We start from the raw sequence: 141,990 nt of genomic DNA, 5'->3' as shown, positions 1-141,990 counted from the left end.
ACACTCATGGGCACTCAGGCACTATCCGCCACAAGGCTCCTGCACGGCGGTTGCTAGAAAGGCTCCTGGAAGACTCCAACCAAGGGGAGTGCCAAGAGTGGCCCAGTCAAAAGCTGCTCTTTGCTTCCTCGCTCCTGTCCCCACAACTCCCTTCCTCAACCACCGTCTGCGTCCTTTCGCAGCAACCCCTGCCACCTGCTTAGCCATAAGCCAGGCTGGGCAGAGACGCAGGACTCCCTGCAAACTCTCCCCGGCCTGACCACCTTTGCGTCCTTCCCTGCTCCCCGGGCACGTCCCGAGGTCCCAGAGCAGCCCTGCATGTCCCATGCTCCCGGGCCGAGCCCCCTCCATCAGCCCGTTGCTCACCTCCCTCCTCTTCCCCACTGCGCTCAGCCATGCGTCCAGGTTTCGGACGCCAGCAGTGAGACGGCACTCCATGGCCCCTTCCAAGAGCTCTCCTGGAGCTGTGACCCTGCGCTGGCACCTCTCGCTCCAGAGGCACCCAGCTGCAGCCACCACAGCCGGCCTCCCAGCGAGCGGCTATTTATAGCAGTCGCACATGCTTGCATCACCACGTTGCCGCGCCACCGCATTGTTGCATCACCACGTTGCCGCGCCACCGCGTTGTTGCATCGTCGCGTTGCATACCGTACCCCAAGTTGGAGTGCCTGAAGAAACAGACTCCGATAAAGGATCCCATTTCACAGCTGGAATATTAGAGAACCGGTATAAAGTTTAGGAATTCGACAAAGACTGCACACGCCTTACCACTCCCAATCCTCGGGACGGCGAGAGAGAATGAACTGTACTCTAAAGATTGTGAGCTGGCAAAAATGTCTAGAGAAACTCACTTAAAATGGACAGAAGCTTTACCATTGAGCACTGTGGGAATTACGGCGATGCCCAAACGCAGGTCATCAGGGAAGTCCTTTGGAGATTTTCTTGGGAAGACCAGCTTGAATTCCAGGAGCCTTTGCTCCAGCACACACACAAGCCTTTTGGCAAGGGACGAAGCCGTTACCCAATACGTCTGATACCTACAAGACTGTTTTAAAAAGAAACGGTACGAAGCTGTGATTATACAAGCTTTACCTTTAGGAAACCCTTTGCATCCGTAGGGACCCGGGAGATTATGTTAAGAGATACGGTAAAGGTCTATAAGACTAAAGGTGCATCACAAGCCAAGTGCGAGGGTGCTGTGCAAGTCTTGTTATGTACCTACTCTGCTCTTAAAGTTGCCGCCAAAGACGCAGGGATCCACCACTCTCAGGTGAAAGCCGCACCGAACTCCCGGTCATGACCCTCCTTTTGCTGCTGTTCAACACCATCGGAGGAATTCCACCTACAACACCCGACTCCAGCTTTGAGCTGGTGGCTATTATCACCAAAGACTGCCTTGAAAGATTCAGACTGCAGGCCTATAATGATAGAGCCAAGAACGCAGCCGGAGGCCCGTGCACACTTGGAAGACTCACAGCCTCCCCACTAAAAAGAAATACCTCCGCCAAATAGAACACAAAACGCAGCAGAAGGAGCCCATCTCAGGCTCTGCCACCGGATTGTGACTCAAAACGTAAATCCGTTTCCGGATTTCCGACAAAGCGGAAGCAGTAGCACTAAGCCTGTCATTAGTGGGAGTCCCCGCACTAGCACTAGGTGCCAACCTCCGACTGACGAAGGCGGCCTGTACGCTAGCAAAAACGCTGAATGCCACCTCCACATTGACTGCATTACTACAAGAGGAACAACGTTCAAACAGGGAAGCAAGCCTACAAAACAGAGCAGCTATAGGTTACTTGTTACTTAGGGCCAACCACGGGTGTGAAGATTTGAAGGACTCTGTCGATTCAGTCTCACAGGTAGCAACAAAGCAATCAAAGCCCAGTTAAAAAACTTAGAAGCTTAAGTACAGAGCATGAGGCCGGACCCAAAAGGAACGGAATGGTGGAACTGGCTGCCACATCGACTTCCTTCTCTTACCCCAATATTGAAGCACGCTATCAGTTTGGTATTAACGATAGTAGGAGTTTTACTTCGTGTAGAGATCACGGTCTGCTGGTTTGCTCAAGTATGCCCAAGCTGTCTTGCTCACGTTTGTGGGTACAAATACTCTTCTGCTCCGATGTAAAGTGTGCAGCCGTGCACAAAACGAAAGGAGGGAACGTTACTTAAGAAAAAGCTACAGTGTAAAGATGGCTTCAAAGACATGCGAGCGACAGCTTGACCAACAGCGACCTCGCCTGTACAAGAGGGTTAGAAGAAGGTCTGGTCTGCTGTTAGAAGAAGCCAGACCAAAGTGCCTGAAAGCAGCAAAGTAGACACAAACGCTTATAGGAGTCACTTCCTAGTTCAAACGGAAGCCATGGTATAACAATAGTAAAAAGCCTTAGGCCGCACGCGGTGAACCTTCACCTAGGTACCGATGAACTTCGAGTGAACTCTGACTTAGTTACATGAGGGAAGGCCGCGAAGCCGGTGTAAATTAGGTAGAGAAGACAGCCACATCCATCAGCTGACGCTGCCTCCTCGAGAAAAGAAAAAGAATGGCCCGCCTGGAGACAGTGAAAGGATCCAAGGAGGAACAAGGAGACCCCAGACCCAAATACTACCATTGGACCGAACCGTCTCGCGACGGGAGGGGAACTTAGATTTACGGCCCAGAGATTCTTTTGGTCGAGGTCCCTCTCCGGAGGCACCCAGCTCGAGCTGTTCTTCACCGCTGTACCCCTTAATAAATTCGTCTGGCGTACGTCGTGTCGGAGATTCTGCTTCGGGGAACCTAGGGTCGAGCCTGAGGGAGGAGGAAGCGCCCGAGAGTGAGCGTGTGCGTGTGTGTGTGTGAGGAGTCGAAAGGGGCACCCGTCGGCTCACTGGAGTCGCCCGCTGCAAAGGGGTCCTGCTCCTAGCAGTAAAGTCTCGGGTGGTGTGTCTGCCACTCCTTGATTGGTGTGTGAATGCTCGGCCAGCGGCTTCCCCCTTAACACAAAACAATGCCAGCTCAGCTAATAAATAAGCATTAAGTGGACTTGCGGGGAGGCGGGGGGTCGTGTCAACCAATACTCAAAGGTGGGTATGGTGAGAATGGTACCAAGTGATGTCACGGCCAAAGCCAATAGGTTATGTAAATTGTAAACATGAATGTGTGAGAGGTCTTAAAATTGTATTATAAGGAACGCAGGGTGTAACACGGGGTCCTTCGCAGGCTCCCAGCTGAGAGGCACACCGTTACTGCCGACAATACCAGGGGCTTTAGCTAGTGTGTACTTCTGCTGCCCCATTTCTGCTACCCGTGCATGTACTACACGAAACGATAATGCAACCAAATCCGTGTTGCTAACACTGGCTGCTGCCTGGCTGCCCCGGGGCCTGCCTGGAGGGCCATCTGGACAGGCGCGTGGGCCACCCGCTCCCGCCGACCCTGCTTCGAGCGGAGCGCCTCGACCAAGTGCTGCCCCTTCTTCCTCCTCCTACCTCTTTTTCCCAGCTTTGGCCTTCAGAAGGCAGGGCTGGAGCTGGGCCGCCCGTGGGCTGCCGCTGCTGCTGCTGCTGCACTGGCTTTGGTAGACCGTTGTTAGACCATTGCCATGCCACGGGCAGAGCAGCCTCCACTCGGGGAACTGCACGGAATTAGGTTTCTGGCCCATTGCTCTCAACATCTAATTCCTGGTTTGCATCTTGCGAAACACAGAGGACAAACGAAGGACGCCGGAAGCCCCTCTCCTCCCCTTTCCTTCAGCCCAGACACCTCTCTGTCCCCTTCTCAGTCTCCCCTGCCCTCGTTTCTGCTGCGCGTCACGCCCGCTCCCTCCCAGTGCCTCCCGGGAGGCCACGGGCGGCGCAGGACGTTCTGCGTCACTGCGGGATGGTTCCTCTCTGCCACTCTTTGCCTTTCCCTCTGCCCTTCTGCTGCTCCTTCCCTCTCACCTGTTCCTTCTGCTGCGGCAGGGCTCCTCAGCAGGCCCCGCAATCCCTCAGAGGCACCGCCGCCACCGCCGCCATGGAGCGCCTGCGGCCCAGAGCGCATCCCCAACAGTGTCCCCCCTTCCACGGGCCTGGGTCTTCTTCTGTGGCCCCGCCTGCGTCAGCTTCCACATGTGTGCCCCCCCACCAGCCACCCCCACAGCCCTCCTCCCGCCTCCTACCGCATCAGCCCCACACAGGCCGGAGCAGTGGTGCCGTGTGCCCCTTAGATTGGTCGCAGCTCCAATGCCACGAGCTCCTCCGCCTGGCCACAGCTCTGGCGCGCAGCGTCCCTTGCTGAGCCGGCCGGAACCAGCTGTGACGGGCCCGGGGCGGCTCCTAGGCCGACCCCCTACAGGCGGCCCCCCCAGACCCAAACTGCCATTTGTGCCCCATGCAACCCCCAGCTTTCTGCTGCAGAGGACAGGGCGGGAGGTCACTGCGGCCAGTCTTGAGGGGAAAAGAGGAGGAAAGGAGTTCCCGGGGCATAGAGGAAGGCCGAGGGAGGGCTCTGGGTGGCACCCAAGGGCACCCGGAGGGCCGTGGTGGGCACCCAGAGGCACGCAAAGGGCTCGGGCCTGGCACCAAAAGGCACACGGAGGGCTCTGGGCCGCACCAAACGACACATCTAGAGCTCTGCGCCGTGCGGGGGGGAAGGCCCAACTGAAGCAATACCAATGGTTAATATTATATGGGGTCCGGCATAAGCCCAATTAAGATAGAATTGCAGGAGGGGGCGATACCAGTGAGAGTGCTTCAATACCCTATGAGATTGGAAACTCGAAGCAGCCTTGAGCCTCTGATAGATAACTTTATACAACATAGACTGCTCAGGGAATGTCAATCTGAATATAATACACCTATCTTACCAATGAGGAAGCCTCACTCCCAGGAATACCGACTGGTGCAGGATGTAAGAGCTATAAATCAGATAACCAAAGATACACATCCTACAGTGCCTAACCCTTACACCCTATTGACGTCTATATCAGAGAACCATGCCCATTTCACTGTGTCAGACTTAAAAGATGCTTTTTTCTGCGTTCCAGTAGAAGAACGAAGGCAAACACTCTTCGCCTTTGAGTGGGAGAACACGACCACTGGAAGAAAAGGACAATTATGTTGGACTGTTCTTCCCCAGGGATTTAAAAATAGTCCCACTTTGTTTGGTGAAGTATTGGCTAAACAACTAGAAAAATGGCAAATTAATAATAATGATGTTACTCTCTTACAGTATGTGGATGACATACTTCTTGACTGGAGCTGACACTGAACAAGTTTGTACAGAAGCTGTGGTAAGCCTGATAAACCTTCTGGGAATGGCTGGATATTGGGTCTCAAAGAAAAAAAGCCCAAATTGTAAGGAAAGAAGTCCGATGCCTTGGCTTTAATATTTCAAAAGGACAACGAGCATTAGGGGAAGAGAGGAAAGAGGCTATATGCTGAATAGCAGTACCCAAGACAAAAAAGCAGTTACGGGGATTTCTAGGAATGGCCGGATTCTGCTGAATATGGATCCCCAATTTTGGAGTCATAGCCAAACCCTTATACGCAGACACAAAAGGTCCAGGGGAGTTGTCAGAATGGACTCCAGCGTGCTGGAGCAGTTTTGACAAAATCAAAAGAAAATTAATGGAAGCCCCAGCCTTAGGCCTCCCTGATCTGACAAAACCTTTTCAGTTATATACACGTGAGAGACAACAAGTGACTTCAAGGGGTAATGACTCAGACGCTTGGAAGCTGGAAAAGGCCAGTAGCCTAAAAGCAATTGGATGAAGTGAGTAAAGGCTGGCCGGCTTGTCTTCGGGCTGTAGCCGCCACTGTGCTGTTAATTCAAGAAGCCCGGAAGCTCACCTTGGGACAACCAGTAACAGTACTAGTCCCATATGCAGTGGTTGCTATCTTGAACCGAAAAGGACACCACGGGATTTCTCCAAACCGATTAGCCACATTCCAAGCCGCATTAATAGGCCAAGAAGCTGTCACCCCAAGTGTAGTATCAGCTCTAAGCCCTGCCGCTTTATTGCCGATGGCAGAACAAGAACCTTTACAACATGACTGTTTAGCAACTATCGGGTATGTTTACGCCAGCAGGCCAGACCTGAGAGATGAGCCATTGAAGAATGCAGGTTTAGAATCATTTAGAGGTGGCAGCAGCGTTATACGGAATGGAGAAAGAAAGGCTGGATATGCAGTGGTTACCTTATGGGAGGAAATAGAGGCCGAACCTTTACCCCCTAACACCTTAGCACAAAAAGCTGAAATAGTTGCTCTAACAAGAGCGCTAGAAATTGGGAAAAAAACAAAGAATCAACATATATACAGACTCTAAGTACGCCTTTGGAGTTGTTCACACTCATGGAGCTATTTGTAAGGAACGTGGACTATTAAATTCACAAGGGAGCAGGATAAAACATAGGCAAGAGGTCTTAAATTTGCTTCAGGCTGTATTAGAGCCAGAAGAAGTGGCAGTAATTCACTGCAAAGCTCATCAAAAAGGGCAAGGAGAAATTAATTCAGGGAAACAAAAGAGCTGATTTAGCGGCAAAAAGCACTGCCTTACATGAGCAAACAATCGGAGCTTTGATACCCGGCAGAAAGATTAATATAGAGCCCGCAGAGTATTCGACGAAAGAAGATCAACTAGCAGAAAAATTGAAGTGTACGAAGAATACAGAAGGATGGTGGATCACTCCAAACTTGTTAGTTCTTATTACAGCTAAAATGATGGGAGTTCTCCTTAAAAGACTACATGAAGAGACTCGTACGGGAGCTGACGCTGTGATAAGTAGTGTCAGGAGACACGCTATAGGGACAAAAATGCAATCAGGTGCGGACTTAATAGCAAGAAGATGTCAGATCTGCTGTGCAAACAACCCTAAGATTCAAAGAAAGCCACCGATGGACGACATAAAAAGGGGAGTAGCCCCTGGGGAGCACTGGCAGATAGATTTCTCTGAATTACAAAAATGTGGACAACATAAGTATTTACTTATTTTGGTAGACTCATTCTGTGGATGGCCAGAAGCTTTCCCTTGCCGCAACAATCGAGCTAGGGAAGTAATTACAATTTTATTAAAAGAAATAATTCCTCGATTCGGAATCCCTGAGGGCTTATCCTCAGATAATGGACCTCGTTTCATGTCAGAAATAGTCCAAGGAGTGTCAAGATTCCTTCAACTGAAGTGCCATCTCCATACCCCTTGGAGACCACAGTCTAGTGGGAAAATAGAAAGAATGAATCAGACCCTCAAAAGACACATTTCCAAATTATGTCAAGAAACCCAGCCTAAATGGGTAGATATTTTACCAGTTGCCCTGATGAGGATTAGAATTACTCCCCGAGTGAGAGAAGGGATAATTGTTTAGTGTTTAGCTTTTTCACAGCCAAATCAACTCTTGCACTCTCTGCTTCCGTAGCCTCCAAAATACTACTGAAATATTTCCAGTACTAACGCAGCCAAGCTGCAAATCTGAAAATATCCAGTGACTACACCCACACTGAAGGTGCCTGCATGGCATCCTCTTGCTTGCATTCAGCTTCGCTGCGCTGCTTTTTCAGAGCAAAACCAGTTCTCACGCTCTCTCCCTCCGTAGCCTCCAAAATATCACTACACAAACTGGAACTATTGACGCAGACCATCTGCAAATCTGATAATGTCCAGTGACTGCTCCCACACTGAAGGTGCCTGCATAAAATTCTTTTGCTTGAAGTCACCCTCCCTTTGCAGCTTTTTCACAGCCAAACCAGGTCTCGTGCTCTCTGCTTCTGTATCTTCGAAACTACTGTTGTCACAAATATGGGCTCTTCCACCCGGCGTGCAGAGAGCTGGAAACCACACAGAGCCGAGATATTTGCTTTGATTCCAAACCGGCACAGAGTTGGGTGCTAGCGGGTAGGCCCACAAAGCTCGCACGCCTCCGTTAACACATGGAAAATGTTTATACACTTTGAGCACCAGTTACCAGTATTTTTCACAAGCTGGCTCCGTCACCCTTGTTCCCCTCGGTTCCCACCAGCCTCGTCTCCCCTTAAAGTCACAGCGTCCTTCTTTTTTTCTAGGCATGCTCAGTAAGGAGGGGGCTTTCGTGAGGAGGGGGCTTTCCTCGTCCACGGGCAGGTTTCTATTATGCCAGTTATATGTTAATTAGATGTTAATTAGGTTAGTTCACTCAAGGTTCCGTAGCTGTGTTTCTTCTGTGATTATCTTGTTCCTTCCCTCAAGGTTGCACCTTGTTAACTGCTCACAGAGACTAAACAATACCCCCAACTTCATTCCTTGCATACCTTCAACAGCAGTTTGGAGGCTACCCAAGCAGAGAGCAAGAGAGCTGGTTTGTCTGTAAAAAAGCTGCAAGGGGAAGGTGAATTCAAACAAGAGCGTTGGCAGCTTTAGCGTGGGAGCAGTCACCGGACATTTTCAATTTTGCAGCTTGTCTGCGTCAATAGTGCCATTTTGTGTAGAGGTAGCACGGAGGCTACGGAACAGCAGAGAGCACACGAGCTGGTTTGTCTGTGAAAAAGCTGCAAAGCGAAGGTGAATTAAAGCAAGAGAATTCCATGCTGGCACCTTCAGTGTCGGAGCAAATTTTCTGTTTTGCAGCTTGTCTGCACCAACAGTGGAAGCCTGTGTAGTGGTAGTTTGGAGGATACAGAATCAGAGAGAGGGAAACGAAAGGCTATGAAGCAGGCAAGAGGGAGCAGCAAAGAGGTGCCAAGCGGTAGGCATGAGTACAGCTTCCGAGAGCTGGACCAGCCCCTCCAATAGCCCCGCTGCAAAGCCTTCCAAACAAGGCAAAAACCTTGGCTACTTTTCTCTTCCCTACTTACGATTCCCTGTAAAACCGGGTCTTAGCCTGACCGAGGCTGTAGGAGGGAGGAAGACGAGGGAAATCTTTGCCGGGAAAATGCCCACACACAGTGTGGCCTGGCGTGAACAAAGGTAAGCACAAGCAAGCTCTTGGGAGCAAACTCTTTATTCTCTGCCTGGGGGAGCTGCCCAGGGACTCTGTGGCCCTGGAGACGCACACCTCCTCAGGACCCTGCCCACAAGGCTCCCAGCTACCACCCTCTTTAATGACTCGGGCTGCATGGGCTCCTCCAGGATAAGCTTTAAGCGCACTGGCCTGCGCCGTGCTTCTGCCTGGGTGGGGGGCTTTGGGCCCGCTGGAGGCATGGGCTGTCTCGGAAACTGTGGGCCCGTGGATGGGAGGGTGCCTGCGGTGCTCCCTGGCCTAAGTATATGCACAGTTTCCCACGCGGGCACTGAAGAGCTTGCTCTGGCCCCGGAGGCGTAATCCCGGGACTTGCGAAGGCCTTCTGTTGGCCGGCGAACATCTTGCGCAGCGCCTTGGTGGAGAGGTGGGAGGACAGTACGTGAGCTCTCCTCTTTGAATTGCCCTGCTTCCTTTGCAGGCATGGCTCTTGCAGGGAGGCTGAGAGGCGGCAAGACCTTCCTCGGTTGAAGCTTCTCTGCTTTTTGCTTGGACTCCATTTCTTCCTCTAACTTCTTCTTGATGGTTTCCAGAACTCCGAGGACAATGGTCTTGGCATAGCCGATCAATTCTGCATCCAGCTGCTGAACTCTGGAGATGGCTTTTTGGACGCTCTCCTCGGCAACCTCGCGACTCCCTCGTGAGACATCAGCAGCGTTTTGCAGCGGTTGCAACGCGGGCAACTTTGCTCTCCTGCTTGCTTCCGGCATCTGCCGTTCTGAAGCTCTGGGTGACCCTTGGCCTTCTCTCACACCCGGAAGCTTCAGGATCTCCGAAAACTGACAGCAAAAGTCCTGTTCAAACTGGGAAGCTACAAAGGATGACAAGGTGGAGGTAACACTTTCAACAGCCTCTTTGGTCGTTACGTCAATAGAAGACTGCGAAGATGCTCTGTCGGAAGCTGCCAGTTCCGCCTCCCTCCAGCTCTCTTCTCCAGATTTGCCCGCTCGGGTGGCTCTTGCGGCAACGAGCTCTGACTGCTTCTGCCTGGCTGCCGGCCCTGGCTCAGCTGCATCAGACGTGCTGGATGCCAACTGCTCCCCAAAGCTCTCCAACACGGTCACCACAATCTCTCGAGCCACCAGTCTAATTTTGTCCCGGCGATCCGCTGGAGAAATGTCCAGAGACTCTGCCCCTCTGGCACTGGCAAACAGCCTTCCGCTGATCTCACGGGGAGCCCTCCTTAAGACGCGGATGGACTCGTCCAGTGCCATCACCCGCTCCAGCACTTCCTGGACCACGGTCTCAGCCACGTCTTTAAGCTCCTGGTCTTCTGCCAGCGCAGGCTGTATGCTGCTGGGTGCTTCTTTGCCGGCACACTTTGGAGACTAAAATGAGGAGCAGTTGATGAGCGAATGGGTTCCTCCACCTCGGTTGGCTTTCTTCTTCCTCCCCACTAGACCCCTGCCCAGATGAGTCCCTAGCAGTCAAGCTTGAAAAACTCTGGTTTCTCTGTAGGCCACCTGGCACACGGAGGTTTCGGGTCTCCTGCGGCCAGGAGCCAAGGCTTGCGGGCACTTCTCAGAGTCAAGCAGGTGCCATTTTGCTTAGAGCAAAGGGCACTGTAGCCCCCCTGGTGAAAAAAGGATCTAAAACAATTACAAGGTTTTAGCATGTGTCTCTAATCAACTCTAAGTTTGGCAAATTTCTTAATAGTTAAGATAGAAGGGGGTTTCAATAGAAGGTTATTGATTACATGATTAGTTTGACTGCAGTATAGAATTCTTTAGCCTAATAACAATGTGATTATGTTTAACGGCCTACACTCATAGTCCTTACGCTGTATTTCCTCAATGCTAACATTGTAACTATGTGTAAACGGTTAATCACGACTAAAGCAGGCCTCATGAAAATTAATACAAAAAGGGTTAAGAGCAAGATTAAAGAGAACAGAGAAGATACCTTAACCTTGCGCATAGAGACAGACTGGCAGGAGTGCTCTAACAAGGATGATAGGAAGGAACCGCTTAGCTAGACAACAGAAAGGGCAAACATCCAAGGAGAAGAAATCATCCTCAAGAGACCCGTGACCATAAAAGGGAAAAAGGAGTAGGGAGCTTAATCCCCAAACGACCACCCACGACCACCCGAGACCCCCACGCATGCGTAGTGTAGTTTTGCAACGCCAACATTATGTAAATGTAGTAGATAAGCAAGGAGGCGGTGATTTCTTGGAAAACGTGTGAATATTTATGTTTTTAAGGTATATAAAGGATGAACTTTTGTTTCAGCGCACGCATGTTAGGAGCAGATATCCCCCATGCGTCCAGCGCTGTAATACACATACTTGCTTTATAACTCATTTTGAGTTGTGAAGTTTGTTTCTGCACATCCATTTTGGCGACCCAGATGGGACCCTCTCTGCCCAGCTGCGGGACTAGCTGAGAGTGGGACGTCCTTGGCGCGCCCCGAGATTTCTCGGAGGACCTCTCTCACTTGCCCGATCTCTGCAGGGACAGACAAGTACCATCAGTGGACCAGGTATGTTAATTTGGGAGGGGAACCTGTAAGTCGTGAGGAGACGTCCTACGCGAGGTAAAGAGCATTGGCACTCACCCCTGGGTGGTTAGGATTAGAATCCAGTAGTGTCACGGGTATCCCTGACTAGGGAAGTACGCAAACGCGGGAATCCCTGATAAAAGGAAGTATGTAATGGGTGCTCTCCGCTGAAATTGTGGAAGTATGGTATGGGATAGCTATTGTTTGGACCAACTATTTTAACCCATGGGAGTTGAAATTTATATTATTGTGGCTATAATTGGGTTTTTGATGATAGTCATTACAATCGGAATACTTAAGAAGTTTTGTGCCTGGTACTGTGTATTCTATGAAAGTGCTTCATTGTACAAGTAATGTTGTGAGTGTTTAAGTGAGACGCAGTCAGACTGTGACTGTCCACATTGGAGTGCAGAGTCCTGATCCATGGTTCCACGAGGAGAGCGGCCGGAGATGGACAAAGCATATGACAGACTTTGGAACTCTGTTAGTCGAACTGATTGTTAACCCTTAATGCTCTGGTTGTAAACAGAACGTTTGGGTGTGGTGAATTTTTAGTGTGGGGAATTCCTGATGTAGTGAATTTTCAGTGTGGTGAATAAAACTGGTCTGATTGGGCAAGCGTTCAGGCCAGCTTAATCAAGTACGATTTTTGGTGTGGTGAATGAAACTGGTAATAGAAAAATCTTAATTAAGTATTGTAATCAGTGGTGGCCTCTCTATAAGTTAGATGATGGAGAAAAATGGCCCTTTAATGGGACATTAATATATAATACATTTTTACAACTAATGTTGTTCCTTCAGAGAGAGGGAAAATGGGATGAAGTGGTTTATGCAGATATGTTTTTCACATTGTGAAATCATCTGGAATGGCAGAAAGATTGTGGAATCAATATAGCCCCTTCAGAGCCTTTTGTCCTGGCTCTGGAGAAGGAAAAAGGGAAAGAACTGGGAAAACTGAAACGATGCTGTTTAGCGTGTAGTATAGGACAAAAATGTCTTAAGTTAAAAGAAAAGGGAGAGTCACAGGAAAGACTGGAAGATTATATTACACCACCGCCAGCTTCGGTGCCAGTCTCTCCCTCCCCCTTAAGGAATGCAGATACTTCTGATGAAGAATCTGCTTCTGCCTCTAGGAGTGCTGCTTTGGGTCCTGTAACCCAAGGCAGAGTCCGACCAAGGATACAACCTCAGACAAGCTAATTATAGGGACGACCCAATAGGGGTGGCAAAAAGATTTGAATTGATAGTTAAAAAAAAATCAGGATCCTGACTGGAAAGGTATAGATTTAATGTTAGATGCAATGATGGAAACAGAGAAAACAGCTAGTGGTTAAAACTGCTCGAACACATATAGAAGCCCTTATCACTGCAGGAACATATACTGGTAGAGTAGATAATCATGTTCCTCTCACCGATCTGAACTGGGATCCTAATGATAGTATGGAATATAGACAATTGAAGTCATATCAAAAGTGGATAAAATTTGGACTCAAAAATGGAATTCCAAAATCAGTAATATTGGTCAAAATTTTATGAGGTAAAACAAAGTCAGGATGAAACCCCCTCAGACTTTTTGGAACAGCTAAGGGAAGCCATGCGTAAAAGTACAACTTTAGATCCTACCTCAGATGTGGGACGACAACAATTAGTTTCGTTGTTTTTAGGACAGTCATCAGAGGATATAAGGAGAAAGCTTAAAAAATAAAAGAGCCAGATGCAAGAGATTTGGAGAAACTAATAGAGGAAGCTTGGAGAGTATACAGGAATAGAGAAAATACTGAAAAGCAGAAATTAGGCAAAACAATTGCAATGGCTACTGTGGCAGCTTTGAACCATCAGACTCAGGGCAATCAAAGATTCACCAGAGGAAGGGGTCGAGGAGGATCTAATAGAGGTCAAGTAGGAAATTTCCGGCAAGTTTTAAGAAAGTGTGCTTATTGCAAGGAAAAGGGACATTGGAAAGGAGAGTGTCCCAAATTGCCGGGAAATAGGCTATCCACTACAATAGCAGAAATGGAGTGACTATGACCTGGGGAATCTACCCTGGTGGATCCACTGGTTAGACTGAAGCTAGGGGAACAGAAAAAGGAGGTAGAATTTTTAGTAGATACAGGAGCCTCGTATTCTGTTCTGAATCAGCAACTAGTACCCGTAGATGAGGAATTTGTAAATGTAGTAAGTGCCACAGGTCAGAAGGAAAAGACTTTTTTTCTTACAACCACTTAAGTATAAATTAGGAAAGCATATTGGAACACACAGATTTTTGTATATGCCTGGGTGTCCTAAGCCACTTTTAGGAAGGGTTTTGCTAGAACAATTAGAAGCTAAGATTATTTTTGAGGAAGGAAAAATCAATTTTAAAATTAAAGAAGATCAATTGATAGAAATTTTGGACCAGTTTCTTCCAGGGGTATGGGCATCTGGTGTTCCCGGAAGGGCTAAAAATGCCTTTCCGGTAGAAGTTAAATTAAAGCCCGAGGCCAGACCAGTTCGAATCAAACAGTATCCCCTAAAGAGGGAAGACAGAGAAGGAATAAAAGGGATAATTAATGATTTTTTTGCAATTCGGGTTATTGGTAGAGTGTGAATCCGAGTATAATACTCCTATCTTGCCAGTGAAAAAGCCAGATGGGAAGAATTACCGTTTAGTGCAAGATTTAAGAGCCATAAATAATATAGTTGGGGATTTACATCCTGTTGTGGCAAATTCATATACGTTACTAACAAAGCTAAAGGAAAATCAAAACTGGTTTACCATTTTGGATTTAAGGGATGCCTTTTTTTCTGTTTGCTGCTTGCCAAAGAGAGCCAGAAAATTTTTGCCTTTGAGCAGGAAAATCCTGATAGCGGGAAAAGAACCCAGATAACTTGGACAGTGTTACCACAAGGGTTCAAAAATAGCCTGACAATTTTTGGGAACCAGTTAGCTCAGGAACTTGAAGGATGGAATCCACCATCTCCAAATGGGACATTATTAGAATATGTAGATGATTTATTGGTTGCTACGACAACTAAAGAAAGAATGTATTCAGTGGACTGTTAGTTTGCTGAATTTCCTGGGACTGAGCGATTACAGAGTATCTCAGCAGAAAGCCCAGCTGATCCAGACACAGGTAACCTACCTCGGATACAGGATTTCCAAAGGACAACGAGAGCTGGGGACAGAGCGAAAGGAAGACGTCTGCCGAACACCAAAGCCAACTACGGCAAAGGAATTGCGGTTCTTTCTTGGAATGACAGGTTGGTGCAGATTATGGATTTATGATTATGGGATATTGGTGAAACTCTTGTATGATTTGTTAAAAGGAAGCCCTTCACTGTTAGTTTGGACTGGGAAAGCAGAAAGAGCCTTTAAATTGTTAAAAACTGAATTAATGAAAGCACCAGTCCTCGGACTTCCCAATGTGTCCAAACCGTTTTGGCTCTTTTCACATGAAAAACAAGGCGTTGCTCTGGGCATATTGGCACAGCGATCGGGGCCATACAAGCAGGCAGTTGCATACTTCTCTGAACAGTTAGATGAAGTAAGCAAAGGTTGGCCCAGCTGTTTGAGAGCTGTAGCAGCAGTAGTGCTTAGCATTGAAGAAGCCCGCAAATTGACCATGGGCCAGAAGAGAACTGTGTTGGTGTCACACACGGTTTCAACAGTGCTGGAACAGAAGGGAGCACATGGGTTGTCACCCTCCTGGTTCCTGAAGTATCAGGCCCTCTTAGCTGAACAGGACGATGTCAATATAGTGACAACTAATATTGTGAATCCAGCATCTTTTCTCAGTGGCGAAGTTACTGAACCAGTAGTCCATGACTGTCTGGAGACAATGGAAGCAGTTTATTCCAGTCGACCTGACTTAAAGGAAGAACCGCTGGAGGATGCCGAAGAACATCTGTTTACTGATGGAAGGAGTTTTGTGAAGCAAGGACTTCGTAAGGCTGGTTATGCGGTAACCATTACTTGTAAGGTAATTAAAGCTAATCCTTTACCTGCAGGAACATCAGCCCAAAAGGCAGAAATTATTGCCTTAATCCTAGCACTAGAAATTTCAAAAGGAAAGAGGGTCAACATATGGACAGACTCCAAATATGCCTTTGGAGTGGTACATGCTCATGGAGCTATTTGGAAAGAAAGGGCTGCTGACTGCTCAAGGAAAGCAAGTGAAATATGCTAAAGAAATCTTACAGTTGCTGGATGCTGTGCAACTACCAAAGGAAGTTGCAATTATGCACTGCAAAGGACACCAAAAGGGTAACACTGATACAGAGGTTGGGAACAAATTGGCTGATATGAGGCTAAGGTGGCAGTGGAATGGACAGAAATTGTAAAAACGTTTTCTTTGATCCCAGACGGTAAACTCAATATAACAGAGAATGAGAAATTAGAATATTCTAAAGGAGATAAAGTTATGATAAATTATCTAAGAGGGAAGAAAGACCAACAAACAGGAGAATGTATTCAATGCCAAATGGTAGAATAATAGTACCTTATAACATATTATGGAAACTCCTACGGGAAGAACATCATAAAACACATTGGGGAGCAGATGCATTGTATAAATATTTAAATCAAAGAATAGTGAGTAGAAATTTATATACTACCATGAAGCAAGTCACCCAAAGATGTGAAACGTGTTTGAAAAACAATCCAAATACCACACATAAGATACAAATTGGGAGTATTCGAAAGGGAAACATGCCTGGACAACAATGGCAAATAGATTTTTCTGAACTCCCAAGAAAAGGCGGGTTTCGGTATTTGTTAGTATTAACAGACACCTTTTCAGGCTGGCCAGAAGCTTTCCCTTGTAGGACTAATAAGGCTAGGGAAGTGACACGAGTACTTTTAAACGAGATCATTCCTAGATTTAGAGTACCAGCAGTAATCTTCTGATAGGGGTACCCAATTTTGTGCACAAATAGTGCAACAAGTTAGTAAATTTTTAGGGATTGACTGGCAACTACATACTCCGTACCGACCTCAGGAAAGTGGGCAAGTGGAGAAAATGAATCACTTAATTAAACAACACCTAGCTAAAATCAGTCAAGAAGTAAATCTACATTGGTACCAAGCACTCCCAATAGCCCTATTACAAATCAGGGTAAAACCAAGAACTAAAGAGAATTTAAGTCCATTTGAAATTTTGTTTGGGAGGCCGTACCAATCCCAATACCAAGGGGAAGATCTCACCTGATTAGGCAAGAATAATCTACAAAAATATATGATAATATTAGGAAAACAACTTAATGAGGTAAACGAGCATTTTAGAAACCAGATCTAGAGATCTGGATTCTCCTATTCATCCTTTTAAGCCAGGAGACTGGGTTTATATTAAGGCTTTTACAGGTGAACAGAGAAGTGGAACGGACCCTTCCAGGTGCTGCTAACAACCTTCACTGCTATCAAGATTAAGGAGCAATCAGCGTGGATTCACTATTCAAAGATTAAGAAGGCTTCTCCTCCATGGGTGATAGGACAACAGGACTCTTTGAAGTTAAAGATAAAATGACAAAATGTATAAATACGTTGTGTTTATTGTAAATTTTGTAACCATGAGTCCAATTTGTGAAATGATTTACTGGGATCAGAATACACATCTGACATTGACCCAGAGTGTTACCCAAATTCTAAACAAGAGTGATTGTTGGATGTGTACTGAAATGCCTAGAGATTCTAGACAGACACTACCTCTAATAAGAGTTCCAGTTCCTGTTAAGATCTCTCTATTTAAAAACCCTCACTATGGGATAGGACATGATAAGAGTACTTGGTGGCCAAATCTTTCAAAAAAAAAAAAAAGGGAACAGGTTGAATTAATCAGTCTCTATTATAAATCTTGATTCCAATTCTTCTATTTATATATATGGTCCAGGAAACGATTCCATCTCCTCACATGATTTAAAATCAGGAGATGATGGATATGGTGATTATACGTATAAATGAACCACTAGGTTCACAGGCTGTTTTCCTGGTTGTAATAGAACGGCATCATACTGGAGACCAACAACATCCCATGTACCTAATTTTTCCAGACTGCCTGTTCCTGAAGGAACAGGATGGTTTTGGCTATGTAATGATACAGCTAGGAAGATTCTACCCCCAGATTGGCAGGGAGCATGTACTTTAGGGGCTTTGGTTCCTAATATGACCATAGTAGATAAATTACATCAACAAAAAGGATAGGTCAGAACTTTTCTAAGGAGAACGACCAGGGCTCGCAACGCAATTGAAGACAGACCCACAAAATTTCATGATTTTGTAAGATGGTTCCTCCCATGACCTGGTGTGAGTGAACTGGAAAAGACTCCAGTGAACATTTCAGCAGTAATAGAAATAATAGAGAACAAGACAATAGACGAAATTCAAACCCTACAGAAAGAGGTTTCCAGCCTATCACAGGTGATATGCCAAAACCAAATGGCGTTAGATTCATTGTTAGCTTCACAGGGAGGTGTTTGTACCATCATAAACACTAGCTATTGTATGTATGTTGATCAAAGCGGTCGAATATCAACAGACTTAGAAGAAATTTGGAAACAAACTAAAGTGTTACATAGAACAGCCTTAGGCAACACCTCTTGGGGATTTGAAGAAGTTTGGAACAAATTAACCTCTCGGTTACCAAATTTTAAATGGATCAAAGAGCTGTTTGTACTCATATTAGTTGATAGCTTATTTGTTTTATGTACTTGTTTTATGATTTGATGTTCAATATGGTGTTGTCAGAAGAACATGAATGATTATGTTACCTGGAAAAAGAATAAGATCAAACATGAAGTCACAACAGGGAGGTATTTTAATCGATGGACAATTAATAATGGTATGTTATGAGGCATTGCAAAAGAATTCGCAAAGATAAAAGGGGGGAATGAATCAAGGATCTAAAACAATTACAAGGTTTTAGCATGTGTCTCTAATCAACTCTAAGTTTGGCAAATTTCTTAATATATGGAAGGTTATTGATTACATGATTAGTTTGACTTCAGTATAGAATTCTTTAGCCTAATAACAATGTGATTATGTTTAACGGCCTACACTCATAGTCCTTACGCTGTATTTCCTCAATGCTAACATTGTAACTATGTGTAAACGGTTAATCACGACTAAAGCAGGCCTCATGAAAATTAAAACAAAGAAGAGTTAAGAGCAAGGACTGAGAGATTAAAGAGAACAGAGAAGATACCTTAACCTTGCGCATAGAGACAGACTGGCAGGAGTGCTCTAACAAGGATGATAGGAAGGAACCGCTTGGCTAGACAACAGAAAGGGCAAACATCCAAGGAGAAGAAATCATCCTCAAGAGACCCGTGACCATAAAAGGGAAAAAGGAGTAGGGAGCTTAATCCCCAAACGACCACCCACGACCACCCGAGACCCCCACGCATGCGTAGTGTAGTTTTGCAACGCCAACATTATGTAAATGTAGTAGATAAGCAAGGAGGTGGTGATTTCTTGGAAAACGTGTGAATATTTATGTTTTTAAGGTATATAAAGGATGAACTTTTGTTTCAGCGCACGCATGTTAGGAGCAGATATCCCCCATGTGTCCAGCGCTGTAATAAACATACCGGCTTTATAACTCATTTTGAATTGTGAAGTTTGTTTCCGCACGTCACTGGACCTCAGGGCGGTGAACCAGGTGCTGCGGGCCCTGAACGGGAAGCTAGTGGCTGCCTGGCTACCGCTGGCTGATCGTAGCTGGAGGACAGGCCCCAGAGCATAGCGGGCCCCCGCAGCAGGGGCTCGTACTTCCAACGGGCTCGTCGCCTCCAGTCGAGGGAGGTGCTGCGCAGAGCTGAATAGCCGAGGGAAAGCCCTGGAAGGTACTGGACCAGGCTCTTTGCTCCAGTCTCTTCTGCCACAGGTCCCAGCCGCTCTCGGGGCACCGCTGCCCTGTACCAGGGTGGCCTGGTTGCCCCGTTTCGAGGTTGTCTGGAGAGCAGAATAGTAAACAATCCTTTTCTTGCGGCTTGTGGCCATCCCAAACATCCTCTGGAGGAATTAACAGTCTCTGGGCAGAAACCTCCTTGCCATGGTGCCCAGAGATCCTTTTGCTCCTTGTCTGGTGGTAGGTTTCTGTGACCATTTCACCTCTCCAACATTCAGGTGGAACGTGAACAGAGGAGGCTGAAGAGGTCAGTGGTCTGTCGCTGCCAGATGCTTGCAGATCTTCCCTCTCTGACCACCACAAGATGCCTGCTTCTAGACAGGTGAGAACAAAATCTTACTTGGTGGGAGGACACTCTGGCCATACAGAGGAACAATGGCAATTCCCAGTGGTAGTAGCTCCCCAGTATAGACCTAACAGAAGTCGAATATAGACCATTGCACTGGATAAACTGGAGACAAAAAAGACATCCTTGCATTTTCTTCACACGAGAAGTCTCAGGTGCACTGCAGTCTGACTAGCTGAGTTGCAGAACCAGATAAGGAGTAGGAAATCTGTCATCCAAACCTGCTGTGGCTGTACTGGTGGACACAACTTTGCATTACGCCACAGCCCAAGTTTTGTTTGGCTGTCAGGAAAGGAGTACAGAGTCCTGTGGAAATACCCAGACACATCTGTTGGCCATGGTCAAATAACATCATTCACCTAGGTCTAGTCTCTGATCGCCTAAATGTCAGGCATGGTGGGAGAGGGATTGGAGGAAGTTCAGAAAACTGGAACTCACCAGAAAATAGAGAATATTCTAAGGATGTTCCCCTTGAGTTTTACTCATTTTGTTGACTCTTCCTATTTTCCCTTGGCTCACTTAACAGTGGAGCTTGCATCATATCAGAGCTGCAGGGATCTGAGGCAGTGCCAGAGCTTATAGCCTTCAGGCAATCAGTCTCATATTGCTATTCTGTGCTAATCATGATGCCAATATCGGACCAAGTCAGAGACCTAAGCACTGTATGGACATTTGTTTTTTCAGTGTAAGAATGTACATTCCAGCTACTGAATCCTATTGCATCCTTTGACAGTGGTGCTAGCAGTAGCAGCAGCCACCAGGCTTCTCTTCCATGGGTCTGGTACACCCTGGTCTCCCGGAAGAGGTGAATCTTCACAGGTGTTCAGGGCAAAATGCATGTAAGATTTATATTGTGAGTAAAGTACATGCTGCTTAGCTCTGGCAAGTGAGCCAAGAATACTGGTGAAGCCATCAAGGTGTAACTTAAGGATGTTTTCACCAGGAAGCCTCAGTGCCTGAAGTTCTGTTGCTACAGATAACTAACTGAACCCCCTTCCCCCTGTGACTGCACTGTGCGCCAGTCAGGAGTTCAGCAGGAAAATGGGGGTGCTCTGCTCAAAGAATAGTCCTCAGCTGGTTAGTCAGGGCACTCGTCTGGGGCTGGGCAACAGCAGAACTGGAACTTTTCTCCCACTTCCTGGGAAATGCTCCTAGCAGCAGATGGCCACTTCTCCCAAATCATACTTCTGGGTGACCTACCAAAGTGTGGGAGGGGTTTTCAGGCTTCCAAGACCAGTTTCACAAAGATGCCCTTATTATTTCAGAGAGAAGGTCAGATCTGCCCCTCTCTCAGTGATGGTGTTCCTTAGCCATGTATATTGCTTGCTCTGAAGTCCCTTTGACATCTTACTTACTGGCTTCTAATTCGGCACTGTGCATTCCCGTTCCGGAGATGACTGCCTGAGTTTCACATCTGGTCTGCTCTAGATGCTTAGCAGATTAGGGTCCCACTGTTTATCTGGTTTGGCTTTATGTTGACAGACCTTGGTATTGTAATTCAAAGGTAATTCAAATTGTAATTCAAATAAATAAAAAGCCATAAAACTTCTCTAGGAAATTGCTTGTGTTATTTGAGTTCACTTGCCAAGAGAGAATACTTTCATACTCCTAGCTTGAAGTTGGGGATTACATTCCCATGTGGAACACAGCCCTTGGCAAAGCACATGTCACTCTGCAAACAGAGGAAAACCTCTGACCTGAGCTGTTTTCCCCAAAATGGCAAAGCACTGAGCACTGCTCCCAGTGCTGGCACCTCCTTGTTGCATTAGGAGTAAGAGTCTGATGAGTGGCTGGGGAAGCTGTCCTGTTGAGTCACGAGGTTCAGAAGGGATTCCCTTGCTTTCTAAACTCCTTCTCAGAGAAGAGTCTAGGTACAGCTAGGTCCAGTCTTAGTCCTAGACTTAGTCAACGGTTTATGTCTAAAGGATTGTCTATGTAGCCACTTATCAGAGTCGTTTGCCTGTCAGAGCCCTCTCAAGGACTTTCACTGATACAGCTTCGCAAAGTTGAAAAGATAGGTGATTTATTAAGGTGACAGATATAAAAAATTTGGAATTGCCATTGGTAAATACACTCACTGCAAAAATCTTGAGTTAATAGTTCAGCGCTTTTGTTAACAATATTTTCCCAGGGAACATACAACACAGAGGTGCAAATCTTACTAAAGACGCATCCCTGCTTGGGGAAGAGAGAGGTACAAGCCCATCGGCCCATCCAGTAGTTGGGAGTTCTTGTCCTTAAAATGGGGGATTCTAAATGCCAGATTTATACTCTTAGTGAGGTGGAACTAAGTCAATTACCACATGCCAACTGGCTCTTGGATGGTCGGTGGGGCCCAATGCGTCAGTATGGGGAGAGGGAATTTGGTACAGATATACAGGGGTCTTTGTGGCTGTGTTGAAGCAACATAGGGCTGTGAGACCTTCACTTCACCCCAGGCGTCACTTAGTAACAATAGGCCATCAGACCACAACCCATCATAGTTGCTTCTGCAAGATAAGAAAAGCATGTTGCTTGAGTCAAACCCTGACATTCCCTGCTGACTCAGTGGTTTACAAGTCCAGTGCCCCATAATCCTCCACTCCAAAGCAGGCAGAGGGCAACATGCCAGCACTGCTGTGGCTGCACTGCACTGCAAACCTAACAGGAGGGGACAGCAGCTGGGTCTGTCCCATCAAAAAGCCCAGCAGGCACAACTCCGTGTTGCCAGGAAATAAAGGAGTTTGAGGATTTTCAAGGCCTCGGCAGTCCTTTTATTAAAGGCTCATTTCCCCCCTGGGCTTTGTTCATCAATCTGTGCTCTGCTCATTTGTGACATGCTCTAAGATGAGGAAGGAGAGTTGGCTCCTTTTTGATGTGCTGTCAGGTTTTTAAGCTGCATCATAACAGATCTAGCTCTTCACTACCTTGTGCAACCAGTAGTCCTCCTGCTGAGGAAAAACCCTGTGGAACTAAGGTGTCAGTAGCACAAAACTCTCCTTTGAAAAAAAAAGTTGGGTTACTAAATTCTGTAGGAACCTCTGTCCTTAAGGTACATGTAATGTCTCAGTCTTGTATGTGTGAATGGTATGCCAGAAAGAAACTTGAATTGTTGACAATGTAAGTTCAGTTCCAGGTGACTCTGGGAACCTGTTAGTTACTATCCCACAAGGACAAAATGGTTGTCAGGGCTGGAGTTAGAAGGTGTGCCATCCCTGACAGTCAGTACCGTGGAGCTATGGTCCTAACAGTGTGGCTTGTCCGAGCTCAGCCTTTTGCCTCTTTGTCCTGGTTTCAGCCAGGGTAGAGTTAATTTTCTTCACAGAAGCTAGCGTGAGGCTATGTTTTGGATTTGGGATGAGAAAATGTTGATAAGGTGCTGATGTTTTGAATTGTTGCTAAGTAGTCAAGGGCAGTCCAGCTTCTCGTGCTGGCCTGCAGCGAGCAGGCTGGGGGTACACGGGAAGCTGGGAGGGGACACAGCTGGGACAGCTGACCCAGGCTGGCCAAAGAGATATTCCCTACCATATAACGTCACGCTCAGTATATAAAGCTGGGACGAAGAAGAAGGAAGTGGTGGAGGGACGTTTGGAGTTGTGGCATCTGTCTTCCCAAGAAACCATCACACGTGACGGAGCCCTACTTCCCTGGAGATGGCTGAACACCTGCCTGCCCATGGGGAGTAGTGAACAAATTCCTTGTTTTGCTTTGCTTGCGTGGCTTTTGCTTTACTTATTAAACTGTCTTTATCTCAAACCATGAGCTTCCTCTTCCGATTCTCTCCCCCGTCCCACCGTGGGGGAGTGAGCGAGCGGCTGCATGGTGCTTAGTTGCTGGCTGGGGCTAAACCACGACACTCTTTCAGGTGTCCCTCTGCAGACACAGCTGGCACAAGAAAGCAAGCACAAAGCAGGACTGTATCGAGTGCTGTGCAAAGACCAGCCAGGAGCTGTCTTAATCCTTAGCGGCTGTGGTCAGGGAGCCCAAAGCTGCTGTTCTGGAGGCAGAAACACGGAAGCTGGATCAGACGCTGAACCGTCTTCTCCTGTAGAGGAATGGCTGTAGCACCACGGGGCTCCTGTCTTGTGCCCTTCCAGAAGCCCATTACGTGTTGCTGTGGGACATGGGGGTGCATTTGTTCTGTTTGCATTTGGAAGCATCTGCCAGTGACAGTGACTTTGGAAACGTTTTGTAATAAAAGGAATTTTGCAGGACTGCCCTCTTTCAGTAGCAAAAACCCAGTGGTAGGTTTCTGTTAGGAGCCATTGTCTGGTTTAACCTCTGGAGTTCCTAGCTGCTGCCTGTGACGAGAGAGGGAAACGGGTGTTATCAAAGGGAAAGGGGTGAAGAGTACAGGCCAGGGATCACAGGTGAGGCAGGGGGGGTGGGGGGGTGTCCCTCCCTCCCTCCCTCCCTCCCTTCAGCACAGCAAGTGCCGATGCTCTCCTGAGTTGATCCGCTTTCCGCTTGGTCACTGCACCTGCCAGCCTGAGGGAGAGCTCGGTTGTTCTCCGCAGGGCATCAGTAACAAGACGGAGGCGATGGGTGGCATGGGGAGGATGTCACCCCGAGTGAAAACTGCTGTGTACCAGCAGCTTTGCCTTGGCACCGAGCCCTTTCCAGCTCACCGGTCTCGGCGCATCCCGCGTCTCTCGACTGTCCTTCAGCGGCCCGGGGGCCGTTGGCAGTGAGGGGCAGAAGAGGGCGAGGCGGCAGCGACGACCTTGCCACCTCGGAAGAGACAGCCGCTCCGGGCCGTCCCGGCAAGCCCCCGCGGCCGGCTGCGGGCCGCACCGCCCGGCGGGGGCAGTGCCGGCCCGGCCCCGGAAGGCGGGTTTGGTTCCGGGTCGCGCGGCGCTATGGACTCACTCTGGCGGCTGAAGCGGTTCGATGCCTTTCCCAAAACCTTGGAAGACTTTCGGGTCAAGACGTGCGGGGGGGCGTTGGGTGAGCGGGCGGGGTGAGGGCGAGCGGGCGGGCAGACCTTGCGGGACAAGCAACGGGCGGGCCGCGGCGGAGCTGGGGTGGGCGGGGGGGAGCGGTGTGCGCGGCTGGCGGGGCTGACGGCGGCTCTCGTCTCCCCGGCAGTGACGGTTGTCAGCGGGCTCATCATGGTGCTGCTTTTCTTCTCGGAGCTGCAGTACTACCTCACCAAGGAGGTGAGTAGCGGCGGCGGGGGGGGCGGTGCCCGGCCCGTCTGTGCTGCTTCCTGCGCGCCCGTGCTGCCTCTTGCCCGCGGTGCCCCGGCGGAGAGACGGCCCTGCGGCCCGGGGCCGCCTGCCAGGCCTTCGCACTCCTGCCGAGCCGCCTCCGCCGCCGTCTCCAGGCTGCCCAGGCAGCAGCTTCACCCCCCGGGGGTCTGCTCGGGGCGGTTTCTCTGCCCCAGCCGGCCGCCTCTCTGAGAGGAGCAGGCTGCCCTGCTGGGCGCAAAGGTGGGCTTGTGGCCTGCTGCAATGCTGTCGTCGGAGAGTGTCTCCAGGCCTCTCCCCGCTGTCTCCACCACCTGCGAGCAGGCAAGGCACAGGAAAGGGAGTGAGCACAGGAGCCCCTGTCCCCACCCCAAATTTTAAAATGCACAAATCGTTATCTTTTAAAAAAGTATTACAAATGGCAAGCGCTTAGCTGCCATGGAAGCTGTGGGAGGCAGCAACTCGGGTGTCTCACAAATCCTACATCTTAAAAATCAACTCCTGAGCCAGAGCAATTGAGGGAAAGAGGCCTTTTGATTTGCTTCTGAGTGAAACAGGACTCTTTGTTTTCTCTTCATTCCTAGGTTCATCCGGAATTGTACGTTGACAAATCAAGGGGAGAGAAACTGCAGATCAATCTAGATGTTATTTTTCCACATATGCCTTGTGCTTGTGAGTCCAACATCTGAATACTGGGGATAATTTTCACAGTTGCCAAGGTCCCAGCAGGCTCAGTGTGCTTGGCGCTTCTGAATGCTGCGCTGCTGCATGGGCCACAACCGGGAGGAACTGGTGATCCCTCGTGGTTATGCAGTGATTCCAGCCAGGCCTGGTGTGCGCTTAAACCTGCGCTGCCAGTCAGGCAGTATTCTTCTTCTAGATTATAAATGAGGCTAAGGTATAAACCCACTTACAGTTCTGTGTGGTGGTACACTTTGTCAGAGAGCTCAGTAATACTGAAGAAGCTGTCACAGCTTGGGACTGAAGATATGACTGTATTGTTGTTGAAAAACTAGAGGAAGTTACTTGACAAGGAGCAACTTTTGTAGTGTCTTTTGTGAGTTTTTTAGTTAAATTCTGACTGTAATGCCAATGTCATGTAATAATCTTTCTCCAGAGTTTTTAAAATCAAAATGAGCATTAATAATATGATTACCTTTTAACTAAATTCAAAACAAAGTCACAGAATGAAGTGACAGAAAATTTTGCAAGTCTTACTGGGTGTTACTGCTCTGCCCATTATCCAACTGTCCACTAATCTTCCCTGTCTCTTGTTCTGTTGTAGTAATTCCTTTGGGTAATGGCTCTGAATGTAGTGAGTCTGACTTCCTTCTGGCCACCCAAGATATTATTGGTCATTGCCTTCCTCACATTTCAAAGGGCATGGGAAGGCCAGAGAGACTGGAAGCCTCTGCTGTTATGTGCAGAGAAGCTGTCAGTCTTATAAGAGAGCACGTAGCCACAAGTGCATCACGGTGCTTTGATACCAGGCCGAGACCACAGACCTTCTCAGTCTTCTTTGTGCAAAGGGGTCACAAGGAAATGTGCTGATGTTGAAGGGGAAAGGATGAGGGGGTAGATGTAGGAGGCAGCTTTCAACCAATTTTAAGCTTAGCTCCTGAACTACTGAAAATAGTTAGGGCTTTGAGGGCTTCGGTTTTGGTGTTTTGCTTTAAGTGTATTTACCTTTCAGGGTAATGCTTTCTGTGGTAGTTGGAAACAGTCCTTCTTGTACACCAAACCAACCCCAGTATTTGGAAGGGTCATTTGGGGTGCTGCAAGGTGTGTTTTATTCCCTATATGTCACTTGGCCCCAGCCATCCACGCTCTTCCAGTTTGGCACATTCTTATCCCCCTGGCTGAAAGATTTGGTATTTTCACTGGTTGAATGCTTCCTCAGCCTGCCACAGGCCATAACAAATGCATGTTTATAGACCACTTTCCCTGCTTGTGGGTTTCAGATTTGAGCATCGATGCTATGGATGTAGCAGGAGAGCAGCAGCTGGATGTGGAGCACAATCTGTTTAAACAACGTTTGGATAAAGCTGGCAATCGTGTGACTCCAGAGGCAGAGAGACACGGTAAGATGCTATTCTGCCTTTCTTGAATGGATGCTCTCATAGTCTTTCCATCACTGTATGCCCATTTTGAGAGTCGCTGGAACAAGGGACAGCTGGAGAGCATTTAAACACCATAAACTCTTGAGGAGTTGATGGCATGCAAATCTAGTAAACTGGCAATTTAGACAAACTCCTGTTATACTTGCTGCTTTTCTGAGGCAAATCTTTGCCTAGTCCCTCTGAAAGTATGACAAGGACTCATGGATGCATTTCAGGATTAAAGCTGCTGAGTTAATGGTCTTATGCCTAGAAATCAAGCAGCTGTCCTGGCAAAACTTGACTTTGGTTATATCGTTAAATCACAGTGGGTTAGCGAATGGGACGACCTGGTTAGAGGAAAGATCCTGTCTCCAGGGAAGCCTCCAGTGACTTGACCCTTATGCCTAAACTTGCACTTCAGTATGTTTACTTTGGGTGTCTTAATGCATACCCAATAAATATATTTTAGTTGCTTTATCAGTTACAAATTGTAGTAAGTGGATCTTGGCTACATAAAGATCTCCTTTACATTTTTTACATGTTATGACTCATCATTGTACCCTGATACAAACCAGAAACTGTTCTGACAAAGTGTTGCAATCTAAAAGTGATACTGCCTTGACTTTTCCTTTCCAAAACATGAGCTTCTTATTACCTTTTCTGGGAGCTAGTGTAGTTCTACGTATCAGCATGAACTAAATTTCTTGATTTGTATCACTGAGATTTAACTTTTCTGTTCCTGAAGTTGAAAGTCTAAACTAAGCCAAGAGCTGAACAATTGGTAGGTGCAAGAGTTTCTCCCGTTGTCATGGGAATGTGGTGATAGTGTTCTTACTATTGTGTGACTTAGCAGCCCTTCTGTATTCAGAGGTTGTGGCACTACAAATTTAACGTCTGGGAACAAAAACACCTTTTCTGTATCTAATTCTCCGTTAACACATGTAGGCTTCCTGCCTTACTTGTATTGCCAATCTGTCGGGATTACTCTGCTGAACCGGTTGCTGTGATGCCTCATATAACCAGTGGAGAGGAAGAGGAACTTGTAGAGAGCAAACTGTCTCACCTAGAGGAGACATTTTACAAGAGATCAGATGCATTGCATGCAATTAGCAATTTCTACTGTCTGGAAAAAGCACACAGCTAGTTCAGTTTCCATCACCTGTGTTGCAAGTTAGATCAGAAGTATCTGCCCATCTTCATTAAACTCTATGATTATCAGTTTATATTAGTAACACTGACATTGTCAGTTATTTAAATGGCAACTATATAGCAATGTTGACCTGTGCCGGTTTTGGCTGGGTTAGAGTCAATTTTCTTCATAGAAGCTAATATGAGACTATGTTTTGAATTTGGGATGAAAATAATGTTGATAACATGCTGATGTTTTTACTTGTTGCTAAGCAGTCAAGGACTGTTCAGCTTCTCATGCTCTGATCCGCCAGTGGGAAGGTGGGGGGTGCTTGGGAAGCTGGGAGGGGACACAGCCAGGACAGCTGACCCAAAATGGCCAAAGGGATTTTCCATGCCATACGACAACATGCCTAGCATATAAAGCTGGGGGGAAGAAGGAAATGGGGGATGTTCAGAGTACGTGTGATGGAGCCCTGCTTTCCTGGAGAAGGCTGAACATCTGCCTGCTGATGGGAGGTAGTGAATGAATTCTTTGTTTTGCTTTGCTTGTGCATGTGGCTTTTGCTTTACCTATTAAACTGTCTTTATCTCAACCCATGAGTTTTCTCACATTTATTCTTTGATCCCACCCCCTTATCCCAGCAGGGCGAGGTGAGCAAGCAGCTGTGTGGCACTTAGTTGCCAGCTGGGGTTAAACCACGACATGACCTTAAATTTAGTAAAGCATACCCAAATTTTATGGAGTAGTATCTGGATGCTTTTCCTAATCATATTTGCATTAAAATAGTTAATAGCTTAATGATTTCTATGGTACTTGCATTCTGTGCTTGGATTTCGCCTTACTCATTTCCACTGAATGATAATAAATGATTGAATTCTTTATTGGTGGTTCTTATTTCCTTCCTTTTAATGTGGACAGAGTTTTCCAATTTCACATATCACATCTGCATGCAACTTGAGGACCATGTTAACAGCAAGAAACCCTGCATGTGAAGTTCAATGTACTACAGTTTCTCTATAGTATCTAATCTGTGTGCATTACCTCCAGATGCTGTCTGTGAGGCAACTCAACAGGCTTTTACTGGTTGCTGTATCTTGAAAGACTCCGTGTATTGTACAGGTGTCCTTGTTCAAATGGTGGAAATCGTGGCTTTGACAAAGCTTAGCGATTATTAAGCTGTTTTCTTCCTGACACTATCTTTTAGTGTAATTACAGGAATAAAAGCCATTCCATTTTTTTAAACGATGAATTCTTAAGTGTGCTTTCAACTACGTTGAATGTTGTAAGCTTTAGAAAGTAAGTCTCGCACAGTTGATTAATAATGGGTATATTTCCCAAAAAGTTATTTGCTTGATCATAACTACCATAAAGTATTTGATTAAAGAAATAAGGTTAATGTTTGATTTTTCATGTATATTTCATACTTTGTAATTAAAATCTTTTTTCTACAGCTAATACGAAATATGGACACCTTTAATACTCACTTCCGTCCACCTGCTATACTTCCCAATCTCAACAAACAAGGCCCTTATAACATTTTATCCGTTCAGCAGTGTTTGACTATGTACCGTATTGCCTTCCCCAGCATTAGTTATCCAAGGAGCCACCTTTTCAAGGCTTAGAGAGGGCAGTGCAGCAGTGCCTAGATAGCGAGCCTTAGAAGGCTTTTGTAACCCAAGAGACTTGGTCCTGTCCTTCAGTATTTGTGAGTTGAAACAGTCTGATTTTAAGGGGGCCTCTTATAAAAAGAGCCAATGTTTTTGAAAATTTTAAACACAAGATTCCTTGGCTCACTCACTCCTAATGCCAAAATTTGCAGACCTTTGATATTTGTTTTGGTTCTTGACAAAACAAAAGTCCTGTTTGAGTTTTCTGTAGGCATCTCCTGCCCTTTGGCGGGTTTCAGCTGTCACCAGCTGTCATCTCTGTTACAAGTCCCTCTTCAGCCTTCTGCACATAAGAACATAAAACTCCGTGAGTTCGTGCCCCAGCTGTAATGCAGCTGTGCATGCAACATGCGTGTGACACAGACATTGTCAGAATTGTGAAGTCATGAAGAAGGTAGAAACTCCTGGTAGATTTTTAGTGAGCAGTGGTTAACGTGTGCCTTGTCAGCATTGTCATCCTGGTGCACTGGGTGTAATTTTTCCACTTGGGAGACTCCCGCTCTGATACAGTTTCACACTGATATGTAACCATGTTCCCTGCACATCTTGGGACAGGATTATGCGTTATGCACTGTTGACTGCTCTCTAAAATTTTGTTTGTGTAACTGGTCCTGTGTCACTTGCGATTTACTGATTGGGTCTACTTTAAATAATGTTTTAACAAAGCCTTTATGCGAGTAACAACTGATCAGTGCTCCAGCAAGGCTTACAGATAACCAATTCTTTCTTTGGAGGGCGTTCTTGAGATGTCAAATGCTGCTCTGCTGCCTGGTCTTGCTTCACTCTTCAACAGGCTGTATGCGTACCATTTTAGGTGGGCTTTGAGTGCAGGATGTGCAGGTTACGACACAAAATCGTTGCATTCCTGTGCAGAACAATTACTGCGTGTAGAACAAAACAAGAGTACAAGATAGCATTTCTAGACATGCCTCATCACTTTGAATCCTCTTTTGCCTTAGAGCTGGGGAAGGAAGAAGAAAAAGTGCTTGATCCAAATTCTTTGGATGCCGATCGCTGTGAGAGCTGTTACGGGGCAGAGTCAGAGGACATTCGGTAACCTTTACAACCTTTTCGTATCTTCTTAGCACTTGAATTACTATGGTTATGTTGCATGCACTATTTTTTTCAAAATATCTATAAAGATATGTGCAATGAAATCCTCCTGGGCACATGTTCAGAGAATGATGAGAACTGCTGTGGTTTTGGTACACTTTTGGAAGCTGCGCTCATGATTAAGAACGTTGCAAAGTTAGGTTGTCAAGTTTGTCTACATGCCTGTAGCACAGAATGTCTCAGCAAACAGAATCTTTTCTGGGATTATTTGGTGTCCAGAGGGGAGCTGTGTAAATTATTTCACAGTGCCGTGAGCTGTCTTGGAATAAAAACTGGCTACAGCTTTACCTTCTCACTTCCGCTGCAGGCTTTGCATCCTTACGGAAGCAAAGACCGGACATTTATTGCTCACACAAACAAGGAGTGTCATTTGGTGTTTCTCATTCCTCGTACCTGCAAATTTCTGTAAGAATGGATCCGTGATAGTCCCTAGATTCTGGACTATCCTTTGCTATTATTGTCTCCTTAGTAACTTGGTTTGTCCCATCTGTCAAGTTGCATCATTCCCCAGAGATGTTTCCATGTCGAGGGATTCATGATTCTAGTCTTCAACTTCTTCCTTGGTCCAGCAAAACATGGAACCAAGAAAGAAAACTGTTTTTTCCAGTGACCAAAGTGTTATACAGAGGCAGAGAAATAATGAAGTATGCCATTAACCCTTCCTCCAGTGTTGACAGTCTTGCCCTAAAAACAGGAGAGGAGGAATAGAAACAGGCAGATGCTTTGTTCACATGGGAAAGTTCCAAAGTGCTCAGAACTGTGGGACACCGATGATGTTTTTGTAGCAAATTTATTTGCCAAGGAGTGACTTGGTTGTCTAAACGGACAGGCAAAGCCCTCTTCAGACTCAAGCAGCGCATTAAAACAGCTTGCTTCCTCATGCAAAAATCTCAAAAAGTACATCAAGAAGCTTGAGCTCCTTCAGGAGCATTAGGCCAATGTTCAAGGTGCAGTCCCTGATGTTTGCCTTACTGCTTTATGAAGAGAAATCCACCAGGGATTCAAGTCCTGAGCTGGAGCATCTCTTCAAAGCAATACAGATGGTAACATGGTGCTTGTACTTGTGCTTTTGCAGGTGTTGTAATACTTGTGACGATGTCAGAGAAGCATACAGGCGGCGAGGCTGGGCCTTCAAGAACCCGGATAGCATAGAGCAGTGCAAGAGGGAAGGGTTTAGCCAGAAAATGCAAGAGCAGAAGAACGAGGGCTGCCAAGTGTATGGTTTCCTAGAGGTCAACAAGGTGAGAGATGGGTTTTGCTGTGAACCTGTTGCATGATGGTGACTGTGAAAAGGCAGAGTCAGGGTGTTCCTCTCCTTTTCCAGCTTTAGGTATTCGCAGGTCTGTAATATAACCCCTGGGCTCAGCAAGGTACTTGTGCCTGTAAAGGGCTTCAGTAGGAGAGTCAGGAAAAGCAGCAAGAAGGGGCTAATTCTCTGCTTTGTTGTGTGGGTTGGAGAAGCTTAGCTTTTCCTACTGTCTAGCTAGCGAGTCTTTTTGCTGCGGTTTCTGTAGGAGGAGAGGCAGCTGCTTTGAGGTTAGGTTGTCCCACCTGCCCTTCTAGTCTTAAAACAGAGACATCAAGGACTTGCCGGCAGAGGTTTTTGCAACTGGTGTGTGAAAATGTAGTGCAAGGTATACGACATAACTGTATAACTACCCTGTCATTTGGTGGGTTACCAAACACAGAACACTTGGACATGAAGGTTAGATACACAAATACATTCTAGAAGTCAGGCCCACGCTAATTTTTTTTTAATTCAAACTCTGGGGTTTTTTACATCTTTGTGTACTCTTCCTGGAGACCACATTCTTTATTTTTGGAAAGTAAACCTTTTACTCACAAAGCCAGACATTGTGACTAGAGCATCATCATGGCTACCAAACTGTTACGGGACCCTCTATCACAAAGTGTGATGAGCAGAAAAGATTCAAAGAGGAATGCTGGAGGTAGCAAGGGTGTAAAGGTGGATGTCACTGGTGAAGTTTCTGGGGGCTGCTGTTATGCACTTGGAATTTTGCACGTTTCCATTCTCATCAGGTCTGTGGTTAACATAAGGTGTAATGTAGCGCATGAGCTTGGGACATTCAGATCTTCCAGGGGAGAATGTGTATGATTGCTAGTAAGTGTCAGGGAGGATTGGCACCTAATATCCATATGTCTTTCAGATTTGAGGATGAAATTTTAACGTTTGTCTTTTTGGGGTTGGTTTGTTGGGTGTGAGTTTTTGTAGGTTTAGTGCTTTATTTTTGCATGCAGCTTATTTTCATGGATGCATACATAGGATCACTGTTGTGTATTGTATTAAGGGTTTTTTTATCCTGCTACTTCTCCCTCTCAGCTATTTTCCCCACTCCTTTTCTGTGATACCTTTTTGTATTTCCTGCAGCAGCAGTCAATTCCCTCCCAATATACTTAATTCCTTCTTCCCATTTTTATGTCCACTAAAATAATCTGCATGGAACAGTTATTATCAACATCAGTATGTAATGAGGGCTTTCCACATGACTGCCTGTGAGGAAGAGGGGTAATTCATATCTTTTAGGATAATATCTGCTGGTATTGCCACCTATGAAAATTAGTTGCTTGGTGTATATCTTGATTAAACAAAAATTTAAAAATCCTTGCACCAGTGTGACTGCTTTGTTTATATAGATTCAGACCTTTTAATGAAAGATTACTGTCTCCTGCAGGTCGCTGGAAATTTCCACTTTGCACCAGGAAAAAGTTTCCAACAGTCTCATGTACATGGTAAAGTATTTTCTTTTTCTGCGTATTGTGACCTTTAGCTTCCAAATATATCTGACTGTTTTCTTTTAATATCTTTGCATTGCTATCCATAATAACAGCGGCACTGCTTCAGTGGGGAGGATGTTGAAGTTTTGTTACAGAGGTTTAGAACCCTCATGAACAAAGAGAAAAGTGTTTTCTGGAGGTGCTGCCACATGGGTGTGGAAGAACTTGGAGGAGAATGTTTCTGGGCAGTCTCTCAGTCTCACTTGTTCCACAAAACTTTGCTGCTATGCTGTAAAATAACCTCAACTAAGGTATTCAATCCAGGACCTGAGTATCAGTATCTCTGGAAAGGGATATTTTGGGTACTTCAGGAGAATTTTAAAACAATCCAGAACTTTCAGAGTAAAATTTAAGTTGTAAAGGACTTCCTCAAGTATATATATAAATTCACAGTGGCCAGAATAGTTGTGGTGGTTTATAGAATCATAGAATGGTTTGGGTTGGAAGAGACCTTTAAAGGCCATCTAGTCCAAACCCCTCCTGCAATGAGCAGGGACATCTTCAGCTAGATCAGGCTGCTCAGAGCCTCATGCAACCTGACCTTGAGCGTTTCCAGGGTTATGGGGCATCTACCAACTCTCTGGGTAGCCTGTGCCAGTGGTTCACCACCCTCATCGTAAAAAATTTCTTCTTTATTCTAGTCTGAATCTACCCTCCTCTAGTTTAAAATTGTCACCCCTTGTCCCATTGCTATCTCTTCTGCAGGCTAAACAACCCCAACTTCTTCGTAGGACAGGTGTTCCATCCCTCTGATCATTTTTGTAGCCCTTCTCTGGCCCCGCTGCAACAGGTCCATGTCTTTCCTGTGCTGAGGGCTCCAGAGCTGGATGCAGCACTGCAGGTAGGGTCTCAACAGAGCGGAGTAGGGGGGCAGAATCTCCTCCCTCAACCTTCTGGCCGTGCTGCTTTTGATGCAGCCCAGGATACAGTTGGCCTTCTGTGCTGCGAGCACACTCATGTCCAGTTTTTCATCCCCAAGTACCCCCAAGTCCTTCTTGGTGGGGCTGCTCTCAGTCCCTTCACCCCCTACTCTGTACTGATACCAGGGGTTGCCCTGACCCAGTTGCAGGACACTGCACTTGGCCTTGTTAAACATCATGAGGTTCACACGGGCCCATTCCTCAAGCTTGCCCAAGTCCCTCTGGATGGCATCCCATCCCTCAGGCATGTCAACAGCACCACTCAGCTTGGTGTCCCCTGCAAACTTGCTGAGGGTGCTCTCGATCCCTCTGTCAGTTTCATTGATGAAAATATTAAATAGTACCCAATACAGACCCCTGAGGGATGCCACTCATCACTGATCTCCATCCAGACATGGAGCTGTTGACCACTACTCCCTGGATGCGACCATCCAACTAATTCCTTATTACATAGTCCACCCATCAATCCATATCTCTCCAATTTAGAGAGAAGGATGTTGTGGAGGACTGTGTTAAATGCCTTACAGAAGTCCAGATAGATGACATCAGTGGCTCTTTCCTTGTCTACTGAAGTGGTCACTCCATCGTAGATGGCCAGGCAGGACTTGCCCCTGGTGAAGCCATGCTGGCTGTCTTGAATCACCTCCCTATCCTCTATGTGCCTTAGTATAGCTTCTAGAAGGATTTGTTCCATGATCTTCACCAGGCACAGCAGTAAGTTGACTACATCAGCCAATTCCCTCAGGACTTTGGGATGCATCTCATTGGGTTCCATAGACATAGTATGTTCAGGTTCCTCAGATGGTCTTGAACCTGATCTTCTCTTATAGCGAGAGAGACTTTGCCCCCCCAGTCCCTGCCTTATAACTTTAACACATTAACTTGATTAAAAACATTTGTGGTTTAATGGAACATTTGCGGTTCCCTTGATCAAGTTCTTGAAGTGTGAAATTTGAAGTAAATGTTTCACAAAGAGCTTTAATTTCAGTCTGATTTTTTCCCCTTCCTGTCACTCACTACAGTTTAACCTGTACCACTTGAGGTAAAGGTCAGGGGAGAATGTGAATGTGCTTTGTGAGAGTAACTGGTGTATTTGGAGAAAAACAAGCAAGGTTTTGAGCATAGTTTCTACAGATTAAGAAGCACTTTTGTGCAAAAAAACTGCCTGTTTTTCTTCACAGAATTAATTGTTGTCAATAATAAATTATTCCACTTCTTCCTGCAGAACTTGCTTTGTGTGCTTAAAGTAGTGTGACAACAGCAACCTTGCTACAGCCAGTATTTACAACTTCACAGCATGTATTTAAGTTAACAAGAACCACATCTGCGTTGCCTCTATTCTCTGTAATAGACATGAATGCAAGCTGGCTGTCCTGAGAGCTACTTGCTCTTTGTGTACGCAGAGGAGCAGGTCGGGTGAGGATAGCTCTGTAATTGCATGTGTCCCAGAAGTCATTGAAAACCCAGTGGGAAAATACAGGTGAAAACCAGAAAGCACGATGTAGTTACTTTGCAGTAACTTTTTGGAGGCAGAATTAGGAATATTGGTGTTTTGAGAACAATAAAAACAAGTAGGATGAGGGACATTGGGCAGACAAACTTACCACTTTCTGGTAATTCTGTCATATTAAATAATGAGGAAGAAAGGCCCCTAATACCTTCCTCCATGTGCAACTGTTTTTAGCTCTTGCGATCTCCTGAGTCTGTTACAATCTATTGAGAGTCCTTAGTGGCTCTCTTTCAGGTATTTTCCCATCTCACCATGAACCCATGTAAGTGTTTTGCATTTACAACACCCGTTTGCAAGGCATTAAAACAGGTCTGCTCTGCTGTAAGAAAAAACACCTCCCCTCATTTGCTTGCTCCCACGAGCTGTATCTGGCCCTTGCTCCTCTGTTGGAAAAGAGCGAACGATTGCTGTCTGCTCTCTCCCTGCCTCTCAGGATGTTGTAGACCTTTCCTGTGGAAACCATTTGAGCTCTGAGCTTCCTTGCTGGATTTCTCTGAAGGTCTTTCAGTTCAGCTCTGTCTGGAGGTACCAGACTGCAACCAGGATTAAGGTCAGGCTAAGCACTACGTAGGCAGTGGCGTATTGATCTTCTTCCTTTTGTTCTCTCTTGCTTTCCTAGTTACTCATAACACGCAATTTCCCTTTTTTCCCAACCTTTTCCTGGGCAATGGTTTTTTTCCCTTTAATTACAGATAAAGAACTTGACTAGTATTTGTCAGAGGATAGAGCTCTGCTGTGATATTTCCAGAGCTCTCCTGGAAATACTTCGTTTGGATCATAAATCCACACAAGAACTTATGAGTGTGTGATTTTTGATCCATTTGAGAAGGTCTATGTTAATGCTCAGTCCTATTAATACACTTAAGAGAATGTCATGCAGGATGAACTTGAATGTCTGAATATTCCAAACTGTTATCGTCAAAAAACACATTAACAATCCAATCAAAATAATAATTTTACTAGACCTGTATGATACAAAACTGTGACGACTGACATAGTGTTTTGCTTCTTAGTTTTGCTCCTTCCTTCTATTCCCTACCAGTTTGAATCAGTAGAGAACAGGGGTGTGAACAAGAATGTCAGTACTATGGAAAGTTCGTTCCATTGCACTGCTCTCCTTGCCTCATGTCAGAGTAGCTATACCTCATTTGTACAGCTGATGGCTAGACCTGAGTCCGTACTTCTATTTTTTGGTGCTATTCAAATACTGAAGCTAACACCAGCTTTTGTTTCTTGCGCTGTTACTGACTGCTTCTCCTGAGGGTTACTGTTGTTTAATATATCTCCAGCTAGGGAATCTACACAAGCATCTTCATGACAGTGCAAAGGATCTTATTCAGAAGCACTTTGTAAATCTGAGTGTAAATGTAATCCTGCTCTGAGCTTCTGAACTTTCATCATGTGCTTGGTGTTAACATCTTCAAAATTGTAACTTTTCTCCTGGGTAGATGCGAGTTGAAGTTGCTTTTTTCAGAAAGTAGAATAAGAAGTAAGAGGAGACATGGGGCTAAAACACATGCAAACCAGAATCAGCACTGAATAAGGTACAATTTTCTTTCTGGCTAGATATGTTAGTTTTAACTGTATGTAGCTGAATCTTTATGTCCTTTTGTTTTGTTTGAGTAACTGCCCTAGCATAGATGTGACCCAGAAGAAGTCTTATTTTTCAGGGATCATTCATTTCTTGTTTGGGCTTCCTTTTCCATACACAGTTCTCTCTCCTTGCCTGTGTTTTTGTTCTCACATACACGTATTTTGTCCCCAGAAATCATTTGCCTGAAATAATACTTTATAGATTACAAAACTCAACACAAGGTGAGGTTTGACAGCACCAGCTGAATGTGAGAAGGTAGGTAAAAGGCAGGGAGTGGCCTTGCCCAGAGGAGTTCATCCTATTTCTCACATCCATGAACCTTGATTCTTTGTCTTTGGCTTGGCAGAAATCCTTCAATTAGGACAGAGAAGATGAGAGGTCCTTGTTTAGACTAGGAAAAAAGATTGAAATTACATTCACGTTTGCTAACATTATCTGAATACAGCAGGCTAAATTCCATTACTTTCCTAATCAGGAGAATGCTAATGAGTAGCCACCAAAATAAAATTCTGAGCAATTGCTCTTCATTTTTATATACTGTATGAGTGGGTAAGCCTTCTTCAGAGTTTACTGGGTATCAGGTTTTATTAGTTACAATCACATTTGGTGATTCTGAATTATTTATTGACAGTATAGTATTTATAGGTGTTTTAATGCAGACATGTATATTGACTAACAGGAATTGAAGTTTTGAAGTAGATATCCTATGAATCTCATGCTCTTAAGAGATGCGAGTGCATTATCTCATCATAGGGTAACAGCTGCTGAAGTAGATTCAAGCCACATTTCACTTGTGTTTGTCACTCTAAATGTCCTGAGGGTTTTTTATTAAAAAATCAGACCCTAACGTCTCAAACTTTCTCAGAAAAATGCATTACCAAAATCTTATATGACCCCAGACTTATTTCTTAAATGTCTTTATACCATGGTAATCTTTATGCCCCAAGGACCTCTGAAGGTCTCCTGATAATCTCTTTTTTGCAAAGTAGGTGTTTTACATTTCACTTGTTTTAGCACAAGTTCTCCTTCCTCTCTTTATGCAATATTCATGTGTCTGAAGGAACTAGAAACACTGGAAGTGCTGACAAACTAAAACTGTTTTAAAAAAAAAAAGGTTTGTCCACTTGTAATAAAAAAGTTATTTTGTCCTTTTTATTTTGTTTTCCTTCTGCCTGCATGAATGTTAAATCCAGGTGAGATGACTTTGCTTCCCTTATTGTTTACGTGAATGTTTTATATGTTTGTATGTAACCTTTGTTCTCATGTTCTTTCGATGTTGGTTCCATAATTATACATTTTTCTACACAAAGTCATTAAATACAACTTTGCATTCCTTTTGGTTTCTCATAATCCCCAGGCCCTGAAGGTAATGTAATTTGGAAATTGAGGGCGGGTATTTTTCTGTCTTTAAATCCCTAAGAGAAAGGTCTGGCTCTGCTGGATTAATGCAATTTTTATCCGTCCATATTCACATTTTCCAGTATATCTAAGTGGAAAACTCAAGAACTGATAAAGTTTGACCCTACTGTATCTATGAAAGACAGACTTCTATCGTGCTTTCCCTCCTGGCTGGTTCATGAGTAAGGAGATGCTATGTTCTTCTCAGCTGACCATTCTCTGCTGTTCTTCTCAGCATGACCATACTAGAGGTATTTCTGCAGCATAGACTTTGTTCATATTTTATCTTAGTTTTCATCATTACTAGGTGTTTTAGTGTTTGTTGCTATTCATTCCTCATCTCAGGTCATCAAAATTGTTCTCTCTAGAATTCACACAGCTGATCTTATGCCTTTGTGCCGTCTATAATGCTTAATTCCTTTTTAGCTAGTGTGTAAATATACTGCTTGTGCTTCTTGGACAGGTGCTCTGTCTTTTTGTCATTTGCATGCTGTGTTCCCAGAGAATCCAAGATGAAACTTTGGGAATTTGCTTTTGAAGCAAGTGAAGCTGATTTTCATCCCAAGTTATTGGAATCGTTGAAAATTGGTCGCTTTAAGCTTGCACCGTGATGCTCCATCTTCAGTGTCAGAGAAGACCCCCAACTTCTGAATGTCATACCAGCTGCAAATGGTCTGTCTTGTTCCTCAGCTCATCTGTGGTCCCGGTGCACTGAGAAATTCCAGGTCATTAGGAGGAGGACTGAAGGAGGTTGTGAGGAGGGCTGAAGAAGCACTTCCAAGCAGACTTTTTGGCACTGAAACTAGTAGTCCTGGCTCTCCTGCATCAAGGGAAAAACAGAGACAAATGTTGATATTTACAGTCTTCTGTTCCAAGCAGCACAGCCTCAAGCCCTGCTTATTCATTTGATACTAGCTGAGATTGGGCTTGCTTCACTGTTGCCTGCTCCACAGACTGAGATTTTATGCTCAGTTTATGCAGGGTGCTGCAGGGTTTGGTGAAGTTATATCTTTCACTTGTGCCTCTGTAAGGACAGCCACCAGCACCAGCTGTGCCTCTTTGTGATTCTGGATATTATAGCTGTTTTCTTTGCAGCAGTTCACACCTCCTCCCTTTCCTTTCTGTCTCAGAGAAAAGAGGAATGATTGGATGATCTAGATTTTTAACCTCCTAAGGTTTGTGGTTCGGGTGCTGCTGCCATTTCTGTCCATGCCTGTACAGTAGCAGCCGTCTCCTGCTTCAGCTGCAGTGGTTGGCAGCAAGTTTCCAGCGTGCAGGAGAGTCCTTAGTGATAGGTTCCTCAGGAGAGAGATGATCATCATACCACTTCTTTCTTCCTTGCCATATTTCTTCTAGTCAAGGGGGAGCTGAGGCTTCTCATTCATCCTTTAGATTATCTTCGGGCCATTCTGTTGCTGGGGTGCCATCATCACTATTTTTTGGGAAAGACATTGCCCATCATGCTTTATTGACAGACAGAGAGCTTTTCAGGGTTCCTTAAAATGTATCATTAGATTCCTTCAGTTCCGTAGAAAAGAAACTGATGCTGATGACAACATTCAGGACATACTCTGTCCTAAAGACACAATCTCAATGACCCTGACAATTTCTGTGGGTGAAGCAGTTCTGTATGTGGTCCGAATTTTGTGGGTTTCTTACACCCTACATGGTCAACTGGAGGTACAAAGTTATCTTTGAAGGCACTATTTTTGTGATTACCATTTGTTTTCCTTCTTATTTGTGGTGATGATTGTGAAAGGAAAAAACCCAAGTAAGCTGCTCTTTGAGACAATAATGGTTTTGGAAAAGGAGCTGCCTACTCAGAGTCACCGAGCTTTGCTTAGAGATGTGAAATTTTAGCTCTCTAAGAACACGAATTCACTCGTCAGTTCTACATCTTCATTAATGTTCTGCGTATGTACTTAAGGGAGGGTTTATTCCTTTCTCTACTAAAGATTTGTTTGACAGCCAGAACCTCTTTGAAGGCATCCTTGTACACTATGGATGACCCCTAATAACCTCTCTTACTTTACATACTTTTGAATGTTTTGAATGCTGAATTGCAAAAGGACATACCACCTTTGACTGAAGACTGGTTGTCATTTTTTTGGTCCCTTGACATCTTCTCACTGGCAACCAAGAGGAAGTGACACTAATTCTTTTTTCTGAAGAGACTGCAGCCTCTTTCTCTGTTCCTTTCCTGGATCCCTACTAGTTGTGGGGCCGTTACTATTGCACAGGCCTTCTATAGATACCAGTTCCTCATCTGAGTTCTTCTCCTGCCCATTCATTTATTCTTGAAAAAAATAATATGGGACTCAATCTCCATCAGTTGAGAACATCATTTCAGTGTGGAGAACCGAATCCTGTGGTTGATCACCTGTGCAGTATTTCTTCCACAGAGGCTGTTTGTGTGAGCTCATTCTAACTTCTGTCCCAAAGTAATGTCTGCCAGGGAATTAAACATTTTCATTCCCAAACTGAATACTGGAGGCTGAGATTCTTATTTCATCCTCAGCATTGCTAAGGACTTTTCTTTTCCAAGGGTGCTGGAAAACTCCTTTGAGTTGGTTGTCTTGAAGCTGAAAGATGCAAGGTCTCACCCATTTCTGTGCAGATGGACAAACTGTTTTTAAGTTATATCAAGTCTGTTTTGGAGTCTGTTTGTCACTGGGCTATAATCCATCAGACCTCAAGTCGTACCAGTTGTTGGGAATGCCTAACATTTGTCAAGCAGCCACCTGGAGGCTCTCCATACCTTCCATACCTTCTCCATACCAAAAAGCATGCTGTTGTAGAAGCACCACCAGGGATGTAGCATTTGGCAAAGTGGATCAAAGTTGCTGCGTGAAGGATTCAGAGGCCCATCTCTGAGGAGGTATAAGTCTATGACAGTTACTGATTAGTCATGAACAGTGTTGAATATATGTGAACTGTCTCTCGAAACAAACAAAAAGGAGGTTACTTAACCAGACATAAATCTTCCTTGCCCCTCATCCTTCCAGGTATTCATCTTTGTTGGGATCTTGCAACAGAATGAATAAAAACAACTTTATGGTTTGCTACCTTCTCTGTGCATCAGGTGTGATAGAAGCAGCACAGGACTGATTAAGAACAAAAACTGGTTACCCAGATTTGAATGTTAATATATTCTGAATGTAAACATTTTGAGTGCACTTCTGGATAGCTTTTGGCAACCTTTCTGTTGCCTTAAGACTGAAAAAGAATCTAAATATAACCAGCATGTTTATCTGGCATGCTACTTTAGAGCTCACTTAACATATATGGACATCCCACTATATTTTTCCTTTTAGTGATTAATTCCTGCATTTTCATTTCTCTGTTATGCTTTAAATGATTGCTTGTTCATATATCAGTCCTTTGGCTAGCTAAGGAGTCATTTTATATGGTCTAGAAAGCACACCAGCAAAGCTGTTACTCTTCCCTTTTTTGGTACAACTTTTAAATGCTGCTTTATCTGAATCTCTGTATCTTTTCATTGTAAAGATCTGAATATTTCCCTTTTCTCTCTTATTCTGCTCATTTTTGCAGTGCACGCTGTTGAGAGTAAGTGTTACTGTATCCTTCCCCTGCCCTCCCCCAAACTGTTTACTACAGAACTAACATAATTTCTATTATTTGCTGTACCCATAAATCTTTGGGAGGAGCTGTTGATCTAGGCTGGGATTTGAGAAGATTTCCTGAAAGCTAAAGTGAGAGTCATCCCAGGTCATTCTGTGGTAAATGAGGTCACCAGATGGAAAACATTGAGATTCTAATCTTTGTCTTACATTATTTTAATATATCAGTGTTGGAGATAATGTATTGGCAGATTATTAGTTGCTCTGTGCAGCTAATGTAATTGAGGGGGACATGGTGACACGTTAGAGAGACTTCTGCCTTTTGAAGTCAGATGGGATAATTATCTCATTTAATCTCATTTGTACAACAGGCTAAAGAATTTCTCCTGGGAATTCATGCACCAAGCCTGCTAGTCTAAGAATACTCGGTAGGAGGTTTTCCGAGGGTTTGTAAACCAATGGGATTTTTTTAAAGGGTAATCCTGGTGACTACAGGTTGAGATGTGATGTTTCAACTCAGTAGAGGGCTTAGGCTCTCAGTTTTGCTTACTCCCTCCCCCAGTTGCAACATTTTCTGTGTTGCTCCACGCCTCCATCTCCTCTTCACAATGCATTCGTATGTCACTCATCATCCTCCTGCTGCTGTGCTCCTGTAAGATATTTTCCTCCAGAAAATTCATCCCCAGTTTGAAAATTGGTGTCCTAGCTCACCTTGAAGTGTGTTTGGGTAGCTGTGTCTTGGGTTTCTTGCAGTGTTAATGTGTTTATTGGCAGAGTGTGGGTGGCCCATAAGTGATGTTAACCCTGTTTTACAGGTAAAGGACTGAATTTCAGAGTCTAAGAAGGCTTTGTGGTTGTTCAGGTCAGAAATGAAAGATGGGGAGAATTCTTCGGGTAGACAGCAGTTCTTAAAACTGTGTTACTAAAACAGCAAAGAAACCTAGGTTATATAAAAACAGACAGACTTCTTGACAAACTTAAGATGATATACAGGTTTCTTTGTTTTACCTAGCTGGGCACTTAGCTGCAGTTACAGAAAGGAAAGAGTATGTTTATGTTTCTTCAGAAATAACAGTCTCTGGTCCTAGCTGACAGTCTCTTAAGATCTGTTCTGTTTCCTCTGTTTCTTCTCTAAGCAGGCTAAATAGCCTGTTGTTTTATGTTAAGCAAACTATGGCTAGCTGAACATTGATCTGCAACCTAGAGTATATACACATGTGCTTAGCAGTCTTCAGTGATCCAAAATAAATAAAGGTGTGGTCTGGTGGAAGACTGTTTTAGAAACTGAAAATACAAATCATGCCTTTTTGCAGAGTTGTAAATCATTTATTGGGGAGGAAGTTTAGAAAAACTAATTAATTGGCATTTTATCTGTGGAAGGCATAGCAAGCACTGTGAGGAAATTTTGTCTGAGATAGCCATAACTGTTAAAACATGTTACACACGATGCAAACCTAGTGTAACAGGCTGGTTAATGACTGGTCTTTCTCAAGTGCTGCCTTTGAATTTCTCTTGTACTGTACTATTAGTGTAAGATTTGTCAGCATTATCAGTACTCAGCTCCCACTTCACAGGCTAACACATGTGACTACCCAAGCGTTAAAGCTGAAGACCATAATCCCGCATAGGGTTCTAGGAGCACAGCTACCAGGAGGAGCATCCCTGCCCGTCTCTGTGCATTGCTGCACTGCGCCAGCACAAGTGTTTGTGCAGCTGTGTGATTAACCTTACTTTGGAACTGCTCTGGCTGGAAGAAGAGCCTCACATAAACCAATGCTTACATTTCAGCCTGTTACGTACTCTGATGTGTACAGAGCCAGCATCTCTGCAGAGCTTTGTTATTAACTGAAGGTTAGCCTGCTGGTGTCTGTACAGAAAGCAGTGGGACTTGACACTCCACTGACAGCTAAGCCACTTAACTCTTGACTTAATTGTAAATAATACTGCAACATGAAACAGGGTGTTGCTGGTAACCATTAAGAAGAACAGCGTAGCATAATTCCAAGGCCACTTCTCCCTTCCTTCCTTTCCCTGCCCACCATTTCACATGTATTTCGAAATTTTTAGTAGGAGTTTCTTTTTTAAAGCCAAATGAGTTCTTTGATCCAGTTGCCAGCACAGACACACAAACCGCTGTGCTAGTGATGGGTCAGCACTCTTGTCAGAGATAGCAGCAGGAATATCTGAAGCCGGTGCAGCTCTGAGCTTTTTGTAATGCAGAACCATTGTCTTAATTCCAGTCACTGCAGCCTTAGTTTCTCAGCATTGAACATTTTAACTGTGAAATGCGAAGGCCTCTCCCTAGATCAGTGCATTAGGAGTATAGTTTAGGCTTAGCATTTCCGTTTCTAACTGTATATTCTCTGTTTTGCATGTATGTATCTTTGGGTTTAGTGAGGGTTTTATATAAATAAAAGTAAAGCTTCTGGTATTTTATTGAAAGATATTGATGGAAAAAAATTAGTTCACAGCACACTCATGTTAAATAAATGTTTTAAAAGAGAGGCTAGTTTCAATTGGTTCTTCAGCTTTGCAGCCTCTCTTGTGCTGGGCTGTATATCAGAAACCTTTAAAGGGAGCAGCATTCCTCATCTTTAATAATGTAGCAGCACTTGGTGATCTGACTCCATCAGCTCCTAAAATAATAGTCCCATGATTTTTGAAGTGTGTTCTTCTTTGCTAAGGTGAAAGGTGAGGTCTGGCTTCCTGAGCATGTGAATTTACCCATTAAAATGTGCCATGGCCTCTGGCTACTTTAAGATGATTGTGTGACTTCGGATGAACCTGGCAGGGGCAATACCAAAATAGACTTGTAAGTTATATTTTCATCCTGAGACTGATGCTTCTGGCACCACTTAAAGTCATTTAAGTAGCCAACCGAAAGATAACCATTGCCTCCCATTGCCTGTATCTTTGCCAGATCCCTTCTGGGGTTGTGTGGTGCTGCCAGCATCTTCATATTGCTGTATGCAGGAAGGGCAGAGAGGGCAGGCAAGATTCCCCAAATCCTAGCACTGGTGACACTCACCTTGGCCCCACCAGTGGTTAGCAAATACCATGCTCAGGCCATCCCTGCAAAGACTTTTCCTTTCCCTGTGCATTCTCCAGGAAGCGGTAACAAGGCTGATAGGCAGAGCGCTGAGAGTTGCTAAGGTGATGATGGCACTTAGGACACTTGCATGTGATATTAAGGCATGTGCTCTGCTCAGTTTTTAGTTTAGATCTGTTATGCCTTGTGTGTTTTACAGTAGTTAGAGGAGCTATATGTGTCAATTGATGACTGAGATAACAGTGAAGTTTTCCTTGCTTGCCCCAGGGATCTTGTTTTTGCCCTAGATTAAGAATACATTCAGGTGAAGACTGAAATACCTAATCTGAATTAAGCCCAAATTAAAGTTACTTTCCTTCACTCTGGCAGTGGCTAGTCTATGTCAGGAGGGGAATTGCAGCAGGTTTATTTATCACATGCCCTACTGCAAACAAGAGAGAAACCTAGGTGATTTTCTTGCCATTTTAGATCACAATGGAAATGAGAGGAGGTCCCTTATAAGCTAGAATAAGGTAAATAGATATGCTTGTTGTCACAGTCTGAAAGATACTGTTAAACTATTTTTCTCTTACAGTTCACGATCTGCAAAGTTTCGGACTTGATAACGTAAGTGTTCTCAAGATAGTGTTCTATTTCTCATGGTCTATTTTCCTTCTGGATTTCCCTCCCTTTGCCACATAGTGTACTGATCCCAGTTGGATTTGGCTTTGAGTCTGAGCAGAACCTGGGACCTGCTTTCACACAGGGCTCTGAAGTATGTTCTGGGACATCTGCATGTTGCTTGACAAGCCTGTTCCCCTCTTCCTGAGACTGCCTTGCTCTTTAATCTGTGCTTCCCAGTTTTCTAAGGTTGATACTTTCACAACTTCTTCTGGATCTGTTGGAGTTTACCGTGGGGTGAGAGGAAAGCAGATGATGTCCATACCTATGGCACCGAGGCAGCTGACAGCGTGGTGTTCCTGTGGCAGGGAGAGGGGTGGGTGGGAGAGCCTGCTCTGTAGATGGGAGGGAAGGGCACCAGCATCTCAGGGTTTCCAGCAGGAAAAGGAGAAATTCCACATCTTGGAATCTCCCATGCATAAAAAAGAAGAGCAAATGCTTTGGAGTTTACTGTTAGGATGCACAGAGTAAGGGAGGACCTGTCTCTGTTCCAGAGCCACACTCAGAAAAAATACACAAATAATTAACTTTAGGTCCCTTACCTTGCCCCTCAGATGTTGTGCAGTTGTTTAAGCTATTAGCATTTCCATTTCAGATCAATATGACGCACTATATCAAGCATCTCTCATTTGGAAGGGATTATCCGGGCATTGTGAATCCTCTGGATGGGACGGATGTCACTGCACAGCAAGGTAAAAGCCATCTGAGAGAAATCTCTTTTTACACGTCTGTATTAATAAGTGTTAGAAGAGAACAGGAGCGAAGTTCCTAGTCTTTACCAAGAACCCTGGCAGCATTGCATAAAACATGGACTCCTCCACCATGTGGTCTTCCTAGGACAGCTGCTTGCATTCATCTGGAACAAATCTGCCAGCATATTTTAATTCTGTGACCTTTCTGAAAGATCTCTCTTTTCAGTGTTCATGGATGCACAACAGCAGGTACAGCACACCATTATTAAATGCCTACATCAGATGTAGTTCAGGAAGAGCCCTGAACTATACAGTCTAGCTACTGCATGCAGTAGGAGATAACCACAAGATGCAGGACAGAGAAAAAAGGCCTAATTGATAGCTGCTGGAGAGCCATATTGTCTGCCTGACCTTGATCTACCCAACAGTAACAGCTGAACAGCTGCAGTGAAGTTGAAATATTGCTGATCTTTTCTAGGTAGCTCCGGTTTGCTGGCTTGAGAAGGAAAGGCGATTATGTCCTCATGCCACTGCTGCTCAGACTATAATCTTGGTTTATTCACACAAGCCTGCTTGTGTGCATTTTCCATGAAAGATCCTGACCATGCCACTTTATATGCCACTGCAGAGATTAGTTATTTTTTTAGATCCGCTGAAGTCTGCAAAGTTTCCCTTTGCAGATACTTGGGGTGCTGTTATATAATAAAGCTTGAAGAAAGAAGTCGTTTGCTTTGAGATCGTGGTAGCATTGTTAATCCTACCTGAATCCATTCTTTTAAATTTTCCACCATCAATTTTAATTCTTGTATCCAAATCAAAGGATGGTGCTTAAAATAAAATACAGAAAAATGAAAAGGTGTCATAATGCTCAATATGATCGTGATGCTGTAGTTTTTCTGTGGAGTAACAAACTGTCTGAGAGGGAGCCTGTAGCTGGCTGGTAAAATTCTCTCTGTAGGCTGAAGCTTTCCATCCTGGGCTGCCGAGAACCAGTTGGCAAATTCTTGAGGAATTAGGACTGAAGACGTGCTCCAGAAGAGAAGTGGGAGAAGTAGATTGCAGGTCAAATTTATGTTTATTGCAGACCAGCTAAAGATATTATATATGAGAATTACTTCTTCTGTAGAAATGGATGAATAATCTTCTCCTCTAGGGAGTTTCATAGAAAATATGTTTTCAAAGTGACTCCTGCCTCCCATTATCCTTAAGAGAACTGAAGGAACAGGCTGGTCTGAGGCAGCAGAAGGAGTTCTATTTTTTTCTTCACTGATCCAGATCTTCCTTTCATCTTCTGATAGGATACAAACCATGTTTCTACAGGAATAAACTGTAGTGTTAACTGAAGTTGATATAGGATACTTATTTAGAGTTGAGTAGGTTTTCTTAGGGCTATGCTGTTAAATATAAAGGTTTTCATGTGCTAGAATAAGAATTCTCAAGAAGTCGTACTGGTAAAACTATAGCAAGATAACTGGCTTGTAGAAAGTTTTCCATTTAATCAAGGCCAAAATGCCGGTAGTTTTGATTTTGGTTGGAACAGGAATGAGATTCACTTTGGCAAAAGGAAAACTCATGTCAGACATTAACCTTACTGTCCTTGAAAACCTCCAGTAGCTGTTGTGCAGAAAGATGTTCCCTGACAAGTTGAACAAAACCAATTTGTGTCTACCTGTCAGTTAAATTTTCCAGCTCTTTGCCGGTTATTAATTGTGTCTCTCTGTCTTTGCCTATAGCTTCCATGATGTTTCAGTATTTTGTGAAAGTGGTCCCCACGGTGTATATGAAAGTAGATGGTGAGGTAAGTACCTTTTTTCCTCTGTTGCTTTGGCAAGTGAAAGCCATCAGATTTCTCCTTACATTCTGACACTGACCATAATCTGACCTCTGGTGGAAGCAACATAATCTGTTCAACTTTCTTCATATAACCACCCCAGCAAGAATAACAGTATCTATGGTGTAATGTTATCTGTAACATTGCAGCAGTGAAGAAGTAGATTTCAGGCTCCTCCATCCCACCTAAATCAAAGTGACCGTGCCATTTTCATCCTGTTCCCTCATGAATCCCTCATAGTGCATGCTCAGGAGAAGTCAAAGCAGCAAGAAGGTCCTAAAAGTGTTCTTTGGAGAATAGCCCAAGATCAGCTTGTCTCCAATTTAAAAACTCCTTTAGCCTCCAAAAGAGCATGACTACATTTCCAGCCCTGCTTTCAGTATATGTCCTTTTGGGACAGGTAGGATAAACAAAGTACTGAGGAGATACCAGGGTGAGACAAAGATCCTGAAAACAGAGACAAACTTACTCTGTCTTCCGAAGACAGCCTGAGGGAGAAGAAAGAACTCTGATTTCTTTCTGTTGTTTGGAAGTGTTTATTTTGGTTGCCATCATTATGCAGGGGATCTCAAGAGCTATGGAGAATCTCTTTAAAAAAAAAAAACAAAAAAAAACAAAAAAAACCAAAAAAAAAAAAAACCACCACCAAACCTGTCAGTTATTATTTGGGCCCACATAGTCTTAGGGCAGAAGAATGATGTAAGCTCTGATGTTTCTTTTGCAAAGAAAACACGAGTAGAGGCAGCAGCTCTGCTATTGTGCAGACTTCACCACCAGTGCTACCCAGTATACTTCTCTAACCCTGTGAGGAAGAGACAGGTGCCACGTGCCCCAGTAACTCTGTGAACATTCACATACAAGATGGCTTAGCTCCCTATCTGTCTCCCATATTGTGGTTCTGTATCTTCTACACTGCGTGGGTGGTCCATGCCCAGCTTCACTTTAACACAAACCTCTAAGGTTCCTCTGAGGTGAAACCCAAGTGTGGTTCTGGGGTTCATTCAGTGCAAGGACTTATCTACACATGGATGAAACTATGCCAGGGTTTGACTCCCTTGTCCTACGCAGTTTTATAATGCTGCGCAAACCCCGCAATGCTGGGAACCCCCTTCACCTAAACTCGTGCCACTCTCAGGCATGTATCACATATCCTTGCAATCAGAACAACATACTACTGCACATCCACACAAACTTCATGTTGTGTTAGGCATTCTGTAATGTAAATCACCAGCAGATTATTCGTTATGTCAGAGGCTGCATTAGGAACCACTAATCTGAGGAGCCCCATGACCACAGTACATACAATGCAGACATTCAAGTGAAGCTGTCCTAGTGCAGTGTGGGCAGAGCAATCTAACAAAATTGGAAAGGTAGACATAGTTTGTATTTCTTCATCTTCCCTAAAGACAAAAACTGTTTGCCAGACTGAGTTCTCATGTGATAAATCCTTATGTGGACCACTCTTTCTTCAATACCCTGCCTAGAAAGGACTCATCTGTTTGTTCTCGGAAGTTGGGTGGAAGCTACTTGGCTATGAGTATATTGGGAAAACCTTCAGACCACGTTTGAAGCTCTTTCTTCAGGATTCAGATTCAGGATGCATCTGCAATTTCTGTGGATGATTGAAATTCCTGAAGTACAAAGGATAGTTAATCATAGCCCTGTTCTTATGGCTACCTCCCAGTATACTATGGCTTCTGTTTCTCTTGATGAAATCTCGCATTCTCCTGTAGAGCTGTTGTTCAGTTTTCAAAGGACTTCTCCAGGAGAGGGGTCCATGCAGACCATGATGCTTATACTTATGGTAACTATGGATGAGCTTAGATCACAATTTGTGTCAGATAGATAGCTTATTAGGGATGACAGAACATAATTTCATTTTACAGAAACCCAATTTATTTGCTGTAAGAATAGGACTGGTGTGAACAATGTGTAGAAGAATGGTAGGGCACAGAAGAATGCTGCAGGGTGATCTTCATTTATATAAAGATGGACAATCTGTATTCTTCTGCAGCCCTGGCACTCTCCGGCCTTTATGTATTATTTCCTTTTTTCTCGCTCTTGAATATATATGGCTTTCTCACGTTGGTGCTGTCTCCTGGAGCATGCTTATGTGGACTGCGTTTTGGTAGAGGATGACATGATCTTGGCGTTGAGGTCGAGAGAGACAGCTGAGCCATTACTTGCCAGCAGAGACCAGAACAGTCCAGCCTGGGGACTGATGCATCACGCGTTCTTTGGGCTAGCTGGGGCTTTAAACTCATATCCTGTAGTAAAAATAGACTTGATCCTGAGGGTGCTGTTTATGACCCTTTGTAAAACCACTGGCAGGCCCCCCACGAGTGAGTGGGCGAGGCTACACTGATATGATTCACTGAACTCATGTTTTAGTAGCCTTTCCTATTCCTCGTTAACAAAACAACATTTGCTGTGTTTGTTTCCTGCTAGGTGGTAAGGACTAACCAATTTTCAGTTACACGACATGAGAAGATAGCCAACGGGCTACTAGGAGACCAGGGTCTGCCTGGTGTATTTGTGCTATATGAACTTTCACCCATGATGGTGAAGCTGACAGAGAAACACAGGTAAGAGACATTTCAATCTATTTCATTCACCCTCCATTGATTTTTGTCATTTTGCATAGCTTAAAACTCCACCCTTGCTTAGACACAACAGTGCAAATGCCTGAAAGCCATCCCAGCCCCTTCCCAGTCACTGGAGAGCAAGAGGCACTCCCAGATGCCCTTCCTCTCATTGTGAACATCTCAAAGGGATTGGGATTTTTCTGATATTCCCTGAAACATTTTAATCCAATATCAAAATGGAGAAGAAAATTGGTGCAGCGAGCAGAAGTCTGATATAATGGTTCTCAGTTCAGACTAATTTCCTCAGAGTCTTTTTTAATGGGAAGACTACATTTATATAGCATACCCATCTTACCAGTAGCTGCACCAGCACCCACACTGATCCAGCCTGGTTACTTACTCTGCATTTGCTATAGCTTTTCTGCATGTCACAGTCAGTGTGGAACCTCTTTCTTCTTTCTGCGTCCTCCATTAATCACACACATGTAATTGCAGAGGAATGGAAGGGATTGTATATATACCTCAAAACGTTTTAATATGTGCTTAGGAATTTTGTTTTTGTGTTGCAGTGCCTGCTGTGCATTCTGTCTAGGTAGAAATTGATAAATTCTTAGGGATTAAATGTCTATCTGTTACATTTATAAATTCAGTACTTGCCTTCTAGGGTTGCCGTTGAGCTCGTTGGAGCACACTGCTCTAATGCTACTCAGTGCTGCTCAGTAAAAGTATCAGTGACAAACTCCATTCTGTAGCCAATAGGGGTTATTTAATTAAGTCTGTTAATTGTCAGCTATTAATATTTATATAATGTATACTTATGTGCTATGATGAACATTTATGATAATTATGAATTAGTTTTTATTAGTTAATTTTTACTTATCTGACATATTGGTATCTGAGCTCATGCTGGTTGTTCAAATTGTTTTCCTCATTCTAGGTCCTTTACACACTTTCTCACAGGAGTTTGTGCCATCGTTGGAGGCATATTTACAGGTATTGCACCTTTCAATCTTTTTTCTTTCTAAAGTGTAAACATTTGCCATCTTACTCTTTCTAAAGTCTGCATGGCTGGTAATATATCCCTGTTTGATGGGGAGAGATGATTTGAGTCTTCAGGAGGGAATATAGCATGTTCTGCAGAGCCATGTGTGGCATCAGATTGTAATTAGCACTGCAGACTTTCAGGATGCTGTGGATTATGTAGGCCTGTTACAATATTTCATTTGATTAAATATTTCATTTCATTATGATGTAGATCTATCATCATACTTCATTTTGATGCTTTACAGGACATTTTATTTTCAAATAATGCAGTCTTTCACATACCGTATGAATGCATCTGTACTGTTTTCTTGGCCAAGCTTGTGTCTGTAAGCAGATAGTTGCTTTCATGTGGAATCAAAGCCAGGAAAATCTGTGAACCAGGGCCATCATGGGCATAGCTATCTCAGAGGTCTCAAACTATGTTACCAGACATAGGCGCTCCAGTGAGTGCTCTGCAGGGACTTAAAAGTACCCCTTACAGCTAGACAAGGTCCTGTAAGGGGTGGCTGTTCTTGCAGAAACATTCGAGTGTCTGGACTTCATTCTCAGTGCTGGCTTCTGGAATAGCTAATCAGTATCTGCTCAGCTCCATGCATGTGACAGCCCAGCCTTGGTCCAGCCTTGCACTCCAGCTAATAACCAGGGTGTTCTGAAACATAGTCAGAGATGTTCACATGACTGTGAAGGGCCAGCCTGGAAGTCTGGTCAGCAGATCTTACCGGACCTGAGAAGCCAGCTACTGTACTACATAACTCCTGTGTCACATACCTATATCACTTAATACCTTCATCTGCAAGGTTCTCCTGTCACCTGAGGTATCACAATGCTCAATTAACTTGATGCTGTTAAACATGATTTCTGTCTGTAATAAATTTGATCATATTCATTCTTGTGGTTGACTCGGGAAAGGCTTTTAAAAATTATTTTCATGACAAATGCAAATGCCCTCTAGCACTAATTAAGTTTGACAGCCAGTTCATAGTGTTTGCTGCCATACACCTTGTTCAAAGGACACTCTATTCTAGAGGACAGATCAAATCAGCCGTGTAACAGTTTTTGTGTTACAGTGTCAAATTGATTCCACAAGCAGAGCTAATTTAAACAACCACAAAAGACAAGTCATCTGAAAGCTACTCAAAGACCAGATAGTAAGGCCAATAATTAAGTATTCTACAATAATAAAAAGAAGACGCGGTTCCCGTTTTAGCTGCTACTTTTTATATAGTATTGAAATGTCTGTCTTTGTGTAGGGCCAAGTAATCTCTTACTTATTCCTTAGATTGAGGTGTTGAATAAAATAAAAAAGAACATGAAGCTTCATAAAGGCATCTTCGCTTACTGGCACGCTGCGTTACCTCTCTGGCAGGAGTTCAGGGTTCCTGTCCTGTGAAAGATGCTTCAATGGATGCGGGGTTGTCTGGGTTTTGTGGTGCAGTAGACCCATTCTGACCTTTGCTGTGGTCCCAAACGAGCACTGAATTAATAGGCTCCTTCAGTCCTGGAGGGATTTGGGGAAAATACTGCAGAAAGAACTAAAGGCATCGGTTTATTTTGCTTTGTGTCCTTGGTGGGTAAACATTGCAGTCTGCGATAAAGGGCATCCACATAGGGAAGCATCGGGTAGAGTAGCTTACTTTTAACGTTACTGTGAAATGAGCGAGAAATGGGAAATATGCCCTTGGCAAGCTGGGTCAGGGCAGTGACATGGCATAAAGCTGTCAGCATCAGCTTCCTCTCCAAACTCTTCTCAATCATAAGTAAACACACGTGGCTAGGCCTGACTCATTTTTACTTCTGTAAGACGTATCTTTTTCTGGAGAAGCATCAAGCTGGATCTTGTCTGTCCTAATGAGATGAAGACTTTATTCTTCTGAGCTGCAGCAGCTGTTTTCTGTCTAGGGGAGCTGGAATTCCTTTCCACTGACAGAAGCATTTGTGTTTTCTTTCCCTGGGAGTTGTTCTCTCTTTGAGGCATGTCTGGCTTGATCCATCTGTTTTTTCCTTTTAGTTGCAGGATTCATTGACTCTTTGATCTATCACTCAGCACATGCCATCCAGAAGAAAATTGAACTTGGGAAGACAACATAAATAAGCAATGACCTCATCCCACAAAAAAACCTCTAAGGAGATCTAAACAAGGTTTTTCGAAACACAAGTGATCTGAGTGCACAAGAGAAGATGTTTGGAATTACCAGATGGCCCTGACCGTTCTTATCTGTCCTGTCATTCTTTGTTTGGCATTAATTTGTGGATGGAACTGCTTGAACCTTGCTGCTGTAAAGATTAGCCATCTTGTCTGGTTGTGCAGACCCTACTGTAAAAACCCTTTTGTGTCAGTCCATGTTCATTCAGCTCTGCCCCCCTTCCCAAAAGAGATGCAGAAGATACTGCATTCTGGTTGCCTCCAGCAATAATGTATTGTATTGTTGTGAGACCTGGAATGGATTGAAGTTGCCATCAAATAAGCTTTCTAGCAGCACCATCTAGCTTTTTAAATTTTTCTTAAAAGTGTTTCTGAGTGTACTGGTGCTGTATGCCAGACCTCTGTGAAAATGTGCTGAATCCTATGCACTTTCCTTCCAGCTGTCCTGGGCAACATGGTGAGACCTAGCACTTGGGATGTCCTTACTGTACCATGGGGCATTGCAGTTGCTCCAGATTGCTGCTCTTATGAAAGATGCAAGTTGGTGTTTCAGGAAAAAAAAGTGTTTAGAGTTTTAACTGATTTTTAAATTGGATTGTGTCCTTCAATTCTCCTCTGTTTATGTTTTGAAATAAAGTCCATCCTCTATGTGTTTTGGTAAAGCATTTGGAAGAATAATTAAATTATTTGAACTAGTCTGGTACTGAATTGGAGATTATAATTAGAAAGCACACCTGCATTGTGGCAAAGTATGTAGATATCATCATGATGATTTTTTTTTTTCTTTTTAATGAAAAATTAAGGCAAAACAGACTCATTACTCTTAAATCTCAGATCTGGATTTGTTTTGGTATTGACTATAAACTTGGTCCAACCAATTGGTCCAACAGTGCACAGGATCAGATAATGCAGAGAGAAAGCTATTTTAAAATTCATTCGAAAGCAGTTTTTGTTTACGGGGCGGGGGGGGTTCATTAGTTGAACCTATCTACAAACCAGGGAGTATAAAAACCTGTGTTTTTTCAAGCGGGGAGAGAAGCAATTTGTGGTGTGGGTAAGGAGACTGATTAATCTCCAAACTAGAATACTGGGAAAAAAAATGGGTTTGTAAAAAAAATTACATTTGAAACAAGGGTATTTAATAAATTCATCAGGTCATGATCATATAGTACTACCTACAATGTGAAGAAGGGGACATAGTTTCTATATTATTATCCGGTTTTATCAGGAACAAAAGGTGTCCAGAGCAGCTTCAATCACTCAGCGGAGCACACAACTTTGTAACTAAATTTAAAAGACTAATCAGGAGGGGGAAGGTGAATGGAGTAATGTAGCAAGAGTTTAACCCACAGTTAAACAATTACCAGCTAATCACTTGTCTTTGATAAGAAAGCAAATCAGTTGCAAACCTCAGAAAATAGTTGGAGAGCACTGCTCAGAGCACTACTTAGCACCTAGAGAAAATAGAGGGAAGGTGAAAGGACAGGTAAGTGCAAGACTTGTACTTAGTGTGGGAAACTGGGTATAACGGAGAAGAGAAACAGAAGACGCATACAGAAACGGAGCTTCTACCTGGAGAGGTCAAAAATCAATGAAGCTAATAAGTAATACAGGCTTCTACTATCATGGGAGCTTACGAGTAGGAGAGATCTGGTGATTTTAATAGACCGAAAGACCAAGTGACTAATAGCCATGGAAAAGCTGAGTCTGATTCAAGGATGTTCGTGATTGAAAGTGGAAGACATCCCGCTAACCCTGCTCTGGAGGAGAAAACCTTCTTTGGGGAGCTCAGTCTCCAGGGTCTGCAATCTTGTTCTGCAGGGTGAGACAGAGATAGGTAGATTGTGCTGTTTTCAAAGCAGTAAGAGCTCAAAAAGTAAAGCAAAATAGATTCACGTGTGTTTTCAGAGTTTATTCAACATAGGCTCATTTCAACTGTACTTGATTCTGTCATCTTCTGACTTAGCATGCTTTATTTTTTCCTTTCTTATTCTTTGATGCAATTTTTAAAATATTTCCCTAGTTATAAAAAGACAGAAAGGGAAGATGCCCCTCTTCCCCTGCCCAAAGAACAACTATGGACCTTCCCCAAAAGCCATCACTGGGTGGAAATGTCAGCTCCATCATGTGTACAACCACATTTGAGTGGCTGCCATCACCACCACTGCTGTCACCCAACAGCTTTGTGGCCATGGCAGGGATGCATACAGCAGTTCACAGACTCCATGCCCACCTCCAGCCCTACCATCTCCCCTTCCTCTCTCCAAGCCAGCATGGGCAGAGCCTGTGTTCCAGCTAAATGCAATGTCCCTGGTACTATGGGAGCATGTCACCTCCTGGCAATCAACAGTGCCCAGCTGGTGGGTCCAGGATCACAGGGTCTCTGAGCTTGGGGCCCATGGCAACACTGGGAGGAGAAGCAAGCTAAAGAGCCAAGGCAGCTGCCAGCAGTGCAAGGGTCTTCCAGTTCCTGCACTAATGGCCTGGATTCAGTTTCTTGGAAATACATCATTTATAGAATAAAATCCTGCCTTCAGCTGCCAGTCTCTCGATGATACCGAATTCAACGTCAGCGTCATGGACCCTTGTCCTGCGAAAGGCTCCGGACCAGTGGTTTTTCTCCCAGTAGTGGTGCCAGTTCCCTTCACTGTCTGCTCCAAAGCCAAACACGGAGACCTGTGCACATGCCAGCAAAAGCCATCATTGCATGGGTGCTTGGTCAGCCTGGGACCGTGCAGACAGGTAGTGCAGTGGTGGTATGGCAGCAGCACCCAGTCCCGCTGGCTGCACTCACCTGCTGGCAGGCGTGCAAGGCGAAGAGCAGAGCTGTGAAGCCAGTGGAAGGGTACCGCCCATGGCACTGCGTCCAGTTGTCATGGATGTACTTGAGGAAAGCTGGGCTCAGGATCAGCACCTGAGTGGGGAACAGAGGAGCCATCAGGTATGCACTGTGCTGTGAACGGGACAGCCAACCAACCCCCACCACCAGCACAGCCATCCGCCCTCCCGCCTCCCTGCTCTGCCCACAACCCACTGAAAAACAAGCCTAGTCTCTGCCCAGAGGAGCCCTGCTTGCCCAGGAGGAGCTGGGGCCTGATGAGCCCTTACCTTGTTTCTGTCAGCTTTGATGAACTGTTTCACTCTCACATATGTGCTGCAAAAGCCAGAGGACAGAAGTGAGCGTGGGGCACTCCCACTGCCAGGGCCTCTCCTTTGGAGGCAGCTGGTTTGCAGAGGGTGGCTGTGTCTGCCAGCACCCAGACCCATGGCACCCCCAAGCCCCTTGCACTGGCCCAGCAGCATCCCCCTAGCCTGGCTCTGGGAAGGGACATATCAAGCCCATGGCCCCACAGTGGGGACAGCCACCATCATATCCATGGGGGTTATGGGACTGCAGGATGCCCAAGCCCTGAGAGGATGGGTCAGTGCCCACTTCCCCAAACTGCAGAGCAGAAGAATGCCAGGACCATCACCTAAGGGCCCTTCATCCCACCAGGACTGTGGTGCCAGGGCCTCAGTGAGACACTGAGGTCCCCAGGACCACACCACGCCATTCCTAGGGTCTCCAGCACAAGAGACGCCATCCCACAAAGCTGACGCACTGTGTGAGCTCTCCAGTGGAGAAGGCACTGGCCACCCACTGCAGGTCCAGTGGCTTGAAGGGGACAAGGACGAGGTGGACACCGGGCCTGAGGTTCACTGCACTCTCCGGATACATGAAGTGATGTGTTGTTCTCATGCCAACATCTAGCTCAAAACCAGCAATCTTTGCTCTGTTCATCCTAGGGGACAGCAGAAAGGCATGTCCTGAAATGAAGGTGCACACTGTGCCAGACCCAGGCTGTCAGTCTCACAGGGCACCCTGGCCAGCAGCCAAGGGGACATGGGAAACACAGGGCCTGTGTGCTCCAGCATGGGGGCTCCAGGGAGCAGGGCCAGCAGACCCCCCCTGCCATCGCAGGGCTTGTGTTGGTGGATTTCACAGGGTGGCCAGGAGCTGGGGCACACCAGGGTTCCAGGGAGACAGGGAGGGGCCAAGCTCCTTCGGGTCACCCACCTCAGCACCCAGTTGTGTGCATCAATTCGCAGCCCGTGGCCAGACCCCTTCAGCCGCCCCGAGTTCCCTACCACCGCACAAGTCCTGCAGCGAGACAGGTCCCACACACCACCGGTCGGGGCCGGAAGAACACTGAAGAGCTGCCGAATTATGGCCTGGAGCTGGACGCCACTCGGGGGACCCTGCAGGGTCTGGAGGAGCAAGGGCAGCAACAGGCAGCATCAGCCTCCCACCAGTACCCCCAAAGGGGGATGGTGCCCCACTCCTCCCAGTGGACCCTTGAGAAAGGCACAGAAACCCCAATGGGATATTGGGAAAAGGGTGGGGGACAGCCCAGAGAGATGGTGGGGGCATGGTGAGCTGGGGTCCCTGCACCCCCTTCACCCCATCATGTTTGTCTGACTTTACCTTGGCCCTGCCCCACCACAAACAGATTTGGAGAGCCCGGGAAGAGCCCCAAGCTCCTGCCCATGCTCCCACTCACCAGCCACCACTGAATCACATCGGAGGAGAGCTCATGGGCTGTGCCCATCAGCAGAGGCCCTATGGCCATGTTGTAGCGAGCGTTGAACCACGCAGAACCATTGGTGCCGACGGTGCAGCGGGTAGCAGGGGCATTGAAGAGGGATGGAGCCCAAGGGAAGGGGCCAGGGCCATCCATGGGGGCTCGGAAACATTGCCACAGGACCAGCAGCAGGCACAGGGCCAGCACCACCTGTGTGTGCCTCTGGCACAGCATCCCTCATACCACCTGCAGGGAAATGTCACAGGGACCGGTGGCAGTAGCACCACAGGACCCCTTCCCATCCACCCGCCCTGCCCAGCCTCCTGGCACCCCCCTTGGCTGCTCACCAACCCTGCAGGAACCTGAAATAGCCTGGTACGTGTTTCCTTTTTCAAATTGTTCAATGGCTTTATTGCTGTTGCTCTGCTTCTGGCATTGCCACAGTTGCTTAGGTCCAGGCAGGGCTGGCTGGCAGCACGTGCTGTACAAGAGGCTGTGTTCTGCCTGCAACACTTTCAGGGTCTGCAAATTGACCTGGGAACAAGCAGCAAAGTGTCATCGCCCCAGCACAAGCCAAACTCCACCCCCCCCGCCTGCAAAGCAGCTCCTCTGCCCGCAGCAAGCCCTGACACTTCCTCCCCACACGTGCCAGCGTTGTGGAGCACCCACATACACGATGAGCCCATGCAGGTGCCATGCGGCCGGCAAGGCACTCCCTCCCCAGCAGCCCTGCGGTTTTGCAGCTTGAAGGACACTGCATCATTGCCAGGAGGAACTACCTACTGTCTGTGTGCATGAACCTTTCTTAAATAAATACCCATATTTATGTGAAATTTCTGTTCTTCATCTAAAAGCATTCATGCAGAGCTAAAGTCAAAGGGAAAAGGGTTCTCTTGTCCTCAGGGAGTTCACGAGGTGCTCAGCCTCTCAGGACCTGGCTCCCATGGGCCAAGGAGAGAGTGAGGAGAAGGGATGTGGGGACAGCATCCATCCCAGGGTCAGAAGTAACTGCAGCAGGTTTGAGGGGGTGGGGAGGGTGAGGGGGCTGGAGGGGTGGGGTGTCCCCTCTGTACTGGGAAAGGTGAAGGAGAGAAACTCCCTCCACACCCTGTGCTTCCCTCAGTTCCCCAGGTGCTGACATGGGGCCATGGGTCAGCACAAGCTTAATTTCTCCACATTAACCATTTTCTGCAGCTCCCGCAGCATGGATATACCTGCTCGCCCTGGTATGCAACCAGCTGCACTCAAAACTGACCCACAGGATGCGCACCTGACACCAAAACTGCTGCTCCTTCAGGGTCCAACCAATGAGCAGAGATGAGATGGACAGGGGGGTGGTTTGGATGATCTCAGGTGGCCACAGCAGGTCGTGCTCCCCTGCAAGCCTGCCCTTTCAAAAAAAAAGCAACTGAACCATCACCTCTTCTTGAAGGGAAGCACAAGCAAGCCACCACCAGCATGCCGGAAACACAGATGTGCGTGCACCCAAGCAAGAAGAGGCCACAAAATGCCAGTTCTTCACCCTGAGGGCTTGGAGTGACCCTGAAGGCCCCCAACGCTCTCCCTTGCCAGTGGCTGCAGATCCCCATGACTTAGTCTTTTGCCCTCCTGCAGCAGCCATGAGCATTTGCTGTCATGGGCGCAAAAAGCATCCATCTGACATGCCAGTCAGGCCAGGAGCCAAAGGTGCCCTGGGCTGATTCAGGCGCTCATGGAGCCTCAGGGGTTATTAAGCTGCCAGCACATGGAGGGGGATGAGCTGGTTGGCAGCTGCATGGCCGGCGCCAGCAGCTCCATTAAGCCCAGAGCCAAGGGACTCGGGCAGTGCAGTGAATATTTCATGAGGCTTTTTGCAGTCACAAAAGTCACACACAAGAGGGCAGGGCTCTGGACAGACAGGGTTGAGCAGCCCCATCTCCCTGCCTGTGCCCTTGCCCAGTCCCTGGTCCGCAGACAGGACCTGTCCACCTGCACCCACACCCCACGGTGGCTGAAACGACCACCCCTGGCCCTGCGCCCAGCGGTACCCTTGCCTTGGGGTTGCCCAGCCCAGCGCCATCAGCCACAAGCCACCGTGCTGCAGCCATGCAGCTGCTGCATCAGGCTGTGCCCAGTGGCCACAGACCTGTCCCTGTCACTGCTCAGCCCCAAGGACCACCACCAGGAACTCCCCAGACCCTCAGTCAGGGAAGAGGCCTTCATGATGTCACAACCCCCTGGTCCCCAGCCAGCTGTCCCCGGGGCCCCTCACCTCCTCGGAGAAAGTGCCGCTGAGCAGGGCCAGGTGAAGCTGATGCTTCCGGGGTTGGTGGCCTTGCCAGCGCTCGTTGCAAAGCTGCAAGAATCACCACAGGAAGAGGAAGTGTTTCACCATGACGTGGGGGAGAACAGAGCCTTGCAGCGACTGAAGTCAGGGCTGCCGTCCCTCCTCCAGCAGTGCCCTGGCATCCTACAGTTTTCTCATGCAGCCCAGCATTGCAGTAGCCACCTGTCCCGCTGGCGCTGGATGCCCTGGCCACGTTCCCAGGCTGAATCAGGAAATTCATCATTAAAGTGTTCCTCTGAGGGTGGGAGAAGCTGCCTGGAGTGGAAGTGCCCTCCTGCCCCTATGGGTCCTGCTGGGACAGCTCAACTTCTGCTGACATTGATGCCAGCAACACAGAGGTCTCAACAGCCTCGTGCATCCAGAACCTCACCAGCTGGTTTCTTTTGCTCGCCTGGATGTGATTTTGGCTCAGAAAAGATGGGCGAAGGCTGTGAAATGTGCATCAGCAACTGGAAAAACACAGCCAGTGGAGAAAAGCCATGCAAGCTGAATTGTGAGTAATTTTATCCAAGGGCCCTCTTTGCTCTGACGCCTGCAAGAAGGTTTGGTGCCTGAGGGAGAGTGGTGAAGAGGCAGGATCTAGAAACTCAAACTAGAACAGCCCTGACAAATACAGAGTGCCAAAGAGCCAGTATTTATTGGCAGTGGGCTCAAAGGGCCTCTCCACCATTGAGGGGGGGCCAGGCACCAAAGGAGCAATGCCCTGAGCTGCCACAGAGCACATTTTCTGGAGCACGGTGAAACCTGGTTGGAAAGAATTAGGGACAGCACAGGCTCCTGGTGGTACTGGCTCCACAGCACTCATTTGCATTTTGAAGCCCCCAGCATGCTCAGTCCTCACTCAGCAGAAGCCCCTTTTCCCAGGGTTTGCATGCAAGCACAGCTCCCCTTGAACTTCAGAGCCCCAGAAGGCACAGCCGCTGCTCCACTCTACCATCGTTTCTATTAGCAGTAGGAGAGCAGGGAGCACCACTGGACAGGCAGCATGGTCAGGGCATGCCTGGCAGCAGAAGTCCTGTTTCCTGCATGGGAATGTGGCTGGTGCAGGAGCGCATCTGTGGAACATGCAGGTTGCTGTTTCTCTCCCTTTGCCTGGCCCAGTGGAGCCTCTGGGACAGCCTGGCACTTTCAGAAGCCCATGGGAGGAGTGGGCTGAGGGGACAAGGATACTGTAGCAGTAGAGGTGAGGGAGGCATGCCTGGGACCCTCGGTGCAGACAGGAGCTTGGGGAATTGCATTTTAAGCAGCTGATCAGATCTTCCTTCTTGAATTGAAGCAGCTCCTACTCATTGAGCACGTGAACAAATGAAGCGGGGAAGACACCTTGCCTGTGAGGCTGTCCTTCAATCCACCCTTTCTGTGGGGAGAAAGGAAGGAAAAGGACCAGTGAGCATGGCACAGGGGCATTCAGGGGGATGAGGAACTGGCCCCATAACAGCTGCCTTTTGTTGCCAGGGAAAAGATGGAAGATAGACAGCTGCAGAGCAGGAGATGACAATGGGTGCAACAGTCATGGGACAGGGGGAAGAGATGGATTGAGAGGGGAGCATATGCATCCCAGTGCCAGTCAGCACATGCAGGTTCACTCACCCACCAGTTGCTGTCCTCCTTTTCAGACACCACAACGATCTCGCCTGTGTGGAAAGTCAGCTCATCTTCCCGGTCAGCATCGCAGTCATAGAGAGTGCGGACCCTGCGGAGCAGCAGTCTGTTCTGCAAGCAGGAGAGAGCATCATCAGGCCTCCTCAGCTTTGTCAGACGCAAACTACAATAGCTCTAGAGTCTTGATCCCAAAGCTCCTGGCAAAGATGTGAGGAGTAAGGATGAGAGACTGAGAGGTTTCCTGTGCAGAGGGAGGGCAGAGGTGGCAGGTCACCTGCTGGGAGTTTGGGTGGGACAGGGATCCAGAAGACACCTCCTTCTGCTGGAGCATCCTTCTAGAGCCCCCTACTCCGCTGCCTCAGGACTGTGGCATGTGCAGTTACACTGCCTGAGGTCCCAGTTCTCTCAGGTCAGCTCTGTGCAAGGAGTCAGCAGTGCTGCTCAGCACAACCCCAAGACTAAGCAACCCAAAGTGAGGTCCCCCTAACAAAAGGACTTTGCCTTTGCACAGTGTCCTCGGGGAAAAGTGTCCCCTGGACCACAGAGAGGCAGGGCCAGTGTGGACACTGCACCCTTGTCTGTGCCAAAACTGCTCTCTCACCTGCCAACAACCCAAAATCATAAACAAGACTTCCCTCAGAAGTCAGTGGAGCCTTATGGGGATTTTGGTAGCATTCCCAGCACCTAGCAGGGAGATGTCAAAGCCAGACAGTCACAGCAGAAGTGCTGGGAGGAAAAGTTGCTGGGGCCTGCTCCAGCTCAGTTCAGAACCAAAAGTGATAAATATGGGCAGAGGTGGGAGCTGAGCTGATCCTGGCCACTGGCCACCTACCAAACTGCTCCTCTGAGGAAGAAGAGGTGGGACATCCCGGGCATGGCCAGAACATGGATCTGGCTCCTGGAGGGATCGGTGTGGGCCAGGCTGTCCCACTTTGCTGGGGCCAGGCATGCAGAGGGGTTGCATGGCTCTCAGGGCACCTGTGACACAATCAGGCTGGTCATCTCCTCCCATCTTTCATCATGGGTGGACAACAGCAACCACCACTGTCAGGCAACACGGTACAGTGTGGGCAACAAGCATGCCATCAGTCTGGGAGCTGGAAAGGGGAAGGACTGGGGATGGGATGGAGAGGGGCAGCAGGGCAAGGGGATGTGGCCAGGCAGCAGAAGGACATAAAGAGGAGGCTGGGGGGAGATGGGCTGTGCAGCTCCCAGGTGACCCAAGAGCTGCCAGCACCAGGAAGGGTGCAGCTGCCGTGGATCATGCGCTTGGCATCCTCCGTTCCCCCCACACTGCTGAGCTCTGCTGGGATGAGGCTGTTTCCTAGAGGCACCTGGAGGTTCCAGCTGGTCAGACCTCCATCCCAGAGCACCCAGGGCTGCTCCTGTCAGTGCTCACCCCTTTGTCAAAGGGTTGTGTTGTGAAAGCCACTGCCTCAGCCACCTCCTGACACCCTGCCTGAGTACGGAGAGGGGGCCATCTGCCATGGGGCACTCATGGAAACAAATCCATTGCCTGAAAGATGGGGACAGGGTCATTGCCTTCTCTGAATCCAGCATCTCCAACAGCCCAGAAAACCCCAGAATAACCCTGCCCTGGAGGTACCAGTACCTAACAGTGGGCACCCTGCCTCCTGCTCAGCTGTGGACATGCTGTCCAGTGCTGCATCTCCCACAGCTCTCCCAGCCCCACGTCCAAGCAAGAAGTCTTGCAAGCCTGATCCACTAACAAGGCTTGGCCAGACAAAGCCACAGCCAACCTGACCTAGTGTGGGTATTGGACTGCAGACCTCCAGTAGGTCCCTCCCACCAGTGTGGTCTGTTTCTTTGCCCCTTCTGCGCCTGTTCTTCCATTACCTGAATCCAGGCTAGGCAGGCTGGGCTGGTCAGGGCTAAGCAGTACCCAAGGCGCCCACTTTGAGGATGTGCGCTTGTGCTTGATGCTCAGCGGCAGGGGTGGGCTCCTCCTGCTTCTTGTGTCCTCAGCAAAGATGGATGAGCTGGTAAGGAAAGGTGGATATGTCCCCTGGACAGCTAAACAGAGCAAGAACAGACCAGGGGTCAGCAGCAAGCTGGTGCTGAGCAGGTCTCCTGGGGGGAAGCTCCAGGGGAGAATGGGCACAAACGCGTGGACAGGGATTTTCTTTTCTCTGCTTGCAGGTCTGGCTTGAGAAATGCATCCAACTGGAAGTAGAGCTGGGACTGGCAGAGGGGAAGTCAGACAGGACTTGATGAGTCTCCCAGAAAGCAGGCAGCTCTGACAGGTGGGACACGCCATGGGAAGGCTGGGGGCAGCTGGAGCCAGTCTTGCTAAGGAGCAGAACCGTGATGCTGCTGCTGTTCCTGCCAGCAGTTTTGCCTTCCCAGCCCTGTCTCTAAAGACATGCTTCTCTGCCTCTCCCAACAGCAGTAGCATTTAGGAGGGGACAGCGCATCCTAACGGCACCAGCGTAGGGGCTCCAAGGGCAAGGATACTTTGCACTGCTCTTCAAAGCAGGGATCGGTGCTAGGACAGACCAGCCAGCACAAGCCATCCTTGGACCCTCAAGGACAGAAGGGTGCCCTAGGGCACCAGACAATCCCTCACACCCCATCAGGGCCCAGCTCCCCATCCAGACCACCCTCTGCCAATGAAGCCAGGCCGCAAGAGCAGCAGCTCACCCTGCCAGCCCCTGCAGGACCCCACTGCAGGCTCTCACCTGGCTTTGCCCGCTGGGGCAGGAATGGAGGTGCGTAGGAGGGGGGTGGCGGCACATCCAGGTTGCAGAGGTGGGCGGCTGGCGGGGGGCAAGTGTCCAGCCATGCCCACCAGGGCACTGCCCATGCTGCCTCCGGCCTGCGGGCAGCAGCACGGGGGTGGTAGCAGCTCTGGGGATGGGCAGACACCCTCTTCACAGGACCCAGCTGGGAAAGGGATATTTGCAGGTTAGACAGAGCAAGTATGGCTGCACCCAGTCCAGTGCAGTGGGATCTGGGGGAGCAGCAGCACACATGGCCCCAAGCCAGAGCGTGTCAGGACCTCACCTTCTCATCCAGGTCTTCATCACTCTCATACATGTCGTCTTGGCCCAGCTGCCACTCATACTCCACGTGGACATTGGGGTTGAACTGATTGCTCTGGGCCTGCAGCAGCTGGGGCACAGAGGAGCTCCCTGAGGACCCACCAGCCCGGTCCTACCCACCAACCCCACAGGCAGCTGCTGGTCCCATCTCCAACCACCTGCCCATCAGGGCAACATTTACAAGCTGTGAGCAGTGCTTCCCAGCAGCAAGGGAGTTTTGCAAAGCTCTCCAAACACACAAATCAGGACACGGCAGAAGCAAGACTTGGACTTGCTGAGGAGATGCGCTCACCCCACGCAGCCTCAGTACAGCTCCAGGTCCCCCTGCCCAGGCACAGTGTGGCAGGTCCCCCTGCCTGGCCTGTCCCAAAACGTTCTGCCCTGAGGGACCCCATGCCAGCAGGGCCAGCACCCGCTGGACCCCTCTGCACCCTCCTCTGCATCCCACACTGGCACTGGATGCATGTGTGCGGACGGCCCTGCAGGACACATCCACATGGGTGCAGGTCCCGCGCCGCTCTCCGTTACTGGGACGCATCCCAAAACCGGAGGGGTGATGAGACACAGTGTCTTACCAGCTCTTCACACAGGGGATGTCTCATCCTCCTGGCAACATCCAGGGCTGTCTCTCCCACCTCATTAGCTGTAAGGGGGAAATGGCAGCCTTGAATACCTCAAGTCCAGCCTGTGTTCAGCAAATTGAGGAGCAGTGCTGTGTTTGGGGCATCTGGGGGCAAATAAGCCTGAAAGAAGGGACAGTCTAAACCCAGACCAAAACAAAGACTCAGACCATTAAGAGATGGTGATGGGAAGATGAAGAAGAGAACAGGAGCTGAGACACCCAGATAAGGAGAGAAAACAGCACAAGTAAATGCCAATGACTCACAGAGATGGGACAGAACAGAGAGACAGAAGAGGTCAGTCACTGCTAGAGCCTAAAAGCTACAGAACCAGAGGAGGACTCCATAGCCAGCACCCCTTGTTCTCTGTGTCACCACAGGGAGCTTTGGGCAGACCTGGTACATGACACATAGACCTCCCAGACAGCCATGTCCCAGTGAGCGCAAGTGCGAACAAGTGATAACCATTTTACTTCAGTTTCACTTTAACCTAAAACCCCTCCCATTCCTGGGAAGTCTGAGGGTGGGACCTGTGGTAGTGTTGCTGTAGCTCTGCAATGTTATTATTTCTGCAAAACCCCTCCTTGTAGAGCTGCAGCGCAAGTCTGGCTGGGGAGGGGTGGGCTGGGGAGATTCTGGGGAAGGAGGAGGGAGGTCTGCACCCTGAGGCACTGCAGAGCATCCCCAGACCAGCAGCAGGGTCTGCACTGTAGACTCAAGATGCTCAAGGTACCAGTGGCAGTCAGTAAAGACAGATCAGGCACAGCTGTGCCCAGCATGGCCAAGGCAGTGAGAAATTTGGCTGCCGAATCACTGTGCAACTGAGGGACATGCACCCAGCTCCTGCCGTCCTGCCACGATCTCTCTGCCCTCTGAGGGGCAGCCACCACACTGCCTGGAGCAGGAAATGGGAGCATCTCAGGAGCATCCCAGGAGGCAAGGCTCAACGCACCTACCAGCTCAGCTGATACCTGATGGTGGAAACATTTGTGCCCTCCTGTTTCACCCAGGATCCTAGTTTTAAAGCTTACTTCTGTGTTATGAGGAGGAGATTCATGGGCAGTATAAATGGTTGAACCTGTGGTCTGGGTGCCAGAGCACCAGTACACACTGTCTCCGAACCAGCACTTTAGCAGCCCTCCCACCTGCTCTCCAGCACTGCAGCGTAGGTTTTGAAAATGAGTTAAGAATTTTGGCTCCTGTTGTGCATGTGCTTCATGTGGAAGAGCAGCTCAGGCAGTGTTTGCCTTGTGGGGCTCTGCCAGCTCAGTGAGCTCAGAGCAGTCCCACCACAGAGCTGACAGTCAGAAACAGGTCTGTGGCTGCCCACCCGGGAGGGGAACAAGTGAAGTGGGGCAGAGCTCCCTGGGGCTAGGAGCACTCCAGAGCAAGCTGTTTCCTCCCTGGGGAGTAGAGAGGAGCATCCCCTGCCCCAAGCTCAAAAGCAAAGCCACCGCTTCTGTCCTAGGCTGCTGAGTACAGGAACCTATGAGATGTGGTCACCCCACTCATGGAGGACCATGTGCACCCCAAACAAGCTTGTGAATGCTGCTGAGCCTGGAGTCAGCCAAGAGCAGTGTCAGAGCAGGACACCTCACTGGACATGCAGAGAAGAGCCTGAGGCTGTCACCCTGTGGGCAGGATCCCCACACAACACCGTCATCAACTGCCTTTCCACAGCCTCTCCCCAGCTGCAGACAAGCACTGCTGAGCACTTTAGCAAGGTTAAGGATGTGTTTCAGAGAAGACCTGAGAAGACCATGGTGAGGTGGTCCTGTGGCCACTCACTGATGGCAATGTTGGCTTTGGCCTTCAGCAGCAGTTTGACACACTCAGGTTTGTTGTGAGAGCAGCAGTAGTGAAGTGGCGTGTTCCCCTCTGCCATCCGCTTTGCCAGGCTCCTGCTGCAGCAGATGGTGAATAACATCAGCATCCCTGGGAAGAGCCACCAGCCCCAGCCACAGCAAACACTGCCTGGTGCTGGTACACATGTCATTCTTCCCACCTCATCTGAAGAAGAGGTGGTCACCACCACCATCACACCTCAACCCAGAGGAGACGAGGGAACTCAAGGCCCCTCTGATCTAGGGGTAGTTACCCCAAGCCCAGGCCAAGGCACATTTGCTGGGATACCTGCCCCAGTGATTTTTCTCTTTTTTGGGAGCATTTTGGAAAAGATAATCAGTCTTGCACCTTTCACTAGCACAGCTTAGCCATGACAAGCTGACTGGGTGTCATGAGCTTACCTGTTCTGGATAGGAAAATCAATGATATGCAAAGAAGTTTGATCAGACAACAGCACTGCCAGGTGGAGAACGGTCTCCCCAGGTTCCTGTAGCCAAGAGATATACAGCAAGGATGAGACCGTGTTTGCCCGCACCACTACTGCAGGTAGAAGCACTGTTCCTTAGGGACTGTCCTTAAACATTTAAAATTCCTGAGAGATGAACAGGTTTTGACTGTCTTTTCAGAGTCATGGCCACCCAGGCTGGTGAGAACATAGTTAACATGCATAGAGCCATGGCCCATGGCTTCATGAAGAAGAATCAATTATCCCCTTCTCACATTTAGAAACTGAGGCAACCAAAGGTGGCTTTTTTCCCCCAGGCCACCAGCTGAACTTTGCTGAGTCCACAATCTCAACAGAGCCCCAGGGTGTGCAATAGCTGCTCCCCACGGAGCTGCTTCTCGCTTGCTGGTTTGTCCCAAGACATGCCATACAAGATGGTGCTTCTTGCTCACTGCAGCATTTTGCTCCTTTGTTTTTACTCTGGAGGACACCCACCAGTGTCCTTGCTGGCAAAGGGAGTGGCACAGCAGTGTGCCTGCAGCTCCAAGGGTTAGGGCTGCAATTGCTTCTTGCACTTATAGCAAGGACCCATGCTGTGGTTTTGCAGGAAAAAATGCTGCCCTGATTTTTCAGCCTACAGTGAGACTCAGATGTCCTGAGAAAATGTCCTCAGAAGTTTACAAGTAAATCTCAGTTACAAATTGGCCATTGGAAAGCCTTAGGCTTATGGTTATGACTTCTGGCCCACACACACAGAGCACGAGGAGGGCTGTGGGGTTGCAGCCAGAAAACCTCCCTCTGACATGATGTTCCTCACCCTGCTCAAGTCTGCCTGTTGCTCCCAGCTCACAGAAAGCACTGTTTTCATCAGAAAACTCTGTTGCTTCCTGAGCATAGGGACCCGTATGGACAGGCTGGAGAGATGACAGCAAAGCTGTTTGCCATACAGGCCCACGGGATGGGTGGCCATACCTGCAGAGGTGCCAGCACAGGCTCGCTCAAATCCACATTCTCCGCATATGCTTGGAGCAAAGAAAATATGTCCTTGTCCTTGACAGCTTCTGCGAGGCCAGACCACTGAGCAGCAGGGATCTTCTTGGCATATTTCTTCTCAACATACTTGGAAATGATGAATTTTTTCCAAAAGGCCCTGGCAAAGACCAGGTAAATGAAAATTAGGGGCCACAGAGCAACCCAGTGAGCATCCCAGGGCCACCCCTCTCCTCTCCCACTGCCCCAGCCACCTTCCTTTTCTATCCTTCAGACCTGTCAGGCAGTTTAGCACCTTTCCACTCTGTCTGTCCCATTCCCCGTATTCCTCTGCAGCACCATTCATAACAATCCTTACAAAACACTGTGGTTTTCTTGAAGCTTCCTCTCCTGCAGTTACATAATTAAACAAGAACTTGACTTTCATGCATTTAAAGTGTGATCCCCACTGCCATGGCTGGAAACCAGTGCTGGAAAGGGAAAGGCAAGAAGAGAAATGAGAAATGAGTGGAGCTGCTAAGAAGGACAGTCCTGGCTGCACATCAGTAGGGCAGGGCAGGGAGGGGTGGGAAGGTAGAGTGGGACAGGGACTTGTGTGGTACAGAGCAGTTCATTGTGTCCAGTGACTGGGTACCAGGGTCTGTGAGATCAGCGTGAGCATCAGGCAAGGATCTCACTGAGCCCAGGACTGAACTGTGAGGGCTTGAAGGGTCTGAAAGGCAGCAATGGGTCAGGGCTGGAGGGGAAGGGAAGGGAGAAGAGAGCAGAAAACATCACCAGGACCATATATAAATCCCCAGTGCACCCCTGAGCATCTCCCACCTGGGAAGGGTGGAGGGATCAGGGCTCCTCATTCCAGAGCAGAGGCAATGGAGGGGGTTCTGGAAAGCAATGAATGCCTGGGAGAGGGGGAGAAGCACCAACCCTTCCCTGTCCCTCCTAGCACAAGACCTTGGGGTGTTGGTTGAAGGTCGTGGGATCCCTGCTGGAAGGAAAGATGGGGAGCTGGTTCTGGCTTCCTGTGAAGGGCACAGGCGTCCTCACCCCCAGTGCTCACAGGGCTTGAGAGGACATTGGGCAACTTCATGGGAGAGGAATGCCCTCAGAGCTAAAATACAGACACAAGCTGCCTGGAGCTCTGTACTGAAAGCTGTTGGAGGCTGGGACAGTGCCAAGCACAACTTTGTGCTTGTCCTGTTCCTCTGCCTTGTGGCCACCTCAAGAAAAGGACGTTGGTCCAGGTGAGCCCTGCTCTGGCCCCAGGTCACCAAAGCATAAGTGAAAGGAGCATGCTGGATCCCAGCTTACCCATTGCTTTTCTTGAAGAGTGTCCCCAACTTCCCCATACCATACTGCTTGTTCCCTTGCAGCTGGTGCATGTTGTACTCTGCCTGCTTGTTCCCAGGGTCCTGCCAGAAGGAGAGAAATACCAGCAAGGCCCTACCCCCTCAGTACCACTGGCAACCAAGAGCATCTCATGGGACTGATGGGGACCCTGTGCTCCCCCAGAGCTCATCAGAAACCCAGCGGCTTTCTGCATCGGCAGGCAGGCACTATATCAGCAGCTGCCATGCCGTGCCCTCTACAAACACCACCCCACGTTACCTTGCAAGAAGGATTGGAATTTATCTCTTTCTGCTCCAGCTGCAACACTGTTTTCAGCTTATCCTGAAGGGAGCAGAGCTGCTTCTTCTCTTCGTCCTGCCTGATCTTCATCTGAAAGGTGCCAGCGCACAGTGAGCTGCTCACATGGCAGTGGGAGGCTCCTGCCTTGTCTGTGGCATGCCCCCACACCACCCTCTGCCCTCGCCACCTCCCCACACTCGTGGGATGCACTGAGCCCCATTCCTACGGTGGGAGGTTGCCGCTCGTCCCCTGCAGTGCCATGATATGTGGCTTGTGCACTAAACACTTAAGCAGAAACCTCATTGAGGGGAGGTAGCGGGCATGTCCCCAGTGCCAGGACTCTTGCAACATGAGGCCACAGGACAGCAGTCTGCATTTTACTGAGAAAACAGCTGTTTGCAGCTCTCTGCAGTGTAAAAACAACAAACGGCTTGAAGGTCACCGTGGTGGTTGGGTTTCTTTCCCTTGGTAGTGCCAGCAATTAAAATAATTAAAAAGTCTCCAAGCCATGAAAAAGTTGATGAACCTTGGCAGAGGAATGTTGCCCTGAAACAGAGCCTGGGTGTTAGTCCGCACAAGTGATCCATAAGATGCTGCTTACTGTGCTTGGTTACCCTGCTCTGGGGTGGTGTCTCCCCTTTTTTTGTTATTTACATAATGAATTTTAATATGAATTATTACAGATTATGGAACAAGCAGGGTAACACCCCTAAAGCAGATTAATTCAAACAAAGCAGCAGATGCCCAGAGGACACCTACACTACAGGACCAGGGGAGATGAGTACAAGTGATGCTGACACAGTATCTGGGTGTGGACCATATCCCAAGCCTCTGCAAATGTTGACTTGCAAAGAGGTATGGAGAAGGATAAGTAAGCCCAAGCAAACAGGAACGGAGGTCTAGAAATGCTGGGAAACTGCCATACACCCTCTGCTGCACTTAGAGGATGTTGTATCACCTGGGAGATGAGTGCTCAGACTGTTTCTGAAAGCCTTGCCACTTGAAAAAACTCCTTTCTGTCTCTGGGCTGTGTATGACTGACAGAGCTCAAAGTCAAAAGCTAAAGTTCACATGACCTGCCTCCACAGCAAAACAAAGCACAAGGGCTTCCGATATTTGAAGTAGAACAACAGTTTCAGTCCAGAAACAGTAACTGTTTCCAAAACATGGTTACAAAGAGCTGGATATTTTGAATGAAATCAGTATCTTCTAATCTTTTACTCATGTTATTGCTTATGAGGTGTGTCAGTGGGAGCAGGAAATCCCATTTGCAGGGGAGTTGAGCTGAGTTTATCCGAACAGGCAGAGGGAGGACTATGGTGGGACCATCTGAGAGAGAGCAGGGACCTCAGTGCCAGCAGCACCCACCGTGGGCAGTGGGGAAGAAGCTTGGATCCAAAGCCTTTGGGGGATTTTTCCCAAGTTGCTATCTCTACTGCCAGGTTAATATAGGCTCAAGCTTTGGCTAAACTCCTTGATCAGCCCCTGCCCCAGGCTGGCTTGAGCCTACCACAAGCCAGGCAGCTCTCCAACTGAGGGAATATGCCCAGGGTCTTGCCGGCACAACGGACCTGGCCTGCTGAGGAAGGGTTCCTGGGGATCTGCAGCCCACCTTGGTGCCACTCCCCAGGGACTGAGCAGAAGGAGCTGCCAGATGCTGCTGGTGCCTGGGCCAGAGCCTGGGGGACTTCAGCATCCCAGGAATGCAGAAAGGGACCTGCTATACCCTGGACACAAGCATTGGACACTCACTGACCAGGGACAGAAGATGGCCCAGAATGAAAAATCAGTGTGGATTCAGACAAAAAAAGCTGCTTTGAAACAATCTCAGTTTGGAAGGCAAGTGAGAAACACCAGCATGAGAGTCACCGCTGATGCCTGCCCACTCCAGACCGGGCTCTGCCAGGGCTGTGGCACAGTTGCTGTGCACCAATGGAAGGGAAATTCATCCCTTGGATGCAATTTCAGCAACTCTAACACCACTCCATGTGGCACAGGCTGGTCCCTATCCTTACTTCACACATGTTCAACTGGAAGGTCTTACACTCATTCTCTATCTCCTCAGCAATCTTTCCCCCACTCACCTCGCCCCACACCATGACATGCTGCTTTGCCAGCTCACGCTTCTCCTTCTTGATCTTGGTGCTCAAGGAAAGAGAAGAAATGTGTGAAAAGCTCCGTCCAACTGCTTGCCAGTGAAGGCAGACAAAAAACAGCCTTCAAGTCTAGGTGTCAGGTGACGGAGCCTGAAGACTTACAGTTTGGTCTCACATTTTTTGCAAGCCTTCTCAAAGGCCAAAGGCACCATTTAATGACTACAGCTGGGACAGAGCTCCAAAACATACGTCACGCATACGTACATCACAGCTATAGTATACAGCTATAACACCTTCCACAGGCTCACAATTTTAAGGGCACAAGGAACTGTTCAGACACGCACAAGCCAGAAAGTACCAACCAGGTTCTCACCTGCTGTTGTGGATTAACCCAGCAGGTAGCCAAAACAACCACACAGCCTCTCACTCGCACCGCCCCCTCAGCGGGTCGGGGGAGAGGAATCAGGAAAGGAGAAGAGTAAAAACTTGTGGGTTGAGATAAAGACAGGGGAAATAATATTATGGGGAAATTATAATATGGGGAAATAATAATAATAATAGTAAAAATAGTAATAATAATAATAATAATAAATAGTATACAAAACAAGTGATGCACAGCACAATTGCTCACCACCCACTGACCAATGCGGTTCCTGAGCCATGCCCCTCCCCAGCCAACTCCCCCAGTTTATATACTGAGCAGGACGTGGTATGGTACGGAATATCCCTTTGGCCAGTTTGGGTTATGTGATCTGGCTGTGTCCCCTCCCAGCTTCCCGTGCACCTCCCACCTTCCCACTGGCAGGCCAGAGCACAGAAAGCTGGATAGTCCTTGACTGCTTAGCAACAACTAAAAACATCAGTACGTTATCAACATTTTCTCATCCCAAATACAAAACACAGCCTTACACCAGCCTCCAGGCTGTGGCCCAGAGCCTGCTGCTCTTCCTGGGGACCCCTGCCAGCATCCCCTTGCAAGCCAGGGGTCCCACTCTGATGTACATGCAGGGGACAGAGCTGCCTACCAGGCTCCTGACAGCAGTCAGCAGCTCCCAGAAGGCAGCAAAGGTGCTAAAGGTGCTAAAGGTGCCACCTGCTCCTCGCCTGCTAGCTGGTAGTTGGCTGAGAACTTCTGGGCAGTGATGTGGGGTTTGAGGTGGCTGATGAGGTCTGGGGGAACATGGATGGTCTTGGGCAAGTGCAGGGGAAAGGTCAGGATGAATGCCCAACCAACCTCTGCCTCCCTCCTGGGGAGTCAGCATTCCCAGTTCTGCTCGCACACCCAAGCCGGTTCCTGTTGCGTCCTGCTGCCACCACCATTACCACCCAGCTGTAGGGACCCCTGAGACCCATATTACCTGCTGCAGTCAACCCAACCAAAGATTCCCCTCATACAACCATCGCCTCTTCCCCTGCTTGAGGCTCCATTCTGCCCTGACCTTGTTCACAGCTGTGCTCCGCCTTCGCTGCTTTCCTCATCTTCTGCAACACAGCTCAGTCAGCATCCAAGGTGTAGAAATACAGAGGAGATGGTTTGGAGGCATCTAAACTCTCTGCTTATGAGAGGCTGGATTACAGATTTTATATCATACAAGTACTGCTTGGAAAGACTCTCATACAATCTCTTGTTTGGAGCAGGATTATTGTCAATACCAGGTTGTCAGATTGTCAGGTTGGCTGTGCTTTGCTTAATTGGGCTTTGATACTCTCCAAGGATGGAGGTCACCTCTCTAGTGACCTCTTGCAGGGCTGCACCACCCTCTGCAGAAGAAACTTTTCCTAAATCCCAACTTGAGACACAAAGTGTATATTGCTGCACGTTATATCATCTGATGCTGCCCAAAAGAGCTAATTCACCTAATGATAAATTCACCATTGCCTATAACTGCCCTTAGATGAGTTGTGGGCTGCTATCAGACACCCCCTCTTCACCCAGCTAAATCAGCCCAGCTCTGCTTCTCTGTTACCATCCACTAACCCTCTCTGGTTTCTCCACATTGCTCCTGACTGGGGACAGTGTTTCAGGTATGACCCATTCAGCGGACTGATGTGAGTGCCGACAGCTCCCACACTGGGCTGGCCCTGCAGGGAGTGACAGGACTTCACTCTGAGTGTTGTCCTGACAGTGCCAGAGCTTGAAAACAGGCACAGGCTTTTAAGATCCATAAACACTGAGCTGTGGGACCAAACGGTTTTACAGTGACTTGGGAATGCAAAGAACAGCTCAGAATGGACTTGCATGTTACAGCTGAGTGGGCGTGTGTACCCAGGGGAATGGTACCACCGGCTTTGTCCTCTGTTGTGCACTGCATCAGCCAAGCCATATAGCTGAACCTGTGTAGTAGAGGAGGATGTGAGCCAGGTTCTGCATAGTCAGCACAGTCAAGACTTGCATGCAGGGACGTCACCATAAATGTTTAGGTACTCAGGGAGCAATAGTGCTGGAAACTCATTTGCCTGCATGCTTCCAGAGTTCAGTACAGCAGGGATGTTGAGAACTTGAATTAGGGACTTACACCCCAAAATAGGAGTTGCCAGACTTCCCGCACCCCCAGGAAGAGCTGTTATTCACGGCACCTACACTTTCTTGTCCAGCACAGTTTGGGACTGAGGTTTTCCAGCCAAGCCCTCAAATAGAGATTCCTGGAGCAACTAAGACCTCTAAGGACCAGCAGCACTATGCTCACACCAAGCATTGCAAATCCAGGGAATCTGGTATTATGACTCTGGATCAGTCATCTTGGAGAGATCCCCATAAGCTGAAGTCAGAAAGGCAGTGGTGGGATAGGACATCTCAAGCATCTGATCATTGTTCTTTGGCAAAGCTGTTGGAGACACTCATACACCCATGTTCAGAAAATTACTTTAGCAATTACTTCAATCCAGGACTTCAAGGACTAACACATCCCCCTCACAACCGCATGGTTATTGCGAGTGCTGCCGCAAGGAGGGCACAGTCCCCTCCTGGGCATGAGCTTCCTGCAGTTGTCTGAGCCATTGCATGCAGGATTCATCTCGCTAACCTCAGGCATCCCTTCACCCTTCTTCAGCGCATCTCCCTTGCAGAGGCTCCACTGGGGCAGCTTTCCCAGTTCCAGATGTCTCTCATCTCCTCAACCCTAGAGCAGATTTTTAGCCACACAATTGGACTCGACCTCTTCCCTTCCCTACCTGTACTTGTACATGGCATTAGCAGTGAGCAATCTGGAGCCTGCTGCCACTGAGACCCTGATCACCAACCTCCTAGTGGCCTCCAGAGACTCTCTCCCCCTCACTCCCCTCTGCTGCTGGGACACACCTTGACCGGGACAGCTGACTCTTTCATGAAATGTGAAGGTCCCTTGTGATGCCAGTCATGTTTACACTTCATCTTTTACCAGAAATTCAGCTCTCCACACACAGATGCTCAAACCTCCCACATCTATGGCCTTCCTCTTCCTTTATCCTGACAATCCCCTCCCTGGAGGGGTAACCTCAGTCCACAAGTGACCCATCCTCACCTTTGAGACCATTCCCTGCCTGGGGTGGGTTGTCCCTGGCTGCAGGCCCGGTGCCCCCAGAGCTGCTCCATCCTCAGCTGGGCAGGGCAGAGAAAGTACAACGAAAGGCTCATGGGTCGAGATAAGGACGGGGAGAGATCAGTCAGCAATTACTGTCATGGGCAAAACAGACTCGACTTGGGGAAATTAGTTTAATTTATTGCCAATCAAATCAGAGCAGTGTAAAGAGAACTAAACCCAAATCTTAAAGCCCCTTCCCCCCACCCCTCCCTTCTTCACTCCCGAATTCTCTCCCTCCTCCTCCCGAGCGGCGCAGGGGGACGGGGAATGGGGGTTGTGGTCAGGCCATCACACGCTGTCTCTGCCGCTCCTTCCTCCTCAGGGGGAGGACTCCTCACCCTCTGCCCTGCTCCAGCGTGGGGGCCCTCCCACGGGAGACAGTCCTCCAGGGACTTCTCCAACGTGAGTCCTTCCCATGGGCTGCAGTTCTTCACGGGCTGCTCCAGCCCGGGTCACCCATGGGTGCTGTCCTTCAGGAACAGGCTGCTCCAGCCTGGTCCCCCCACGGGTGCCGTCCTTCAGGAACAGGCTGCTCCAGCCCGGGTCCCCCCACGGGTGCCGTCCTTCAGGAACAGGCTGCTCCAGCCCGGGTCCCCCCACGGGTGCCGTCCTTCAGGAACAGGCTGCTCCAGCCTGGCCCCTGCGGGGTCCCAGGTCCTGCCAGCAAACCTGCTCCAGCCGGGGCTCCTCTCTCTCCCCATGGGGCCACAGGCCCTGCCAGGAGCCGGCCCCAGCGCGGGCTGCCCACGGGGTCACGGCCTCCTTCGGGCATCCCCCTGCTCCAGCGTGGGGCCCTCCCTGGGCGCAGGTGCAGATCTGCTCCCCCGTGGAGCTCCATGGCTGCAGGGGCACAGCCGGCCTCCCCGGGGGCTTCCCCAGGGGCTGCCGGGGACCCTCTGCTCCGGCGCCTGGAGCCCCTCCTGCCCCGCGCTGGGGGCTGCAGGGTTGTTTGACAACTTCCCGCTCCTCCCTCCAGCTGCAAATGCTGTTATCAGCTTTTTTTACCCCTTCTTAATTCTGTTATCACACAGGCACTGCCACCATCGCTGATGGGCTTGGCCTTGGCCAGCAGTAGGTCCATCCTGGAGCCGGCTGTCACCAGCTCTATCAGACATGGGTGAAGCTTCCAGTAGCTTCTCACAGAAGACTCCTCTGCAGCCCCCGTGCTACCACGGCCTTGCCATGCCAACCCAATACATGGGCAATGATCTTGGGCCAGGACGCTTCCGTGCTTTGGAGGAGTTGCACTGGGATGAGGCTGCTCTGTGGCATCCCAGAGGCTATCAGCAACAGGCACCTCCACCTCCCCACGCTCCCCCCATCTTGTGAGCCCAGCTGCAAGAAGCAGCACTCCCTCCAAGGATCGTGAAGTGTATATGAGTACAGTCACTGGACACAGTGCAGGAAATTACACATCTGGCAATTGGTCCAGGAAAACCCAAGCTCCCTTCCCTGCCTGTACTTTTACCTGCATTCGTTTGCCTTGCAGGCATGGATCTGGTTCTACACTCAGCTGAACTGCGTGATTTCCCCTTTGGGGACTTGCCTCCAGTGGTGGAAAATTGGTGGATGTGCTCCTCCTGGATCTCAGTGCTCCTTCCCTCTGCTGCCCACAGCACTGCCACGCTCAGCACACACCATGCCAGCGCTCTCCTTGCTCAAGGGCAGGTTCTTGCTGTGTTTACTGCTTAATTCCACATGGTGCTGCTCTCCAATGCAAGCAAGCACCTGCTGACAGCTGTTTGCACGCACTAAGACTCTTTGCTGTACAAAGTTCCCCACGTCATCAATAAAAGCTGCTGGCTGAACCACTGCAAAAGTCACCAGTACTGGTATTTCTGCCTTTCAGAGGTAAGGACAAGGAATAAGAAGGACCCTGCACCTCCAGCTCTTCCAGATCTGTTTTCATCCCTGTCTGTGGTTCCCAGGGTGCTGGGGTCACAGTACACTTCTCCCTCCTCACCACATTTCAAGGGTGCAGAAAAACTCAGATTGAGCACGACTGTCAGTTCACATAATCTGATCGTCTGTGTAAGCATGGCATTAACACTCACAAGACAACCTTGCATGAGCCTATACCCTGTGCGGCACACAGCAGTCTCCAGAAAGACATCCAAGCTGTGTTTAAAAAGGATGAAGACAAAGCATTCACTCTGGAGGCCTGAGAAGAAAAAAAGCTCAGTGACCAGCACTGACAAAACAATCTACAGGACCACAGCTCCCCATCTGCTCCAAGCCTGCAGGCACTGGGGGACTTCAGGACAGTGCAACAGTCACAGCCCAAAGACAGGTCCTGATAAAGTCCTGGACACCATTCCCTCATCTGCTGAAACTACAAAATAATGAGAGGTGACATGGTGGTGGTGCAGTTTGGTTGCTCCCAGCACATTTACCAGACCTACCAGGAGGAAGCACCAAGAGGCTCAGAGCCCTTTGGACCACCATATGGAGCGCCCACCACAGCAGTAACATCTCATGGGTATTTTCCATGACGGGTCAGGACCTTGATTTGCCCAGGAACAGGCCAGCATGATGGTCAACACTATACTGGCTGTAGCTTTCAGCTAAGTCCCAAGGCAGGTGGGATGCTTTCCGTGGGACCCTCCACTGAGCCGATATTGCCCTCACTCAGTCTTCCCGGGGCATTGAGCTCTGCTGCTTGCTCCCTCATGTGCCAGCAGCATGCAGCAACCCCTTCCCTCCCACACTGCGCTGATGATGCCTGCCAGGGTCTTCTAGCTTTTGCCATCAGTCAGAAACAAAGGCATTTGGCCCAAATGAGTTTTGCGTCAGATGCTGCACTCAGCAGCCACCTCTCGCCCTGGCTCTGTGAGTTTTTGGAACCACTCCTGCATTTGGCCTCCGAACATCCTATGTCCACAGCTTAACTCTGGACGAGTGAGGAGACCATCCTGTCGCCCCCAAAAACTTCCTTTAATTTTTTGTTTTGCTTTTAGCTTGATGTTTGTCTGGTCGAAGGTCCTCTCTTCACCATGTGGTGCGAGCAGTAAAGCTGCAAGGTATAGCCTTCCCACACAAACCTCTCCCCCTTTGCTCTTGTCCCCACCAACTGACGCTTGTCACCTGCCCACCACACGCCATCACAACCCTTTGCCAAATCTTTGAGTGTTTTGCACGCCGCAGCCCCCCCACCCCTGCTCACCTCCTCCAGGCTGTTGCCCATGTGGCTGGCAAAGGCAGAGGGGGTGGGAGAGCTGAGATCCTCCTGTGCCTGCCACACAAAGTCACACAGGGAGATGAGGGCCGCCATGCTGCTGTGGCGAGATGGCACCAGGAAGGGGAACTGCCAGAGAGAGCTGGGGCAGAGGGCTGGGGTCACACTGCTGCCAGCAGTGAGGGCAGGAGGGAGCCCATCATCTCCTTGCACACCTACACCCTGAACAGGCACACACACCCCGCTCAGTGTGCACACACTGACACATAACTGCACACCAAGGCACACAGCAGCACAGCTACAAATCCTGCCATTATAAGCTGAAATATTTTGAGGAAGCCTGAGGCAGACACACTTTGAGCCACAGGGAGCCCCAGCCTTGTGGTGTGGTAGAAAATGCAGCTGAGCATGGCTGCAAGAGCCAAGGAGCTGGCTGGGGATGTGCACTGGGCGTGCTGGGGTGCACTGTGCTTGCTGGCATAGACTGGTCACTGCTGAGGTGCACCAGGTGTGTTGGGATGCACTGTTCACTGCTGGGGTGTACCAGGCACTGTTTGCAAAGGCAACGTCCCACACAACAGGTTCTGCAGAAAGCTGGGGGTGTTGCAGCACTGAGGAGCAGCACTGTAGCACCCCAGGGCCTCGCTCTAAGCCCATGCAGGTGCTGCATGACCTGAGCCCTTGCAGCCTGTTTCACTCCCCCTGCAGCCCAAGGGTCCCCTTGTGGGGAGAGAGGGCTTTCCCTTTGCCATTCTGGGGCCCCCACCCAGCCCAGCCGCCCTGGAGGAGCATGATGTCTGCCCCACACTCATACCTGGCTTCAGGTCCAGTCAGAGTCCTCACCTGCTCCTTACCTGCCTGTCTGGCTCTGCCCAGATAGTTTTCTCACCAAAACTTATTCTATTCCTGTCCCATTCAAAAGACAATCAGGCAGCTATCCTCCCTGTAAAACCCTGTTGTCAGTTAATTTCTTTGGAAATGCAATGGTCCCTCTAAGCATCATCTCCTGTACCAGGATGAGACTCCTCAGAAGGAATCTGTCCTGTCAAAACTCAGAATGAAGCACCTCCACTTGACATCAGATCCTGTCAGGACTTGTCTGTGCAGAAGACAGGAACTACAAGTCTCATTTAATTTACATCAGCCCAACACCACAATATAGATTCATGCTGATGACCGCATGCCAATGTCCAAGAGCTGTGCTATCTGGGAGGAATGGCAAAAGGGGCATCAGCGAGGACTGCCTGCAGTAGACTGGCCCCTGGCTCCAGAAAGCAGCTACAAAACACAAGCAGCATTGGAGAGAGCAGACAAGCAACTTTTATTCCTATGGAAATGAAGAGCCAAAATGACGTTTGAAGCAAGCCTGAATCCAACCCAGCACATGCGGGAAAAGGTGTTAAGCAGCTTGTAGGGAGTGACAACCAGAAAGTCCATGTCCTGGGGAGTGCTACCACATCCAAAGCCGACTCCAACTCCAAGAGCTGTTTCTGTGCTCTTGTCACAGCAGGAAGCTCATGGCTACCTTGGATCTATCATCCTTCTCCCCGGGGAGCCCCATTCAAAGGTCTTCCAGGTACTACATCCACCAGAACCCTACACCAGACCTGCCTTCCCCCCATACAATGTCTTTTGAACTCTCCAGGCAAAGGCCTGGAAAGTGCGAAGTGTTGTCAAGCTGGGGCATGGATGGTTCTATATGTCCCTGTCTCTGCCAGAATCACTTTCAATGGCAAGAGCTGGTTTCAGCTGCCATGTCTGTGAGGAAAGCGCCAGCAGACCCCATTTTCCCACCCTCTCACCCCAGTCCCGCAAAGAACAATTTTTTTCCCAAAGCTGTAACTGTCCTTCAAGGAGTTTGCCTTATTCAGTAAATTGGTTACTTGGTTTCTTAGCATCTCATGGGTACTTAGCATGAAACATGACTCCCCAAAGAGGTCAATTATGCAGGTCTCTCACTCTGAACACTGCCTCTGCACCTGCAGGACTTCCTTAAACTTTCTGGTCCAGTCTTGATTCCTGCAATAATTACCCCTGTCTTTGAGTAGTCCTGTGCTGGAGAGCATTTATCCATTAATGATCTTCTCACTGATGTATCCAGGCATGGTGTAGATCAAAAGAATCAGGAAGATGGTCAGAACAGAGACAATGAACAGCACAATGATGTATTTTTTGTACCGCTTCCAGATAAAGAACACAAAGGTCTTCATGGGATTCACAAACCAGTTGAAAGAAGTTTTTGGACGGCTGAAACAGGAAGGGAAAAATAGATAAGCACAGGTTCCATCCACAGAGCAGCATGTTGGCGCTCTGCTTTGGTGCCCTGCCACGCTCATGGGTCACCAGCTCTTCCTGCTGCTTCCAGACAGGATCACCCTAGAGGCTGCAATAACTACAGTGCCCATGAAAGTGATGGAGACAACAGGACCTGAGCCTCAGGACAGCCCCCACAGAGCTGTTCTGCACCCATGTGGCTTATGGGTGCATTCACATGGTTAAACCAGAGCTGCCCTTTTTGTACAAGCAATGTTATGGCACAGCTGTCTTGAGTACCTCACTAAGATCAGCCCTGGCCCAGATGCTGCATCCACAAGTCCTGCTGGACCCACTCAAGCGCTGGAAAGCCCTGGCAGCCCCAGTCCTGCAGACTCCACCATCCAGGGCCTCACTGATTGCTCTCAGCTTCTTGACAAGCAGATGCTCCCCGTCCCCACGCAAATAGCTGCTGAAAACACAGCACTGTCCATCCATGTTAAAGGCGATAACACAGATACTCACTTGGGCTTTTCCAGGGGTTCAGGCTCTTTTCGGCCCAAACCAACAGGACTTTTCTCAGCCTCCTCCACAGTCAGCAGTTGGAATTCTGCTTCCACCTTACCCTGGAGGGAGAACATGTCTAAGCCACAGCCACACATGTTGATTCACAGACCAGCCTGCTGACCACATGCCCTGCCAGCACTGGGTATTTTTCTCCCAGTTCCACTTACAGATGCTCAAAGCAATTAACTTCTCTCTCCAGACATTAGCTACAGAGTCTCACACTTCACAGTCAGCAGAAACTGTGGCCTGGCCAGAAACTAACTGTTTTGCAGACAAGGCACTGTATTGTAATGTACTCCCCAGCTACCTGGATTTGCCTGCAGCCTCCCATCCTGGCACTGAGCAAAACTCACCCTTGGGAACATACAATGGTCTACTAGCAGGGCCATCAGCAGCGAGTTTGCCTTGGCACAGCTGGCACCTGTGCCAGCAAAAACAAGCTTTTGCTGCTGTCCTGTCTGGCTGATGGGGAGCCACGTGCCTCTTGCTTTGCTCTCCTCACTGAGCACTGCTCTATGGGAAGCTCAGAGGAAGACATGAAGTTGGACACCCTTTGCATGCCACCGCAGCTAACACTTCTGGGTCAACAAAGTGCTGGATTTGCAGCAGATGGGACAAGTCACCAGGACCCTGCACAAAGTCCTGGGCAGCCGTGTCATTGCTGCCTCTGTAGGTGATGTGTATGCAGGACAGGTTGCCATCTCAAAGCAGAGGCAAATCACTGGCTCTCTGTGCACTGTGCCAGCACCCTGCCTTACCGTCAGGAGGTACTTGTTCCCACTGGGGTCTGTGAACTCCACATCCTCTGGTTTGACTGAGCTGCTCCACTTCTTCTTCTTCTTCTTCTTCTTCTTCTGCTTGTCCTCCCTTTCCTCTCTCTCCTCATCTTCTTGATCTTTGAGTTTGATGAAGGGCCACCAGCCCCTCATGCGCTTGTTTCGGAAAATGGAGAAGCGAGGTGTTGCATTCTCCTTGGCCATCTTGATGGTGCAATGCTCTGAGCTCTTGGCTGCCCGCACCATGTCATGCAGCTTCAGCTCAATGGAGCCTGCAAGCACAGTGAAGAGGAGAGCTCATGGTGAAATCCTGAGGTCAGCCCCACACACTGTTTCTGTCTCAGCCATGCCCCAACAACTATGAGTAGGTCCACAGCCGCTGCAATGATGTAGCAGTCTCCTGTACATTTACAGGTGGAGAACCTGAAGCTCGGCATAAGGACCAGCCCAGGAGTTAGAGACTAAGAAGCAGAAGCCACAGGTCTTGTCTCATCTCTGATGTTGCCAGTGTGGTTTGCATGTGGTGCAGTGGGTTATTTTCACTCCTTTACTGTGTCCCACCCTGCTCTCCTCACATGTCCAAGCTCCTCTTCCCCTCTCATTCCTGTAAATGTCAATAAAAAATTGACTGCAGAAGCCCCTTCCTGCCTAGAAGTTCCTGAGATTGTACGTGCCAGGAATCATTGGGATTTCTGTCTAACTCTTTCTTCAGTGTCTGAGTAGCATGGCTGAACCAATCACCATTGGAAGAGCCTCACGGAGGTAAAGCCCTTTAAACACACCATGGAAGGTTGATGAATAAAGAGTTTTATCCTGCCCAAGAGACAGCAGGGCAAAGGGGCTGCTTTCTAATGGGGAGGCAAAAGTTTGAAGGGAAGGACAACTGAACGGAGTGCTACAAACTTAAGGATGGCAGCAGAAGCAGGACAGAAGCAGCAGCATTTGTGCTAGCATAGTGTGAGCAGAATTACCACCAGCCCAGCTTCATCACCAGGCCCTCCTGCATGCCCAGCTCAGCAGGTCTGGTTACTGGGAAGTATGAGAGCAGCCAGGGAGCTGTGAGACCACAGCGATGGGATGCCACAACTCAAGTGCAAATGGTCTCACAAAGGCTGCCAATCCCTGTTCCCACAATGTAAGCTCCTGGGAAAGCTGCTCTTTGGCCAAGTCTTTGGGATCTGCAGATACAAGTGAGAGCAGGGAAAATGAGCAAGTTTATCAGAAAGGGTATGAGGAAGCAGAACCTGGAAGTCCTGTGGCACAACAGGCCCTGAAAAAGGACACCAAGGTCCTGGGACAAGCATGCAAGCTCAACATGTCTGTGTGGGAGAGGTGCATATCTCCAGGCTCTGCCTTGTGGCTCACATATGAAAAACCAGCCCAGGTGACTGCTGAGCTGTAGAGCTTGATCTGATGCTCCTGATGTCCCTTCTCAGACAGCTGGGCCCAGGGGGAAATGCTGTAATACTCCATCAAGGTGAGGGACAGGTCACCCCACTTCCAGCAGGTCACACTGTACCTAGAAAGTCATTAGCTGAAATCCTGTCATAATCCCAGACCTGGAGGACCAGAACAGCCGGTTCACGAAATTCTGATTCCTCCATGGAAAAGACAGAGTCCTTCTTCTTGTAGGTGATCTCCTTCTCGGTCGGGAGATAGTTGAAGCGGAAGATGAACCTCCAGTTGAAATTGCCCTCTCCGGTCAAGGAGTTAAAGTGAACATCTGTCTCCTGCTTGTCATGGTCAAGACCCTTTATCCAGCTGCAGGAGAAACTCAAGTTATCTATCTCCTACACCCCATCAGCCAGCCCCAAAGGCAGAGCAGAAAGATCAAGGGGTGAACGCCCTGGGGTAGCAGGAAAGGAAGAGTCAAAGAACAAAACTGGACCAACACCTAACCAACATCTTTGGGGGTACAGCAGTCCATGCAGGGGACTGCTGTGAGGCACCTCGTGCTGAGGCAGGGAGGAGCAGAGTTTCAGAGGAGGCAGTGAGGGTGAAGGGCATGTCAGGGAGCAGGACAGCCAGGCTCCGGCCTCCCTCTGGCTCCCATCAGACCTTTTCACGTAGATGTCACTGGAAGGCTCTCCTGTTACTGGGTTGACATCATCAAGGATCACATCGTCCGTGTTCCAGATAATCACACGCAGTTCATAGCTGTGGGGAGGACACAGGGGTGTGTGAGACACATGCTCTCACCCCTGGTGCCTGGGAGGGTAGGTCAAACCCACACCAGCAGAGCAGCAGGACCTGAACCCTCCTAGCACTGTGGTCCCCTGCCAGGGCTCCTCCAGCCAAACACTGTCCAACAGTCTTTCTGCCATGCACAAAGCCCTTCCTGTGGGGCTACAGACCCAAAAGACAAATACTCACAGTCAAAACAGGCAGCTTTTGCAAAGCAAATCCCTGGTGTGTGGGAAACTCACCCAGCACCACTTAGCCATAGAGCACAGAAAGGCTTAGGCATCTCTTGCTCTAACTTCACAGTAGATAGATTGTTCAGATTGTCTGCATGAGTTTTGAGTATCTCCAAGGATGGATATCCTAGCACTTCTCTGGGTCACTCCATCCCTATCCCAGGGTAACTTCACTCTCATTAGGAAAATGCTTTCCTTATATCCAGTTGGAGTTTTCCTTGCTGCAATTTGTGTCCATTATCTCTTGTCCTTTCATGTGCACCTCTGAGAAGAATCTGGACCTTCCATCTCAATAGCCCCATTAGATCATTGAAAACAGCAAATGTCCTTCAACTTCACTTCTCCAGGCACCCAGAGGACATCTGTCCACTAGACAAAATAAAGCTAGATGAGTAGCTCTGACCTGGGTTTCTATCACCTTTATGTCCAGTCTTAGAAAGAGATTAACCCTGCCCTTCACAAACACTTGTGCAGCTCAGGTGCTTATGCCCCATGCTGATACACCCAAGAGGCCATCCAATGGCCAGAGCTGAAGCAGAGAGGAGGGCTGCATGCCAGGCTAACACAGACCGTCAGCCTGCGCAGGACTCGGTGGCACATCCCACCAGGCACGACAAAGAACAGTGACCCTCCACACAGGCTCACCAATCCCAGCCCTGCTCCCATAGGTGCTACCTGACAGGCAGTCGTGGCTTGATATTGACAGGCGGCGGTGCGGGGACATCATTTGGAAACATGTCAATCCACATGTGCAAGGAGCCCTGACAAGAGAAGACAGCAGAGAGGCTTCAAAATACAGACTACCCTCCAGCTCTTCAGGGAGCAAGGGCTTGGTCCTGCAAGGAAAGCTCTCACCAGAAAGCCACTGCTTGGCTCTCTGTCCCCAGCACTTCAGAGCAACCTGTGACTGGATTTTAGATAGGGAAAAAATTAAAACTACCAAAAATTGCTTATTTCCCTCCCTAACCTGCTCCCAAGAAAAAACATTTCAGCTGAAGTGAGTTCGTTTCAAACAGAGGCAAACGCGTCCCTCTGTCTTAACAAGAAGCATATGATGATGCAATGATTCAGCAGAACCAAAAAAACTAAAAAGTGATGGGTCTGACCTCCACATGCATTTCCAATGCTAACCAAAGTCAGAGTGACTGCAGAGCTCTGCTTTTGTTACAGACCTCCAGTATCCAAGGGAACAGGAGATGTTTGGTGCAGGACATTGAAATGGTTGAGCTCAGATCACTGCTCTGCATAAAACTGAGGACAAATGTTTCTCCTCCAGCCAGAAGTTACATCGTGCCCCCAGAGAGAAGCCAAGGGGGTAGAATGGGGCTCTTGCAGGGCAGCAAAGCAGCAGTGATATGGGACAAAGCAGGGGAAGAGGCAGGGATAGGCAAGGACACTACCACCCACCATGGTGCATGGTGGCAGGGCTCAGAAGGCAGAGAAGGTCCCTTACCACCCACGTAGCATCCTCAACAGCGCAGGGCTACATGGTCTGAGGAGACAGGAAGGGCTCTGGGCCACCAGCATTGTGACCACATCAATGGACAGAGGTCCCTTGAGGAAAGGGTGTTCAGAAGCACCACGAGAGGTCAGAAGGCAGATCTGAGCAAAGGACACACAAGGCCAACAGTCCTCACTTCACAGCAGGGCCAGCCATCCACAGACACAGCTTCAGTTGCCCACCCAGGAAAAGGCAACGCATGGGATTCATGCCATGATGAGGACAGAAAAGGACAACAGGGAACCAGCCAGGGGACTGGGAAACAGCTGCCCCAAAGGTCCTTCCCCAGAGCAATGTCTAGGCTGGGCAAGGAATCACATCTCACCTGCACAAGCCCAGGGTTCTCCGGGTTGTACAGGGACCGGATCTCCACATGCTCTGGTACCAGTTTGTACCCGTATCCCGGCATCTCTTCCCAGTGCTGCAGGACGTACAAAGCCTTATGTTCATCATCCACTGACCAGTTCTCATCTGCCACTCCTCTCTTGTTCCTCACAGAGGCCTCTGTAGCAGGACACAGCCAGGTAGAAGATGAAGGCATCTGGCCAGCAAGAGCCACATCAGGATGTAAGTCACAGGCACAAATAAGGGAAAATGATGGACTGGGCAAACAAGCATCTCCCCAGAAAAACAAAATGGGGAGAAGCAGAAGGGTGAGGATGAAGGGAATGAGTTCAATATGTTGCAGTGATAAGGAAAACTGTAGACAGGTAGACAAACAAGCTAAGAGAAATAAGAGAAAAAGGGCAAAAAATAATTTACTATGGCCCTGGGAAAAGGGTCCAGGGGACACCAAGGAGGATGTGACCCTCTGGGGCAGTTTAAGTCCCCATGTCTCTGTGGTAGTGCCAACAGATCCATGGATGAGAGGTTTTGCCCTAGAAGTGCTCAAGGAAAAGACCACTTGTCACTTGGCAGTGACACACAGTTGTGCTCTCCATTAATTAACGGTCTGCATGATTAATTGACTCATTTGGCAACAGTGAAGCCAAATGGCAGTTCAAGGCTAAATCCTGCTGATAGGGAGAAAAGGAGGAATCAACAGGCAAGAACACAATGACCCATCCACCCCTAGGTTTATGGAGAGCATCTGCCCTTTGTAGACCAGTCTGAGACCGAAACCATCCCAAGCAGTCCCCTAGCACAGCAGAGGTTTACGGGGCACCAACTGCAGCCACGTTTGAACCAGAGCTAGCTTGCAGAGGAACACCAGGAGAGCATCTCATTTCTCTCTTCCCAGCTACCCAGTGATCTAAGAAAGGGGGAAAAGGGTTTTTGGAGCCACCTTGCTCTCTCCTGAGTTGGATTTCTTTCCCCTTCATGACATAAGCCATAGAGACCAGCAGAAAGCTGAGGAACAGCAGCATTGAAATGAGCAGAAGGTAAAGCTGGCCATACGCATAGGTCCCCCCTCTCTGGCCTGGTTGGGCTACACCTTCTCTGGCTGCACAAGCCATCAAACACCCATGCACACTACTGCCATGCAAGCAGCTTTACTGTGCTCCACTCACTGCCTGGGAAGGCACTTTGGAATGTAATAGCCTGGATCACATCTTCCCCCAGTGCAACACTGTCATCCACTGAAACCAGGCCACTGAGCAACAAGGATGCTCCCCACAGTGACCCAGAAAGCTGGGACATGCAGGGCACAGAGTGGGGACAGCCAGCCTGGACACTTCAGGGAAGAGAGGCTGGTGGGCTCCCAGACGTCTCACCAGCATGTGCAATGCTGAGCACAGGCAGCCGTTTAAGGGAGCAGTCATTGTTCTCCAAGCCCTCTGTACCTTCAGGAAAAGCCTCTGGAGGGACCTTGAATATTTTATTGTCCACTTTGACCTCCTCCCGTCTGTACTCTGCTGCAGGGAGTGAGTTCTTCTTGCATAAACTATCCAAGATCTGTGTGGGCTTGAAAGCATCTCGCCACATGTTGTAGCCATTTCTGCAAAGAAGGGAGAACACTGAGAACATCTTCAGCTTAGACAACAGGTTTTTTTCCTAGGCTGTGAAACTCCCTGACTTCCCTACAGCACAGGCTGTGCCACAAGATCCCTGCTGAGATTTTCACTGAGAAAGTCACAGGCACACAAAAGCTTAATGAATGAAAAGTTTAACAAGCTCTCCTCCCCCAGAACAAGCCAAGCTTGCACCCCACAGAACCATTAGCTTCAGAGAAGCAACAGGAGCAATTCCAGCTGCAGCTTGTGAGGTTTAGTGAGGTTCTAAAACCTCTCATAAGAGAGAGCTTTTAGCAGTGCTGGGGACTCAACTCCATGCCCACAACTAATTCTCCAATAGCAGGGTAGGAGAAGAAAAGTTTACAGAAAACCGGCCAAAAACACCAGAGAATCTGTACTGAATGAAGTCAAAGGAAAACAGACATCATGACTCTTGCTGCTCACAGAATTAGCTACTGCCAGAGAAACTGCCCTACTTTCTGAAAGACGTCAAAATCACATCAATATCAAGTGAGCACTTTTCTCACAGAACACCAACATGAAAGCATTAAAGAATATTTTGCTACTATATGCAAAATATATTAGTCCACAGTAGGAATTAGACCTACCACAGGAAGCTGGCAGGAGTCTAAGGGAGATGGGAGTTACCCATGCAACTTGTAATGAATCTGTGGGGCACCTGCTAAGAGGATACTATGGATGCAAGAACCATCCTGCAAAACTGGAGATGTTCTGTTACCCACCCAAATAGGAGGTGAGAAGAATGCATCTCATGGCCCTAATGTGTCACAGCAGTACCTACATGTTATACAGAGAAGCCACTCCGCAGTTGGCCCTGTGCTTGCTGTAGAATCGATTCTCCAAGTCAATCTTGGTCTCCCCAATCAGATCATCAGATCCAACCAAATCATGGTCAAATATTGCCACAGTGAGTTCTGATTCCATGGGAAAGGAGACTGTCAGCTCCACAACTCTGGACAGAAGCAGATGGGGAGAGTGCAATTAGCAGGGAGGATGGAAATGAAACACATGCTCTGCTTTGATCATCCTATACATTTAGGAACTGTATTTGACAACTCAAAGACCTCTGATAGAGGCTGGTTCTCCATAAGTTCAGTGCGTGCAGTTTTCAGTGTGCATGTTCAAACAAAGGAGTTACTTTTCCAGTAATGTATGCTCTTGGATAAAGGTCCTGGAGCTAAGGAAAACATTCTCCAGTGCTCTGTTGCTGCTTGGCTTCCTACTTTTCCTGTTAAATCAAGCCTTTGGGAGTGCTCCCCTCCTAACCCAAAACATTTATGGCTCCTGTGTCGGCTGGAGGCAGGAAACATGCCTGGGACCTTTGTGTTACAGAACGTTCTCCAGCAGAAAGGAACAGAAGACCACACATGCTGAGCCACAGATTTGCGCTACTCCTGTTAAACCTGCTAGATGAAAACTTCCTGCATACTCTCCAAACACAGGATTGAGCTGCTTTGGGATGTATCGCTCCTTTGTGTCCTTCTGCTCCTGTCCCACAGTCACCACCACGTAGGGGTCTGCCTTGCCATTGGGGTCTGCTGGAGACAGGTTCATAGCCTGGAATACACAAGAGGTACCACCATACATCGGCTTCAGAGAGCAAACTGCACAAGCAACACTGCAGAGGCCTGAGGCCACCCAAGCCTGTTGGTCAGGTCCCTCCAGCAGCTGCCCCGGCAGTGAAACAGGCACTTGTTCCTACGCAAATCCCCACTCAACAAGCCACCAATGTCTCCTGCTGCCAGCCCATCTATTTGCTCACTGTCTCAAGGCAGACGAGAGAAGCCAAGAAATGCCCATCTAGATTTTTAGCACCTCCTGAAGCTACAAAGCATGGAAGGCTTCCCCCATTGACTAGATGTAGCTGACTTCCACTGGGCTGGCAGAGCCTTCAAGCCAGCATCAAGCTTCCCACAAATGCCACCACTCATATTTACCAAGCAGAGAACGGCAGGAGATCCATAGGGAGGGACAGGCCTCCAAGCATTACAGCCAACACCACAAGAGACTTACCTTAACGATGTAAACTCTTACAAGAACCTTGATGGGTCTGTTCCTTGGAACACCCTGGGAGACCTTGGGCTCTGTACCAGCTTCCTCAGCGGGGTAGACATAGAAGGAGCCCTGCAGAAAAGACATTGCAAGTAACAATTAGATACAAAAGAGAATATCTCAGATGGAATTGGAGCCATCAAGACCAGCTTCATCTGCCAACTAGAAAATCAGTCATTGCCCCATGCAGACCAGCAGGTCAGTCTTTTCCAAAGGCACTGTCATGTCCATATGGCCCAGGCAGTCCCTGTTTGCAAGTTAGGCTGCAGGCTGTCAGACCACTGCCAATGCCAGATCTGAACACCCTTGAATGTTTCCAAGGATGGGGCATCTACCACCTCTTTGGGCAACCCACGCCAGCAGTTCACCACCCTTATTGTGAAAAACTTCTTCCTTAGATCTAGTCTAAATCTACCCTCTTCTGGTTTAAAACAATTACCCCTTGTCGTATTGCAACAGGCTCTGCTAAAAAGTTTGTCCCCATCTTTCTCATAACCCCCTTTAAGTCCTGGCAGGCTGCAATAAGGTCTCCCCGGAACCTTCTCTTCTCCAGGCTGAACAACCCCAGCTCTCTCAGCCTGTCCTCATAGGCCTCACAGAAGTCCAGAGAGATGACATCTGTAGCTCTTCCCTTGTCCACTGAGGTGGTCACTCGATCACAGAAGGCCACTAGGTTGGTCAGGCAGGACTTGCCCTCGGTGAAGCCATGCTGGCTGTCTCAAATCACCTCCCTGTCCTCCATGGGCCTTAGCATAGCTTCTGGGAGGATCTGTTCCATGATCTTCCCAGGCACAGAGGTGAGGCTGAGAGGTCGGTAGTTCCCAGGGTCCTCCTTTCTACCCTTTTTAAAAATGGGTGCAATGTTTCCCCTTTTTCCATCTCCAGGGACTTCACCTGACTGCCAGGACTTTTCAAATATCATAGAGCGTGTCTTGGCAACTACATCAGCCAATTCCCTCAGGACTCTGGGATGCATCTCATCAGGTCCCATAGACTTGTGCATGTTGAGGTTCCTCAGGTGGTCTCAAACCTGATCTCTCTTACAGTGGGAGGGACTTTGCTCCTCCAGTCCCCATCTTGCAGGAGGGAAGAGACACTGCCAGCGAAGACTGAGGCAAAGAAGTCATTGAGTACCTCAGTCTTCTCCTCATCCATTGTTACCAGCTTGCCAGTCTTGCTCATCAAGGTGGGTACGCTTCCTGTGACCTTCCTTTTCTGGCTGACATACCTGTAGAAGCCCTTCTTATTATTCTTCGCATCCCTTGTCAAGTTCAGCTCCAGCCACACCTTGGCCTTCCTGACCCCATCCCTACACAACCAGGCAGCATCTCTGTACTCTTCCCAGGACACCTGTCCCTGCTTCCTCTGCCTGTGCATTTCCTTCTTGCCCTTTAGTTTGACCAGCAGGTCTCGACTCAGCCATGCCGGTCTCTTGCCTTCCTTTCCCGATTTCTTACACCTGAGGATCGAGAGTTCTTGCCTATCCAGACACTTCAGACTGCCAAAAGGCAGGGTGCACCAAAGGTTTTCTAGGGACCTTCTTAACTTAACTTCTGTAGTTGATATTTCAGAGTCTTCAAGAGCTCCTGGGTGGATAATGCCTCGTTTAAACAAGTATTACTAATTTTAAAACTGCTGAAGCTCACTAATTCTTATTTGCATACTGGACATATGCAGAGGGCCCAGCCAGAATGAAAGTCCATTATGCTTCATGCCTTCTCCTTGTGAGAGCTAAAAATTCTGGACAGACTGAAGAGTTGGGCAGAGGGGAACCTCACGAAATTTAACAAGAACAAGTGTAGAGTTCTGCACCTGGGGAGGAAGAACCCCATGCACCAGTACAGGTTAGGGGTTGACCTGCTGGAAAGCAGCTCCATGGAGGAGGACCTTGGAATCCTGGTAGACAATAAGTTATCCATGGGACAGCAATGTGCCCTGGTGGCCAAGAGGGCCAATGGTATCCTGGGATGCATTAAGAAGAGTGTGACCAGCAGCTCAAGAGAGGTTATCCTCCCCCTCTACTCTGCACCGGCAAGGCCTCATCTGGAGTACTGTGTCCAGTTCTGGGCTCCCCACTTCAAGAGAGACAGGGAACTTTTGTACAGAGTCCAACGAAGGGCTACGAGGATGATAAAGGGAACATCTCTTGTATGAGGAAAGGCTGAGAGACCTGGGGCTGTTTAGTCTGGAGAAGAGAAGGCTGAGAGGCAACCTCATCAATGTCTATAAATGTCTGAAGGGTGGCTGTCAGGAGGATGGAGCCAGTCTCTTTTCAGTAGTGCCCAGTGACAGGATGAGGGGCAACGGGCATAAACTGCAGCACAGGAAGTTCCACCTCAACATGAGGAAAAACTTCTTTGCTGTGGGGGTGACAGGCTGCCCGGAGAGGTTGTGGAGTCTCCTTCTCTGGAGACCTTCAAAATCCAACTGATGCATTCCTGTGCAACCTGCCCTAGGTGATCCTGCCTTGGCAGGGGGGTTGGACCAGATGATCTTCAGAGGTCCCTTCCAACCCCGACCATTCTGTGATTTTGTGATCTAAATCAGGTGTATTTATCAACTAATAAAGGACCACAGTACACAGCTGCTTCAACAGGCACCAACACTACCCTGGCCATGCTGCACCATTGGCCTTACATCACCTTGTACACACATGCACTCTCCAAGGCTTTGCTGGTGTCGGCATGCTCTGAAATACCAGTTGTCCTAAGGATTTTCTTCCACATGCAGCACCAGTGTCATTCAAATGATACAGCACCTTGTACTTCCCCACAAAATGTTCATCCTCATTTCCATCTTCATCCTCATTTGCTTTGCCACGATGCAGGGGGAAAATACACAGCCAGTCTTCAAAATTATCAAACTCATTTTCCAGCTCAGAGTTGTAGATCTGAAATAAGTACAAAGTCATTTTTGGCCTTTTCCTGCTATCTTAAAGGGGAGGAGAGTCAGAAAGACCATCCTTTCCCTGCTTCAACCATTTCACCTGGTCCTGCCTTACCCCTGTATTAATCAGTGCAGGGTATCATGGTTTTCCTTTATCCCCTCAGGTCAATCCTCAGATATGCACACACATCCCACTTTGGCTCCAAGGTCTCACTAGCTGTTTCAAAGCCCAGCAATGATGGGGGCTCAGCACATAATGCAGGTTCTCCTCCCAGTCTAACCTCTACTGCAGGGAGGTGAGGAGGAAATGGACAAAAGGCTGGAGTTGAAAGAGGCCAGATCTGTCACCCCAATAGTCACCTGAAGGGTAGCGATGAGCTTCCTCTTTGGTCGAGCAGGTTCAGCTTCAATTACTGCCTCATCTTCTGCTTCCATGTCAATGGAGGACGCATTTAAATTCCCTCCATCTAGAAATGGCAATAGGAGATTAGGAAATGCTCTGATCTCTCCCATCATCTCAAGTGTCTGACCATGAAATGACATCAACAGCTTTCACTTTCACCTAGGGCTTTGACCTGTGTCAGGGTAACTGGAGCTATCACTGTCTGTAACAGGTGTCCTTACGGCATCTCAGGTTTCCTAGCGAGGCATGGCTGGATGGGTGGGGGGACAAAAATTGGCACAGACTTGCCTACCTGCATGGCTACTGTTTAGGAAGGAAGTGGGCAGAGACCAAATGGAGGAAGGTGGCTGGACCAGCCCACAGGTGCTGTCAGGGAAGGCAGAAATGAGAGCTGTCTCCTTTGGATGGATGCTTATTTGATGGACTGCTGTTTTGGGTGGATGTCTGACTGAAGCATCACTACCACTTTGGGCACAGGCAGCTGTGCATGGAGAGAGCATAGCTCAACCTTTCTCTGGGTCACCAGCAACCCAAAGACAGAGAGGATGCATCCTTGCCCCATTTCTGAAAGATCCCAGATCCCTTGAGCCCTCTCCCTACATAGGATTTACATAATTTCTACACTTACTGTCTCATCTCCCCAGGTCACTGCTGGGCAAGTGCTTACATCTCCACAAACCTGAGCCTGCAGCTCTAACACTGTTCCAGGATCATCTGTTTATTATTACTGTTACCTCCTAGTGAATCCTGTACCCCAGGTGAGCATCCCACGTGCACAGAGTGATGCCCAGCTCTAGGACAATTTTCCCTCTCCACCATCCTCTCTCTCCATCCCACCTTTACTTCCTGCTCTCACTGTGACAATCCCATTATCCTTGCAGCTGATTTTTCTGCAGGTTTTTGTTCACTCAGGAATAATCTTGCTTCAACATAGTTTTCCAAACTTTTTTGACGCAACTGTGGTGTTTTCAACTTGAAATAGCATTTGTTAGCCCTTGCCAATGTTTCCCTTTTGTATTGTTTTTGCTGAATGTTGCAAAGCTGTTGCCTGCTCAGATTCCATTCCCAAAAGCCCAGCACCCTCTGGGATGGTGTAAGTCCTGGCTCGCCCCACAGAAGAGCTAGCAACATGCTAGAGGACTCACCTGCATCATTCAGGTCATCATTCTCAGCATCTTCCTCATCACTGCGTGTCTGAAACACACACAAACAGTCACCCCACATTCCTGACAGCAAAGGCTTCTCCATCCAAGCATAGGACACTGTCAAAACTTTCCTGCCAGCAGAGTCAGTAATACCTAGCCTGAGATCATTTAGCGTCAACATCATTGCAGGACGGTATCCAATGAGTGCCTTAATGACCTTTTCTTCTCCCGAGATCTTCCTGCTGGCTTTTTTATTAGGATTTAAGGGACACAGGGCAAGGAAGGAAATTTGGGGCAGACCTGCTCCCATAGCACGTCCTGGGAAGACAACCAGGACAGAGAGTAAGCAGCATGAAAGCTCCTGCATTGCAGCTAAAATCAGTAACATCACATTTTCAGGAATGCCTCAACAAAAGCCCGGCTGCATTCTCAAAACCTTTGGCACCTAGCCTCAGGGATGTTTCAACATCCATTGCCTGCTGAAATCAGTCCGCCTGATGGATGCTTGATACACGGCTACCTTAAGTGTGCTTGACACATGAAAGCCTGTATCTGCCTGGAGATCCATGCCAGGAGGGCTCCTTCAACACTCAGTGCTGTTGAAAACATCTTCCTCAAGCCAGTGCAGCCACTTTTCCCCTCAGCTGGCAGCTGCCACAAAAGATTACCTGGTTATACAGCTCCTTCAGGGACTCATAGTACTTGGACCACCAATCCAGTTCTTCCAGCTCTGGTTTTTCCTCTTCATATTCATCCTCCTTCTTTATAAGCTTATTGATAGGAATTTTCTTCAAGGGAGCCTTAAAAGAACAGAGAAAAGGGTTCAGAGGGAAGAAATTACCACCCAGGACACCCATGCACCCTACTCCAGTGCCCTGGGGCAGAGGTTCAGCTTTCAGGCAGAGCACAGGAGGTGCAAAGCTACCTGTAGCCCCAGGTTTGTGTTTTGCTACAAAAGCAGCAGTTTTCAAGGCAAAAGGCAATACAGCTGTCCTCCCTGTGCCAGAGCCCAGACACACAGCAGTGCTGATGAACAGGCAGGGGAGAGGAGTGTTTGGGTCCAGAGTAAGAACTGGTGGTTGAAACCTAACTCTGAACTTCTGAACTTTCTTTTTTTGTTTGTAACCTTCAGTTTGGCTTTCCAGACTTCAGAATTTGCAGGGCCCAACATATCACTCACCTTCACAAGACTCAGGGGGTGAGTGCTGGGACCTGGGTCACTAGCTGCAGGGCCAATGTTTACCACAGTTTGAGAGGGAAGATGCTGGGATGAGACTTTCCAAGCTGAGATGAAGAGAAAGAACTTCATGTTTCCATGCATTTATTTCTGCCCACTGCTTCCTACTTTTTGGCCAGTTGTTATTCCACAGGAAAACCCTCCCTGTTACCCTACTATGGTGTGATTGCTTTTAAAGCTTTTGATACTAGACCCTGCAAAAATATTACTAGAAATCCAAACACAGTGCTGAGACCGGCTACCGTGATCAACATGCTTGTTGCTGACTCCCAGGAATTCAGATTTGTGAGATACACCTTCCCTTCTCGGAAATGACCGCAGATCAATCAATTCTTTGCTTCTTCCCCTTTGTGACCTATTTATTTACACAATTCCAGATCAGGAGCTGTGGCTGTTGCTACTACAGAGTTATTTAGTGAATCCACTACCCAATGAACAGAACCCAACAATGCGAGAGAAGTGTAAACCTTTCAATCCTTGGTCTTAGGGCACCAGCTCCCTAAAGCTTGATGGAGGTCTCACTGGGGACAGCTCACAGCCCAGCTATGCAGAAGCTTGAAATAGGTAAATACAATAGTCCTTCCCAGGCTAAACATCTCTGATTCTAGACACAAATTTTCCACAGGGATAAGTTACTGTCTAGTATCTAGCCCCAGCTAAATGTCGTGCTGGACTAAGACATCTTCACTTCCTCTAGTTTCTACAAATGTAAGGCAAACAGTGCCTGGGAAAGGAGGTGTGGTAGGGAGGCAAATGTTAAGCTAACCTTGAAGAAAACAGTCTGTAAATTGCCCTTTGCCATCCCTAAAGAGGGATGCCAGCCCTTACACAGCACTCCACCACCTAGCTGCTGCTGCTTCCCCGCACCAGTCTGGACCAAAGGGCTACAGACCAGGATCTCAACCTACCTCCAACTCTAACCTGCCCCACGCTGTGCTTTTGCTGGGCATGGGTCTCGGGAGAGGACTTTGCTGCCTAGCTAGGAAGGAATCGAAGGGCCAGAGATCCCTGCCACTGGCAGAACCTGCCCACTGCCTCCACGGGAATCTCGCCAAGCAACTCACCTTTGGGCACATCTTCTGGTTCCTCCTCCAGCTCTCTGGGAGAGAATTTCATCACATCAGACACAACATGGGTACCCACCAGCACAGTGCGCCCAAATGCCCGCTTTTCCACCACAAAGATGCTGAGGGGAGGGTGCAGGTAGACCTGCTCTGGGAGCTCCTGCAAAAGAACCGCACACAGGGTTCACAGGAACAAGGATAATACCCATAGCAGCCCCACCACACACAGAGAGGTCTGACAGTGCCTTGCAGCTCTGCCCAAAAACCAAAGCCTTGCAGTGACAGGTGATGGCTGAGACAGCTCCTGGTGGGCAATTTCACAAAGATTTTGATCTGCAGCTGAACGATGTGGCCACAGGAAAGCAAAACCCTGGGAGCAGCTCCCCTTCTGCTACCTTGTCCCATGCAGACAGACAGACAGCACGGCCACTGTGCCACCCCAGCATGGCAGGACCCCCCTTCGCACTCACCACGTCCATGTATTTGACCAGCTCAGTGAAGTTGGGGTTCTCTTTGTAGGCTATGATCACCTCTGACTCCACCTTCTTGCCAGCACATTCAATGACCACCTGGGGCTGATCCACCTCAAATAAGTTCACCCGCTTCAGGTCTCGCAGGCCCCAGAACAGGATCTGAAGCACAACACAATGCCAGTGGACTGCTTGAGACATGCCAGGCACGGCATGGCCACACAGCCCGCAACCCTGCCCAGTGCTGCCACCCCCCTCACTCACAGGACACAGACCCCAAGAGAGGCATGAGGCCACTCCCCCAACCCAGCCACCCGACAGCGCTGGCTGTTAGACTGCTGAGACAGTTTCTCCCTCACGTCAAGCACCTCCATTTCTGGCATCAGCTCAGGCCTCAAAGGCACATTTGAGCTCCAGACCCAACTCCTTCCCCAAGCCCTGCCCGCTGCACAGACCAGCTGTGCTATCCGTGTGGGGCAGCCCGGTGGGGAGCCAGCCCAGTAGAAAGCAGCACACCTCTATGCGAAACTCCTTCAGCACTGGGCGGATGCCCTCAGGGATGATGAACCGTCCAGCATGGGGGTCTCCCAGGTAGTCAGGCTCCTTGGGCTCCACGTCGTCGGGCACTGACGGCTGAACAGGTGGGGCAGGGCACACCACGCGATGAAAGCCGTTTCTACTCCACGCCATGCCCCTCTCCCTCCCCTCTTGATCTGTGCTCACAGGCTCTGTCCCTGCAGCCTCCCTTCAGTTGAAAGCCAGATGTGGCTTTCAACAGGGATTCCTGTGGTAGGCCCCATGCAACCAGCTCCTTACCCACACAGCTCTCCCCAGAGAACTGGCAAACATATGCAGCTACCTACGAGCCCGTTACCTCCAAATAGCCACTGTAATCCAGCTCAATCAGCTCAAAGGTGGCAATGAGCTCTCCCACTGCTTTGGTGCCTTTGTAGAAATCGAAGAACTGCAGGGCAGGTTTGGTGTATGGCTCATCAACCAGCTTCACCTGTGGGACAGCAAAGGCCTGGCCGAGGAACGCAGGGGAGCCCTGCAGGAAAGGGTTCAAAGCATCCCTGTGTTATCTCACCACCTCAGAGAAAAGACCACCACTAATTCCAGCCAATCTGGGACAGCACAAAACCATTCTTCCACCCTTGCCATCCTCTGCTTTGTTTTCCTCTGCTCTATCCAGAGGTAGGAGCAGACAAGACACACCTGCAGCAGTTCCTCTTAACTCCCAGTCTATCTCGATGCAGAACTGGGCAAACAGCCTATGACCATGCACCAGAGCACATCAAAGCTAGATCAGGTTGCTCCGAGTCTCCTCCAGCCAGGGTCTGAATGTCTCCAAGGATGGACATCCCACAAGCTCTCTGAGCTCCAGTCCCAGCATTTAAACTCCCTCTGGGTGAAAATTGCTTCCTTATACAAGTTGGATTTTACTCCTTGTTCCAACTTGTGTTAGTTGCCTGTCATCCTGCCTCTGGGTATCTCCAAGAGGAGTCTGACCTCACCTTTTCTACCCTCTCCCATCAGGCAGCTGCAGGAAGCAATAAGACACTGCCTTTGCCTCATCTTCCCCAGGCTGAATATACACAGCTCTCCACTTCTCCTCACTCTGTCCTGTGCTCCAGCCCCAACCATCTTGGTGGCCGCCTCCAGACTCACTCCAGTATGTCAGTGTCTGTCCGTACTGAGACCCAGAAAATGGACCCAGGAAAGCTGCTGAGCTACACAGGACAATCCAGTGCGAGTTACACCATTCCCCTTACAATAACAGAGAGGCCCCAGGAGAAGAGTGTGACTTCAAAGTACTAATGGAGAGAGAAAAGGGAGGATGACTGAGGAGGGATGGAAGATGACACCTGGGGGACAGAGAGGAAGGAACAGAGCTACGTTGTCTCCCCTTGGCTATGAGCCCTCTGCAACGTGAGCCTGCCAAGGAAGTGGGGCAGGCAGCTGGGAGAGGCTCAGCACTTCTCCAAAGAGGAGAGATCCTGGATCCACCGAGCACTCATCAGGCCCTGGCTCAGAGCATCTCTGAGCCATCTGCACGCTGTAGCCAGCAGCTTCACCCCAGCTCACAGCAGAAGTCTGCAGAAAGTCTCAACATCAGCCACAGCCCCCAGGACTCACCACCACCAGTGGACCAGGATCAAGCTGAGTCATGGAAACCAAGCAGAGATGTGGCTCCTAAGTGCTTGCTCACAGCACCCACACAGAGCTCCTCTGCCTTCCCTGTCCTGGAAACGACAGCAGGAGGGCAGCATGGCCATACTTACAAATTTATTATGGCTGAAAAGGTTGATTATAATGATTGGGGTCTCTGTTTTCAACTCTTCTTTTTTCCCATCAATAATGAGCTGGTCAAACAGAAGTAGCTCATTCCACATTGGGCTCAGTGTCTCCTCCAGCATCTGCAGACAGAGATGGGAGGCCTGAGCATACCACAGCCAGTGGAAACAAACCACATGCACTTTGTAAAAAAGAGAAGTGTGGTCTGATCCCCCTCTCCCACGCAGCTGGCACCTGGCAGGAGAGGAGATGGTAAAAGTCTGAAATTAGCACTTGGGGCCAACTAGCACATGCTAATCAACCTTTGAGACCATACTCAATGATATATAAGTTTTGTCAAATGTTCCCTGAACATAGTCACACCTCCCAGAGCACACAAATACCTCGTGCCTGGAGTTACAAAATATCCAGGAGGACTGCCACAGCACTGACCTTCAACATGTCAGTGGGGACATGATAATTTTTCTCTCCCCAAGTCCCCAAGAAGACAGAGTTAAGAGTTTAAGTGATCTCACCCTGGTGGTCTGGCAATGAGTCGAAAACACCACTCTCACAAATGGATCTGAAAGGCCATTGTCATCTGCAGGGAGGATCCCTCGAGCCTGATACAGATGGGCTCGGAGCTGGAAATAGCTGAAATCTGGCAAGCAAAAGAGAAGAGAGGTCCCAGTTCTCTAGTCGAGCCCTGCATGAGGCCAAAAAATGCATGAAGAGGAAGGCCAGCCAACTAGGAGTGAGCACATCTTGCAAGGAAGAGGTACCATTTCTAGGGGCACCCACTGGTTCTCAGAAGGTCAGCACATCTCAAAAGGTTTAGCCAAGCAAGACAAGCTCAGTGGGCTCCCCAGACACCTCTGGGAAGGACATGACATGTGAAATGCGTAGTGATCTGCTGTGAGCATCTGCTCTGGGGGAGTACCACCAGGCCTCCTCATGCCCATTGCCAGTTTGGCAGCACATTCAGTGCCTACAAAGCACCCATCCTGCCCGCTGCTCCAGTTGTGAGCATAGAAACATATCCTCATGAGAGCAAACTGGATCTGCCTGTCCCAGTCACACCTTGGAGATGATAGATCAGGTCCTACTCCTCAGACAGTGACCCTGGCACAGGACTTCTCACCTCTCTGCTCTCCTGCTCACAGTTAAGCCATGGAAAAGTGGCATCTTGCACTCACCATCCCTGCTGAGCCAGCTGGGAGGACTGTACGCTGAGAGCTGGCCTATCTCATGTCCACTCTCAGAGAGGTACTTGAACTCCTCAGGCAGCTCCAACAAACAGTTCTTTGCATATTTGGTTACCCCAAGCCACATGTAGATTTCCAGTTTGGCAAAGATCTCACCAGTGTGCAAGCGAGGGACCTGAAAGCACAGGAGGTTTAGCAGGTTTCCCATCTCAGCCATGCCCGCTTCAGACCAAGACAATCACCATCAGCCAGTGACCGACCAAAGAGCACAGGAGACAGAGTACCACGTTAGCAGAGGCAAAAGGCAGTGGTAGAGCAAGAGCTCTGTTTCCTTGTGAACTCCAGGACTTCAGGAAGGAGGGCTGGAACCAAGGAGGGAGAAGCAGCGTGAAGCAAGCAAGAGAACACTGTTTTGATATAAACCTTACTTTCATAAAGACAGTCTGGATCTTTGCACAGTCCTTGCCTTTCTCCTCTTCAACTACCGAATAGAGGATGTTCTGTGCAGGAACTCTTGCATATGCCACACGCCTGTTGTTGCTGAGCATCCAGATGAAGACATCAGGGAGGGTGCACTGGGGCTGGAGGGAGGAAAGAGAGGAATGTCACAGCAGAGGAACAGCACATATCTTGTCCTCCCTCCACTGACACAGTGAAAGCTTCATCTCCTTGCAGGAGGGACTGCTGGCTGCAGGGCCCTTTGGAGATCCAGAAGCAAATGAAGGGCCTAACACTGGGCACATGCTTCTGAAAGAATCAGCTCTGCAATATGGCTCTGCAGGTTTCTTAGAGAAACCTGTGATCTGCCTTGTTTTTCATTGCGAACACCAGCAAGGATGCACTCAACCCCGTGCCATGTTGGAAAGAGGGATCCCCCACAAGACTGGAGAAATGGCATTTTACCCACCTTTGACAGGAGCCCAAGTGCTGATCCATGGGAAGGAACCACATTAGCTGGCATCCCAGCAATATAAGTGCCCAGCATAAAGCTGCGGTTCAGGTTGAGAGCAGGACTTGCAATAAAGCAAATGCACAGATGGAAGCAATGACTTCTTTTAAACTCTAACCTAAGTTATCTTCCCCTGCCATTAGTGTTTGCACTTGTACTTAGTACTTGTAATTTTTCAGCACACAAGTAGCTGAAACAATGTATTACTGATCCAAACCAAGACCACCAACCTCCAAGCAGGGACTAAAAGTGGCAAGTAAATGTGCAGGGATGACTCTACAGAGACAGCAACATTCCCACCCTATCATAGGAAGCAAAATGAGAGAAGCTTCCTCTCTGTCTGGGGGATAAGCTGCAGCCAGCCTATGAGGCTGGAGCCCGAAGACAGCTTCCTCTCCTGGTGGTGCAAGGGGTGGCATCTTGGTCATCCTAAAGTCTACCTTCACATAGCTAAAGGTGTGAAAATTATTTGACTTCACTTAGTGAAAGACTTCTCCAAACTGCAACATCTGTCTACCTAATGCCAGCAAATATTGCATTCTGGTTTACACTGCACAAACACACTGATTTGGGGAAGTTACTTAAATAGAGCCTGTGAAACTCTGAAAATGGAGTCTTTGCTATGGATAAGACAACCAATGTAAGTTTGAATTTGCAAAAAGTGTCTAGGGTCAGTCCCTGGGGGAAGTGTGGGCAGCACAGGCAAGGCTGTTTTCCCAGGCAGACTGCCCATAGCCCTGCTACAGGCACAGCCTCGGTCTGGTCGGGCAGAGAGGGCAGGAGGCCCAGGTGGCCTGGAGCTGGCCCACCTCTGCCTCCAACCCACCACTGAGCTGCTTGGACCCCTGCTCTGTCATCAAAAGACCTGCAAAGCTGCCAAGCCTCATGTCTCATACGAGCCAATATGGTAACTTTGAGCAGCTGGAACTTGGGATTTTACATAGCAAGGAAAGACAGCAGAGAAAAAGCCCCAACTCAGGCTAGTGAGAGCCCCGGCAGCCAGCCCAGCATCCTCTCCTTGCCCATTCCCTCTCCTGCTCAGAAACAGGGTGCCCTGGGAGCAGCTGTACCTCTTTAGCCATGAAGTGTAGCTTTTTCAGGACCCTCCTTGTCTCCTTAACCTTCTCCTTGATGTTGGCTCGAGTCAGGCGCCGCCTCACGCGGAGTGCCTGCTTTGCATACAGGATCTGAACAGAGAGCACAGCCGTCACATGCCCAGCTGTCACCCAGGCATGCCATGCTGGCACCCCTCACGAAGGCTCTGCAGGGAAGCACCCTTTGTGCCGATTGCATCCATTCTGCCCCAATGCGCCCTGAACTCCACCACAGCTCGCTCCCCAGATGCTGAGAGCAAACCTCCGTCAATCTGTCACAAGCCATTTGGTGAAGTGTGCCAAGAACTGGAGATGCCAGTAACTCATCATCTCTGCCAATGCCAGCTGGTAACAGAAGTCCATGAGCATCATTTGGGGCAAAAAGATGCATAAGGAGTAAACATTTCAGAAGCTGATGGTCTAAGGCTCCAGGTCATGCCTGGGGGAGGCTTTGCAAAAGGAGCAACTTGGGGCCACAGAAGTATGAGAATATGAAGATGTAGGAAGCTGGAAGGAAGACAGGGCTGGGCTTTTATGTCCATTAGTTGATAGTGAACACATCTGAGGAGAGACTTTGTGATGAACCAAAACTAATAATAAAATCCAGAAGGAATTCAGGGTGTAAACCCAGTATGGACTGACAAGGCCAGAAAACTCATCTCTTGGGCTGGTTCTCTCTTTCAGAGAGTCTCAGACTTACCAGAGTACCTTCACCATAGCTCAGGAGACAATGTGTGGGGAGGCAGAGGGAAGGGAGCTAGGACCGAGACATGCCTAAATTTTACTTCCTGCTGCTGTCATTGCATTTTGGTCAGCCTTTCAAAGCTTTGTAGTCTGATGGGGACTATAACTACTGCTGTGCTCTGCTGTGCTGTGGTGGAGGGTATGTAACTGTGCTCTCATTTGGCTAGTTGGCCTTGTCTGCAGGATTATGAGTGCCTAGATGTTGCCCTCTCCAGAGACAGGCAGATGGATGACTGTTGTAGATCTGCTGAATGGGTACCGAGTCTAGAGTCTGAGTTTCCAGGGACAGTGGGTCTCAGTGAGCTCCCCCAAACTGTCTGCAGGAATAGCCTGCACCAAAAGGCCTCCAGCAACCTACTGGGCAGCAACGTGCATGTGCTCAGACACATGTGCCCCACAGGAGAGGAAGGATGGCATCAGGGCACAGCATCTGCATAAAATTGGAGGCAGCCATGGCCAGTCCCTGCCTGTGTTCCCTGTGCTGGAAGATGTATTGCTCTGAGCAGAAGTGGAAGATGCTACAGTAAAAGCCTATGACTGATACCATAAGTCTCGGCCTCAAGCTTCCTCCTTAGCATCAATTCCAGCTGGTCCTCCAGAAGCATTCCCCAGAGTGGGGATCACACAGACTCCCACCACCACCACCAAGCCCCACAGCTTACAATATTGCGCATCAGGTATTTTGTCCGACATCTGTCAAGGTTGTTTGGATGTGCCATTGTTTTTCTATCTGTGCTGAGTGAATATTGCCTGCAATGAGAAAAGCAGTACAGGCTGTGCATCCTCTGCACCCAGCAGGCAGAGCTCAGGTCACACAGCAGGGTTATAAGCTCCAAATCCCTGGTACTAATCCAGATGCATCAGAAAGTCCCCTCTCTGCAATGCCCTCTGTTCTGCAAGCTTTTTGATTGGAAAGGTACACTGGGGATTGCTCAGCACCTGAGTCTTCCTCTCTACTGTTGCCATCACAAGGCTGGGGACTGAAGTGCATATCAGACCCCACTGGGCAGTCACAGTGATTGAAACTCTACCCTCTTGTCTGAGTGATTGAAGAGAGTGAAGGAAATGTATAAACATTTACAAAACACCCAGGAGTCCAGGAACATCAAGGCTGCAGTCTGTAACCTCTGCGCTTCCCAGGACCGGAGACAAGGCTTGGAGACAAGATTGAAGAGTTACTGGGTCCTTTCCCCAGGTCATCCTGGTCTTCTTGTTGCCTCAAGAGGATGAGAGAGTCGGGCTGCGCACACCCCAGGCAGAACATAATATGACCTCCTAACCTGAAAACAAGAAACCTTAGGAAATCAGTGACATGCTAACCTGCATCCAGCTACAAATTCCTCCAGCACCTCTCTGAGCCGCTCTTCTGCTTTAGCCTTTGGCCTTCTCATTAGCTTCTCCACATCTTCCAGCCCTTGCTCCTGTGGAGAAAGTGCAACGTTCAGGGAGCTTGCTCCTGGCTGTGGGGTCAGAGTAAAACACTGCAAGGATGTATTTGCCACAAATGGCTTGTGCCCTTCTGTGGAGCTGTGGATCATGAGAGTGCTCCAGGTCAGTGCTGTGCTGCCAGGGACTCTCTGGAGCCTGGGGATAAGTTTAACACTGGTTGTCGCACCACCTTGTGTCTCAGTCCTTGAGCAGCCACTGAAAGACATTGGCAAGCTCTGCTTTTGGATTTCTAAGCCCAAAAGGGAAAGTCAAGGTCCTGGGAAGTGACTGTACCCCCCTGATGACAGCTGGACACTGAGAGTCTGCCTGCATCAGCATCTCCCCAGTGCACAGCTCAGTACTGGCAGCAGAGTAGCTTTTTGTCGCATCACTCACACCTGCAGGAGACACCTCCAGGCTGCAGCACAGCACGGGCAGTGGCTCTGCACTCACTGCCCTACCCTACACGTCTAAAGGGCCGGTGGGACAGAGCCTGGTGAGAGACAGACTTGCATCAGGGGTGAGGATGTTTAAGGCAAATGTCTCACAGAGCAATCGCATGTGCTACAAAGAAAGCACACCGGGAAGAACCGTGCCACAAACAGACACCCTGAACACGCTACCAGGCGCTCTGCCAGCTTGACAATCCAGTTGGAAATGCAGAGTCTCCAAGTGTGATCCTCCCAGTAGCTCCACACATACACGCAGGGTTTCTCATGCGTCATGGGCAGGCAGCTGTATGACCTAAGGGCAGCAGGCACAGGAGGTTACAGCTGCTGTTTGCAGAAAGCACATACCATGTCACAACATAGCGCTTGCACACCCAGCATGGGGAGCAGTGTCTGGGTTCTGTCCTCCTTACAGAGGACCGACTGTTTTGGGCCCTGCACAATGGACATGGATGCAAGCTGCTGGATCTGCCCTTTTTCATCCCAAACGAGTGGGCAGCATTTCTAGCAGAAAGTGCAGCACGTGCCCAGATGAATGAGGCTGACAGAAGCATGGGATGCTGCCAGGATTTCTGGCTGCTATGGGACTGAGTAGTAGCAAGCACAGGGCTCACAACAACAAACACCAAGACACTGCCAGGCCTATGGGGACAAACCAGGCAGCATTCCCAGAGCAATCATCAGAAGAGCTTGCATATGTGTCTCGTCTGCCCACCGTAGTACAGCATGCGCTGGAGTACTCCTCTCCTTCCTCCGCACTGGAATCAAGCCCTTAGGATGCTGCTTGTTAACCGGTAAAGGGACTGCTGTTATGGAACAGTCACAGTTTCCCTGGGACCCTGTCCTTGGCCACCTACACACAACAAGCAGACACCACAGGGCCTGTAGAGCTAATGGGCAATGGCAACCAGCTAGGGTTGCAAAGAGGAGACACACCTGCACAGCAATCACATTGCTGAGTAGACCTCTAATAACATCTGGAATAACCAACCTGGAAAGCTGGGGCAGGACCAGGGAAGGTGGGAAAGAAGGATGAAGAAGACTCACCTGTCATACTCCATGGGCTCTGGTCTCTGGCTCTTTGTCACTGACTTGTTCAGTGCTGCTGAAGCTGGGGCCATGACTTCAACATCCAGCTCACCATCTGAATCAGGGTCCAGCAAAGGTTGCTTTTCTTCTTTCACTTCTCCCTTTTCCACTTTTCTCCATACTTTGGTCACAACCTCTTCAGTTTTGCCATAGTTTCCTTGAAGTTAAGCATTAAACAGTAAACAGGTAAAAGGGATCACTGTTAAACAAGTTTGCTAGTTTGCAAAATCAGAGTGCAATCATCCTGCCAAGAGAAGCACATGGGCATACACTGCTTTTGGAACTAGCAGTTCAGTAGCATCCAAACATCAGAGCATCACATGGACAACTAGGAGGTCCGAGAGGGAGCTGAGCAACTGCAAGGAAGTCCTTGTGTATGCCTTCAGGTTCCACCAGCTCCACCAAGTGCCTGCTAACTGCCATCTACACCTCTACACAGGGGTCAGCAGCAGTCACTCAGGAAGACTTCTCAGCATCAAGCATCTCCACCCATCCAGCTCAGCAGGTGGGGGCTTGGACCTGCTCTCCTACCATTGTTTCCCCATCACCCACTGTCACAGCCCCTCAGCAGCACATGGTCAGCCCTAGTATCCCAGCTTCCCTTCCTTTGCTTCCCTTTCTTGCTCCCAAGCCCTCCTACTTCTTCTCACCCCCACTTCTCAGGAGAGCTTCAACCACTCTCCCCAAACAGGCAGTTTAGACAAATACTGCAAATCTCCAATCCCACAGGAGAGCATCCAGACTTTTAAGGTAATGAAAACACTGTGCGCGCTCGCTGGCTTCATCCCCTATCTTTCCTGAGTTCCTGTTTCAGAGGCATGAGCTGTGCAAGGGCTGGCACCTCAGGACCGCAGTGCTGACTTGTGGTGTCAAGAGGGAGATTTGCACTGCTCTGGGGCAGTTGGCAGCTCTGGCACACAGGGCCCTGGGGATTACCCACCTATAGAGACTTCAAAGCTGACAGGCTTGGAGCTGAGAGAGGAGTCCATCATAGTAGCTTCAAAGAAGGCAGCGAAGAGGAGGAATTCCTCCTTCCTCCCCAACGCGTTCTGAACAAGGAGACAGAAATCAGGCCAAGAGCCTTGTGTGCCAAAACCCTACCCTCAAAAGACAGCCCCAGGGCATGGTTGATGCCTGACAGCCCTCTCAAGGGACATCAGTGGGATACTGCTGAGGTCACTACCACAGGGCTGCCAGACGCGAGACAAGTTTTCTTGGAAATCCCAGGGGGCTGGTGCGGAGCTGTGGCTGATGCTTGCATGAAGCCACTGAGCAGATTTGTAGGCTAAAGTATGGCTATTGTACCAACACAGCTGCATGTTGCCTGCCTTTCCCAAGCCAAGTGGAGACACAGCAATGGGCAGGCTAGGCTTGCTCCAGCACTGTTACACCAGTAAGTGATCCCGCTGCCTCTTCCCCATGAGGCCTGTGCACACCTCAGGCTGGTGTGTATCAGCCACACCAGCACGGCAGGACTCACCTCAGGGAGTGGATGAAGCTCTTCTACCTCCACAGTGACCTCCCTGGGCTGCTCGGCCTCCTGAGAGCCCCCAGCCTCCTCCTCTCCCTGCAGGTGGCTCAGATCTTTGGCTTTCTCCTTGGATTTCTTACTTTTCTTCTTCAGCTTCAGTTTGCCTAGTGCACCTTTCGTCTTGTCCCCAAGCTTCCTCTCTGCCACAGTGGGGCTGCTGAAGATCTCCACCATGATGGCCATGAGGATGCGCCCGCGGTAGAAGATCCCTTCACCCATGCCCTCGTTGAGAGCCTTATGGATGTCCCGCAGAGCTGAGTTCTGCGGGGAGCCATACAGGTTCACCCAGGCTGGGCCAAACATGGGGTTAAAGCCTGCAGTGACAGCAACAGGGTCTAATTACACCACAGGGTGCTACTGCAGAGAGACCTTCCGCTAGGAAGACAGCCCAGGACACAGGGGTGTGAGCATGCTTCGGCCACTCCTGCTTCCCACCTCCAGAAGACCACTATGGCCAAGCAGAGGGTGCATGGCATGGGGCTGCCCAGGATGTCCTGCCCCAGGGGCAACAGCACCAGGCCTCACCATTCCTGCCAGGGTCTGAGATCTGCTGCAGGTCAATATAGTGTGTAGCGATAGCCACATCACCAACATTGGCATCATCCAGCACCTGGACTTTTATCTTCCTGGCCAGAGGCGGGAACATCTCAATGAAGCTGATCTGCTCGTTCCACTCAGGCTCAGTGGTGTTGGTCTCCACCGACGTTTCCCCCTGGCAAGGGGACAGTGTGAAAGCCATGCAGTCCCAGCCAGCAGCCAGAGCAAGGGATGCCTCAGAGCCTCTTTGGGAATGGCATGTTCTCCTGTCCTGCCTGCAGATGGTGCTGGGCAAGCTCTGGAAGTGGCAGTGTCCTTGCTCCTGCCCCCATCCCAGCAATTGCTCTCTGTGCTGCATCAAAGGAGGCTGTCCCAAGGCCCTGGCTGTGCCCTGAACAGCCAAGGAAAACATTGGAAGCAAGCAGGCAGCACCAACAGACCCAGAGGTGTCGCAAGGTTCCCTGGGAGGACCCCCAGGCCCACCAGGCTGCCCAAGGACTGATTCTCAATGGATATCACAGGACCAGAAACCCTGGCCTTGGGTGCAAGAAAAGGGCCATTAGCTGAGTAAACTCTCCCGAGGGTGTCAGGCTGAGTCCAGCTTGCCAGAGAAGACTTCTGCTCCAGAATTTATTTGACCCTCTGCCTACATTTAAGGATATGAAATCTCTGCCTGCACAGCCAGTAACTCAACCAGTGGCTGTGCTCAGGGCTGCGGCTTGTCCCCCATGCAGCTCGCTGCAGAGACAAAAGTCCCATAAAAGCCTTCTCATCCAGATATTGCGCATCGACAGCCACACAGCTCAGGCCACTGCCAAAGACATCAAGACTTGGGATCTCCCAGCCTGTGTCCAGTGGGATTGCTGTGTCCCATGGAGGTTGCTGGCAGCATCAGCCCAGCACATGCTGCCGCACAGCCAAGGAAGGACCAGCCTGGCCCCACACAGACCCCCCAGCAGACTCACCTGCTGCCCACAGAACAAAACCAGCACGTATGGGTCGATAAAGACCTTTTTCTCCCCTATGATCTTGGAGAAACCACCCATGATGCCTGCACTCATGCTGGGCAGGCCTTCTGCACGATACAGCTTGATGCAGACCCTGGCCCAGGGTCTCTCTGCAGGGACTCTCTTAGGCAGCAACAGGTTCCTGAAAGACAAATTCATGTTCTGGCTCTCTCCTGAAGCCCAGGAAACACAATGCTGGGAAATGCCCCAAAGGGCAGGAGGTTTGGATCCTGCCTCACCACAGGTCTTTTCTTTGGGTTGCTCTCCATCTCACAAGGGAAAAATGGGGCAAAAAATGTAGTGTGAAGAGACATGACTGTTTTCCCCATGGCCATGCAAGACCATACTGCACCTACCTTTCAATGTCCTCATCGTGGTTGCTGGAGGAGGTAGGAAGGGAGCCCACAATGTCCCCGCGTGCGGTGACAGAGATGTTGCACTTCACAAAGCCTTTCACACCTGCCTGAGTGTCTGTGGGGTCACTGATAACAGCCCACTTCTGGAAAAACCTGTGATCTGAGAGGGAAGGAGTTCCCGGTGGAGAGCCCAGGTTACCATTTCACATCCTAACTACGTCTGCACTAAGATTGCCCTGACCTTGCCTCTTATGGTGCAGGAGGTGTCACGAGCCCTCAGATTGCTGGGAGGAGAAGCAAGTGCTACTCCTAATGTGAACTAAGTGCTTTAAAGACACGGCCCTCACCAGACCCAGCAGAGCACAAAGGAAACATCAGCTTCAGACAAAGCTGGGGCCAGGGAGCAGGTACACAGTGCAGTCGGTCATACCTGGCTGGCTGTACACTGTTGCAACATCCATCTTGAATGTTCCTATGCACGTTCCCAGGAACGGTATCTTCTTTGAGTGAAAAACCTGCAGACAGCACAAATCTCCCTGAGCACCAAGAGATGTGGGCAGCCAGGTGACACATCCAGACATCTCTCAGGAGGACAGGACTGCTAAGAGATGCCCATTCCAATGCACAGCTCAGGCAGTGGTTGCAAGCTCCTCATGCACATTGACCCATCTGAATTAGCCCTGGGACAAACCCATTCCTGCCCAACCATTCCCTCAAAGCCCACCAGTCCATAGCCCTCAGTCAAACCTGGGCCAAGGCAAATTCATGTGCAACCAATTCAACTTCTGCCAGCCCCAGATAAGCCAAACCGCTACTATGGACCAAGAGCAGACCTGCTTTCCCGCAGGGAGTCCTATGTCCATATCCTGCTGAACCAGGGCAAAGCCATGGCCCCACCAGGATATTGTCTCTGCCAAAACCGAAGCCTTCCTCAGTGTGTGCTGAATGGACACCAGCAGAACAGACATGCAGCCTTTCACAGGGAAAGTGCTGGAAATCATGTGGCAAAGGAGGTGCTGGCTGGGTTTAGCTATCTTCAGAAAAGCCCCATGTCTTGGAGAAGCCCCTGCGCTTTGGGCTAGGGGATTTTTGAAGACTGCTCTCTGACTGCCTGAGCTTTTCTACCAGCTCAAATTATTGCCGAGTTCCCCTCACACCAGTCATTCACCTCCACAACCTGCAGGATGAGGCTCCAGGGTAAGAGGCAGCAGGAAATTGCCCCCAAAACAGTGGGGCAACAAAGCAACAGGCAAGAAACTGCCCCAGAGGCCCCACTTCAGTCACTGGATGCAGAGAAAACCTGACACAGAGGTGGAAAGGCAGCACTGCTCGGCACTGACTCAAAGTGGGTCCAGGTCTCTGTCTATGGCCACAGGAAGGTCCTTTGGTCTCTCTGTGGGGCAGATGCCTCTGGCTGGAAAACCTGCCTGGTACTGGTACCCTTGCTTTGCCCATCACTCCCAGCATCCACATGCAGAATTGTTGGGCTGTACCAGTTACTGATGAAGGATAAAGAGGAGGACATACTTACTGAGATCTCTATGAGTCTGTGAAATAAAATGTCCCTTGGCTCATGGAATTCAAACAAAAAATACTGAAAGAGAAGAGCAAGACAGCTGAGCCCTGGACTCCCAAAATGGCCCCACAAGCAATTCTGCCTGAGAGCAGCTGCATCCTGAGCATCCCCTGCAAGGATGGCCCCAGCCACTTGGGACACCGGTAGGGTAAGGACAGAGCTTCTGTCTATACCACATACCTCATTGTAGAAGGGGCAGTTTGTTGACTTCTGCGTCGCTGTGTGCCTCTTCTCCTCTCCAAGCTTGACTACCACAAAGGGGTTAATGTTCACCCCCACCAGCTTCTGTGCTTCAATGATATTAATCCCAACCTGAGAAAATGTGGAAGAAACCCCTTGGATCAGCACTCTCCTCATTTCCAGCACCGTCTTGAGCTTATTTCAGCAATACCTGCAAATGTGCAGGGCCCTCTCACTAGAGGGGTTGGACGCTTGGGGCAGGCAAGAGCATGGCTGCTGAAATCTGCTATAGCCGAGACAAACCAAAATGGTATTTGAGATTTTGTTTCTTTCAGACAAATCCCCAGCACCTTTGACAGAAGCAGCCTCCCCTGTGGCACTGTCACCTCAGTAGCACTGTCCCCACTCAGTTCCTGATCCCAAGGGGATGCAAACCCACTAATCCCACATCGTGGGGTCCACAGAGCATCTTGGAGAAGATATTCTTTGTATCTCCTGTCAATACTTCTCTTTGAATCCAACTGAGATGGACCTGATGTCAGAGCATCACCCAGAGCCACAGCTTCATAACAGCCTCCCACCATCTCCAAGAAAGACCCTACAGCAGCCCTCCACCCCCATCCATGCACTACAAATGTCCCTGGGGGCCCAGCCAAGGCCCAGGGGAAGCTGGCAGGCACCAGCCCTGCCCAAGTGCTCTCTGAAGCTCTGCTCAGGCAGTGTTCTACAGTGGCACATGTGGCTGTCAGGCTGATTCCCTTCTGCTGAACATCTATAGCTAGCTACATGACCCAAAAAGAAATTCTGCTCTGGGCTGGCTGATGTTGGAGCCAGAACTCATGGATGCAGTTTGTTCAGGGAATCTCACACCTTGCCCAGGGAAACCACACAAAGCAAGACGACGTCTTCATGCTAGAGGCCTCGCTGGGGTATGTGACAACTGGAGAAGCCCAGGTCTGCAGCAAGGGATTCAGGGACGGGCTTCAGGGACAGAGGCAGCTGCAGGGACATGCACCCAATGCTGCAGTACCTGGAAGCTCTGTGGGGTTGGGGTGGCAAAGAGGTCCCGTGTGGAGCAAAGTCTGGAGCGGCTGCACAGAAAAACAACCTGGGTGAGCAAGTCTCTTCAACTGCATGGACCTGACCAAGCCCCTACCAAAGAAGCAATGGAAACCCTGGCAAATAATGGTTTCTTGCCCTGGAAATGAGCAAATCCCCAACAGTCCCTGTTTGGGGCCATTGGAGATTGAACATTTCTGACATTTTGCAAAAGCAGAATGCCAAGAGATGCAGGATTCCCCTAGAAATCACCCCATGAGCTGGCACTTTCTACCCCAGGGCCCAAGCAGGGGCAAAAAAGAACATGATGTCATGGATACCTCTTCACAGGGCTGAAGACAATGCCTGAGACCTCCATCTCAGACACATCATAGAAATCTTCTTCCTCCTCTTCCTCTTCCTCATCAGTCTCGAGGCCTTTTGCCAGCTTCCTGCCCAGTGTGGTGGCCCTCCTGTCCAGTTCGCTTGCTCTTGGCCCCTCAGCTGCCCTGCAAGCACCCCCACCGTGTCATGCACCACATTGTCAGCGCTGACAAGTGGGTTGTACAGTCCCCTCCACCCAGAGTATGAGCTGCTACACTCAAGTAGGGCTACTTACTCGAGTTCTTCAAATCCAGGATTGCAGATGATTAACTCCGAACTGTAAGAAAAACAGATGCTTTGCTTAAAAAACAAGTGTGTTGTAGTTGTTCACTGATGCATTTAAGTAACAGTGCCACAGCCATGCTCGTGCTTGGTTCTTGGCAGGAACATGAACATCCTCCTAAGCAATGCTTCTCCACTGTCCACCCTGTATGCCTGCTGCTTTGCCTCTGGCACTCCAGAAGTCACACTCCCCAGACCTTGCTGCTGCCTGTCATCCTGTCCATCCCAGACACCCGTACGTCCCCTGGTTTTGGGCACCACCTGTGTGCAGGGTGCCTGGGCTTGCTACAGTCCAAAGCCACGCTCTCTGCAACTTTGCAACCACAGTGTGGCTCTGATCAGCCAGGAACGCTGATGAAATGCTCTCAAGTCTGAGAGGACTCCTAGGGTACAGTGGGGTTGTTGCAGTCGCAGGCTCTTCGTGAAGACAAGGTATTTTCTTTTCGAGAGCCCTGCTCACTTACTGCTGCTGTAGAGCAGAGATGCATCAGCCTGGCCAGAGGTGGACAGTAAATGAGGCTGGATTGCATCCCAAAGGCTGCCACTGGCAAAGGCAGCTGTACAAGCTGCCTGGAAATTTGCTCTTCACAGGATTTCACTACCTGTCTTTTATCTGATAGACAAAGTCCTCTTCAACCCAGGTCCCAGCTGAGCCATCTGGAGGCTGGTAGCGCAAATCCAACTCAATGTAGATCTACAAACAGAAAATGAAACTGCCCAAGAGCTCAGCAGCCACAAAACAACTGCAGAAATGTCACAGAAAAGGGGAAGGGGAGTGTGGAAGAAAAAAAAGAAATGAGATGCTGGTGGAAAGAAGGGGAAGGAAAGGGGGTCAGAACTCCACAGGAAGCCTGTTTATACCAGACTCTCCTTTTGTGTCTCCATCAACAAGCTAGAGTTAACCAAACTCTAGGATTCACTGAATAAAAGCTGGCTTAAGTTTACAAGTCTAAAATATACCATGGAGGTGCCCCTGAGAGCCATCTCAGGGCACTTTTGACAAGGAAAGTGGGGAGAGCCCTGCAGCAGAGCAAACATGCAGGGTTTTGAAGTGGTCTCTCTGTGAGAGGCATGAGACAGCCATCAGAGCATCCCCAGGCATGACAGCTTGGTTTAAAACACCACAGAAGCTATAAGCATACCCTGAGTCTGCATCACAAGGGACATCAACTAACTTAGTGTTAGTGATGAAGAAGGATGGCCAGAGAAGTATGGGGCATGTTGGTTACTGGCACAGCCAGCTTGGGTCTGAAAACATTTGGCCTGCAGGTGACCAGCCTGACCTCAAACCAACACAAACATGCAAGAATTTCACAGCGTTTTTTCATTGCAGCCATGGAGGAAGTCACTCCTCAGAAGGCTGAAGGGGATGTACAAGCTAGGTTCACAGCTCAGTCCCTGGAAAACATGTTCCTGGGAGGAGAAATACAGCCCAAGAAAGCAGTAGTACAGAGGCTGGGAAAGGCAGCAGCAAAGGCTGGATGGATGCAGAAGTCTGAGACAAAGCTGGGTGAATAGCTGAGGCTCTGAAAAAAACCTTCAAACCACCAGGAGAAAAACGGGTGCAAATAACTCAAACCCCAGAGAAGAACAGGACTTGGAATAGCAGGAAGGGTTTTGTTTGCACTTTGCTGAAGGAGCACCAGTTGAAGCAGTCTCTCTCCCTTGGGGACATGTCTCTTCCCAGCTGAGGGAGAAGGTCTTAGGCTGCTCCTGGATGGGTGTCCAGGCTTGCCTGCCCTATTTCTGTCACCCGCAGCCCTTGTGCAGCCAGGGCTGCACAATCAAAAACTAACCTGGCAAAACTGAATGCAGTTGGTTTTTGGTTGGAGTGGCTCATCAGCGTGAGTGCTGCTGTTAGCACAAGAGAAGCAGCAGCCAGGGGCAAAGGGTTGGGCCACAGAGCAGTTCTGATTTTACAGTGCTGTAAGTGCCCCTAGCTAGGTCCCTTCAAACCATCACCAGCATGGAGTGCTGCCGACAGGTCGGTCTAGTCACTGTCCATTTGCTACCATGAACATTTACATAGTGAGAAGCACTGGTATAAAAATCATCCTGGAAATCCTGTTTCCACCTGGACCTGCTCCCTGATCCAGCCAACTCAGCAACACGGGAAAGCCATGCCTGTGCTCGTGGTCTAGTGGCCATAGAGTTGCATCCCACATGCCACCACAGAGGTGAGCGAGGTTGCCCATGGGAAGGGCAAACAAGGGCGCAGCACATCACAGGGCTGTCCACCTCCGCCTCTCCTCCTCCCAGCCCTGCCCACAGCCCTGGCACTGAGCCCTGATTGTCCAGCACTTGCTGAGCCATGCCTGCACACCCAGCTGGCAGGAAACACTTCATTTTTGGGTCACGTTCATTTTCCACTTGCACAAAGGGCCCAGTGAGCCCTGATGCCAAGGCAGGAGGAGAGTGGGACCCATGGCGCAGAGCAGAGGGGCAAGCAAGTGTCAGAGCCGCTCACGCTGCCCCAGATCATTGTTAAGCCATTCAGTTAGCACTGGTGTTTAACCTAAAAACTCATGGGAGTTCCAAAGCACTCTGCCACCTTCAGCCTCACTCCATCAGCTCCCCTCTGCTTCGCACCCTGCAGCAGCCCATGTCCACGCACTGCACGGTGCAGGAAGCAGATGAAATACCACCTCCTACATCCATCACCCAGACGGGGGGAGGTTTTACTAAGCCTCCCTCTGCTCATCCACAACCTCAGCAGGTCTCCAGGGCCCCCAGCCCACCCCACACACTTCTGGATTGTCCTAAAACCACTTGTGGTGTTGAGGTGGCTGCAACCCTGTGCAGAGGGGTCACAAACACCACAGCACTCCCAGGCTCAAAGCAGCACCTTGGACTACCCCTCAGCCCCAAATCCACCTGGGAAGCACCACACAAGGTTTCCCACAAAGACTTCCTGATTGCTGATGGCCAGGGTGCCCTCAGAGGACTTACACCAGTGACTCTGTGGTTCCCGTCGATGAGGGCCTCCCGGAGGATCAACCTCCCAGACGTCATCAGGTGCTGAAGGCTGAGCACAAGGGTACCGAGAATCCTGTAACAAAACCAGAGACTGCAGCAATACTGAACATAGCCTACATGCTGGGGGAAGTGAGTACCAGGATGTCTGCTCTCCTGCTCACAGCCCCTCCGAAGCTGCGGTGAAGGCAGCTAACTGCTGCTGTGCTGTCCGTAGGAAGTCTGGCAGATGAAATACCTGAGACTCACTGACCCTACTGCCTTCATCCTAGTCATGCCCAGGCAGCTGCTTGCAACTGAGCTGCCATCATTAAACGCATTCACAAAATAAAATCATACAATAGTTTGGGTTGGAAGGGACCTTTAACGGTCATCTAGTCCAACCCCCCTGCAACAAGCAGGGACATCTTCAAATAGAAGAGGTTTCTAGATCAGGAGGTTGCTCAGAGCCCAGTCCAACCTGACCTGGAATGTTTCCAGGGACGGGGCATCCACCACCTCTCTGGGCAACCTGTGCCTGTGCTTCACCACCCTCACTGTCAAAAATTTCTTCCTTAGATCTAGTCTCAACCCACCCTCTGTTGGTTTAAAACCATTACCCCTTGTCCTCCTGCAACAGGCCCTGCTAAAAAGTCTCTCCCCATCTTTCTTCTAAGCCCCCTTTAAGCCCAGAAAGGCTGCAATAAGGTCTCCCCGGAGCCTTCTCTTCTCCAGGCTGAGCAACTCCAACTCTCTCAGCCTGTCCTCACAGCAGAGCTGTTCCATTCTTTCGATCATCTTTGTGGCCTCCTCTGGCCCCACTCCAACAGGTCCATGTCTCTCCTGGGCTGAGGGCTCCAGAGCTGGACGCAGAACAGCAGGGAGGTCTCACCAGAGCAGAGCAGAGGGGCAGAATCCCCTCCCTCACCCTGCTGGCCACGCTGCTTTGGGTGAAGCCCAAGATGCAGTTGGCCGCCTGGGCTGTGGGCGCACATTGTCAGCTCATGTCCAGCTTTTCATCCACCAGTACTCTAGTCCTTCTGGGCAGGGCTGCTCTCCATCCCTTCATCCCCCAGCCTGTACTGATACCAGGGGTGGTCCCAACCTAGTTGTAGGACCCTGCACTTGGCCTTGTTGAACCTCATAAGGATCACACAGGCCCACTCCTCGAGCTTGCCCAGGTCCTTCTGGATGGCATCCCATCCCTCCAGTGTGTCAACCGCACCACTCAGCTTGGTGTCATCTGCAAACTTGCTAAGGGTGCATTGATCCCACTGTCTATGTCATTGATGAAGATATGAAACAATCCTGGTCCCAGTACAGACCCCTGAGGGACACCACTCATCACCGATCTCCACCTGGACATGGAGCCGTTGACCACTACCCCCTGGATGTGACAATCCAACCAGTTCCTCATCCACCCAACAGTCCACCCATCAAATCCATCTCTCTCCAGATTTAGAGAGAAGGGTGTTGGGGGGGGACTGTGTCAAAGGCATTCCAGAAGTCCAGATAGGTGACATCAGTAGCTCTTCCCTTGTCCACTGAGGTAGCCACTAGGTTGGTCAGGCAGGACTTGCCCTTGGTGAAGCCATGCTGGTTGTCTCGAATCGCCTCCCCGTCCCCATGTGCCTTAGCCTAGCTTCTAGGAGGATCTGTTCCATGATCTTCCCAGGCACAGAGGTGAGGTTGAGAGGTCGGTAGTTCCCAGGGTCCTCCTTTCTACCCTTTTTAAAAATGGTGCAATGTTTCCCTTTTTCCAGTCTCCAGGGACTTCACCTGACTGCCAGGAGTTTTCAAATATCATGGAGGCTTGTGCAGATCCAGTCCCCCTGAGTGTGAAGGAGCTCTCCCCTTCAGCAGAGCTGGACTTCACAGGAGCCAGTCTGTGTCTGGGCTTCCAGGGGAGCTGGGGTGACTCTTCCCAGACAAAAGCAGAGGCTTCACACAAGTAAACACAGAAATAGGACATAAATCCATGGCCACAGGGATGTCTGCAGCAAGTCAGGCCAAAACTTATCTACTCTAAAGGGGCTTCTCCCTGGGGAAGGGTCATCTGACTCCCTGCAAGTGGCAGTAACATATCTGGGGTTGCATTCAACCACTCCTAACCCCACCTTGTGCTACTGCTGTCTGGAGCCCCTGTGTACGCTGGCCTCCATCTCCCCGTGGCAGCTCTGCTGGCAGCCAAGCTAAGCCCCGCCTGAAGCAGAGCTTCCTGCTGCCTGCTGGAAACCACCATTGGAGTGTTTCACTGCCCGCCCAGGACCAAGAGAGGAGGAATCATTCCCCAGTCACCTCTATTTCAGCTGCAAGCTGCTGATCTCTCATATCCCCTCTCACCTCCTTCTTCTCTGAGATGCAGAGCCTGTCTAGTTTCCTACCCCCAAGGAAGGAATCTCTCCGCTCATCCCCCTCCTCTCCAGCTTTTCCAGCTCAGTGCTGCTGCCACAGAAAGGCTTCACATGCAGAAGTCCAGAGACCACAGGTCAATACAGCAGTGTAACAAATTTTTCCCTTCTGTCCTTCCACACTCTCTATTTATTTTTATCACCCCAATGCACTGACCAACTGCTTTTAAACTGTAATGTCTGTCACCTGCCATTACTCTGCTCCCCAGCAGCAGAGGTATGTGGATAAATGCTGCCAGTGCCAGTCTGGCCATTTCCTATTGGACTTCTTTGCTCAGCATCATCAGGTCTTGGTGATTTGTTACTGTTTGTTTTATCTATTTGTCCTATAGCCGTTTCTATTGACATTTCAGTTGGAGACAATTCCTCTGATCCAGCTCCCATAAGGAAAACAGCCAGTAAACAGTGACACAAAGTTCAGCCACATTTTCTGCTCTGGCTTTTTCTTTAAGTGTCTTGCATGTGCTCTACTCATCTGTTTCCTCCACATCCTCTCTGGAAGGCTTGGGATGGCTTTAAAATGTTTTGTATCATTAGTTGCCTCTAGAAAGTTGTTCCTGTTGATTTTCCTTCAGTTTTTACATTTTGCTTATCAGAGCTGGCACCCTTCCCTGCATCCTCATGTTTCACATGTCCTGGAAGGATGTACCTCTGCTCCCTTGTTTGCTCTACAACCACTACACAATCTGTCACCTCTACTCTTGGGTTTTCCTGAAGTGTTTTACAACTGCTGGAATAGCTACTGAGTTCACAGTACTGTATCTGTGCCACCTAGAATTTTAATTCGAGCTGATGCTTTAAATTTAAATTGCTGGGTTATTTTAAAGGTTAAACTACACTACCATAGGCTTGGGGCTTTTCCCCGCTAATAGGCATGTTGAATTTGGGTGCAGTACAGTCACCACATGAATCTACAGGGTGAGAGCAGGTCCAGTCTTGCCCTTGTAGGTCTATTTTTTAGGGTCCTATTTTACCTTTGTCCCACCTGAGGGTCTGATCTGGATGATTAGGTGGTGTTTGTTACTGCTGGCACAACTGTATCATTCCCCTTATTTAACTTAATACATACAGCACTGCTGCCCCACCAGAAAAAACAACTCAATCCCCCTTCTGTAACTTGTATCCTGCCTGTCTTCCTTCCATCAGATTTCCGATAAACTTTTTCTACTCCCAGTAGAAAATTTAAAGCCCAGTATGTCTCTTTGCCCACCAACCAAAGGACCTACCTGTTACTGAAAACCTTGCTGCAGTTGTAAACCTTAATGGAGAGTGTCTCTCCCACAAGCAGCTTCCCATAGTGAGGCCAGCGAAAGAGCTACAAACAGAGCAGGAAGAGATGACAATTCATTCCCAGACAGACTTTCCCATGTTTGGTGGCTGGTTGGTCTCTTCTGCAAGGTGACCAAACCAATGAGCGACAAAAAGCTGCTGTGGTGGGAAGTTACTTTGCTGCTGGCCAGGGCAAACCCTGCAGCTGAGAGTGGAGAAAGGGTGGGGAGGGGAGTGAGAGCCCTTCCAACAGCACAGAGCCACAGGTTGGCTGCTAAAGAAACCAGAGCATCATCACCCTGGATAGAGAAAAGGAGGATGCTTGTGCCTGCTGAGGTCCCTGAGCTGGCAGGTTGTGAGGTGAGGTGGAGCATGGGAAGGTACAGAGGTACTTGGGGAGAAGAGATCACCCAGGGCAGGAGCCATCAGGCTCAGGCACGTCGCAAAACTGTACCCCGAGGCTCCGCTTCACCTGACAGCCAAACTGGCCGGCTGCCTGGTGGCTGGCAAGAAGGAAAGGTCCCTCCTGCCCCCAATCCTTCTCTCCTTTCCCCAGGCAGCACAGAGGCATCCAGACAGGATGCAAGATGAGAGATGGGAACCACCCGCCAGCCCGGTACGGCCAAGCAAAACTGTACAGGCTTCAGGAATGTGATGGTGAAGACGGGTGCTAGAAGGAACGCTTCCCTGTCCCTACTCCACACCACCACCCACTCCTGCCCCACGAGGCATCGACCATGACACCGCCATGTCCCATGCCTGTTCCCTGGACAACACCTGCGGAGTATCCCCGGTGCTCCACACGCCATGCCACTTTGCCCTCACCTCCCCAAAGACAGCCTCTGGGCCACAGTGGATCTTCCTCGTCTTCTGGGTGAAGCCTTGGGAAGGAGACGGGAAACATGAGGTGCCAGCGGGGCAGCACGGCCCGGCCTGCCTGCCATGGGGACGGCAGACCCCATCCCTCCCTCCCGCCAAGCATGTCCGGAGCCCACCTCGGAAGCTGAGCTGCACCTGCCGCTCGCCGCGGCCCGGCAGCTGGGAGAGGCGCCGAACGCCGACGCTGAGCGCCATGGAGCCGGTGGCAGGCAGTGGTGTCCCGCTCGGCCCTGCTCCGCCCGGCGTGACTCAGCCCTGACTTGTCCAGCCGGTTTGGCCGCCCGCTCCCCGCCCCGGTGCCCCACGGGCCTGGCAGCGCCCGCCGAAGGTCGAGGGGGAGCGGGGAAGCAGCCCCAGCTGCTCCGCCTTCCTCAGCCCTGAGGCGCCAGGCTGGCTGTGGGCAGGGGACAGCCCCGGCGGGGAAGCGCGCGGCCCGGAGGCTCGGGGGGGGGGCGCTGCCCAGAGGTCTGCCCTGCGGCCGCCAGACCCCCATGGCTGCGGCCCCGCACGCCCTGTGGCAGCACTGGCGCAGAGGCCCGCCAGAGCCGGGGAGCGCAGCGGTGGGCGCTCTCCCTTCCCAGGGCTGGGGAAAGACAGAGAAGGGAAAATCCCCCAGCAGAGGTGTCACACGGCCACGCTTCAGGGCAGACCTGATACCCTGGGCAGGACTGGGGCCTCCTGGCTGGAGGACACGAGCCTGAGCACTGCAGGAAGGACAGGAGCACTGCTCTGTTCTCTCCCAGCCCTGAGGCTTCTCCAGCACGACATCACAGCTTCTGTGGTCAAAACCCTCCAAAGCAAACAGAGAGGGTGGGGAAGGGAAACAGGCCGGCCTAGGTCAGGGCCCTCTGATGAGGAGGGTTGGGCTCCCCTGATGCGAGGAAACTGGGCTCCAACTAGCATGCGCTCAGCAACACCCCCTCAACTCCTGCCTACCCGGCGTGGGACTGTGCAAGGGACCAGAACAGCTAAGCTGGTAGAGGTGGGACACCAGAGCACATCCTGGGAACAGAGGCTACAGCCCAGGTGGCAGCTCTCTAGGTCTGAGACGAACATTGAAATCCACAGACAGTGGGGCAGGAGCTCCAGCTGCGCTGCAGGGGCTGGCACCCTGGGGCACATCATACCAACCACCAGCTGTGCTCACAGCTGCACTCACCAGCTTGGCCTGATCCAGCTCATCTCACCTGCATGAGAACTGGTAAATGAGAGATGCTGGAGCCCTTCGGTGCATAGATTTAGGCCAGATTAAAGCAATCATACAATCATGAGCTCAGCAGAATTTGGAAAGCACTTCTTCCTCCTGGGGGTCTGGCTCTCCCAGTCAGCACCTGGCACCAAACACCTGCATCCATGCATGCTGTACAGGGCTCCTTACAGCAGGCCAGGGTGGCTAATCCAGCTCTGCAAACACCAAGTGAATCACGCCTGTGCAACGCCAGGCTGCTTCGAAGCAAGCCCTGCAGTTATTCCCTTTATCTCCCTCTTACACAAGAGCTTCCTGGAGTGCCAAGGAAGTAGTGCTGGTGATGGCCAAAACAAGCCGCAGTGGGAGGATGCCACTTCACAGTGCAGCAACAAAACATACCAGGCCAGCAGCATTTGGCACCACACTTGCGAGCCCAAATGAGGGAACTGATCAGTTTAGGGTGGCACAGAAAGCTCAGTGCACTGACCCTGCACCCAGTCATAGCTGGAAGCAGGGAAGGGGTGCAATTCAGGCTGCTTAATAAAGACATTCAAACCACCAAAGAGTGCTGCTGATGGGTGGATCAAGTATTTGCTCAAAGCTGATCAAAAGCCTCCCAGTGGAGTTTGTGTGGGTTCCTCAAGTACCTGGAAGCAGTCCCATCACTTGAAGGGTCTTAGAAGCAAGAGGAACCCTCCCTGATGAGATCCCACATGGAATAGCTTTTGATTTAGACAGAGCTGCTTTGGGGACCCCAAGTACAAGGGTGCTTGCTCAATCTTGGCCAAGGCAAGGGTAAACAGACTTCTGGGGTGTTCCCCATGCTTACCATCGAGATAAAGCAAGAGAGTGATCCAGGATGACAGAGAGCACACTCCAGCACTGGGCGAGAAGAGCACATTCTCCTGAGGAAGAAAACCTAAGCTCAAACCTGAGCTCTCATCTACCTGAAGTGACAACCATGCCATAAATCTGTATTCCAACTACACCCAGGGCAGCACAAGGCAGGAGACATACTTCCCAGCCTCTCACCAAAGTGCCCAGCAGTCAACTTCACTGCCTCTAAAACCAGGAGCCCTAGGGAGAGTCAAGAATGAGAGAAAACAAGCAAAACTGTGCTGTCCTGGTTCAGAAGCTTCGAAGCTTGACCCTCCCATGGCTTTTCACTCTGGGCCCACACACATGCAGCTCTTGTTCTCAAGTGACAACTATGGGACTTGTGTCCCTTTGCTTTTTCACATTTCAGCCACTTACCTGCAGGTAAACAGCATGTCCTCCAAATTCTCCTCTGCTCCCACAGGGGGAAGAACTTCCTTAGACCTGCCTCTACGTCTTGGCCTCTTCCTCCCCAAAACAGGGAAGGTCTCTCGCACCATCAATGAGTCCAGCATCTAAAAACACCTTGGCTAGCTGCAGAACAGTGACTCCAACTTCTCAGAGCCAGTGCAGAGACAGAGGGTTCAGTTTCTTCCTTTTGAGCGGGAACTGGCAGAGGTTTAAAAAGGAGAGATGAAATGGATTTCCTACTATGCATTCTGCTGTCTCAGAGCTCATCTTCTACCTCTCATGGCTGGAGCAAAGGGAAGTCCTAACATGTTTCTAACATCTTGCCAAAGAAACCACTAACTGAAGCCAAGCACTACACACTACCACTGGTATTTCTTCGTCCAAACAAGGGACTGGTGAGCCTTCAGAACTACTGCTGTAAATATCCTTTAAAGAACATTTTATTAAAAAGAAACAAAAAAAGATACACAGACAAAAACCAACCTTAAGTTTGCTTGTATACGTAATACAGGGCAAGAGAGCTTTGCATTCAGGGGTTGTAAGCAGCTGAAAACATGAGTAAAGGATGCTCTCAACCAAAGTGCAGTTTGTCAAAGAAGACTTGGCAGTTTTTCTCCCTCTCTTCCGCACTTGTAACACATTTTAGTTTAGGCAGCCACTGAAGAAGAGAGGTTGCTTGGTTTCCTTCAAGAATCTAAGTAAGTGTGAGTAAATGTCTCAGGAGAGACAGCCTGGCTTCCTCTCGAGGAAGCTGTCTGCTGCCTGTGGAACGTGGGAGAACACTTCATGGTCGAAACTAGGTTTAAATAAAAAACTAGCACAAATTCATCTTTTCTCAGCAGTGGTTCTAGACCCACAGCCCTTCAAACACAAGCTACGTACTAGTTTTGTGGCAGATACCATCCAGAACAACTAGTTGAGGATGTGGATTCAAACCCAGGTTCTGCTTTCCCTACCAGTTTCAAAGCCTGAATCACCAGGGCAGTCTTCCAAAGTATTCACACCATTTCCTGGCTTACCTGGTAGAACACACAAGTTCTTTCACCATTTCACAGTAAAGACACAACTCATCTTACTGCAGGACAGGGCTGCAGGATATACATTCAGTAGTCTTAGTGATGAACAGGTAGCAAAACTAATGATGATGGACAACTTGCTCTGCTTTCACAGCTGATCACACTCAACCTATGCTAACTCAGATGCTGAATCACTGACTACCAAGCTAGTACTATAGCAAAGACTTCCCATAAACCAAAACATCTACATTGCTGGAAAACAAAAGGAAAAGCTCAGAAAGTAAGTAAGAGTCCAGACATGCTAGGTAAGTCAAAGCAGATTGTTTATTTATGAAACTGAAAGTGCTGACCACTTGTAGTGCAATGACAAGCCTAAGTTTCTTTATCTCTATTTTTGAAATGAACTACCACCTCCCATCTCTCAAAACAATTGTGCTTTGCTATCATGTGCCTGTTCTACAGTCCCCAGACCACATAATACACGCTTCACACTTCAGAGCACAAGGAAGCACCTCTTTGGAGTTCCACAGGCAGCTACTTCTTCATTTCTTAACTTCTGTGACACAAAGAAATTACTCAAAGCATCTTTGTTTCAATGTTTTCAGTTGCTGGATTTTGAAAGTCATATTTATGTGACTCATTAATCCCACCCCCCAATTAATTAATCTGCATTAATCACCCCACAAAATAAGCAAAGCGCAGTGTTCTTAAACTGCAACAATGGCTCAAAGCAAGAGGCCATCACAGAAGCAATTTCTGCTAGTAGAAAAATGTGATTAAAACCAAAGATTGCAAAGTATGGTCACCAAAATTTAGAAATAAACCGCTACATATAAAATTATACTGGCACTTTACGAAGGCACAACAGGAACTACCTCAGGCATCCAACCAACAGACTTTGGTATCAACCAGGACAGAAGGGTCCCCATTCCCAAGGCAGCTTGGTAGAAGAAAAAAACCCTACGAACACGTGATAAGTATCATTACCGTAAACAAGACTGTAATACTTCTCCTACCAAACTCAGCACTAAAGCAGTGCTGCATGGGCAGCTCAGTGCACATGCCCATGCTGATACCAAGCAGCCCATGGGCTGTGTCAAGCAATGATGTGTGGTATGATGTGTCAGCATTGCAAGGTGGAAAACCAGCAAGGTCTATTTTCCTGTGACAAAAACTGCCAGCAGTTGTGTTTTTTCTGTATTTACATTTCTTCCGATTAGGAACAGGAAAGATCAAAGATACAAAGCACAAGCAGGTAAGAGAATTATTGTGACTGGTACAATCTCCAGGCACTGGAGCACCCACAGCGTGCAAGGGAGAGTGTGTGTGCAGACAGCTCTCTTCAGCCCAGTGATACAGGTGGCCAGGGTCAGGCTGCAATCTACATCATCTTTATTTCCAGCGGTTTCACAGGTGGCCATCCCTGCCATTTATAGTATGACACCAGCTGCTTAGGGACTTCAGCCAGAACCACCTGGGAAAGAGCTTCCCGGGGAGCCTGCCAGGAGAACAGGGAGAATAAATCAGAAATACTGCAGAGAAACTATCAGCCCAGTGACAAACTCTCTTACAGAATTCACAGTGCAGCCCCACACCTGCCACGTCTCATGTTCCATTTCAAGAGTTCCTTGCTGCAGTTTTAGAAGCACTTTTATCAGCAGTGCTCACTGGGACTGACTGGAAATCACTTGTTCCCACTCCTGCACTGCTCCCACCTCAAGCCCAGGATCACACAGCCTTTACATGGCCCTGATCTGGGTGGGAAACTGCCCCAGCCACTAGCAATTCCTCTTATTTTAGGTTTTCATCTGACTCCACTCTTCAACACAATTCACTGCGCAATGTGCACGAATGCTAGTGCCAACAGTGGAAGCAGGAAGGAGCTGGGGAATGACAGGACTGCTTTCAACATCAGGAAAGACTTATCTTAAATCACTCATGGGACTCAATATCAGAGACTGACACTATGCACACTATGAACAAGGCAGTTCCTTGCCTAAATGTTTGCATCTCAGGACAGAAAAACATCTTTACTCCTTTAACTCTGCAATAGCCAAGAGACAGTATACTAAATCAATGATACAACAAAAGCTTTTTCTTTTTCTTAAAAAGAAAAGCTGCAAGAGAGCTGTGACAAAGCACAGTTTTGAATACAGAAGCAAACATCTCAACTCTCACTGGGAACAAGCAGCTTGGACAGCACTCTGAGCATGCAGCTTGCTGCCTTGTCTAGACCCATGCTCATTCTTTAGATGTAATAACTGCATATATATATATATACTGGCACCAGGACTCTTCTGAAGTTAAAAACGACTTACATTTTTGAACTGTCGGAAAGGCACAAACTGGACAATGTCTCGTGCAGTTGCCTCTCCTGTCAGGGACTTCAGGACACCATTGTCTCCATCAAGGAACTCCATTGCTTTGAAATCAGCTTCACCAACTCCAACAATAATGATGGACATCGGCAGCTTAGAGGCATTAACAATTGCTTGCCTAGTTTGGTCTAGATCGGTGATCTCTCCATCTGTGATGATCAGCAAGATAAAATATTGCTGAAAAACATTAGAAAGCACCCAGTTAGGGAGTTCAACACCAAAGCTCACATAACTGAAGGCAAATGGAGAAATTTCTTACTCTAAGAAAGAAATCAGATGGTGCTGTGGATAAGACAAAAGCAGAACAATTAAGAAACTTCCCACTATGCATACGAAAAAGATTCCATTTTATCGTATGTATAACACCTTTCATTGTGCACTTCAGATTTCCTCTGTACTAGAAAAAAGATAGAGGCTTAAATTCAATTTCTAAAGAATAATTACATCAATTGGCAGAAAGAACTAGAGATGGGCAAAGTACCACTAAATCAACAAAGCTGCATAAAAAATTCACTGATGGATGCTGCTTCGCTCGCTGATGTCTTAAAAAGGCTAAGGTTTAATACTTAATATCCCTGGAGTGTAACTCAAAAAGCCTTCTTTTTTAGTTACCAATAATTTAAATTTAAGTATTAGAAATCTCAAAATACTGCAGTGACAAATGTCATGACACAAAGATGGTGTAGAGATAACAACAGGGGAAGAACACAAGAGCTCTTCTATAAAGAAAAACACATGGTAAAGTATTTAAAATTTAAAATAAAGAAAAGTTAAAGTTTAAAATTAAAGAAAAAAAACATGGTAAAGTGTTGTCCTGGTTTCAGCCAGGGTAGAGTTAATTTTCTTCACAGAAGCTAGCGTGAGGCTATGTTTTGGATTTGGGATGAGAAAATGTTGATACGGTACTGATGTTTTGAGTTGTTGCTAAGTGGTCAAGGACAGTCCAGCTTCTCGTGCTGGCCTGCAGCGAGCAGGCTGGGGGTGCACAGGAAGCTGGGAGGGGACACAGCTGGGACAGCTGACCCAGGCTGGCCAAAGAGATATTCCATACCATATAACGTCATGCTCAGTATATAAAGCTGGGACAAAGAAGAAGGAGGGGGTGGAGGGACGTTCGGAGTTATGGCGTCTGTCTTCCCAAGAAACCATTACGCGTGACGGAGCTCTGCTTCCCTGGAGATGGCTGAACATCTGCCTGCCCATGGGGAGTGGTGAACAAATTCCTTGTTTTGCTTTGCTTGCGTGCGCGGCTTTTGCTTTACTTATTAAACTGTCTTTATCTCAAACCATGAGTTTCCTCACTTTTACTCTTCCAATTCTCTCCCCCATGCCACCGTGGGGGAGTGAGCGAGCGGCTGCGTGGTGCGTAGTTGCTGGCTGGGGCTAAACCACGACAAGTGTTTAAAATTTCTTTCTTTTTCCAGAGGCTAAGGTTTAGTATCTGGTTCTGAAATGAGCAACCACCTGTCTCATTCCGAAATGAGCTGTTTTATAGCAGCTATCTACAGACAAAAACGAAAATAAAAAGTATGACCCACACAATGAAAATAAAAGAAACTGAATTTCCAATTCCAAAATCCAGTTAACACAAGTGTTTCTATGGTTGTACCTCATTACTGACATACTATTTAAACAGGTTTTGATCTGTTAAAAAAAAAAGGCAATGTTTAACTTATAAAGAGAAATAACAAGATTCTCCCAAGTGTTCAGAAGGCTAAAAAAATACCATCAGAAATGTAAGAAATGGATCACGCTAGACCAGGCACCTCACAGTGTGGGAAATGTATTTGACGTACACACAAACATAAGTAGAACCAAAAATACTGCCACAGCTAGACCATAAAGCAAGTATCAGAGTGTACATCAAAATTCCTTTTGATTAGTCTGTCAAAACGGAATCAGTTAAATCTATCAGGAAATATGGAGTCCTTCATCCTTAATCAAAAGGAATGAAATTTAAAGAAATGGAGTTGCATTTTAACAGCAGCTATGGCCATGCAAGCACACAAATAAGACATGCAACACAACTCTAGGGTAGCATGGAGTTGTTAAATCATTATGATAATTTATCATAATGATTTAACAGTTCTCAGACTCCTTGGTTAATCTGAGCCTCTAGATGTCCTGATTCTGCATGCCACCATGGTGGGACAGATAGTCGAGCCCTCTGATATTTTTCTTGGAGGTGGTCTTTGTGTACTTTGAGAACAAAATTGTTTGGAATAAAATATATAGGGCCCCTCCATACTTTATGCATTCCCTACAGTGATGGCGCTTGGCAAGAGAGGTCAGAGCAAGGCAACTGCTGACAAGAGTACAACTGGTCTAAAAGCCAACACAACACCTCGTATACTTCAATAGTAAGTACAATGCCAGCAAACTGTGAAAAGGAGAAACAAGTATCACTTGAGCAATGGAAACTAATGTCAATGTCTACCAAGTACAGGTTCATATCAGTATGTACCAAGAGAGTACCAACATTCTCTCTGTAGGCTGGTAGGAGAGGACCAAACTCGGTATCCTGAGGAAGGAAGACAACATCACTTTACCATTCCATCCTATCCCATCATGAACATGGAAAACAAACATCAACCCAACACAGATCCACAGGAAAGGACAGGCACTCACTGAAGCAGTTCCTTGTTGTGCTGAGTGCGCTGCAAACCTTGCCACGTGGTTTATAATAGGAGAGAAATTGGTTGGCCCATACAGTCGAATCTGAGGAAGGATCTGGCGGTAGGCATCCACTATTCCTTGGATCCCTGTAAGACAAGGAAGGCAAGCTGCCACAAGAGCCTCACAACTTCTCCAGTAATTATTTTATAAGCATTACTAAGTACTACAACAAAAGGATACTAACTCACACACAGCTGTAAACTCCTAGAGGACAAACAAGCAGCAGGATAACAGCAAATATACAAAGCACAGGGTTGAAACCAGTGGACATCTGCAGAGACAGGATTTGCAGATTTCTCCCCCATTCTACAATCTTCACATTACTCTTTGTGCCTCTAACATCACAAAGCTCACAGAAGTTGTGAGAAAAATAATCCAGTGAAGGCACGCTGATGACTACCTTTACCTTGTTCTTTCTACCTTATCATCTGATTTGTCTTATTTCATTGCTTAATAGTCTAATTAGACAACAAGATCAGAAGCTCTCTGGAACAGTAACTTTTTATTTCCCTTGCGTGAAAGTTAGACAATGATCCCTGATTCAGGATCCAAACATTTCTGTAACAGAAATAGCAATCCCTAAGGTTTTTCCTATGCAAGAAGCTTTTCTCAGATTAAACAAAACTTTTTTTAAAGTCTCACTTTAAATGGTGCATATGCTTCTGTGGACTCATCTAAATTGGCCTATTCCTGGCTTGTACCAACATAGCTTCATGTGCCACTGCTGCTTGCATTGACCACCATACAGGTTTTAGTGCGGTAACTCTCAAAAACTATTGCACAGGGACACTTAAAGGGCAAAGACACAGATCCCAGTGAGGTAGACAATGCTGAAAAGACCAAGGAAATGCTTGAATTTTAACACCGAATCTCAGATTCCATTTTTTGTTGGCCTTAGACCAGAGAGAAAAACTGAACTGACTTAAAAATGCTTGTTCAAGAACAGTTCTGTGTCACTTCATGCTGAGCGAGTTCTTAGCCCTAGAAGGTCATAATCCATCTTAGAGAGCAGCCATTAAAAACAGATGAAACAACCTCCACTAAATAAGATGGCTATAAAGAAAATAAGCTTTTAAGATAACCCTTTAAAAGGTAACATTCAAACATATACACATTGCCAAGTCTGAATCCACTGCCATCTATAACATAGCAGAAGTAACCAAGTTGCAGCAACAAAAATTTCAGCACAGACTAACAACATTAAATCTAGACCTCTTTACTGAAGCTTACATAGACCACACAGAAGTCTGCATCAACACACATCCACTCTTGTCAGCATCCAGGTGAGAGTAAATTTAGTTTGCTACATGTCTTGGTACTGCATCTGTTTTTCACCAGTTATGGGAGAAATATAACACTTCAAACATCTGTCCCTCTCAGTGAAATATTGATAAAGAGGTGTCCTCACCTTGACAATATGGGTTGCTGGGGTTGAAGTTCAAAGCAAACTCATGAGATACCTAGGAAAGCAGACAATACAAACAGTTAGGGAATGCAGACATGGACAGAGCAACTGCCTAGCGCTGTGAAGGCCCTACCTGCCAGCTAGGAGGAACCTGAGCTCCAAACCCAAATGCAGGAAACAGCTTGTCCCTGGAGAGAAAGGGCAACAACAAGAAATGAAAAGGAGCAATTCTTTGATAACCCACTATTCTGTTTTATTCCCAGAAAGCAGGTGGAGATCAAGGTTCAATTCCTGCCACAAGGAATGGGTACAACACCTAGCTCCCCACGGCCAGCCACCAGTTACCTAAGGTTTGCAGACTTGGGCTTGACAGTTTCAGAATTTCCTTCAGTGCAGCAACCCCAGGACTCTCAGGAGATTTCGAAGTAGCAAGCAAAAAGCCAACCCAACCACAGTCACGCTAAAGGACAGCACTGACAAACACGTTCCCATTGAATCAACAGGGCATTCATGTTTGAAATGCACCATCAGCAACAAGGGATTAGTGACCGGCTAAATCAGCATTACAGAGTAACCCAGGGCCATAAAAGCACAGACCTAGAGGTACAAATCAAGCAAATACACCAAATTACAAAGGGCTCTTGTAATTACACTGCCCTCCCTAGCAGTGACAGAACCAGGAGGAAGCAGTAGAGGCTCCTGAAGGGATCTCCCAAGTAAAGGTAGCACCTCAGTCATTCAAAGGTTACAGCTCTGGAACAAGCTATCAGTTTTGACCACTGACACCCGCTGTGACATATTTTTGATATGGTGGCTACATCAGTTAAGATCATTACATACGTGTCATAATCCTGGACTACACTTCCCACACTCCAGATGGCAATCAGGTACTCATTTATCCCATCTGGACTGATGTAGTGAAGAGAATCTGGTGACTTGGGATCTCCATTGGAACCAGTGAAGTCTATACCCACCTAATCAGGCAAGATGATGACAGCAAGTCACTGATGCATCACAATAGCAAATGGGTAGAACTAATCACACCCAGAAACAGAGAGTTAGACTAGGCCCACATAGCTCCCTTGCTCACAGGCATACAGACAGCCCTATACAGGGACAGGCAAACAAGTGTGCGTACGTTTTCCCACTAGGGTACATGCATATTTAAGAAGTAGTAATCCTTTCCACTGATAGCCTGAACAGATTTCTCGAAATAAGTTTAAAGAAATCCTAGTTCCATTAAAGTTGCTACTTGATCACAGTAAGTAAAGATATAATGTAATTTGTTTTTTGCAGTCTTCATCACTGCAAATTCACACTGCATTTGCAGTCATTCACACTGCAAACAAAAGTATTAATCACAACTTCATTGCTCTTGTCCCGTCATCTACCAAGATGTGCAGTGGGGAAACAACTCACTGTAAAGTTAATCTGGCAGCCTCCCATGATGTAGTCCAGAAACGAATATTCTGTCTCAATCTAGAGGAACAGACAGACAGTGTTACACCTCCTCCCCATAAGAACAGATTTAATTATGATGAGAAAATTGAAAAGCCAAAAACCAACAAAAACCTTCCTACCTTGCAGGATTTTATCTTAATAATGCCAGAGTTTTTGTAGCTCTTTTTCTTTTGTTTTTTCTCAGGATGAATGCATTCAAATTCCACCTACAGAAAAGCAAGCATGTACAAAGTTAGTTCCAAAACATCTGCATTTACAGCAGGGCAAGTTATTGAAACAGAATGGTGTCAGACATCACACAATTTCAGAGTTACTCAAATGTCTGGCAAGATTCTGAAACTGAATTTTGAAAAGGTTTGCAACTACTTTGGCTGCTATCTGGCAAGTTAAATGGGATGCTTTTGCTATCAGCATTGGGCAAAACACAAGGAAAGACCTCAGAAAAGTCTCCCCCCTCAACAACATAACTGTTATTCTGTATGCAATCATGGAATAGTGTCATTGTATTGGAGGGAAAAAAGTCAATCACAAATATGAGTATTTTTCTTAGCATAATCAGGTTCTTTTTCGGTTAAGAGAAGGGAATGCACTCAAACAGAAGACAAGGAGGCAAAATCTCAGGGTGGGGGAGGCCAAAAAAAGCCTAGGTCGCAGGTTCCCAATGGCAGAGTTTCACTGCTTTGTTTCACTCACATTAGTTCTGATTTCATACAGGCTAGGAAAACGGGCAAGAATCTTCCACCATCTTTAGGATTACAGCCACGGAAATCAAATTGGCTGGCAACTGGAAGCAGTCCTAGGCTACGTCCTGTGCACAGATTCATCTGTCTGAATTCAGATGAGACATCTCCATGAGAATGAGAGTTCAGGTTTTCACTGCAGACAGCGAGAAACCAGCACCACCAGCAAATGATTCAACTTATTCTAAACTGAACACCCAAGACAAGGTAAGAAGAGTGCCCCTTGGAAGTACTGCTTCTCTCCATTAGCTAGAAAGGTGACCACAATGCTCGTGAGTGTGACCAGCTCAAGCACAAATGTTATCTGAGACAAGCCCTACCTCTGGATTTGTCTGTTAAACCATGAACAAGCCCCAGCAGACAACAGGCTCAAGAACGTCTTTAGGAATAGGAGTGGTAACAGTACCCAAGGAAAACAGCAATATAATTCCCACACCAGGTTTTATTCTTCCCAGATGTCGGCTTAGTAATACAAAGATACAGACAGAAAAATTCACTTTTGGAGGCAACAACTAAAAATATATCCCTGAGGTCAATATTGAAAAGGGTTTGTGAAAGACTGAATTATGGACTAAGTTAGTAGGGGATTGAGAAAGCTCACCAGAGAGCCGTCACCTGCTTTCTGCAGCTGAGTCAAGTTAGTTTCAAAAGTGCCTATCAAGTCATGCGACCCATCGCTGTCATGATCTGCACACTGTACCTGAAAGGGAAGACAGAGCAAGCAATGGGCAAGCGTACTGCATTAGGGAGAACAGCAGCTGCTCACCACGTGTTCTCCTCCTTCCAACAGCTTTGCAGCGATGCTAGTGAACATCTGAACTAGTGGTGTCATCCGTATCACTAACTGAAATCTGATAGGAAGAGAGACACCTAGAGTTAATCTCAGAAAAAGGAAGATGTTCAACTGCTCACCCATTTAAGTACACACAGTGAAAGTTTTAATTAAAAGCTTTCCCCAGTTTAAACACAAGAGATTAAAAAAAAAAAACCCAAACAAACAACAAAACTACAAAAACCCACAACATTTCATAGCCCAGGTGTATAAATGCGAGATCATTCAGGACAATATATGCAACTAGGGTAATGGGAAGAAGCAATTAAAAGTTTGTTATCTAAACACTTTCTGAATATACTCTTTTTTTTTCTGCCCAGCAAATAGCATCAATTTACAAAGAAACTGCAATCTCTACAGAGTACTGTCTGTCTTTTTCTGCATCTTATACCAATCAAATTCTAAATACTTAATTAATAACCAGTCATGTTTAAATCAGCGTGAAAACTTCAGAACTAGATAATGCAAAAGAGCAACACATTTAAAAATGAAAATATGCTATTAACTATGGCTTCGAGCAAACACAGTAAGATGTATACTGTCAATAGCTTCCCACAAAATCAACCACGAGGAGCATTTACAACATGTACAATACACACACTTGCAGACACAAGTAACTCTAGAAGCAGTCAATCAAACAGTTTGTGAACAGTTGCTTCCTCCCCTGTTGAAGTTCACATGCTACACAGATTCAAAAGCTCTCTCTTTCCAAGATATGCCTTTAGTAAATCAAGAAACTGATGTTACTCCAGTATAAACCAAAGTGACAGCTTTCTCCTCAGGACAAAGGGACAAGATGAACCCATGGGTAACACCTTGATAAGGATGTCAAATTCAATGGCTAGCTATCTGAATTTGAGATAGGGTTCTTTTAGGACTGCTTTGATTCATTACAGATATTCCACTTGTATGAGTGGGAAACCTGCACAAAAAGCCAGGTGAATTATGGCCTAATCTAGCTACCTAAATGGGAAGCACCATGTCATCCTTCAGTCTCTTAATGGGAAAAGAAGATCACATCAGAGACTGTGCTCCCCTTCTCCCCCCTTTATCCATCCCAACCCACCACCTCTCCACTACTCGCTTCTGCACACTCCACCATGAAGCAACCTTCATCCTCCTGCCTGAACTCCACTCCACCTCTCTCAACTATTCTGACATTGCTTATCACCCAAGCGCAACAGGATTACACCAGGGAGGCCAACGAAGGAGGCTCTCATGCAGAAGCCAGGGTGCAGACTGCCAGTGCAAGGTCTCCTTCGTGCTAATATAGCCAGGGAGCTGCAGAGAATTCAGCAGCTGCTGCATTCACACACCGCCTCTCCCCTCCTGCCTGCTCCCGCTCCCCCTCTCAGCCACGCCAATAAAATTGTATTTAGGACCCTTTTTATTATTAGTTCTCAGTATGATACAGTTTAAAACAAACTTTTTGCAAGGGTTTTCTAAAACTGGCCAAGATTCACTGCATGCAGCCCAAAGTGTGGCGCTGGTGCAAACAAAATCCTGCTAGCAATACTGCAGGACATCATATATAGTTATTTGCAGATGAATTGTTTCTTCACAAATGAACCACCCAGTATTCATTATAAGCCTTAGAATACAGTCAGTAGGTAAAAGGCCCCTTTCATCTACAGGAGGAACTTCACAGAAAATGGATTTGCCTTTATGTATATGCCATCAAAGATGTGGGCTGGCAGCTTTAGTCCCAATACCAATACCCACAAACTCACATTTGCTATTTCCATTTAAATAACCATGGGGGAAAGCCCTGCTTTCATATGCCCTTATTTTTAACAAAACTGCCAAGAAGATTGGGCTGTGTCACCAATCTGAGCTGTTCTTAACACAGAACAAGGAGAACATCACTCTGCAACACAATGAAGAAAGAATTACCGAAATATTAGGTAGTATCCTTGATTTGATAAAAAGATTTATGTTCGCACACATATTCAGTACATAATCCTCAAACATAGCTGGCAAAACTGGTATTTAGGGGACGCATCAAAATGGCTGTTTCCACTGTGTTGAAGTACAAGGAGCTCTCCACTGACAACTGTTATTTGATGTGTAATTGTTCCTATGTAAATTTTTTGAAGCCTCAAACAAGAGGTTCAGAGCAGCAAATACCAGCTGAAAAATGAAACACCAGTGCAATATTATATTCTTTAGTGCTGCTAAGTGAAACTCCTGCCTGTCAGCCTGGATTTCCCTTTCTGACTGACTTCCCTAACCTGTTAAGTACAAGAACAGCATAATCCTTTTTCACAATAGATATTTTCTTAATAGATTATTTGCATATGCATCAAGAATTTTGGCTGAAATGAAATAACAGCAAAAATCTATCCTTTTTAAGCAGCAGGTCATTCCAACGTGAATTCCAAGGCACAGAAAGCTTCTGGAAAACAAACAAACAAACACCAAAACAAAACAAAACCCCAAAACAAGCCAAACAAAAAAACCAAGCAAAACAAAACCAAAACCACAAATCTTTCTGGATTACAGCAGATACAGCCTCATGTAATAGAATGTGTAAACCGTGCCACCTCAGTGGCAGTGTTGACAAATGACAGTATGCATCTCCTTGCCATCTACTTTCCACGTTTGCTGCACAATTTTGGACCAAGAGGACTTCTTTCTGACCTAAGACTGTTGATTCCCCAACAAAAAAAGCTCGCAAACACCACTTAGAACATTGCCACATATCAATGAGCCCAGCACATCTGAACATCTATTTCCAAGTTAATAATCTCAGTAATTCTTTGGACGTGCCATACTGCATAAATAAAAACATTAGCATGCACGCTTTTTGCTGAACCTTTCAGATCAAACTTCCACAAAATCACAGAATCATTAAGGTTGGGAAAGACCTTTAAGATCATCAAGTCCAACCATCAACCCAACACCACCAAGCCCACTAAACCATGTACTGAAGTGCCACATCTACATGTTTTTTGAACACTTCCAGTGATGGTGACTCCACCGCCTCCCTGGGCAGTCTCTTCCAATGCTTGACCACTCTCTTGGTGAAGAAATTTTTCCTAATATCTTGTCTAAACCTCACCTGGCGCAACTTGAGTCCACTTCCTCTTGTCCTATTGCTAGTTACTTGGGAGAAGAGACCAACACCCACCTCGCCATAACCCCCTTTCAGGTAGTTGTAGCGAGCGATAAGGTCTCCCCTCAGCCTCCTCTTCTCCAGACTGAACAACCCCAGTTCCCTCAGCCAACTCCTCATCAGACTTGTTCTCCAGACCCCTCACCAGCTTCGTTGCCCTTCTCTGGACATGCTCCAGCAGCTCAATGTCCTTCTTGTAGTGAGGGGCCCAAAACTGAACACAATGTTCGAGGTGTGGCCTCTCCACTGCCAAGTACAAGGGCACAATCACTTCCCTACTCCTGCTGGCCACACTATTGCTGATACAAGCCAGGATGCTGTTGGCCTTCTTGGCCAGCTGGGCACACTGCCGGCTCATGTTCAGCCGGCTGTCAACCAGCACTCCCAGGTCCTTTTCTGCCGAGCAGCTCTCCAGCCACTCCTCCCCAAGCCTGTAGCGTTGCATGGGGTTACTGTGACCAAAATGCAGGACCCAGCACTTGGCCTTGTTAAACCTCATACAACTGACCCTGGCCCATCGATCCAGCCTGTCCAGATCCCTCTGCAGAGCCTTCCCACCCTCCAGCAGATCAACACTCTCACCCAACTTGGTGTCGTTTGCAAACTTACTGAGGGAGCACTCAATCCCCTCATCCAAATCAGTGAGAAAGATATTAAACAAGACCAACCCCAAAACTGAGCCCTGGGAACACCGCTTGTGACCAGATGCCAACTGGATTTAACGCCATTCACTACTACTCTCTGGGCTCGGCCATCCAGCCAGTTCTTTACGCAGCGAAGAGTAAACCTGTCTAAGCCACGAGCCGCCAGTTTCTCCAGGAGAATGCTGTGGAGACACTGTCAAAGGCTTTACTAAAGTCCAGGTAGACAACATCCACAGCCTTTCCCTCATCCACTAGGCGGGTCGCCTGGTCATAGAGGGAGATCAGGTTGGTCAAGCAGGACCTGCCTTTCATGAACCCATGCTGGCTGGGCCTTATCCCTTGGTTGTCCTGCACATGCCCTCTGAGCACCCTCAAGATGAACCGCTCCATAATCTTCCCCAGTACCAACGTCAGGCTGACAGGTCTTTAGTTCCCAGGATCCTCCTTCCAGCCCTTGTAGATACCTCCCCTGTTAACCAGGACTGCTGATAAATGATAGTGAGTGGCTTGGCAAGCTCCTCTGCCAGCTCTCTCAGTACTCTTGGGTGGATCCCATCAGGCCCCATAGACTTGTGGGTGTCCAGGTGGCATAGCAGGTCGTTCACTGCTTCCGCCTAGATTATGAGGGGGGTTATTTTGCTCTCCACTCCTGTCTTCCAGCTCAGGGAGCTGAACACCCTGCGGATACCTGGTCTGGCTATTAAAGACTGAGGCAAAGGCGGCATTAAGTACCTCAGCCTTTTCCTCATCCTTGGTGACAATGTTCCCCTCTGCACCCAGTAAGGGATGGAGATTGTCCTTGGCTTTCTTCTTGTTGTTAATATATTTGTAAAAACATTTTTTGTTATCCCTTACAACCATGGCCAGATTGAGATCTAGCTAGGTTTTTGCCTTTCTAAATTTTCTCTCTTCCAGCATGAGATTTCTTCACAGACAGGATGAGGGAGGAAAATTCTGCAAATGGCAAGTGTTTAGGAGTTGGATAAGCAGAGAGAGAATATATTCATATAGAACTATCTACGGATTTAAATGCCTTTACATTATCAATGCATTGCTTATGGCAGAAATTAACAAATTAATTTGCTATCAGATTTCTTTTGTAGAAACTTATTAAAAGATGGAGTTGTTCTGCTACCACCTCCATAAGGCAGGACTAGAGAGAATTAGTCATCATATACAAGACCACAAAGAACTGCAGTTCTGACTCAAAACCAAATTTCTAGTTGGAACAGATTGAAAAACAGTTGGGATAAGCCTGCCAGTCTCAGGAATGGATGAATCTGACAGATTCAGTACAGTTCTCTCTAAGTCAGCATCTTAAGGCACTCAAGCTTGTCCAACATAGATGAGCTTCTCAGTTAATTTAGAAACAGTGCTAGAAACTCACCCCTCCCCCCAAAAAACCCCAAAAAACCCCACAGAACAAAACCAACCAAACAAAACAAAACAAACAAAAAACAACCACCAAAACCCAACCGGAAACCCTGGACAGAATAGTGAAAAAAATCAGTTATAATTCTTCTTACAACTAACCATTAGAAAGTGTGCCGCTTCTGCATTTCCTGACTTCTCAATTTGACAACTCATGATGTTTTAATACAGACTTCATACTTAATAGACATATAATCACTTGTCTGCCACACTGCTATTCTAGAAAGGCAATCTAAAAATTTAAATATGACTAGACAACCTGATAACTCAGAGTTAACATCACTGGAGTTTGGATTACTTATAACAACAAAAAGAATTTCTGAAGGCTGTACCTTGATAGGTTTATTAAAATCTCCACCACAGAACGTCTGCAAGGGAACACTGAACTTCCTCCAGCAGGGATTTAAGTTGTTCTTAATCACCTTAAAAAAAATTACAGTACATCATGTGAGGGATGCAGTGTGCAAGTCCCTAAGAAACATAACATGAGGGTTCTGCACAGCTATCTAAGAACAGCCTCAGTCAGTTCAACCCTGTCATACATGGATGGCCAAGCAAAAGCTCTGTAAGTCATAAAAGCTTGAAGTTTAGGCTAAAGCTAAACTTTAAAGCCAAGCCAACCTAACAGTTCATCACCACTGAAAGGGAGGAGAGTCTGCCACTTGGTGCATGCTTGGACTCTTCCCCAAGCCAGCTTCATCCAGTCACCAGGCAGCAAATAAACAATTTTCTAACAGGTCAGTAAGCAGAATCCCTTTTTTAGGATACAAGACAACTTTCATTGCCAAACTGGTGCAAAGCATGACCAGGAGTAGGTAGGAGTAAGCTGTCTGATCAACTCACTAAAAACATCAGCATAGAAAT

The 141,990-nt window shown here is 48.2% G+C and overlaps 5 protein-coding genes across 6 annotated transcripts in view; 1 reads left to right on the top strand and 4 right to left on the bottom strand.

Moving 5' to 3' along the window:
- Positions 1 to 24,518: 24,518 nt before the first annotated feature.
- On the top strand, positions 24,519 to 54,607 carry ERGIC3 (ERGIC and golgi 3; the record flags this gene model as incomplete). Of its 2 annotated transcripts, XM_082007402.1 has the most annotated exons (14): positions 24,519 to 24,606; positions 24,748 to 24,818; positions 25,433 to 25,520; positions 26,810 to 26,929; positions 30,706 to 30,799; positions 31,935 to 32,100; positions 33,553 to 33,610; positions 42,630 to 42,644; positions 46,282 to 46,313; positions 46,963 to 47,059; positions 48,793 to 48,857; positions 51,339 to 51,475; positions 52,413 to 52,468; positions 54,528 to 54,607. In XM_082007402.1, 14 exons carry the CDS (start codon positions 24,519 to 24,521, stop codon positions 54,605 to 54,607), a joined length of 1,167 nt encoding a protein of 388 aa, XP_081863528.1. The 2 variants fall into 2 exon arrangements, with proteins under 2 accessions (XP_081863528.1, XP_081863529.1); XM_082007403.1 differs by lacking the exon at positions 42,630 to 42,644.
- A 2,563-nt stretch (positions 54,608 to 57,170) lies between these two features.
- Positions 57,171 to 59,458, bottom strand: LOC309410775 (CMP-N-acetylneuraminate-beta-galactosamide-alpha-2,3-sialyltransferase 2-like; the record flags this gene model as incomplete). Its single annotated transcript, XM_082007229.1, has 6 exons — positions 57,171 to 57,338; positions 57,457 to 57,576; positions 57,771 to 57,816; positions 58,265 to 58,444; positions 58,720 to 58,910; positions 59,204 to 59,458. The coding sequence occupies 6 exons, from the start codon at positions 59,456 to 59,458 to the stop codon at positions 57,171 to 57,173; spliced, it is 960 nt and encodes a 319-aa protein (XP_081863355.1).
- A 3,374-nt stretch (positions 59,459 to 62,832) lies between these two features.
- On the bottom strand, positions 62,833 to 80,883 carry LOC309410757 (arf-GAP with SH3 domain, ANK repeat and PH domain-containing protein 1-like; the record flags this gene model as incomplete). The annotated part of the gene is given in 17 exon segments (XM_082007203.1): positions 62,833 to 62,907; positions 63,141 to 63,263; positions 63,985 to 64,130; positions 65,010 to 65,186; positions 65,852 to 66,056; positions 66,177 to 66,284; positions 66,790 to 66,857; positions 68,623 to 68,738; positions 69,081 to 69,166; positions 70,097 to 70,274; positions 71,423 to 71,523; positions 71,744 to 71,830; positions 73,756 to 73,878; positions 74,862 to 74,921; positions 74,924 to 75,006; positions 75,276 to 75,329; positions 80,550 to 80,883. Coding segments are annotated over 17 exon segments (1,908 nt in total). The 5' UTR covers positions 80,668 to 80,883.
- Positions 80,884 to 82,637: 1,754 nt separating this feature from the next.
- Positions 82,638 to 123,147, bottom strand: LOC309410640 (fer-1-like protein 4; the record flags this gene model as incomplete). The annotated part of the gene is made up of 45 exons (XM_082007079.1): positions 82,638 to 82,818; positions 83,350 to 83,450; positions 84,150 to 84,439; positions 85,687 to 85,928; positions 86,226 to 86,324; positions 87,260 to 87,345; positions 88,411 to 88,589; positions 89,870 to 90,024; positions 90,843 to 91,013; positions 91,491 to 91,618; positions 92,075 to 92,185; positions 94,872 to 95,003; positions 95,360 to 95,466; positions 96,548 to 96,596; positions 97,216 to 97,347; positions 97,728 to 97,831; positions 98,849 to 99,008; positions 99,319 to 99,480; positions 99,835 to 99,951; positions 100,193 to 100,366; positions 101,601 to 101,735; positions 102,129 to 102,253; positions 102,789 to 102,972; positions 103,226 to 103,378; positions 104,817 to 104,933; positions 106,247 to 106,334; positions 106,905 to 107,005; positions 107,636 to 107,756; positions 108,509 to 108,707; positions 109,491 to 109,599; positions 110,031 to 110,395; positions 110,607 to 110,793; positions 111,584 to 111,767; positions 111,982 to 112,141; positions 112,412 to 112,496; positions 113,513 to 113,575; positions 113,738 to 113,869; positions 114,768 to 114,828; positions 115,117 to 115,284; positions 115,395 to 115,436; positions 116,044 to 116,135; positions 118,391 to 118,490; positions 122,031 to 122,119; positions 122,899 to 122,954; positions 123,069 to 123,147. The coding sequence occupies 45 exons, from the start codon at positions 123,145 to 123,147 to the stop codon at positions 82,638 to 82,640; spliced, it is 6,075 nt and encodes a 2,024-aa protein (XP_081863205.1).
- A 4,678-nt stretch (positions 123,148 to 127,825) lies between these two features.
- The window catches only part of CPNE1 (copine 1), a gene marked incomplete at both ends in the record, with an annotated part of 17,710 nt that continues 3,545 nt past the window's right edge, over positions 127,826 to 141,990 (bottom strand). Inside the window, 10 exons of the mRNA XM_082007467.1 lie at positions 127,826 to 127,942; positions 128,763 to 128,999; positions 131,451 to 131,605; positions 132,907 to 132,958; positions 133,037 to 133,091; positions 133,744 to 133,877; positions 134,323 to 134,382; positions 134,484 to 134,570; positions 135,706 to 135,804; positions 141,459 to 141,548. Coding sequence (XP_081863593.1) covers positions 127,826 to 127,942; positions 128,763 to 128,999; positions 131,451 to 131,605; positions 132,907 to 132,958; positions 133,037 to 133,091; positions 133,744 to 133,877; positions 134,323 to 134,382; positions 134,484 to 134,570; positions 135,706 to 135,804; positions 141,459 to 141,548 — 1,086 coding nt within the window. The remainder of the gene's footprint in view (positions 127,943 to 128,762; positions 129,000 to 131,450; positions 131,606 to 132,906; positions 132,959 to 133,036; positions 133,092 to 133,743; positions 133,878 to 134,322; positions 134,383 to 134,483; positions 134,571 to 135,705; positions 135,805 to 141,458; positions 141,549 to 141,990) is intronic.

Source organism: Phaethon aethereus (genome assembly GCF_964289735.1).
Source record: "Phaethon aethereus genome assembly, chromosome: 16".
Taxonomy (NCBI): Eukaryota; Metazoa; Chordata; class Aves; order Phaethontiformes; family Phaethontidae; genus Phaethon; species Phaethon aethereus.
The sequence above is the reverse complement of the archived record's forward strand: the minus strand, read 5'-3'. Positions and strand labels throughout refer to the sequence as shown.